The sequence below is a fragment of the Podarcis pityusensis genome (genome assembly GCF_964106645.2).
Source record: "Podarcis pityusensis genome assembly, chromosome: 12".
Taxonomy (NCBI): Eukaryota; Metazoa; Chordata; class Lepidosauria; order Squamata; family Lacertidae; genus Podarcis; species Podarcis pityusensis.
Genome location: NC_138037.1, coordinates 34554142 through 34697349, shown reverse-complemented (window position 1 = coordinate 34697349; position 143208 = coordinate 34554142). Strand labels below are relative to the sequence as shown.

The following is a 143208-nucleotide window of genomic DNA, read 5'->3' as shown; positions in this document are numbered from 1 at the left end:
AAATCTAGAATATTCTTTCAGTTTCTTTATGGCAGGTGTGGCAAGGTCCAAACCCAGAAGACAGAAATATAAAGAAATTCAGATAAGAATTCCAACAAGAGTGTAGCAGGCACTCTGGTTTACATTTCTTCATGTTCATATACAGACTCTGGAACTGTTTCTTAGTTCAGGAGATGCCATGGTTCAGAAGGAAAGTACCCATTATGTGGTAGTTCCATGACTGGATCTCCTGGTGCTTTTTAAGCATGCAACTGTTTGTAGGAGGGGCTTTGCCACACACATAAACACAGCATAGTAGCAGGGAGAAGGAATCGAATAACAAATTTCAGGTCCCCTATCTGCAGGTTTATGAGAATGATAGTCTGTAATTTCCTTGCATCTTGGGGGTCTTCTTAGGCAGTAGCCTATGTAACAACCTTCACTATCTTTGGGCTTCCAGGAAATTCAAGCCTCTGAGGTGAGATCTGGAGAACTTGTGGCTGCAAGCTCAGTTACTGTCCTGTTTTCATTGCCACATTTACCGCTTTGAGAGCTGTTGGAAAATGCCAACCCAGCACTATCCGCTGATCTCATCTAGATGATCTGGTTAGCACCGTTTTATGCCCACCATCTTCCTGAGCTCTGCAGTGTGCTTAATTAGTCATAGAATCATAGAACTGTAGAGTTGAAAGGGACACGAGAAGTTGCGCAGTCCAACCCCCTGCAATGCAGGAATCACAGCCAAGGCATCTGTTACTATTATATATTAGTCACTTGTTTCACAGATGTCTCCAAGCAACTTAAAAACATAACCCTAAGTACATTATAAAATTAACACATTCATTAAAAAAAGGCATACAAAACAAAGATATACAAAACAACGCCACCCTCCCCCCATAACAACCCCATGAAGCTTTGGCAGCATACTAACAGCACAAACCATCCTAAACCTGGTGCTGAAAATAAGTTAGCGAAGGCACCAGGCACACCTCACTGGGGAAAGATAGGGAGCAACAACTAAAAATACTCTCTCCCTTATAATCTTCTGAGGTTTCCTCAGAGATGAGATCCAGAGAATGCCATCAGATGAGGATCTCAGGATATGGTTAGATTTATATTGGAAGAGGTGTTTCAGAAGATCCTGAGCCATAAAGAGCTGTAAAGGTCAAAATCATAATTTTGAATTGGGCCCAGAATCATACAACCATATGATTCTAGCTGTATCAGAATTGGTGTTATGATATTGGTGTTCGCCTCAAATCTCTTAATAACTGGGCAGCTGCATTATGCACTAATTTAAGCTTCTGGACCATTTTCCCATATAAAGCTCATTGCGATAGGGCTATCTTGAGGTTGCCAGAGCATAGTTTGCTGCAACCAAATTATTCCTGTCCAGATATGGTCATATTTGGGCCACCAGCATAAGCTGTTGGAAGGCACTGGGCCTCAAGTAAGAGCAATGGATCCAGGCAAACCCATAAACTATGAGCCTGTTCCTTCTGAGACAGGCCTCACACCACTCAGCTGGTCAGAGGAACCACCCACTAACAGTATCTCAGTTTTGTCCAGATTAAGCTTAAATTTATCACCCTTCACCCAGTCCATTATTGCAACCAGGCACCAATTCAGTACATCCACTGCCTCACCTACAGAAAAGGAGAAGGGGTAACAGCTGTGTGTTATCAGCATGGGTGGCCCTGTGGTCTAAACCACTGAGCCTCTTGGGCTTGCTGTTTGAGAGGTTGGCAGATCGAATCCGTGAGCTCCCGTTGCTCTGTCCCAGCTCCTGCCAACCTAGCAGTTTGAAAGCACGCCAGTGCAAATAGATAAATAGGTACCACTGTGGTGGGAAGGTAAATGGCGTTTCCATGTGCTCTGGCACTCGTCACAGTGTCCCGTTGTGCCAGAAGCGGTTTAATCTTGCTGGCCACACGACCCGGAAAGTTGTCTGTGGGCAAACGCCATCTCCCTTGGCCTGAAAGCGAGATGAACGCCGCACCCCTTAGTCGCCTTTGACTGGACTTAACCGTCCAGGGGTCCTTTACCTTTACCTATCAGCATACTGGTGACAACACACTCCACTCAGCAATTGCATGCAGATATTGAACAATATGGGGGACGAAAGAGACCTGGCTCCAGTGAAGGCCTCTTCTGGAATGGTCTTACTACTGCCTCCTTCAGGTGGCCTTGGACTACTACTTGAAGTGAAACGTAATTTGCACAAAGCATGTCCTAAGCCAGGGATGGCCAAACTACAACTCCCATAATCCCTAGGTAACAGGACCAGTGGTCAGGGATGATGGGAATTGTAGTCCCAAATAAACTGGAGGGCCGAGTTTGGCCATCACTGTCCTAAGCCATTAGAAGAAACTAGCAAGGAAGATAGGTAGTTTTTTACTTTAATAGGAAATACCTTTCTGCCCAGGTATTTCTGCCCACCTTTAAAAGTGTGTGTAGATTCAATGTGAAGAGAAGGGGGCAGGTTCATGTCTACTGTCCCTTCATGACAACTTAAATCATGACCAAAATTCCTTTGATTAAAATCACACTTGGAGAGGAGGTTGCTTCCTGCTACTCTATACAGCAAAGTAGGCCAGGAGCATAGGCAGCTACTGCTGAATGTTCCAACATTCCTTAACGTAAAACCTTTTCTGAAGAATGATTGCTGCAGTTGCCACTTTTTCCTGGCAGGCGTCCTTTCCCATCAACAATTAGGAAATAGGCAGACTTCAACAGGTGATACTTTTCTCAGCATGGAGGTGCAGTTTGCAGGATTTTCTCCTGCCATGCAGCTGTTAAAGGCACAAGCATTTTGCCGAGACAAACCCATGGAGGATAAGATCCATGGCTACTAGTCATAATGGCTATATTTCTTCCAGTATCTGAGCCAGTATGCTGTCTTATAGGCAGAATTATTATGTTCATCTGCATTTCCATTGTGAGAACAACGCTGGACGTGGTAGGGCTGAGATAGGGCTCTTTCTTTGTCCTTAAGTGGGGGAAAGTGGGCACTTTATAGTGGGGTACTGCAAACTCTCAGATAAAGTATTTTGTAGCAAAAGAGATTTTTGTGATTCAGTTTCATGGGTAATTGGAACTTAAGCTGAAATCCTATACAGTGGTACCTCTAGATACGAACGGAATCCGTTCCGGAGACCCGTTCGCATCTAGAGGTAAATGTAACTAGCAACGGTGCATCTGCACACGAACGCGTCGCTTTTCGCCGCTTCTGTGCATGCGTGTGACGTCATTTTGAGCGTCTGCGCATGCGCAAGCGATGAAACCCGGAAGTAACGCGCTCCGTTAGTTCCAGGTTGCCGAGGAGTGCAACTCGAACATGCTCAACTCGAAGCATATTTAACCCGAGGTATGACTGTACACATTTATTTGGGAATAAGTTCACTTGAAGACATGGTGATACTTCTGAGTAAAAAGGTAAAGGTAAAGGGACCCCTGACCATTAGGTCTAGTCATGACCGACTCTGGGGTTGCGGCACTCATCTCACTTTATTGGCCGAGGGAGCCAGCGTACAGCTTCCGGGTCATGTGGCCAGCATGACTAAGCCACTTCTGGCGAACCAGAGCAGTGCACGGAAATGCCATTTACCTTCCCGCCAGAGCGGTACCTATTTATCTACTTGCACTTTGTCATGCTTTCGAACTGCTAGGTTGGCAGGAGCAGGGACTGAGCAACGGGAGCTCACCCCGTTGCTGGGATTCGAACCGCCGACCTTCTGATCAGCAAGTCCTAGGCTCTGTGGTTTAACCCACAGCGCCACCTGCGTCCCTGATACTTCTGAGTAACCCTGCATAAAATCAGGCTCTACTTGCTAATTTTCCTTTGTGGGAACAGTTCCATAATCATCATCGTATGCCAACACCACACAGGTTTCCCCACATGCTTAAAGAGCTGCAGTGTGGTGCTGAAATGAGCTGTCCGAATAATAAAGAAATACACATTGAAGCTACAATCCTATGCAGAGTGTAGGCATGTTTGATGCATTTGTTTCAGTGGGCATAGGAGTGCTTAACTGCATAGGACCAGCCTGCCTGAAAAAGTACCTAGGATTGGTGTGCAGTACAACCTTTTAAAACCAAGATTCTGTTCATATATAATTAAGGCTTAGTACAGCTTTAATTGGGACGCGGGTGGCGCTGTGGGTAAAAGCCTCAGCGCCTAGGGCTTGCCGATCGAAAGGTCGGTGGTTCGAATCCCCGCAGCGGGGTGCGCTCCCGTTGCTCGGTCCCAGCGCCTGTCAACCTAGCAGTTCGAAAGCACCCCTGGGTGCAAGTAGATAAATAGGGACCGCTTACTGGCGGGAAGGTAAACGGCGTTTCCGTGTGCTGCGCTGGCTCGCCAGATGCGGCTTTGTCACGCTGGCCACGTGACCCGGAAGTGTCTCCGGACAGCGCTGGCCCCCGGCCTCTTGAGTGAGATGGGCGCACAACCCTAGAGTCTGTCAAGACTGGCCCGTACAGGCAGGGGTACCTTTACCTTTACAGCTTTAATTGCCACATGAAAGCACTAGCTTAGTGGCCAAAGGCCCCAAGGAATTGCATGCAGGTAACTGCACCCAATTGTAGAAATAAACACAATCATAGAAGTGCTGCTGCAGGAACTCTGTTCTACTTCTCCAAGCCACCCATATTTTTTTTTTGCAGGCTAGTAACTTTAATGGGCTTATTTACAAGGCTGACCTATACTTTGCAGTATTCGCACGCTGCATTATCCAACTAAATCGATCCACTAACTATCATAACGACATGCACTTGTGCAACAGAACTTCCCCTCGCTCTCCTCTCCCTGTGCCCTCCACACAGATCCCAGATCTGCTCTGCAGGAATGGGGGAAAACTCAAAACAGATTTAAGGAGATACAGGAATGTGTGGGGAGAGAAGAGGAAGAGCTTTTCCCTGGCATAGCCAAAAGCATTTCCTGAGGATCTGTTTAGTTAGATACTGCCCAGTGGACAGTGGTGGGGTGGTTTTTTTGACATTGATTAGAATGTTTTGGAACATGGATACATCTCTAGGGCTGTAAGCAGTGTTAACCATGGTGTACTTCCATGAATGTCATAGCCAAATGTTTCAAAGTCTAGAGGTAATAATGATTAGCAGTGACTGTAGACATGGAGTTAATTCCCACTTACCCATTTCAACCAGCACCTCAGTTTTGAACACATTTAAATTGCAAGTGCCACTGACTTCCAGTCTGTCATCTTCCCAGGGTACAGTGGTGACTTAATGTTTTTCTTCTGTTGTAAGGGGAAATTGAGAGCAATATCTTAAGAAAATGTCCCTGTTCTTTCATAGTGGTCATGCTTGTTTTTTCTTTGATTGAATTATGACAGACACATGAGAAGTGCTTTTCGTGTGACAGAAAAACAGAGTTCCTTTTTTAAAAAAAAATCAAATTATAAATCATATCAAAATTCTTGCTTTTTCTTCAAGGTTTAGTTATTATGTGTGAGAGAAAAGAAAATTGCTTTCTGATACTCCTTGGAATTATGTGATGCTTGAAAACGTCGTTGCTAAGAAATAAAAGAGTTCATCCTCTTTTACTTGGAGGTGGGAAAAGAGCATGGCCATGAACAGATCTCCATCTGCCTAAGAAGTGCACCTTGATTTATGGTTGTGTGTATGTATTTTTTATCTTGGAGCACAAGCAGAGTTGTCTGACTTCAAAGGCAGCTTTCTTAGGCTGCAATTTATTGTACTTTGCTAGCACCAGTAGCTGCATGTTTCTGCAAGCAATCCACAAAGGTGGACAGAACTAATTTGACACCATGTAACCCAGACACTTTAGTCTACCAGTGAAGAACTACTAAAGTGTTTTTATGTCAAAGCTGTATCTCCTATAATGGTAGATAACAACTGTAAACTACCCAGACGCTTCAACAGCTCTTGACTGCTCTGAAAGCTCAACAGGAAATCCTAATTCAACTGATGTGGTTTCCTGCTGAAATGCATGTTTGTAATGACAAATGGAGGAACGCCGTGCCAAAGCCATTAAGCTAGTTGCAGCGAAGACACCATTAAGCTAAAAAGATGGGTCTTAACACCCAGTCTAACTTTGTATACAAAAAAACTTGTTGCATTGTTTAAATGTTCGGAAAAGTGGGCATAAAAGTGAAATGTGAACCTGTGTATGCTGAAATATGCACATTAACAGCGCACTCTATCTTCATTAAAATAAATGGAGGTTTGATCAGTTTAACAGGATGTGGTCTGAACTCTTGGAAAATGGGGGCGAAGAGCGATGAGAAAACACAAAATTGTTATACATTTGCCCAAACCAAGTGACTACATGGGAAGCTTAATCTGTTATTTAATCTACATTGTTATAAATTCAATTTATAATCCACCTTTCTACATATAGCACCTAAGACAGGTAGCAACTGTGATAATAATGCAAAAATAAAAAGACAATAGCAACATTTTTTTTAAAGAATCAGTAACAGTACGATTGGAAAGAACAAATCAAACCACTCAAAAACACCAATGGTCACATTAAAGCATAAATAGATGAGCTATAAATAAAGAAAAGAAAAACTGATATTAGTTTGCCTGTCTTCCCAAGTGATAGAAGAAGCAAAGATCACCAGTGTAAAAACAATGATTCTTCAACATCAACTTTGTTGGACTGGTCATGTTGCGCGGATGCCTGATGATCATCTTCCAAAGCAACTATATTCCAAACTTAAGAATGGAAAGCGTAATGCTGGTGGTCAACAAAAGTGGTTTAAAGACTGCCTCAAGGCAAATCTAAAAAAATGTAGTATAAACACTGACAACTGGGAAACACTGGCCTGCAAGTGCTCCAGTTGGAGAACAGCCTTTACCAAAGGTGTCATGGGCTTTGAAGACACTTGAACTCAGGATGCAAGGGAGAAACGTGCTAAGAGGAAGGCACACTTGACAAATCCACACCATGATCAACTCCTGCCCGGAAACCAATGTCCCCACTGTGGAAGGACGTGTGGATCCAGATTTGGCCTCCACAGTCACTTACAGACTTATTGTTAAAACCATGTTTAAGGAAGACAATCTTATTCGACTATGAGTGATCGCCAAAGAAGAAGAAAGAAAGAAAACCAGTTAAATGAGACATTCACTTTTGAGACAAATTTATCACAATACACGTGTTTACTAGCTGACCAATGGACAGATACCTGCTCTATTTATGGCTGTTTCTTGTGTGTGATTCTCTGCTCCACTACATGTATTGCTGCAATAATTTCAAAAATGTTACACAAATGATCACCCATCTGCTACTGTGAAGTTATCCCTATTTAACATAAATTTCACCTCCAATTATCATTGCCTGTAATTTTTTGCATGTCATTGCCATTTCAACTCCTCTTTTTACATTGCTGCCAGCTAAGATTTCACTTCATGTATCCCACAAAATGGACTTGAGTCCACCAAGGGAGCCTATACACCCTTAGCTGAAGCATGAGTGCCAGAGTGTTCCTATCTCTCCTTCCTTGTTGGGCAGGAAGAATTGGACTCCATATTACAAGGTAAAATTCACCCTAAAATATACTCAGAGTTGAGTAGTGATTTCATGCTCTTTATTGCAGCTTGTAGAAAACAGTGAATGAATTTCCCCCAAAACCTCTGGCTTTATATACATTATTTACACAATGGGTCCCGCATGATTGGCTGATTCTGCTCCCCTCCTGGAGCCTGATTGGGCTGCTCCTGCAGGCCAATCGGTTGCTGCATTCTAGGATCCTATCTGCCTATTCTAGGACCCAAGCTCAGTACATAACACCCCCTTATAGAGGACTGGCCTTGTGGACAGAGGTTTGGAACGCTCCTTCGAGCACCCAGACCTTCCCCACCTGAGATGCCCACCTGTTGCAAAATCCACTTTTGAGACACATACCACCTCACAGAGCAAGGATTCCCCACATGACTATGGATACCCACTGAAACCATTTTAACTCCATCACCCACAGATGTTCGAGGCCCATGACACAGTACAATAGACTATACTGGGCCACCATGATGGTGATAAGGAGGCTTTTAGGATTCTGAAGATGCATTCCATGTGGAATCCCTGTGACTTATACCCCTAGAAGGTTTCCACAGAGTGGTGGATGCACTATTATGTACAATAATGTTCCCATAGGGGGGAAAAAAAAGAATGTTCCCATAGGCTAGCATAACACGAAGGGATCACCTTACCTCACACCAGCCCACTCAACCACTTCGATCTGTGGAACTGACACTACTACAGGTGACACATGATATCGGTTCCATATTTGTAAGAACTCGATTTTTTAGCGTGGCAGTGCCTACACTTTGGAAATGCCTGCCTATTGAGATCAAGTAGGCAGCTTTTCATCATCATCATCATCATCATCATCATTATTATTATTAGAATTTATATACTGCCCTATACCCAGAGGTCTCAGGGCAGTTCACAGAATAAAATCAAGATATAAAACCACAAAATATATCATAAAAATAAAAACAGCAACCCAAAAGCCAAGGGCTGCCCCCCAAAACACACACACACAAAGGGCATTGGATGTAAATCAGATCAACCAAAGGCCTGGTTAAAAAGGAACGTTTTTGCCTGGCACCTAAAGGTGTATAATGAAGGTGCCAGACGAAATTCCCTGAGGAGAGCATTCCACAGACGGGGAGCCACTGCAGAGAAGGCCCATTCTCGTGTTGCCACCCTCCAGACCTCTCGAGGAAGAGGCACACGAAGAAGGGCCTCAGAAGGTGATCTCAGGGTCTGGGAAGGTTTACACAGAAAGAGGCAGGTCTTGAGGTATTGTGGTCCTGAGCTGTTTAAGTCTTTATAGGTCAAAACCTGTACTCTTTTTGGTACCTGCTGAAAACATTCTCATTTAGACAAGCCTACCCAGATGCTTAAGAAGTTGAGGTAATTGTAAACTCTTTTGAGTATTTTTACTTTTGTGTGTTTTAACGTAAGGTTGTGACTTTTTCTTGATTTCACTGTTTTGCAAACCATTTTGTTTGTTTTTACGATCAAGTAGTGCATAAATTTTGTGAAATTTGAATGAAGTTGTCAGGTGAACCCTTGTGGCCCAGCACAGCCAAGGCGTTTTTTAGTCCATGATCCTAAACAGTTGCCTTTGGCATGACCCCTCAGTCCACTTGCCGGTCGCCAGGGACACAGCCCCAGAGCACACTCTGTTTGCCAATGGCCACCCCCTCCTCAAATTAAAAGGAAGGCGTTTCCGACTAAATATTAGGAAAAACTTTCCAGCAGTAATAGCTGTTCGACAGTGGGATGGGCCACCTCAGAAAGTGGTGGACTCTCCTTCATTGGAGGCTTTCAAACACAGTTTGGATGGCCATCTGTCAGTGATTCTTTAACCGTGATTCCTACATTGCAAAGGTTGAACTAGAGGACCCTTGTGATCTCTTCCAATGCTACAGTTCTATGATTCTATGACCTCTCTTAATGTTCTAACTAACTTTTTGCCAACTCCCTCATACAGTGGTACCTCGGGTTACATACGCTTCAGGTTACATATGCTTCGGGTTACACTCCACTAAGCCAGAAATAGTGCTTCAGGTTAAGAACTTTGCTTCAGGATGAGAACAGAAATCGTGCTCTGGCGGCGCAGCGGCAGCAGGAGGCCCCATTAGCTAAAGTGGTGCTTCAGGTTAAGAACAGTTTCAGGCTAAGAACGGACCTCTGGAACGAATTAAGTACTTAACCCGAGGTACCACTGTATTTTAACAATTTTAACAGAAGAAAGCCCATGCTGGGTATAATGCCTGCTTTTTGTATGTATTTATATTGCATGTATGGGACATGGGTGGCGCTGTGGTCTAAACCACTGAGCCTTGGGCTTGCCGATCAAAAGGTCGGCGGTTCGAATCCCCGCAATGGAGTGAGCTTCCGTTGCTCGGTCCCAGCTCCTGCCAACCTAGCAGTTCAAAAGCACACCAGTGCAAGTAGATAAATAGGTACCGTTCCGGCGGGAAGGTAAACGGCATTTCTGTGTGCTGCTCTGGTTTGGTGTTCCGTTGCGCCAGAAGCAGCTTAGTCATGCTGGCCACATGACCCGGAAAAACTGTCTGCAGAGCGGACAAACGCCGGCTCCCTCGGCTAGTAAAGCGAGATGAGCACCGCAACCCCAGAGTCGTTTGCAAGTGGACTTAACTGTCAGGAGTCCCTTTACCTTTTTATATTGCTTGTATGGGGTGAGCATGGACTACATAGTTGTATTAGCTTCACATAGGAGTAAAAGCTGTAAGCACAGACTCAGTGGTGAGATGTTTTATCTGCAGCTAGGAAATAAAACCGGCGATCATCTGTGTTCCAGAGCGGCGCAAAAGAGCTACCAAAGCAGTTGATTTATTGTGCCACTGGCATAGCCTGCATTTAAAGCTGGCATGGACATATATGTTCACATTTCCACTCTGTGGGGATGCCATTAGTACAGTGGCTCTGAAACCTTTTAGAAAGGGCAAATATTGAATCTCTGTTCATGATCTTCCTATTAATGACAATCCCTTGGCACCTCTTACATCACAGTTTCCAATGCTCACTGTAGGAAATAGCATGAAGTGGGTGAAAACAAAAGTAAAGAAATGAGGTTTCCTTTTGTCATTGGGAGGCAATGTTAGACCAAACCATTTCCTGTCATTTAAAGTGGAACAAGTGTGCAGTCTCTCCATTCAAAAGGATAGATCCAGTAAATCTATTTACTAATATGCTCACGTTACATAAAAGGCCAGCATATTTAAGCCTGTTTTGCATGATTATTTAGGTGGCCAAAGCATTTCTACGTGGCCTCTTGGGAAAGGTTTGCTAATAATTTCAAGTGTAAGGGGGAAATAATGTTTTCAAGATGTAAGTGCTGGCGATAGCCCTCACCTGCTCTCCAAGAATTGTCAAAGGTTATAGAAAGAGGCTCTGAGGTTACATCTGCAAGCTCCTTTAGTACCCTTGGATGCAGTTCATTAGGCCCTGGAGATCTGAAATCATTCAAAGTAGCCAGGCATTCCCTTACCATCTATCTTGGGCACAGGGACAAACCTAGGGGTTAGTCAGGTTGATACCCACCAAAATCATGCCTCTCCACTCTGGCTCTGAGTGGCAGAGCACCCAGTAGGAATGCCAGGGTGCAAAGGAGCCTAGAAATGCCTCTTCTGGGGCTACAACTCCTTCTCTGCATCATTTATCCTATTATCACCAGGTTGGGCACTGCTTTCCTTTTGGATGAAGACAGATTTAAAGTAGGTGTTGAGCAGCCACTCAAAAGCAGATGCCTCTTACTTTTCTTTCTAGTTGGAATTGTTTACAATTTAAGAACTATCCACCACGAACTCCATGGGATCTCACTCTGCAGTTCCTTAAGCTGTTTGAAATCAACTTTTTTAAAGTCCAGATGGCACTCACTTTTCCCTTGCTTCTGTATAGTGAATCCCAAGAAGATGTGGTCACTTCCTCCCAGGGTTCCCACTACTTCCATCTCATTGACTAGTTCTTCCCTGTTAGTGAGGATAAGGTCCAAGATAGTTACCGTATTGGCCCGAATATAAGCCATACCTGAATATAAGCTGCAACTTTATAATTGGGGGAGGGGGGCAAGAAAAAATACCTGAATACAAGCTGCTCCATTCCTCGCTGCTCCTGTCTGCATACTGGGGGCGGTGGGGGGATGCCTTTCCCCTTCCTTCCTCACTCTCTCTCTTCCTGGCCTTGGGGGAGAGGACGGGGGACTATGTATGGGGCAGGAGCAGCTTTGCCATGCTCCTGGCACTGTTTGCCCCGGTGAATATAGGATATGGGTGAATATAGGAAATGGAACACATGGTTTTGTCCTATTTTACCCATTGGCAGGGGTGCCAACTTGAATAAAATGGGGGGGGGTTAAATCCTGCCCTGCACAATCAATCACATGATGTGGTGCACGTGCAGCCTTTGAATGGCAATGCCCATCAACTTTGGGACAGCCCGGCCCCCTCAAATATTTTACTGGGGGGCCCGAAGGGACCTTGGCCCCTAGGAGTTGGCTCTTATGACTGGCAGAATGTTCCATGGGCACATTTGGACAATTCTGTCAGCCCATCTGTCATGCCATGACATAGCTAGTCCTCTGCCAGCATAGTGTGGCTTCCACCAAATGCCATAGCACTCCCAGCCAGCATAATTCGAGTTTAGGATTGCTCTGAAATATGTTCAATATGTGCAAGTCTAAGCTTTGAAAAAAAATAATCAGGCATCTTCTGGGGGAAATAAGTGTGAGCAAGTAAGTAAGTAGCACTGACAATGCAATTAATTCGCTTCTCCTTTTTTGAATGCTTTATATCATAAACTTCTTTTCAAATAGGTTTTTGGAAGCAGCATGGAATTGATCGCTGAGCCTTAAAAAAAAGAAAAAGAAAACAGTATATATATTTTCTGTATCTTGTTCCACAGGGAGTCTTCCTTTAAGGGAGGAAATTCATATCTTTTCCATCTTTTTGAACTCCGTAAAATACCCTCTGGGTCAGTTATCAAAGGAGAGGCAGAGTTCTTTACAGTTGTCTTACTAAAGGAATTACAGGGCTCTCCAAGAAGGTGACATGCTCTGGAGCGCCGTAACGCCCACATCAATAATATTAAATAGAATTTTCTATTAACAGGAAATCCTGTTAAGGATCAACTTCTGGTCTCAGTCTGATTCCATCTAGTCTTTTAGTTACATCTTGTCCTCTGAGACAGTCTCTGAGCAGAAAAGACTTGATTCGCTTAGGTAGTAGTATACCATTTCTTTGCTGCCAGCAATGATACAAGTATTTTTGCTCAGAATGAACAAAAAGAATGTCCACATCCTCAGATATTTCTTTTATGAGTTTAAATCTCTGGATGGATTTTGTGATATAATTTTGGGGTACTCCTCCACCCCATGTCCTTTAGCTTCTGTTAGGAACATTTTGAACTGTAAGCCAGGAGTAGCCAATGTACAATTCCCCACCCTGAGTTGTTAGACTACAATTCCCATCATACCTGACTTTTGGCCATGCTGACTAAGGCTGTTGGGAGTTGGAGTTTCCCATTCTGCCACACAGTAGAAGATCTTGGTTGTTGATGTTGCTGTTTTACATCTGGTTGTGTCAGTGCATTTGTAGAATCTATTTTTCACAATGGTGTTTCCCTGAATTGATCAGGCTATGTGGTTGAACTGAGGACACCCAGTTCAAGGAGGAAATAGTTTAATTATTTTTTGACAAATTACATATGCACACAAGCTTATGGGGATGAAGCAACTGGCATCCCCTCCTCAGGCATGTGCTCTGAGCTTGATTGCATGATGAGGCCCCAGGCACCGCAGTTCCCTTAGAAACAAACTCACAGACACGAACATGTTGGGTTAATGGGATAAATTCGGCCACAACTGTATTGGTTACAGATGTGAGCAGTTTCACTTAGGCAATTGCGTGAAGCAATACTCTATCCTAACTCTTGCCTGTCTGCAGGAGTCCTGTAAGGGTCAACCACCGAAAGGGGGAGCCCTATGATATACATCAGTTGAGTACCCCCAGGGTCACTGATGGGGTCGTGGCATGGCCCTAGCCCACGCCCAGGCTTCGGACAGGAACCATACCCCTGGATCCCTTTAATGGGATACCCAAAACGTGGAGGGGCAGGCCAGAGGCAACAATTGCCCCTCCCATGACAAGGCTTACCCAGTGCCTAACCTTACAAAGTTGTGACAATTGATACTAGGTAGGTGAAAACCAAATGGCTGGTGCCAATTTGCCAAATGGAAAAATTCCTACCCGGCCCCAACAACCAGGTGACCGACATTAGTCATAGCAAGGCCATGGTCAAGCAACGCAAGAAAATAGGGTGGGCGGGCTGGGAGATCCGATGGAGGAGACAAATGGAGGCTGCCCTCCCCAGCCGCGCTGCAATTTAAATGCCATATGGCCACACGCCCTGGCTAACTCAATTGGTCAGCCAGGGGGCGTGACACAACAGCTTGGAGTCCTAATGATGTGGGTAGCATCCCTCCGCCCACAGCCGGGTCACTGGGAGGTCCCGGGTCACTGCCCGCAATGCAGCCCCCCCCGAAAAGCGGAGCCATTTTGTTGGAGCAACAGTGCGACCATGCCCCCACCTGTACTTAAGTACTCTCACCTGATGAAGCTTGCACAAGCAACCTGTGACTTCTCTTACACGGAAGTTGCCACTATGCCTGTCTCTTCAAGCTCCTCCTGGCCCTGGGGAAAAGCTGGGAAGGGGATAGAGGGGATTTTCCCACGCTGCTTCAGGCACCCTCTGTTCCTCCACCCCTGGCTCATCCTGTTCTTCTAGCCCTGGCTCCTGCCTCGCAGGAGGTGCAAAACCCCATAAATTGCTGCCCCTTTCCCCTGTATCAGACTCTGGCCCTGTGGCCTCCGCCACACACTCCTCCAGGCCCTGCCAGTTATGCTGACTAGAACAATATTAAAAACAGTTAATACACTTACTTTAGAAAGCTGGAACAAAATGAAAATGTTGCTTTTTTTCTCTTTTTCAGAAAAATCCACTATTTACTTTCTAGCACGTGGCACCCATACTATGTTAATTTTAAATTTGTTTAGGCTTTGCAGCTCGGCTAGTGGCATATAAATCAATATGACTGACAAGTCAGAAAGACAACAATTAAGCAGATGACACTTTTTCTGACATGGATGTAAGCTGTGGGGAAAACGTCAAATGCTTTGTGTTTGATGCCCAATTATATTTTAATTCAGTGTTTGATATCTGATATTTAACAGTATTTGATAATTGACATGCAATGGTTTTTTGATACTTAACATGTGGCGTTATTTGGAATTTGAGGGTTGGCAGCTTCTGTGGAGAACTGACATTTTGCTCTCGGAGGTAGCAGCAGCCAGAGATCATCAGAGGAAGAAGTGAGCTGTTCATCTGGCCACCCTCCACAGCTGCTGGAATTCCTCCTCCTCTTGAGGAAGCCAGCCTTTTTGCATCTTTGGCTGGCGGAGGGAAGCCTGCCCCACTGAATGACTGATTGAGAATCCATCTGGGAGTGAGGGATATATCGAGATCTGGGCTGACCAGAGGAGTGCCCCTTTGTGGGGAGCTGCTTGGGGGGGGGGGAGCAAGGGCAGGCAGCAGGTACGTAGCTTTGGGAACCTCTGGCTCCTTTGCTGTGGCCTCAGCAGCACAGAGTGGCTTCCATCAGCTTCAGCTGGCGGCCCAGCTGCACCCCTCACTTCTGTTGTCTGTGCTCTCGTAACCTCTAAGTTAGATTACTGCAATGGGTTATACATAGGGCCGCCTCTGAAGACGGTTTAGAAACTTCAGTCAGTGCAGAATTCAGTGGCCAGGTCGCTCACCGGAGCAAGACAGTTGGAGCATATTACACCGATCGTACCCCAACTGCACTGTCTGCCAATTAGTTTCCAAGCCCAATTCAAAGTGCTGGTTTTGACCTATAAAGCCTTAAATGCCTTGGGACTGCAATACCTCAAAGACTGCCACTCTCTGTATTAACCAACCTGGACCCTGTGATCATCATCTGAGCCCTTCTTCATGGGCCCCCTCCAGGAGAGGTCTAGAGGGCAGCAAAGCCAAAATGGGCCTTTTCTGTGGTGGCTTCCCATTTGTGGAATGCTCGCCTGGCACCTTCGCTGCTTATCCTTAGGTGCCAGGCAAAAATGTTTCTCTATAACCCGGCCTTTGGCTAATTAAAATTCTGTGGCCTTGTAATGTATTTGTGGGAGTGGTGTATTGGTTTGTTTGTTTTATTACATAATTTATGCTCTTATTTTGTTCTTTTTATGTTGTGATCTCCTGATGAAGAGCAGTATACAAATTTAATAAATAACAATAATAATTTCAAGCCTACTCAAATAAAAACCATCAAGAGATACTGATATTGAAAGCATCCAGTTTCACATGAAAAATACAAAATATGAATTGAAATATGAAGTTCACATGTCTCATCCAATGTTAGCATGGTGACCATGGGAAATCTGATGACATTTGGATATTTGAATTTCTTAGACTCTTCTTTGAAATTTGGTTTTCCGAATTTGTTTTTATTATTCTCATTGGTTTTAGACTTTCTAAACAAATAAGCACTTCTTGGGAATGAGCTTGTAAGATCAGCAAAAAGCACTCTACAAAACAATGTAATCCAGTTTTGCATTCTTTGTAAGTGCCTTGGGAACACTTGTGTGAAAAGGCAAAAATAACTCCATCTATAAATGTGCAACCTATGTATCTTCTCAGAAGTGAAAGGAATTTTACTCCAAAGGAAATGTGTATAGGATTGCAGCATAAATTCTGTATTGCAACATAATTTCGCCTCTTTGAATTATAGTTAGGTTATACAGTCGTACCTTCATTGTCGAACGCCCTGGAACTCGGACGTTTTGGCTCCCGAATGCCACAAACCTGGAAGTGATTGTTCCAGTTTGCGAACATTCCTTTGGACCCTGAACATCCAACGGACTACCTGCAGCCGACCAGAAGCTGGGATTTGGTTTTTGAACGTTTTAGAAGTCAATCAGACTTCTGGAACGGATTCCGTTCGAATTCCAAGGTACTGTGTACTATGCTACACAGTTTAGTCCTTTAACCAGATTAAGATTATAGTCTTTATTTACTTATTACATTTGTTAGCCACTTTATCTTGCCCAAAGCAACTTACAACCAACCAACAGACCACCGCAAACCAAAAATGTAACGAAGGCAACAACTACATGTCCATATGAAAATAACAAAAATTAAAATAAATAAAATGAATATTCTTTATAGTATAAGCAAACTCCCTTAAAAACCTTTCCCTAGCATTAATTATTGCTGATTAAAGAAAAACAGACTTCCTACTTACAGATCCTATTTTTCCACACATTTCAGGCTTGTAGTTTGGCTTCCAAATATGCCTCCTAAATCCATCCCAAGCATTGTTCCTTCACATCTAGGGTTTTTAAGTTCTGCATTGCAAAATGCCATTTTTAAGCTATGGAAAAATGGCACTGCCATATGTCTGGATTTTCCCGGACATTTTTTCATGATTTCCACCCGGGCACTGCTGCCAACTGCAGTATTCAGGAAATCCCGGATGTATGGCAACACTATTCACAACCCACTTGGTGGTTCCTGCACCCCCACCTACCCCCACACTTCTATTGGCTACAACAGAATGCTTTTTCCAAGTGTGTGTGTGGGGGGGCAGGGAAGGCCTCTATGGGCTCATGTGCATCACATTAGCAGCCTCTGTTGGCCTAGAATAGAGAGCACGTTTTTTAAAAAAATGTACAGGTGATGGGCTGGATTGAGAAGTTATCAGAACTTGGATCCCATTGAAATCAATGGGACAACCTAGTCATGATGGTTGGTGATTTATTTAGTGTGGTACTGCTTATTCTGTAATGATACCTCAATCATTTAAAAAGCAAAAGTATGTTTTAAATTGAATGATAAACTACATAGATCCAGGCCCAGAAAACTTAGCTAACGAATTCACATAAATCGCAACAAAAACCCTTTTGTGCCCTCTTGTGGTCAGTGTCTGCTAGAATTAAAATAAAGGGATGTCAAAATTACACGGATAAGGTATCTGGTGTTGTCATGGGAATATGCTGCAGTTAAAGAAATCTGCAGGGAGAGCATAGCAGGAGTTACTCACCAAACACGAGATCAAGAAAAGATATCTAAATTGTATTTAAGTTAAGAAATTAACCAGCAGTAAATTCAATCAGTCCTGAATATATGGTTAAATGAGTTTATCAAGGGCTTACCCCTTAGCTATTTATGCTCTTTTTGTCCTGCTCTTTGGCACAAGCACTTTGGAACCAATCGAAACCTCTTTCATCCTCACAGGAAGCTTGTGAGAATATTCCAGCAGCAACCCTGTGAGGTAGGCAACGTCTGAGATAAAGTGAGCGCCCCATGGTTAGCTAGGGAACTTTGTGTCTGAATGGGGATTTGAATGTAGGTCTAACCCATTTCTGATCCAGTACTCTAACCATCAGAACTGGCTAGTTTCTTTTTGGCCATATTTCTACAGTAACACTACATACACAGTCCTCTGCATTTGTACACACAACTGAAATCAGTGTCGTTGAGTTCAAGGTATGCCAAGGTATGCCAAGGTAAGTGGCTATAGGATAGAAGCCTAGAAAAATAACCCTTGGCCTGTCTTGTATTGTATGCATAAGTGAGGGGCAGTATGTAGCTTTAAATTACACATGCATATTTTTAAAAAAGAATTGAGAACTGTGCAGGGAGGTGGATTTAGATTTGTGGATCAAAGTTCATTGGCTCCTTGTGTCGTCTGTGCTGCATGCTTTCTGGACCAGACAGGTGGGAGAATTTGGTGGCCTTCGAGGCTGGAGAAGATTCAGATACGATCACAGGTAATGTGGCTCATAAAAGGGGGGGGGGAGGGCACATTCAAGAATGACTACAGAGACTAGAACCAAAATATGACTTCATAGCTAATGCAGTGTTTGTGGCCAACATACTTTAAAAGGATTTTAGAAAACAGAGCTCAGAAAATAGAGCTCAGAACCACCACCACTGTGCAAGCCTTCTAAAAAACAATTTTGTGCCACCTTAGTTAAACTGTCATTCTTGAAAGTGCCAAAAGACTCTGGCTGCAATCTAGAGACACATACCTGAGAGTAAGCCCCACTGAATTCAGTAGTCATCAGTAGTGAGTTACTTGTAAAATAAAATTGTTATCACCATCAGATCACATTTGTAACCTGTCTCTTTTCCGAAGACCTTTGTGTGGTACACATTGGATTTTCCCATCGTGTGAAATATAGGTGGGTTAATATATGGCACTGTTGAATATAAGGCATGCCATGGATTTTACAAGAGAGTGTAGGTGAAAGAGGTCCAGCTAAATATAGTTTATGTATGTAAAATATCAACACTATGATACTTTCTTCTAAACATTTATAGCAAAAATAGAATTTTAAATAACATGTTGCAAATAGATATAGTGAAAATAAATACTAGTGGCATTTGTTAACCTTAAATATATGTTGGGCTTTCTTGTTCTCTATTGTGTGTTTGCTTTTTGTTTTTAAATAAGGAATCATGCATGATATTTTTAAATTTCAGAGATAAGAAAGCTTTAATCTACGGCCTTGACAAAAAATGCGATCATATGCAAAATGGTATGATGAATGCACATTAGAAGATTTGGCATTACCATATTCTCAATATACTAAAACATCAGTTTCATGAATACATGTTTTAATCATAACATTAGGAAGAAAATCTGATTTGCAGAAAAATGCTAAGCAGGCAAGAGTGTATGAACCTTCAATAACTGAGTTTTTCTTTTCTCTCTCTTCATCTTTAAATTCCTTCTTACTGTTTTCATGTCAACATTTGCATTTGAAAAATTATAGCTACAACTATGCAGTTCCATTGTTTGCCCTTGCCAGCATCAAAATGGCAACTTGAAATATTTGTAGCATGGGTGCTTTTATTTTTCGGATTGTATTTCTGAATGAATAAACATTCCCAGCTTCTTCAGTAAATGTTTGCCATGCTATTTAAGTCAAAACATATGAACTGGGAGTGTGCATAGTGACTATTATTTTGTCCTTGATGTAAGCTAAATACATTTCAGCTACAAAAAAGTTTTTTTAAAAAATGAAATCCATTAATGCCTACTTGTTCCCAATATGTTTTTTTTTTCTTTTACTGTGTAGTGTGAATGGGTATGTTACGTATAATACAGACAATTCTTATAAAAACATTTTTTTTAAAGTCCAAGGGAAGGATATTTTCTTAGGAGCTTATGGATGTACATATGTCATGATACTGGACCTCTACATATATCTCTTATCATGCACTTTTTAAATTTTGGCTAAAGTAAAAAAAAAAGCCTGTCATACAAACAAATGAAAACAAGTCAAGTTGCTGTAGCCATATGATGCAGCACATTCAAGCTTTGTAAATGTTTTCCTCTCCTAATTATTAATCAACTAGAAGCGAATAAGGTGAAGGGAGGGGGAGTGAAATCAGCCTTAAGTGTATCGTTGTACAAACATGGGCACTGTACTGTTTTATTAAGGCACTGAAGAAGATAAGCTTGAAAGTGCCACCAGCATCTCCACAGCATCATTTCCCCCCTCATAGACATAAATGCTATGTTCAGCTGTTTTGCTCTTTCAAGCCTAATCAGGGCTGGGCAATAATAATCTACTAGACGGTTTTGTTTTTCTGCTGAGTTACCTAGCTCTTGAGTTTTCTTTCCTGCCAAGTGTACCACACTTTGCATTTTTCTCTAAATTCTGTTAACTATTGGTGTCCTCCCTCCAATATAAGCCTGCCCTCCTCAGATTAATGGTGGGGATTGAACGAGCTGATGAGGCCCACACAGGGAGCCAGTTCTGTAGATATATATTTTTTAACTTCTTTAAACAGCTGATACCTTTACCATATTACAACCTGCTTCTGATCCTCCCCTCACTTTCAAAGCAGTTTGCCGTGCAGCATGGCGGGACACCATTTGAGAAAAACAAGCCTAAAAGCCACTTGGGCTTACAGAACCATTTGTGTTTGATGGGGGGGGGCGCGCGCACGGTTCTGTATCCTGGCCAACATATTTTGCTATTGAAACAGAAGGGGGAAAGAAATTAGCTAGCTAATTCAATCGGTATTTATGTGCATTCTTGTAACTTCATGTTTGCATGCTTATTTCGCTGTGTTTTCACAGCATCAGCGCGACATTCATTTAATATTTTAAACTAATGCGTTCGGTTTTTGCAATGTTGGCATTTTGCGGCCACTGAATTATGAAACTCACATTTCTTGTGGAGAATGCAATGAGACTGCATAGGATGCAGCCTCTTTTTGAGCAACAGAGGGCAGTCTGCGGTTTTAAAAGATTCAGCAGCTGTCTTAGAGGGCTGAATGCAGCTTTGACAGGCTGAGGTTGTAGAAGAGCAAGATTCAACAACAAACAGAATCATGCAGACTGGTCAATCTGTAATTTATTGGAAACATTACTGATCTTTGCAATAACATCTAATACATGAATGAAAGAGAACCCCATCATTTGAAAGGAAAAAAACCACACACACCAGATACCAGAGACAGTTACGTCTGTAAAATACACATCATTATTTTTCAGCCAGATATTTGCTTGCTTTGAAATTATCAGCATTCAGCTGATGGACACTTAATGAAACCGTGTTCAAAAATGCCCTTATTTATTCTGTCCTGTATTAACATATATCTGAATGTTTATCTTCGGACTTTTTAATGTGACACAAATGATACTAAGTAACTTACTTGCATACATTGCTTGATAATATGTTGACTATTCCGGAGCTACTACATTAGTGACAAAAATACCATAATAATTGCAACAGAGAAAGCCATTGTCTCTTCCCTTCATTACTAATATGATCTTTTCAATCATATTAGTTGTGGCAGATCAAAGTGGGAAAATAGCTTTTTTTTTTTAAAAAAAGGAGCAAAACTAAATGTTAGGATATTTGTTCAGCAAATGCTGAAGTATAAATACTCCTAACCTGTTATCTCAGAGGAAATTTTGCCACCAATTAGAATGATATGAGGACCGTGGTAGCGATGTGGGTACAACTGCTTTTAACAAAGTAATCACGTGGGATTATTTCTTGCACAGTAGCATTTAGCAAACACGATAATGTCAACTGGTTTGATGAAAAAAATGAAATCAGTGTTTGATTCGACATTAACAGAATGCCATTGTTTTTCCATTAATGATTCCTGTTAAAGTTATGCAAAAGATATATAAAATAACAGAGGGCAGAGCAATCCGAACAAGGCAGGTATGCTGGTGTATCACCTTAACTGCTTGTGTCCAGAGGGTCTGTGGCTGGAGTTGGGGGTCAGTGTTCTGCCCTTCCATTGACTCCTAAGGGGCGGGTTGACTTGTAGCTGTATTTTTGGCGGTGTAAGTTACATCAGGTTCTGTGGGTGGATCCAGTGAATGATGGAAATTAGGGTGCAGTGCAATTTTGTTTATGCCTCACCCCCAACACAACAATTCCCCACCCTTGTGCCACTGTACATGGGTGTAGCTAACATGATCAGGGCTCTCTATCACAAGGTGTAAACAGATAGAGGGAAGCGCAGTGGAGAGATATCCCACCTCTCCCAATTGACATATTTGGAAGTTCAGATTGCACTATAATTCAAATGAAATGGAAAGTATCCTAACATACATTTAGCAAGCTCATATTGGATGTTACAGACACAGCTCCTGCAAGCAGCAGGAAAGATTCCCTATGAGGAAAGATCACATAATGTTTAGTTGGGGCTTTTTAATACCAGCTTCAGGAGGCTGACTTAATTTTCATTGGGAACATGGTAGGAGTCAAAGAGTTAATCACTTCCACAGTTCTGATATGGATCCTGTCCCGTTCTGTTTTTTTTTAGGGAAGGTAAAGGTAAAGGGACCCCTGACCATTAGATCCAGTCGTGGCCAACTCTGGGGTTGCTCATCTAGCTTTATTGGCCAAGGGAGCCGGCGTACAGCTTCCGGGTCATGTGGCCAGCATGACTAAGCCGCTTCTGGCGAACCAGAGCAGCGCACAGAAACGCCGTTTACCTTCCCACTGGAGCGGTACCTATTTATCTACTTGCACTTTGACGTGCTTTTGAACTGCTAGGTTGGCAGGAGCAGGGACCGAGCAACAGAAGCTCACCCCGTCACAGGGATTCGAACTGCCGACCTTCAGATCGGCAAGTCCTAGGCTCTGTGGTTTAACCCACAGCGCCACCTGCGTCCCTCTTTTTTTTTTTTTTAGGGAAAGGTGCCAGCAAACACCATAAACTTAACAAGTGTTTAGTTTGATGATAATGCATAGCAGCAGTATCTTTTTTGTGTTTAATAAAGTATTTCAAGACACTGAAACACAGGGCATTATTGACAGTTTATCTTCCTTATTCTGTTGGCCTTCTACAGCAAGGAAGTAGAGGAACTCACAGTGCATCTTTCATTTTTTTTTTTTTAAATACTTTTTATTGCTTTTTTCCCAAATAGAAATACAAAGTCAATTATACAAAAAAAAATAACAGAAAAGAAAAAGAAAAAGAAAAAAGTCATCCTTTCAAAGCATTTTTTCATAACCAACTGGACTTCCCCACGTCTCCCTCACCGTGCGTTCTTTACAATAAAATTTTTCAGCAAATTATAACCTTATTTCGTACATTCTTTTGTTCTTTCAAATACTTGTAGTTTACGTTTAAAATACTTATTTTCAACACAGTGCATCTTTCAAAGCCCTCGGAAGAAATGGCATTCCTAGCAAGCTTGAAAACACACACATACAACTTAAGAGTGGTAGGTCAAAGTTATTAGCAAGTCTTTCAATGTAATCATTTCAATGAGAGCTATCCCCACTGGCTGGAATATGAGCAATGCAGTTCCAATCTGTTAAGAAGTGGGATAGGACGTTTCTTTCAAATTATAGACCTATAAACTTAACCAACATTGTGCCTAATTTATGCTCCAACTATTTACTTCTCAAACCCGAGAGTTGAGCAGATCCTGATTATCTTTTTAGTTTTTGCTGAGGAGCAGGCTGGAGTCAGAGCTGCCCATTCACCCATGGGGTGGGTCACTGATTGCATTTGTTCATGAATCTGTGACAGTAAATAATGTTCTTTTGTTCGTCATAGATCTGGCCACTTTTGACATCACCAGCACATTAGGAAGTGCCACTTTTAATTAGATTTAAATAAAAATTTGGAATGTCAGTAGCTTCCGCTAATTAAAATTCTTTACTTCACCATTTTTTACATCTTATTCCATTGGATTTTGAACGAATTCCGTATCTGTGACCCAGGTTGTTAAGCAAGGATGTAAACTTGCTTGATTTAATTTTGTTCATTTATTATATTGTTATGAGTTGTGTTTTTTTTGGGGGTGGGGGGAGTAGGCAGTATGCTGGATCCAGCAAGTGTTAAAATCTAAAAACAAGAATTAAAATTCCCAGAATAGCCAGGTTAACTTCCTGGTGCGGTGGTCGCCTATGAGCCATTAATGAAACAATGGAAGTGGTTCTGTGCCAGACAACAAACTACTTGCTGGTAGTTAGAAAGACAAAGATCAGAGTTGAAAGTTGAGTTATGTGAGCAGGAAGGAAGAAGCTGAAAGCAAGACAGTAGTCTGGGAAAGCAGAGGGTCAGAGCCATGCCTCATTTCTGCTTGAATGTGCTTGTCATTGCCCTCTCCCCCAGGATCAGTGATGGACATTGCCTAGGGAGAGTTCCATGGGCCAGGCAGAGGCCTGGGGGGCCAACCTCATTTGGCCCATGCGCTGCAAGTTCCCCAACTTTGGTCAGAAGACATGGTGACAGAGTGATGTAGCCCCATGCTGCTCTCTTTGATAATCTAATTATCTTTCCTTGCTGAGGCTTATGTCATCTTGGAGCTGAGTCATGGATTAGACACAGTTAACTGGGATGCATACAAGGTTGGAGTGGGTGGAGCATTCATCTTGGACTCTTTATTGGTACTCCAATGGGTGTGTATTAATTATAACATCTATTTTGCTGGTGTTCTTCTGACAAAGGAAGCAGAGGTTGGATGACCATCTGCGATGGATGCTTTAGCTCAGGGGTAGGCAACCTAAGGCCCATGGGCCGGATGAGGCCCAATCGCCTCCTCAATCGGCCCACGGACAGTCCAGGAATCAGCATGTTTTTACATGAGTAGAATGTGTCCTTTTATTTAAAATGCATCTCTGGGTTATTTGTGGGGCATAGGAATTTGTTCATTTTTTTCCCAAAATATAGTCCGGCCCACCGCATGGTCTGAGGGACGGTGGACCGGCCCACGGCTGAAAAAGGTTGCTGACCCCTGCTTTAGCTGCATTGCAGGGGGTTGGACTAGATTACCCTTGCGGTCCCTTCCAACTGCAATTCTATGATTCTATGAAATGCGATCTAGCCCTGCTGAAGGCTTGGTAACCAACTAACCTGGCTATTTCCTTACTTCCCCAGCACACCCATCTTCGTTTTCTCCCCTTACAATCACAATCCTATCATTGTCCAGTCAGCTAACTGAGGACAGGCTTGCACTGTCAAAACAGATATGCACACAACCACTAACATTTAGCAGACTTGCGTGAAATGGCCCCAAATTTACCCAAACATCCATAAGATACTAAACAAGCCTCACTAAGCCCTTTATTGCTCACCTGCCTAGTAGATGCTAAAAGCTGTTTTCCTTGCTTTTGCACATAGATTTGCCAGCAGCTGTTTCAACATTTATAAACACTATTCCTCCTGATTGCCAAATAACCATAAATCCATTTATGCATATTTTTGTATTGCAGGCGTAAAAATAATTACATGTCTGATTAAATCCACTTATGCCTTCATGTCTTACTAAATCTCTAATAGATATAAATTGTTGAAATGCATTGCATCGGAACACATAAATATTACGGGTGCAGCCTAGTTTATCTTTACTATGGTCTGAAGCACAAACAATGAATGGAAATTGTTATATTCACATCATTTCTTTCAAACTGGGGCCTCAATATTTGCCCTCATGATAGTGTGATGCTCCAGGTCAATCATTGAGGAAGACCATTCCTTATCAAAAAAGTAAAGTTATTCTCTCACAAAGCAGCACATATATTCACAAAGAAAAGACACATAGCACACTTCAGTGAGTAAAGGACTTTTTATGGTATGAAGGCATCCATTGTATATTTTCCTTGTCCCTACATCAATGTTATTCTAAATCACAGCACAGTACAATCCTGGTTCTCTTGAAGTGATCCTGCTTCCTTCAGCAGAAGCAGAATCTGACCTATACTATTTAATGATGTGTTCAAATCTATCTCTAATATTGAATCAGGCAAATATCACTGCAATGCTTGGTAATGGTTTGACTACTATTAATTCATTTGGTATTCATTGTGTTAGCACTTATCATAATGAATTCATTTGGTATTCATCTGAATGTCGTAAGTATTCCGAGTGATACTGCAATTTAGTATTAATTGATATACTACCTAATTTCCCCTACAAAGGAAAAAAAATGTGCTCTGCTCATGAAATACACTCTTTTAACATTTTATAGTGGTAATAATGATGAGATTGAGATACCTAATTCATATATTGGACATTATTCTTTTATGGTAATGCCAAATCAATGTTAGAATATATGATATGGGGCAGAATTACCGTAAGGCGTGTGTGTGTGTAACAATATAAAACAATTTGCTTTAACCTTTAAAAGTGCTTTCATCAACAGGTGAGCACAATAAACGAGTTGCATGGTACTATGCATTTTATATCCTCTCTGGAGTCATGGTTTCAGTTTTCAGCTGAAGGCGAGGGGAAATCACAGCTTCGGTTCTAGAATTCAGGCAGCCGATTGGTTGTGAGTAGACCTCAAGATGCACAGGTCTTGAAGAAAAACAGGAGAGAAGGGCTGCCCATTTTAGAGATTTTAATTCTTTATATGAAGCTTAGGTTTCAGCATCACTACACCTCTCCCTCCAGGCAACCCCCATGTGCATGAAATTAGGCCAAAATACACATGAAATTAGGCTGAAGGGCATGTGTGCCTCAGACCGCGGGTTGCTGACTGATTTCGGTGATGTTTGTGAGGTTATGAAATAAACTAGAAATTGACTTCTCTCTGTGTGCTAGACATGTATTGGTTTTGTTCTCTGCAGAATGTGTGTAAGGGAGTGATTGCATCAGCGTGGACAAGGACAATGTGGTCAGCCAGACCCACAACCCTAAATCCCTCTGCACCAGGGCTGGCTCAGCAAACAAAAACCTTCTCTGAAGAGTTCCCACAAAGATAGACTGGTTGCTGTAAATGTAAAAGAGATGAATATTCAAAGGGAAGGATAGGTTTAATTGATTTCCTATATCTGCACGGTGAAAACTCAAACATGATGAATGAAATGAATTGTTAGATCTGATATGTGATTTGGAGCATAATGGAGTTTGAAAGCGTAACCTGTAACCAGGTGACTTAACTTTTGAGGTATTTGTCATGGGTGTTGGTGTAATAAGCAAGTCACCGCATCAGAATTGGGCATTTGAGCAGGTTTGGGAAAGAAACAATTCTTCGTTTGTCCATGGGGGAAGAGGGTTGAGGGTCACAAACCAGAGGCATTACAGTAACTGTGCAGGCCCATTGAATTATAGCAAGATGTGCACATGTGCTCTTGTTCAAATTCCATATGTTTTTAAGGGGTGCACGTGCGGTGGAACAGTTCTTAGTGGGTTGTACACAAGGTCTCAGTGCATCCACTCTCCTTGGTATGCTCAATTTAAAGGCTAAAATGAGTCCTGTATGTATATGCCAACATACTTCAGTCCATAATTACTTCAAAGAATGGTCCAAAGTCAGTTTAATCTGCTAGTGCACAAGAGAACTTTGCTTCAAACTCCTGGTCTTTTATTAGCCCTTATTTCTCTAAGCAGGTAAATTTGGGTAAGTAGGCTCCAGTGAGTGATCTTTCATTTCCTTGAGATAGAGAGCAGAATTGGTCAGTGTGGTTCTGAGGCTTTCCTTTCCATGGCAAAATAAAGGGAAGCTTTGTAGCCATCATTAAATACATTCACTCTAAGATTTACTGTGGTAATCGTGACAAAGCAAATGGCTGTTTCTTTGGCAGCAAAAGAGTTTTAAGAAGACAGTAGGCATTGTTGTTGTTTGCCTTGCAAATTATAAAATACCTCAAAAATTACATGGTGTCAAACCGTGTGACATAGATTACAAAAATAATATATAGCTCTGAGTTTTATTAAGAAAATTACACCAGATTAACTCTTAGTATCCTGAGACACGATAGCATATCTTAAACTTTATTATTACATAGGAATGGTATTTTGTTAGAAGTATGAATTTTTGGAAAGCAAAATATGGGGTGCGGGTGGGGAGAACAAGCTAAATTGTAGGGGGTTGGATATATTTCCTCATTTAAAGTAACTGTGGATCTTAAATTCAGCTAATTTATGAAGCTAATTGAATTTTTACTTATTTGCTCAGAAGCTGCTCTATACCAGATCAGGCTATTTGTTCACCAGTATTCTCTAATCTGATTGGCCGTTGCTTTCCAGAGTCTCAAGCAGAAGACCTTCCTTGTTAGCTTCTATCTCTGGGGTGGGAAACCTTTTTGCTCCAAGGCCATACCTTTTATCTCCGCCACCCCGGCAGGCCAACTTTGACCGGTTCTCCCATCCACTTGCCAATCACTTGACATCAATATCAGCCAACGTGCAGGGTGTTCAACAATGCTTTTTGCAGTTTTTGCAGTTTTAATTTTAGACCCTGCTCCCTCCCTGCCCTCAAACAGAAGCCTTTAATTAAAGGAAGATGTCTGGAACCTAAGCAATAAATACACACTTGTTACACCTTGTACTAATTTTCCAGAAAAGGCCTAATTCTGACATTGTAAAAAAATGTTGTTGTTTTTTGAAAAATATACTATCCTCTTATCATACTAATCAATGTATGCACTTGTTATCCCACTTGCTTGGAACATGTGTCTCTACACACACCTACAAACTATGTATTTGTCTTCAGGGATTAAGCCCTTCTGGAACACAAATGACTTTGGGGTGGGGTGGGAATCATTTTCCACTGCAGCCCCCGGCACTATTCTGCTAGTAGATAGGCTACCGTCTGTCCAGTGCTGCCTGCATATAATACAGCACATTAGCCGATGATTCAGTAAAATTGGTCCTTTACTGAGTGTCCTCTCAAATTTCTGTGTCAGACAGCTGGAAGGTTTTCAAGCATGTTTCCAGTTGTGAGTAATACTGAGCATCAAGCATGCTCCTAAGTGTCTCTTTGTGGCAATACTTGTAGATTTAAGTGGTATTAATTAGAAGCTAGTGTTCATAGTGGAGGCGTATATGAGGCAATAAATACCTTTTGTGGGTGACTGAAGGCCACAGAGCCGTGAATCCAAGGTGTTTGATAACCAGAAATGCTGTTTATTACAAGTGAGACACAATATGGTGGCCCAAAGCCTTAGTGTTTGATGTAGCCTTGGAGAGAAAGGGATCAGACTGGGGCAAAACTCTAAAGAATATTTTAAAACCTGCTTAATGGTTTGCTAATTGCAGGCAATATCACAGGACATATCAAAGAACAGCTGCTTAAAGCTGTAGCACTCCATGTAGATCCATACTAAGTTTTTTTAAAAAACTAAAATAAAATGTAAAACAAATAATAGAGCACCAGCAGTGAAAAGTATACATTTACCTGCCTTGAATCTCGAACCAAAATAGCTTATCTGCCTGTATCGTGCAACTGTCCATTGCTAAAACGTGGTTAATAATAGCCTTCCTTATATGGATGACAGGGTTGCCAACTTGAATAAAATATTGGGAGGGCCCAGGTAAGCTCAAACCTACATAATCAATCACAAGATGGAGCACAGGCACACCATCTGAATGGCAGTGCCCATTAACTTTGTGGGGGCAGCCCCCTTAAATATTTCATTGGCAGGGCTGAAGGGACCTTGGCCTCCTAGGAGTTGGCTCGTATGACAATAATAATGATACTACTACTACTACTAATAATAATTTTATTTATATCCCGCCCTCCCCAGCCATAACCGGGCTCAGGGTGGCTAACATCAAAATATAAATACATTAAAACATAAAATCCAGCAATCGACTGAAATACAGCTTAAAATCGGATTCAAATCAAATAAGTTCAGAAGGCAACCGGCAAATTATGACTATAGGGGTTGGGAACCTTAGGTACTCACCAGGCTCAGCTACAGTGGTACCCCGCAAGACGAACGCCTCGCAAGACGGAAAACCCGCTAGACGAAAGAGTTTTCCGTTTTGGAGGCGCTTCGCAAAACGAATTTCCCTATGGGCTTGCTTCGCAAGACGACAGCCCATAGGGAAATCTCAGGGACAGCGGGGAAGCGCAGCGGGTCTTCCCCACTGTCCTCGGACCTCCTCCGAAGCCTGGCGGCGGGGCGGGGACACCTCCTCCCGCCGCCGCCGGGCTTCGGAAGGCTCCTCCGAAGCCGGGCGGCGGGGCGGGAACACCTCCCGCCGCCGCCCGGCTTCGGAACGGTGCTCCGAAGCCGGGCGGGGGGGAGGGAACACCTCCCGCCGCCGCCCGGCTTCGGAACGGTGCTCCGAAGCCGGGCGGCGGGGCAGGAACACCTTCTGAAGGCGGGCGGGGGGCGAAAGTCTTTGCTCCCCCCTGCCTGCCTGTCCCGGAGGGCTTTTAAATCGCCCCGGACAGCGGAGAAGTCCTCCGCTGTCCCGGGGCGATTTTAAAATGCCGCCTGCCAGCATTTTAAGATCGCCCGGACAGCGGAGAAGTCCTCCGCTGTCCCGGGGTTTTTTAAAATGCTGGGGGTGGGAAGAAAAGCCCTTGTCCCCCCCCCCGACTTCAGAAGAGGTCCGGGGACAGACTGTCCCCGGACCTGGCCTGAAGGCGGTTTCCCTAGGAACGCATTAATTGATTTTCAATGCATTCCTATGGGAAACCGTGCATCGCAAGACGAAAAACTCGCAAGACGAAGAGACTTGCGGAACAAATTAATTTCGTCTTGCGAGGCACCACTGTATTTATATGAGCCGGTGAGAGGAGTTAGAGAGTCCTTATATATAGGGTCTTGTAGGAGGAGAGGGGTCAGACTGGGCCCTGACCAAAGGCCTGGAGGAACAGCTCCGTCTTACAGGCCCTGCAGAAAGATGTCAAGATGACGGGTGGTGTAAAGTCAAACACAATTTAAATTAGGTGTCAGGAACCTGTGGCCTGCCAAATATTGTTGGACTTCAACAGCCCCAACCAGCACGGCCAACGATCAGAGCTGATTGGCAATGTGGTCCAGTGACACCTGAAGTGCTGCAAGCGTTCCCACCCCAGATAGGAAGCATGTGCTTGCTGTCCTTTCCTCCAACCAGATTCCAGCAGGATTTAAACGTCACACAGACTAGTAAAGTAGGTTAAGCTGACAGCAAGTAACTTGCCAAATTATCTTAATTAGTGATGGATTCACTAATTCAAACTTCTCTTCTAGCCATGGTCAGAATATCAACAGGTTGGCAAGAGCTGGGTACAGAGCAATGGGAGCTCATCACCGTCACATGGATTCGAACCTCTGACCTTACAACCAGCAAGCCCAAGAGCTGCAGTAGTTTAGACCACAGCGCCACCCATGTCCCTTAAGTGGTGTGTCGAAAGCACACCAGTGCAAGTAGATAAATAGGTACCGCTGCAGCGGGAAGGTAAATGGCATTTCCATGCACTCTGGCACTAATCATGGTGTCCCGTTGTGCCAGAGGCGTTTTAGTCATGCTGGCCACATGACCTGGAAAGCTGTCTGTGGACAAACGCCGGCTCCCTTGGCCTGAAAAGTGAGATGAGCACCGCACCCCATAGTCGAATTTGACTGGACTTATCCATCCAGGGGTCTTTACACCTTTACCTATCAACAGTTCCATAAGAAGGAGATTTGAGAAATACGTAAAGAGCATAAAATCCTTGATGTGTTTTAGAATATTCATAGAGTACTAGAAATCCTAAACCTGTATTACAATATGGGCTGGGGTAAGGTATTAAAATTTCCAACTTGCCTGTCACCCTTTACCAACAATCATGTGAATTTGTGCTCACAGTTCAAGACATCGGGAAGGCCAAGTGTAAAGTCTGTTTTCCCCGTTTCAGATGTGCATAGCCTGGGGCACTGTGTTGCAATCTAACACCACTTGTTGCAACAGATATTTTAAAGACAACCCTGCTATTCTCTGACCTTGGAGATCCTACAGGAAATTGAAAGTGCAAACACTGAGTTTTGCATAAAAGCAGCATCAGCTATGATGCATATTGGCATCTATTCCAGCCATAAGAACATAACCACAAAACAGGGGGGGAAAGGATCAATATCGTTTGGAAATGAGGATGCTAAGTAAAAGTAGCTGTGGCTGTGCTTGTTTTGTTTAAAAACAAACAAAATGAGTCATCTATTGAAGATTGTAATGAAAGGTTTTTTGTTTTTTGAAAAGGTAGTCCAGATTTGCTAGCAAGTGAAAAGGTAATATTACCTGCTCTCTGCATAAAATGCACACCAACAAATAAGCAAACAACAATCCCCACTTAGTTGGTTTTCCCCCTGCAGGTGACACATTCTGCTTTGAGAGAATTTAATCTTAAAAGACCGTGACCCGTAATAAAAAGGTATGTCACCAAAGGTATTCTACATATGCAGAGAAATAGCATCCTGGAGCCCTTGTACTATGGAAGCAAGTAGAACCGATGGAGAATGGTAAGTAACGCTTTACTTGATCTTCACTTCTATAGCTTGGAAAGTAACAGAATAGTTATAAAGTCCAATTAAATAACACAAGAGTCGAACTGAAGGCATAGACTTAGCCTGGGGGCAGAAAATAGGCAACACGTTCTTTCTATATGGTTTCTTCTTTCATTTTTCCTGTGAAGGGGAACGGAATATTTTCTAAGTGCATCAGAGTTGATCCAGCTGCAGCAACTGAACCGTTTAAAAATCCTAACTTGCAGTCGGAGGAGTTCAGCTGTTTATAGAAAGGCATAACATCTCAATCCACAAAATAGTTTGCTGGAATGGTAACATTTCCTTTGACTGGCACCCAGTTTTAATATACTATCGGGTATTAAGGCGAATTTAAATCGTTGGAACCTCTTTCCATGTAATATGTTTAGGTTTGGGGACTAATTCTGATATACACCTTTGTAAGCATGGATTCTTATGCTTTCACTTAGAACTGAACTCCAGGTTGGCTTAATTTTGCAGCCTCTTATTCAATGGCTTTTTGAAATATGCTCATCCACATCAGTGATTACAGCAGCAATAGGTGAAAATACATAGTGTGACATTTCACATATAATACCAAATTGTGACTTGCCTCTACATGAATAATCATGGAAGGAGCCTTGGACTTCTGTACTCCATCTCTTTCTTCCCCAGCTCTAATAATAATAATAATAATAATACCTATACCTATACCTATATCTATATCTATATCATCTATCTCTATATCTATCTATATCTATATCTATATCTATATCTATATCTATATCTATATCTATATCTATATCCATATCCATATCTATATCTATATTATCTATCTCCTGCCACTCTGGGCGGCTCCCAACAGAATATTAAAAACACAATAAAACATCAAACATTAAAAACTTCCCTAAACATGGCTGCCTTCAGATATCTTCTAAAAGTCAGATAGTTGTTTATTTCCTTGACATCTGATGGGAGGGTGTTCCTCATATCCCCAGAATAATAGTAATTTCCTGTTTTTCGGCAGACCACAGGTTACCATTACTTCTAAACCAGCAAACCATGGCTTGTGCTTCCCCTACAAACCAGGATTGCAAACCAGGGTTTACTGAAAACTAGAAAGTAACTAATTATCCTAAGTGTGCGTGGGAAGGAAGGAATGAGCCTGAGTTTCCTTCAAGGCTCAGCCTCAGTTACATCCGAATGAGACACCTGTGATTGTGAAGCTAGTACAGAATAGTGGTTGTACACAAAACTCTGAACTGAAAACCCCAAGTTAAAATTTCAAGCCAGTCATGAACTATAGGTTGTTCTTTGGAAAGCTCCTCTTTTGTAGTTTCTCACCTCAGTGGCAATACAGGGCTACCTTATGCAGATATCATAAAGATTGCTGAGATACATAGATGAAAAACCGAAAATGTAAGGAAAATGCTACATATATACTTAGGATGGGACCATAAAGCATATATTATGTGCCTAATGGAGCTTTGAGCATTATTTTCTCAACCAGCAGTGCCCTGTGCCAAGCTGCTTTTGAAAAGTGGAGAAGGGGATTTCAGAAATAGATTGTGATAAGGCATAGGGATGTGCTGCTCAAAGAAAAACATTCAAAAATCCCACTGGGCATGGTTGTTAACAGTGGGGCTGAAGGCGATATTAGATGAAAGGAAAAAATGACTAAGGAAGAAAGAATAATTTACAGAGCATGCTAGAATACTAGAAAGGTAAACGGTTTTCTTTAACCATTCTTATCATGTTTTCTTTCTTGCTTTCCTGTTCCTGTTTGGAAATTTCCTAAGAAATTTCCCAAGATGTGCATTTACAAGACATATGAAGCCTATGTTGACTAAAAACTAAACAAAACACAGTATAAGTTTAGTAATCACTGGACCAGGAGCATTTACCTGCTTTAGATTACTTACTATAATAGAATAGTCATATCTATTTGTATGTTTTATTTGATGTGATGATTTTTTTATGTTTAAAAAGATTTAAAACATTTTATAATATCTTTACGACCAACAGAGAGCATCTCATTTAATTTTTGTGTAGGAACAGCACCCCGTAATTCCATATTCCCCATCAAAATAATCATTTGCACATTTTTTCTGTCAGCTGTAGCACCGAGGTTATTCTGTAGTGACCTAATTTGCAGATATTTCTGTAGAACGTGCTGCTTATTTCAATATGCTTTTGACTTCCTAAGAAACTATCAAATTCAGCTCTGAGACTGGTGTTATTCCCTTAGGGAGTCCCAAATGAATTTGAATTTTCCAAGGGCTTCATGCACCATTTGTTGTTTATTCCTTTGTAATAGTATTATTTCCATTATGATAATAGGATTATGTTCATCATAACATGTGTTGTCTTCCATAGCGTAACCTCACCTTTTCCCCCAGGAAAAGAGAGAATGTGAAAAGCTTAACAGGTTTCGAGTGAAATACAGTCCTGTGGTCATAAAGTTTTAACGCATGTTTTGTGCAAGTTGGTATATGGTATTTAAACAGTATATACTGGTAATTAAAAATGCTGTAAACTGCATTTGAATACATGCAATATATGATTTAAGAAAAAGCCACTCATTCAGTTAATATTTTGCTCCAACTAAGTACAATGAATTAATTGCCTAACATTGAAGCTGTTCTGCTAGGTACAATGCCATTTAAATCATAATATTGTGGACAGTACCTCTCAGAGGAAAACACTGTGATTCTGATATAGCATCATTTTCTGAAACTGAACTGATGCAGCAGCTGGTATATCTCGACATGTTTTCTTAGTGCAGACCTTAAGATTAGTTATTACAGCTATAGTTTTCATTGGCTAAACTGTGAGAATTTCAATATTAACTGGACTTTGGGCTATGCAGGAAATCCATTAGGTAAGTAATGAAAGATCTCCTTGCCCCACCTGCCTGCCCAACACCTTAATAGAAAAACAGTGTCATTTATGTGTGTGTTTATCTAAGAATCATTCAATCAAGATAGATAGCGATTTTCCATGTGGCTCTGGTGCCACAAGCAGAACTTGCACTTTATGGTACAGCTGGAGAGACTTGTGTGTTGCTTTGGAACATAGCAGTGTGTGTGACTGAATGGTTTCTACATAGCTCAGAAATGGGGGGATAATGTGTAAGTGTGGGAAGAGATGAAGGGCATAGCAAAAAGGCATTCACTGTGGAACCATCTACAGTTATGGCCTGTTGTCACTCACTATCCCGAAGGATATTTGCAGTGGCAAGTAGCATTATGGGATGAATATGTCTTTCTTGCTGGTGCACTCTGTATGAATTGCATTTCTTTTGGGCTGAAGCCCATTCACTCTCAAATTTAATGTTGCTTTTAACCAGGGGTAGGCAACCTAAGGCCCGCGGGTTGGATCTGGCCCAGTCGCCTTCTAAATCCGGCCCGTGGACAGTCTGGGAATCAGCGTGTTTTTACATTTACATGAGTAGAATGTGTCCTTTTATTTAAAATGCATCTATGGGTTATTTGTGGGGCCTGCCTGGTGTTTTTACATGAGTAGAATGTGTGCTTTTATTTAAAATGCATCTCTGGGTTATTTGTAGGACACAGGAATTTGTTCTTTTCCCTCTCTCCAAAGTATAGTCCAGCCCACCACATGGTCTGAGAGATGGTGGACCGGCCCATGGCTGAAAAAGGTTGCTGACCCCTGTTCTTAACCCTCCTTCAACTGTACTTCGCATTTCAGTAGTTACATCTGTGGCCAATTCATGATTAGGGAAAAGGGACGTTGCAGCAAAATATGCATGCAAGCTAATATAATACGAAAATGAATAGCTGCGACTATTTTGTGTGCTGCACGGAACCAACATTATTCCACAAGTTGGGCAGACTATGAACCCTAAAGCAACTTTACAATCCTAAAGCTGTTTTGATGGAACAAACCACAACTGTTACAGATACTAGCTGGGTACACTTGTGCAGGTGGATAATAAGCATGTATAATTAGATGAAAGATACATAATGGTTTGTTGTTGGTTACGCATTTACAACAGCTGACGATATGCTTAATGTGTAGTTCACAAATTAAGACAATTACTTATGGCTCCACGGTTAACCAGGAGGATTCCTTATGGACTGCAGCACAAAAACACTCTGTACCTCTGTATAAGGTAGATTCCCAGTGCTGTCTGTAATTTGACCTCCAGCTATCAGTTTTACCCAAAGACATTAAAAAAACCCATCGTGAATTGTAGGTGGCATGTTTTTAGCCATCTAGTAGAAAGCATTTTAACTCTTGCCATATCCAAAGAAAATGCTTTATGTTTCATCTTAGTATTCAATAATAGGTCTGCATGCAAAATATCCGGTATTTTGCATTTTTACATTTGTGTTAGGGGTTAGTCAAATGTGAATTAATTTTTCTTTCCATCCTTCACTTTACATATAATTTAAAAATATCAAGTAAGGTATCAGCTACATACATACTTGCTTCAGATTCACTGCATTGTACCTAACATACTTTTGTGCATCTATGATCGTTTGCACTTGAAGAATGGAAATATCCAACTTCAACAAGAATTTTAAGCAAGTTTCCCCCCCAGATCACTGTTTTATTTTTGCTATTTTATTTAAAGGCTTTTGGGTTTTATTTTTCATTCTCTTCCACATTGAAAAACTCCTTTACAATTCAGTCAAGCTAATATACAAAAAATAATGGTGCTAAAATGCAAGATTTTATTTAGGAGCTTCCTAAGTGCAGAGAGCCATGAGTCATAATGAACTGAGCCGAGCTCAGACCTTGCAGAAAATTGGGTCTAGCTTACAGTGATATCCCTTCCCGTAGTAACCTGGGGAACCAATGGCCGAGAAGACTGGAGTTGAAGGCTTTAGATGTGGTAGAAGTGACTTTCAAGGCCTGGAACTTTCTAGAAAGTCTCCTTGTCTATTTACATCAGGGAGCCTGGGAAAATGTGGATCCCAGTTGTTCTGCTAAAAGGTCTGAGCATTTTTCATGCTCTCCAGTGGAAATTAAAACTTCTGAGCATGCTCTGAAGAATCTAGGAGCGTAAGCGGGGCTTTTTTCCCCCCTAGAAAAAAAGATGATGGAACTCACCATGAACTTGTTGTTCTCTTATAATGGCAATGGCACCCACCTGAGAGGTGCAAGAGCAGTTTTTGTAAGTTCTGGTTGGAAAAAAAGCCCTGAGCCTAAAAGATGCTAAAGCCTTCCACAAAAGAATAATGAGGGGGATTGGTGAGGAGAGCTGGGAGGGGCAAGTTTGATTTTTCCCAAAAAGAAGTGGAGGCATTTGTGGAGTGAGTATTCTCTGAGGAAGCTTGGGGAAAGCAACCCACATATGAAGAGAGCTTGTCCATTATAAATTCTGAATATGACCTCAAAAGAATCTAACTGTTCATTTGTTCTAGGAAAATTCTCTTCATCTACTTGGCAGCAAATAGAACTGCTAACCCAAGTTGAAAAACTCTGGAAAGCCAGATGGTGATATTTAAATTTTCATTCAATCAAGTGTGAGCAAAGAGGTTTATTTGAATTGTCTTTAAACCAATGGGACTTAGCATTTCAACCCCGCTTAGGGAAGTTAACGTTTTAGGGCACATTGGGAAATTATCCACAGCAAGACCTGTTGTGTCTATTATTATAATTATTATTATTATTTTCAATTTTATACATTTCAATAATTTTACCATCATTTTAATATTCCAGAACTCAACTTCCTTCCCCCTCTTTCTGCGGTTCCTCAAATTTATTTTTTATATTTTCTGCATATTCCAAATTAACTTAATTTACTCATCTATTCATCTACTTTAAATATATACTCTTATAAAACTGCAGCTTATTACAATAATTTTTAAATAATTTGTAAACATTCAATAAGCCAGAGCAAGACTTATTGAAATGAATGAGTACTATATACAACAGGGGTCAGCAAACTTTTTCAGCAGGGGGCTGGTCCACTGTCCCTCAGACCTTGTAGGGGGCTGAACTATATTTTTGGGGGGGAGGGGGAATGATGCAAGTGCACCACGAGCCATGGTGGCTGCTTACCTGTGCCTTGCGAGCGGCAGGGGCTGGCGGTGGTGGCGGAGGGACGATGAGTGGCGTACAAAAGGGCTCCATAGAGGGGCTGCTTAAAATGGCAGAACGAGGGAGGGAGGAGGCGCCGGCGCCGCCGAGGGAGGGAGAGGGAGGGAAAGAACGCGCACGCTGGCAATCCATGCGACGATTCCTGGACTGTCCGTGGGCTGGATCTAGAAGATAATTGGGCCTAATCTGGCCCGCGGTCCTTAGTTTGCCTACCCATGATATACAAGAACAAGAGAGGAGGATGAATAGTAGTAGTAGTAATAATAATAGTAGTAGTAGTAGTAGTAGTAATAAATAATAAGTTTGCTATTTGTAGCCTGCCCATCTGGCTGCATTGCCCCAGCCAGTAGAGCTTACTAATGAATTCTGCTCTTAATCGTTTGCCATTATTGTATTTTAAAGAATTGGGTTGCCCTTCAATATTGCTAGGGCAGTTTGCAAATTAGAACACAGTCATACCTTGGAAGTCAAACAGCTTAGTTCCTGAACGTTTTGGCTCCCGAACGTCGCAAACCTGGAAGTGACTATTCTCGTTTTCAAACTATTTTTGATAGCTGAACATTCGACGGGGCTTCCGATTGGCTGCAAGAGCTTCCTGCAGCCAATCAGAAGCCACAATTTGGTTTTGGAAGTCGAAAGGATTTCCGGAACGGATTCCATCGACTTCCAAGGTACGACTGTAATGAAATACAAACAATTGTAAAAGCGAAAGAGCAGTATATAAGAGTAACAAAAAATAATATAAAAGATTTTAAATGCCTTTTTAAAAAAATTTCCACGTGATGAAAAGACCTCAGAGTTCTCACCCACAGGCAAACCTCCCTGGCAAGATCTTTCCACAGTCAGGGTGACACCACTGAGAAGTTTGGTGTGAAATGCGTGCCTTATAGGAAGTCCTATTAACTTGTCATGAAGAGGAACTTTGTTTTTAAACAAAATAAAAAAAAAAAAATCCTTCCAGTAGCACCTTAGAGACCAAATAAGTTTGAGCTTTCGTGTGCATGCTCACTTCTTCAGATACTTCAGATTCTTCAGTTTTTAAACATTTCTCTTGGCAACACTATAAACATCTCCCAATTCTATCCTGTTTTTTTTTTTTAAAGAAAGTATCACACCAGAGTAGATCCTACTTTAGTAGCAGATGTGGAGCTATCAGGGTTCGATAAGCATTTTTGCATAAATTATTGCATAAGCAAAGTTAATCATTATGTACAGGTGGTATGCCACCTGTTTAATTTAGTCTGGAATGGATCTGAATGTGGCGAAGCAAACTGAAGAACCCCCCACAATTAAAGTTGTACTTATCAGCCAAGTGAGCACAAATAACAATTCCGTTTCGTTTATATCTGAAAAGACTTTGTGCAAAAAAAAGAGAGAGGCACATCTTCAGCAATGTCTTTAATATCTCACCTGTGGAGCTATACAGTTACGCTGAGATTGACAGATGGTATCCACCCTTGTCTAATAAGAATTTTGTTGGCAGCATAAATCGAGGGCATTTAATAGTGTGTGATATTTTAGCTTTAATTCTCAAGAAATGTGTACTTAACCTCATCAATAATTGCTAATATGATGGAAAGGCTTTATAAAGCCAAATAATAGGTAGAGTGTCAGTTATCAAATGAAACCTATTTTGTGAAGAAATATGCTCCTTACTAAAACAGACCTTTGAGACCTTTGCTAGCAGGTATACTGGAATCCCAATTTTGCTTGTGTTCTATTAGCATAATGGTTTCTGACTCTGTCAATGTGCAAAATTTAAGAAGTAAAAGAGAAACTAGTAGACAAGGGGAAAGGTGGGGAGGAACTGTTCAGAAGACAACTCCGCTGCAAAATGGGGAAATTATGCGTTGAAAACAAATTTTTGTATGTATAATGATGCACTGGTGGTGCAGGGCCAAAATAGATTTGCTTCTCTCCTTCTTTAATTAATATTCATTCTGTGAAATATTGATGGTTTGAGGAGTAAGAAATGAACAATGCTGGTGGGGTGTGTGTGTCAGTTTGTGTATGTAAATTCAGACATGCAATGGATGGATAGATTTACCTATGTAGTGACAAACTCTATTTGGGAGTACTGCTGCAAAGTTCTAACTTGCCCCCCCCCCAAATAATGATGGACTTTTAAAACAGCCAGGCTAATATGCAAGAGAAATCACCATATGTATAGCACCAACATTTTTTAAAAAAACTTCCCTTAAATTCCTGGCCACTTTGCATTGGTTTAAAACACTCAATTTACACCATCAACAGACTGCTGAGACTAAGGGGACCCACAATAAACACAATAGGTAGGGAAGGTCTATTTTAAGGCCTGGGATTGCTCTTCTTGTCCCAGCCAATGTTACGGGTTTTCCCTGCTTATCAAGGCTTGAAACTCTTTCCCAGAAAGTGTGCAAATCCAAGCAATTTAGGAAGTCTTTTGCATAAAATTCCCCATTGTATCTAGCCTGACGGTCTGACTTGGACATAGTTCAGTTGGTTAAAGCAATGTGCTGATAATGCCAAGGTTGCAGGTTTGATTCCCTTTTTTTTTTATTAAGTTCAAATCATTTGAACTTTGCTCAAAACTTAGCACTCCATAGATATTCCTGAGTTGTCCCATTTAAAGAGAGAGGTATTTTAAGGCTGCAGTCACTGGCAAACCTAGGGCCGCAGCTCAGTGGTGGAATATCTGCTTTGCATCTCCCAGCATCTCCTGGTTGGTTTCGGAAAAAATTGTATCTGAAACACTGGTGTACCACTACCAGTCAAGGTCAATAACAGTGAGTTAGATGGAACAGTAGTCTGACTGTATAAGACCACTTCCTATGTAATACAATGGACACTTTGCCGTGTTTTCTAGGAAAACATGGAGAGGTTGGGTAAAACACAGAGATAACATACCCTCCAACATTTCTCTGATGGAATATTTCCTTAATAATAATAATACCCCACCCAACTGACTGGGTAGCCCCAGCCACTCTTGGCAGCTTCCAACATATATAAAAACATAATACAACATTAAACATTTTTTAAAAAACCCACTTCCCCATACAGGCCTGCCTTCAGATGTCTTCTCAGAGTTGTATTGTTACTTATCTCCTTGGCTTGGGGGGTTACATAACTCCATACCCTCCAACATTTCTCTGATGAAAATAGGGGCGTCCAGAGCCTAGGGCTTGCTGATCAGAAGGTCGGTGGTTCAAATCCCTGAGGCGGGGTGAGCTCCCATTGCTTGGTCCCTGCTCCTGCTAACCTAGCAGTTCGAAAGCACGTCAAAGTGCAAGTAGATAAACAGGTACCGCTCCGGCAGGAAGGTAAACGGTGTTTCCATGTGCTGCTCTGGTTTCACCAGAAGCGGCTTAGACATGCTGGCCACATGACCCGGAAGCTGTATGCCGGCTCCCTCGGCCAGTAAAGCGAGATGAGTGCCACAACCCCAGAGTTGTCTGCGACTGGACCTAATGGTCAGGGGTCCCTTTACCTTTAAGGGAAAGTGGGACATTCTAGGATCAAATCAGAAACTGGGATGGCTTCTCTAAATCCAAGACTGCTCCTGGAAAATAGGGACACTTAGAGGGTCTGAGATAACTAAGAATATGGCCAAGGAATGTGGCACTTGTCTATGTGATTGTCATCTTAGCGCTTCCTATTTCTCCCATCATTGCTTCTTGTCTAAATATTAACAGGTGAGTTTGCTTGCTCATTCATAGATAACCAGAACACACTTCTCCAGAAGTGGTTATTTAGCATGGAGACCTGTTTAATTGAAATCACAAATGTGACTAAGTTCCTGCTATGATGTGATCTGACATAAATGATCATAGGAAAAAATTGCCTCTTGCTGATCCCCACTATCTTACATCTCAACTTGCTGCAAGATTGAGGCAAACGGCACCAATTTACTGCTCCCAACTGCATGATAATGGACACTTTGCGGTGCACTCTCCCTTCATTACTGTACAGGTCAGGGCTGTTAACAAGGGGCTCTTGCCACTTCTGACAGATAGTCACTACCAAGATGAATGGCAGTAGCCACATGACCACTTAAGACTCTGCTTTCACTTTCCAGCACCTTTAGAGCACTTACTTAAAAAAAACCAACACCCTCAGCTTATTTTTTAACTCTTTATTAACTAGGAGGATCAATAGAATTCTGTTCAAACTGACCTATAATTCTTTTAAAATTTAATTGAACAGAAAGCTCCACGTACATCTTCTCATTTCTCTCAAGCCTGTAATAATAGATTTGTTTAAATGGTGGAATTAAAAGCAACGCATGCTATGTTACCTAAGAATTACTTGATATTTTACTGATGGCAGAATGACACACTGCATGTAGTGCCATTATTGTTTTTAGGGACAGGTTTGTTTTTAATGGAATGAAGCCACTGAGGCTGCAATTTGAAGGGAGAAACTATGGGGGATGGGGATAAGGGCTTATTAACCTTTCCCCCTTGGGCTATTTTCCTGCCAAAAATACACACCAACTGCTTTTACCTCAGCTCAGGAGGTGGTATGGGGATTAATATATTCCCCCCAATGGATGTAAAAGCACTGTGTGTGTGTGTTTGTGATGTTTAGGGTGCGTATACATGGTACGTTTAAAGCACATGGCTTCCGCCAAAGAATCCTAGGAACTGTAGTTCGCCCCTCACAGAACTACATGTCCCATCACCCTTAACAAACCTCAATTTCCAAAATTCTTTGCTGAGAAGAAATGTTAAGAAGCCCCTCTCCTCGGTTCCAGCCCCCTCTTTCATATTTCACACTCAACAGTGACATTTGTGGGGTAATCAGCTTCTTATAACCAACACGCTTAACTCATGCATGAAGAGGTTAAGATCATAGAGTAAGCTGTCCTGTCAGGCTTAGCTAGGTCATACCCCCTCACATGGGGAGGAAGGGTTACCAAATTCTTCATTCTCTCTCTTTTCTGCCATGTGAACTGACCAATAAGGATGTCTGGGCTGGTTGCTCCAAGCCCAGACTGCATGGCTTAAGCAAGCAATCTTTGTGTTTCTATACAAATAGTTTAGAAACCTTTGCCATTTTTGAAACTAAGTTATAGTGCCTGTCTTTTCTTGCTGCTGTATGGAAAAGCACATGAATCTGACCTTTGAAGAGTTTGTAAGTAAACCATTTTTAACTTATCCAACATGCTAAGGGAAATGAGTAGCTTTTGAAGTGATTAAGAAGAGGATATTTTAAAGGTCTAGCAGTCTATATTCCCACGCTTTACTTTGCTGCATGCTTTGTGATTTTAAATCTCTCTCACCAAAGAGTACTTGCCCCAAACCTGGATCTAGGCATCCATGGAACTCTCCTTTTATCCTTTAACAACCAACCAACTAACAATATTCTGTACCAAACAAAAGTTTGATCAAAAAGAATAACGAACCTATTATCTACTTCCATCAAGTGTCTTTCTCTTTGCCAGTGTTTTTTTCACAAATGAGTGTAAGCAACTGAATATATTAGAATTAATTATTCTGTTTTGCATTTCCAGTTGCTATACTTTAATTCATAGGCTATATTATAGCAACTATCAGCTCACAGGCAGAATATGGCCCAGGAAAAGCTGCAGAGTTAGCTCTCAGGGCAACACTGAGCAGGCTGGGCTCTGTCATAAGGCAAAATAAGGTGACTGCTTCAGGCAGCTGATTTAGAGTGTAATGAAATGGCAGCAAATTGATACTTGCTTATTTTATTTTGTGTGTGTTATTTTACTCCCAAGAAGAGATGCTTGTGGGATTTCCTGACTTACTTTTGATACTGTGTCGCTTAACTTGGGGAGGATCACCATTTTCTACCTCAGGCAACAAAATAACTTGGGGTGACCCTGATACTGTGCATGGAAGGATTGGGGGAGGGGTATTGTTCCTTTCTCTCCCCAATTGACATTTTTAATTAAAGTGAGGTAATGTTCATGCTGGCTGGACTCAGAAAAGTTAAACTGGAAAGGGAAGGGTGGAGGAATTGTGGGAGGCGGAGAGACCTTGTATACAGTTGCCAGGCAACCACACAAGCATCCCTTATTGCTTCCTGATTAACAGGACACATTAAATGTAAGTGCCAAGCAGCCTGCTTTCTCCTGTTTCCCGCTTTCCCTCCTTCTGCTTTAATCCTTATTACCCCAGTTAGATGTGACCAGAGAGAGGGAGAGATGTGGTTGCTGCCATGTCTGTGGAAAAGCTGGGGCCCAAAAAGGGAAATTATAATGCCTTTCTACTCTTCCCAACAGCCACTTCCCCTAAAATATTCAATCCCGCCCCCCCAATAGTAATTATCATTTTCTGCCAGGACTGGGCTGAAACCTCAGCTTCTCTATCAAATGCCCCCCTCCCGCCAATTTCTGTCTGTATACTGCCCTTCATCCAAAGATCCGAAGGCAGTTCACAACAGAAAAATACAAAGTGAGAATACAAAATACATAATAAAACAAAAATAAAGCAATAACCTCCCTTCCACAAGCACTTATTATTATTAATAATAATAATAATAATAATTTTTACCTAGCAGATTACATTCCCCAGGTACATAACTAGGCCAGTCTTTAAGATTTTCTGAGGAGTTCTACAACCAGTGAGTGGATTGTCACTTGACAGAAGTGGGTCTCCTCAGTGCTAGCCCCCATCTTCCGAAATGCCTTCCCTTGGGTAATTTGTGAGGTGGAGACAGTAATGACCGTTAAATGCCTCTTAAAACTTCTTTGTTTTCTTGGACTCCCAACTTTTATTTTTATTTTATTTGTACAGTCCTTAGTTTTATTTGTGACGTATAGTTGCATTTTGGTTTTAATCTAGTTTTTAGGACATTTTATTGGGTGTTGAATTTTTATTGTCTTTGTGTTGACTGCTTAGAGACATTTTTATTAGATTTAGGAGTATAAAATTTTAAAAAACAAACAAATAAAAACATGTATACATGGATATTTGGGGGTAAGAAACTCGGAAATGTGTACATTTCTTGATGCGTAAAAGCGAGAATCTAGAAATGCCCACACTCCAGTGCCCGGCTGGACATAATAGCTGTATGGGGCTGGGGCAACGAGCAGTGCTCAGCCATCTAATATTTCAGACATGGCAGCAACATTCTCATCTTTATTTAGTGACACTTGCATTTTCCCAGATATAGTCAGGTTTGTCTGGGTTTCAGGATTGGTGCATAAGATACACGTAACCAAACACTTCATCTATTCTTTTCTGATGTGTGTAGATAGTGACCAGCCCACTATGATTTTGTCTTCTGTCCATTCAGGCATTCTCTAAAACAAGAATAAATGGTGATTCAGTGATGAATCATGGGTTGAACTTCCCCCTACAAATAAAATATTTTAATATGGTAAACAGCACTTTGCTCTGCTCCAAATTGCATGGTGTTTCCCCCACCCACCCAAATTTACCGTCTGGAATGTCCAGAGTGAGGAATTAACTCTTTATTATCAAAAGCACACTTACAAGTTATAAAAAGGTCCATCGGTCCTAAGTCTCTCAGCTACTTCTAGGTGTGCACCTAATGAGGCAGTTGCCACAACAGAGAGCTCCCTCCCCAACTCTTCTTATGCATCTCCCCCACCTGAGCTACGCACAAACAGGCAAAGACTACATTTGCGTGTAACCTATTTCTGCTTCCGCTTCAGTCCTTGCCTGGTCCTGGGACCAGGGCCGTCTTTACCTGGGGGTGCAAGGGGTGCGGAGCACCCGGGCACCAAATTCGGGGGGGGGCGCGCAAGGTGCCCACCGCTGAAGCCACCTAAGCTCTTAACTATCTACCTGTTATGAAATAATAAATAATTTTGATCAAGCTATAAAAACAAAATACATATATACCCAGGTATTACCGAAATGTATACCTACTGTTTCACTAAAGGACTTTCAACTTTGTGTGCTCATTTACCAAAGACGCGCCGTGCCAGCGGCGACGCTTGTCATTCTCAACGGTACGGTGCTTGTCATTCTCAGTGGCCCTGTGCACGCAAAATTAACTCTTACATCAAAATATTATATATTGTATTGTATTGAGCTGCTATGCGGCAGCGGGGTCAGTGGCACCTTTGACACGACTGATGTTTCTCCTAAGTAGGTGCCTAAACAATACTAATTAGTTTAAGTGTGGTGGTGTTGTATACTTAAGTATAAGTGTATTGTAAATAAATGAGCAAATAAATAAGTTTGTTTCTTTTCCCTTCCTTCTTTCGTAATCAAGAGATACAACGTAAGTGTGGTGTCTGACATAAGCATAATAAAGGTTAATTTGGGGGTGCTGGGCAGATCTTTGCACCCCGGCGGCGCATATGCTAAAGACTGTACTGCCTGGGACAATGGAGCAAGAGAAGGAGGTGAGAAAGCCCTTGACTTCACACCAGTGTGAGCTATCTCTCCCTCCTCCTGCACCTGTGCTTCACTCCCCAATCTGCAGCTTCTCTTTCCTCTGACTCTTGTCTCCCGGCTGTTACAGGCTTCCCCAGTTCACTGATCCCTTATTCCAAGTCAGTCTCCAATCCCCCTTCTCACGGTGCCCTCTCATCAGTATCCGGCCACCATTCACTCCTTAGTGTCCAGTCAGTCCCTGACATCCAGGTCTATTGTTTCATGACTATAGAACAAGTGTGGAGAAGTTTTGGCCCTCCAGATGTGGCTTGCATCATTCCTGGCCATTGGCCGGGCTTGCTGGGGCTGATGGGAGTTGCACTTCAGCAGCATCTGGAGGACTAAAGGTTCCCCGCACACCTGTATATAGAACATAGACTATTAGTATGATCCTAAATTTACTCAGAAGTGAATCCTGTTGAATTTAGTAGCGCCTACTTCCACATAAGTGGGGGTAGGATTTCAGCCTAATTTTCATACAGCTGTTTGCTTAGCAGGAAGTCTTTACTTATAAGCTGAAAATGTAAGAAATGTTTCCCCACCCTGTTTATTAATTTTTTAAAAAAATTAAAATACATCTTTTTGTGTTTAAAACAACAAATTTCAAAGAGTTTAAAATATATGGCTACTCTGTACCTGCAGCCTTTGGAGTTTATAAAAGATTGTCACTCAGTTTACACACAATTAATTTTTTGCATGGCTACGTGCTTAATTCTTGATGAGTTACTAAGCTTTACTCTTGACAAACAGTCGAATTATGTGGTGAGAACTGTTATTAGATTTACACTGCATTGTCTAATTTGCTTTGCCTCATGAAATTAGATGAATTATTAAACACATAATCTGTTATTCCCTATTAAAATTAATTGATTTTCATGTCGGCTTAAAACTAATGAATTGTCTAGGGATATTTTCATAAACTGCATCATGTAACAGGAAGACTATTTTATTTCCCATCCTTTCTGCTAATGATCTTGTACAGAACGATGCTTTGTGAGCTTTCACGGGAGAGTAAAAGCATAATTACTCTTATCCCCCCCTTCCTCAATTGATTACCACAATACTTGCTAACATCATGGACGTGTTTAATATAGTAAAATGTTGAGTAAAATCTTTGTTCAGTTATACAAAACAGAAAACCAGGGGAAATTATTTAGAATCCCTGCCCAATTAAAGTGACAATTTTATCCTTTTCACTCCCCTTGACCCTAAAAATTACATTTAATAAAATAAATTAAAATTGTTAGCCACACACCTCTTTCAGAGCCTCATCTGCACTCCAGTACATACAGAAAGGATAAGCAGGAGTACTGTTTCCATTCCATTCAGTGGAACATCTTTATGCATGAAGGAATGTGCTTGATGATTTGCTTCCTCCATTTAAATAAATGGCCAAGGCCATACAGACAGGTAGTTCCATGTATCCCTAGTGGAACTTCCATGCTTCTGCCTATGTGATATCTGGGGCAAGAAAGCCTGCAGTGTCATGCACATTCTATACAGGAACCACCTCCATGAGTTCAAAGTGAACCTGTATCCTCTGTATTTTCTCTGATGAGGCCAAGCGAGAAGCAAGTTTCCAAACATGGCCTCATCAGATGAGGACTTCTTGAAAGGAAAGCAAAGAGGAGTTCTTGAGAACCACAAGGGGGAAGAAACTGCATGGAAGCGAGTGGTTGGTCAGAAACAGGAGAACTGTGCCTTAATATCTTTCCAGTGAGGGTGGCTTTGAGGATCCTGACGGAGAACAGCTACAGAAAGCTCAACTAAGTGCAAAGGAAGACTCTTGGCCTTTAAGGAAAAGAAATGGCTCAACCACTGCCAGAGGAGCAGGTGGAGAACCATGGTGGTGACTGGTTATTCCCAATTGTGCTGTGTTAAGCTTGCTGTCTCCCCAGTCCGCAGATCCAGGTTGTGAAGCCAAACTTGCCCAGACCTATCATATGTTGTTCATCCATGTGAGAATAAATGACACCACCAGGCATGGCTGTGAATAATATGTTCCAGGATATAAGGGCATACAAGGTGGGGACATGAGATGTTTAATCAGTTTTGCAGGGAACGAATGGCTATGTAGATGGTATTGATGGGAGAAGTTCTGTTGCTGGAAACACAACCACAAAGGTAAAGGTAAAGGGACCCCTGACCATTAGGTCCAGTCATGGCCGACTCTGGGGTTGCGGCGCTCATCTCGCTTTATTGGCCGAGGGAGCCAGTGTACAGCTTCTGGGTGATGTGGCCAGCATGACTAAGCTGCTTCTGGCGAACCAGAGCAACGCACGGAAATGCCATTTACCCTCCCACCAGACCAGTACCTATTTATCTACTTGCACTTTGACGTGCTTTCGAACTACTAGGTTGGCAGGAGCAACGAGACCAAGCAACGGGAGCTCACCCCGACATGGGGATTCGAACCGCTGACCTTCTGATTGGCAAGTCCTAGGCTCTGTGGTTTAACCCACAGTGCTTCCCAAAAACTAGGAAATCCGTGTTTGGCAGAAGCATGGCAAACCTGAGAAAGATGGTGTTAAACTAAATTCTATGGGCGCTTGAGACAAAAGTCTGAAGGCAGTTAGAAAGGTAAGCCCTAAAGTTTGAGACTAAGAAGCTAGTAAAGGTAAAGGGACCCCTGACCATTAGGTCCAGTCATGACCGACTCTGGGGTTGCGGCACTCATCTCGCTTTATTGGCCGTGGGAGCCAGCTGACCTCAAATTATTAGTTAGCTATGTTTTATTTTTTGTTTGCTTTTATATTTCTGCTACTGGCTTCATTTGGTACCCAGAGTATTTTATGTCATCAAAACAAACTCCTGATCACAGCCACTCTGCCTTTCCATGCAACACTATGCAAAATCACCACCATCCGAGATTTTAATATATCTAAGACCTATGGCACTGCAATTGAGTGACAGTCCTTGGAGCAGATAATTGACATAATAGCTTCTTGCTGGTTTGAAAAAGCTTATAATGGCACAATATTCTATACATGTCTTCCCAGAAGTAAATCCTACTGAGTCCAGTGGGTCTTACTCCCAGGTAAGTGGGCATAGTTTTAACTTTCTACTGGAATAAAGATTGCAAATTGTAAGTAACTGGCATTCGCCCGAGTTAAATAATCCATGTTGTTTATTTTTCTTACTGATTGTTCTCCCCACCCCCAATACATAGGATTTCTGCCTCCATAAATAAGCAAAGGATAGGAGAGCTTCCTAACTTGACTTTTAATAAATTTCTCAGTGAAAGAAATTCAAAGTAGACCTTTAATATATCACAGTGACATGCTCTTGCTTAGCCCCTAAAACTTCCACGCAAGAAAAGTTGAAAACATGTATTTTATTACTATTGTTACAGGTGAATAAAGCAAAGCCTGCAAATATATAAAAATAATAGTTATCATGAAACATTAAAGCACTTCAGACTTTCATGACCCATAATCTCAATTGACGATACCTCTTTTCTTGTTCCCTAAACTAAGAAAATAACCGAAGCACAATCTTGCCATAGTTAAGCATTTTAAGCCCAATTCATTTTAAGAGGAAAATACAGCCTTGTGCTTCATTCTCCAGTTTAAATCCACAGGATGTAAAGATGCTTAACTGGAAAAAGAACTGCAGGGTGCTATATCTGAAATGTAATGGAGAAGACAATCATTTTATCACCATGCTCTCTAGATGCAACCTTCTCTCTTCTCTGTCAGTGTCTCGGTTTCCCAATCAATTTCCCAGTCTATTCTATGCAGTCACTTTGAACTGGCCGTAAGACCTGGCTCTATCTTAGTTTATGAACTGAGATTGCCTTATACCAGAATATTGTAGCTGTGAAGAATGAATGAATGAATGGATGGATGGATGGATAAATAAATAAATAAATATTAAATTTATTATTTATACCCCACCCATCTGGCTGGGTTTTCCCAGCCACTCTGGGCAGCTCCCAACAGAATATTAAAAACATCTTTTAAACATCCTTGAAATCTGATGGGAGGGCATTCCACAGGGCGGGCGCCACCACTGAGAAGGCCCTCTGCCTGGTTCCCTGTAGCTTCACTTCTCGCAGGGAGGGAACCACCAGAATTATCATTATCATTATTTATTTATTTACATGCCACCTTAGGTGGTATAGATTAATCACTTGTTTGGAAGAAAACCCATGTTAAATTCTACTTGGCCTTGTATAACTATGGAGAACACTAAGCTAAAGGAGATAGTGCTAAGCTAAGGAGAGATAGTGCAGGGATCGGACTGAAGTTATTGTTTGTTCCATGTTTCCTCCTCTATACATTACATGGGGATGTGGGATCCAGCCACCCAGAAGTTGTTCTCATACTGCTCTGGCAGTACTTGTATAAGCCCGGAATTTAGGGTATCAGTGATTGATTAGCAACAAACAAGCCTGCTGGGACATAATCTGGGTGTATGAGCAAGGTCCATTGCAGGACCCCTCCAGTGAATACGTGTCTGCAGAAACCCTGCATGAGATGTACTGCAAGTAGCGATATAATGGCATTAGCCAATGCAGGTATACCCCCAATTCCCAATGTATGTGCTGGCACAAATGGATTATAATGATGCATAGGGAGGCCAGTTGGTTTGAGAGCTATTCAAGCTTAATTTTTTGAAGGCTGCTGTGAGTGACAAGTGAGTGGCTTATCAGGTGAAGATGCTTCATTGATGTATAGTGGCACTTCATGAAGGCAATCATTTCTCCTACTCTCTTCCCCAGTTTGTTCTGGGGATTATAGTTATCTATTATCACAGGCTGGCATCAGTGCGTTGACTTCACAGTTAGGGAAGGGTTACTGCACCATAATTCTCAGCATGCCTGAACAGTGCTATTGGGGTATGGAGAAGATAGAAGGTACTCTAGAGTACTTAGAAAATATTATGTGAGCCTAGTTCTGAAATATAGAAGTTAAATTGCAGGGTCTGAATCCAGTTTTTTTGTATCTAGGTTACTAAGAACAATATTATCAAGGTTTCCCTAGGCGTCTTAAATACTGCTATATTTACATGGAGGCATATTCCTCATTTGGAAGGGAAAGTAGGCTATAAATGGAATTATTAGATCCAGCGCTGAGGTCCAGCTCCAAGGGCCTTTTGGTGGTTCCCTCACTGCGAGATGTGAGGTTACAGGGAACCAGGCAGAAGGCCTTCTTGGTAGTGGCGCCCACCTTGTGCAATGCCCTCCCACCTGATGTCAAAGAAATAAACAACTATGTGGCGTTTAGAAGACATCTGAAGGCAGCCCCGTTTAGGGAAGTTTTTAATGACTGATATTTTAATTTATTTTTAATCTCTTGTTGGAAGCTGCCCAGAGTGGCTGGGGAAACCCAGCCAGATGGGTGGCATACAAATAATAAATTATTATTTATAAATTATCATCAAAAATAAATTGTTGTTTAAAGTGGCACATAACTCTTTGTTGTTTTTCTACAACCGTCTAACATGGCTGCTGCACCAGAATAAAATAATATGCCATGATATGAATAAGGAAACAAAAGAATGAAAGCTAAAAGGGAATATAAAACCATGACAGGAGGTCCAGCTCTCTGCAATAAGACCACCTCTTTTGTATTTAGACAATTAAAAGTATGACAAGTAATGTGAACATATGTGTTTGAATAATTCGCTTTCCTGAGAGCTATTGTGATTAGTCAGCCAATCAATGCCAAAGTGCCCATTCATCGTACTATGTGGATTCCCACCCCCACCCCCCTTTTGGGGTTTTGTTTTAAAAAAGTGAAGTCCATACATGTGAAATTTAATCCGCTTTTTTGAAGCGAAGGGATTTTGCGTTGTTCCTAATAGCCGACTGCAACTCCACCTCTGTGTACAATACAACCAGTTTGTCAGGAAGAAGCACTGTGGCATATAAAGTTTTATGCCAAGCGACGTGGAATGAAAATTGGCCACCTGCATATATTTGAACATTAAACAGCGAAGACGGGGGAGAAATGCTCGTGTGAGTGGCAATCATAAAGAATATATGGTAGAAAAACAGGGATAAAACTTTAAACCTCACAAATGTAAAATATACTGAATTGCAGCTCTCTCCGGCGCCCTCACCCCCAAATGGCCATACACACCCAGCTGCATAAGCTTGCAAAGAGAACAAAGTCTGCTATAAATATTCCAAAAAGCCAATAAAAAAAAAAAAAAAACTAGGAGTGGTTAGTTCTCCACTGTAATGGGCCACAATAAAAGCTTTTATTGTTAAGAGAGTTACTTTACTAAGAGCTGTATGAAGAAAAGCTGAATGAATGTGAAAAAATTGCATGCAATAACCTGAGCCGAAAGATGATTATCAGCCCTTGAGTTCTGAGCTTTTGAGTGAGTGGGTATGCTGTTAGAAGATTGCTGTTGTGGTTAAAGAAAAGCGTGTTTTGTACTTCTCTCCCACCTCCAGGAGTCCTGAAAGTCAATGTATGCTTTTCCTCTGCCTTTGTACATTTATACTGAATATCACTTGTAAAGTTTAAGGGCCTGATATTGCAGCTCTGTCATCACTAAATCTTTGCACATTTATTCTCAGTGCTATTTTTGTAAGACCCGAAGGCTCGGCCCTTTCTCTCAGATAACAGAAAGCCGCCACATCTAGCTTTTTATATTGTATTCTGAGTGCTTTATGGAATATTACATGCAAACATGTCTACAAAAATAGGGATGGCCATGTTTCCTAGAGAAAACCACTTTTGACTTTTGGATTGGCAATTTGGAGCAAAGAAATACGGGGGGGGGGGAGGATGTGAATCCTTTCTTTGCCACTTTTCTACCACTTCCTTTCTCCACAGGTTTTCCAGTACACATGCTTGCTTAACCTGACATGCACCAGTGTGTGGGTGTGCAAGAGAGAGCAGATTGGGAGAAGCTGCAACAGAAAAAGCTTAAGCACTGCTCCCATAATTTATCTCCTCCAAAATTGCCCCTCCCAAAGTAGCTTTTCTGTATTAAAAATAAGCATATAACATTAAGTTCTGCTCTTAATGTATGCAAAATGTTGTAGTTATTGTCTCTCAGTTACTGCAAAGGGGAGTTCACTGTTAGTTCAGTTGAGTTTATGAGCTACATTTGGTAGAACACAGTCCATAACAATGTGATGTCATTTTGTAAACATTTTATAAAGGGAGAATCAGTGCCAGGACGCTTCCCTGTCTAGGTCTACCTGGAAAGTTCATAACTTGAGCAAAAAATGTGAACCCCAGGGTCTCCGGTGCCAGGTCCACAATGATGGGCAGCCTGATCCATTGTATACTTCCTTGTAATCATTTCTTACTGTGTTCAACTGTGCACAGTAAGTCTACTTAGTAAGTGTTCACAGGATTGAAGCATGGCCATGCTAATAAACTTTGAATATGGAACATTTTCCTGTTTCCCCCAAGATGAAAGTTTATATAGGAGAGGCTGCCATATTATTTGGGTGTATCTACAACTACCTGCCAACCTAGCAGTTCAAAAGCATGTCAAAGTGCAAGTAGATAAATAGGTACCGCTCCGGCGGGAAGGTAAATGGCGTTTCCGTGCGCTGCTCTGGTTCGCCAGAAGCGGCTTAGTCATGCTGGCCACATGACCCGGAAGCTGTACGCCGGCTCCCTCGGCCAATAAAGCGAGATGAGCGCCCCAACCCCAGAGTCGGTCATGACTGGACCTAATGGTCAGGGGTCCCTTTACCTTTACCTTTACAACTACCCTAGACCTGCTAACAACATTCCATTAGAAAGGTGAAGCCATAAAGCTGCCAACAGTTTCTTGGGGACAGACATTAAAGTCCCAAGCTGAGAGACTAGGAAGCTCCACCATACTTAATTCTAAATGCAGTGCTCAGTTGTTTCAGTAACTTATTGGCTTATGTCCGTGTATCCATTGGCATAAAATAAATGATCAAAAACAAAACCCACCACCAAACAAACAAACAAACAAACAAACAAACAAACAAACAAGGTGTTTCCCTTTGGGCTAGGGGTGAAGAAAACAATACTGTGTAATTATCTTTAGCTTCGAATGCATAGGAAGAGCTTGGATATTATGCGAACAGGTAGATCGCAAATGAGATAACTAGTACTGCACATACGATGATTGAGGACCAAGGCAGTTACAAGCTTGATACAGTTACAACATCATCAAGCTCTTAAACGTTGTTCATGCAACTCTCATTTCCCCTTTGGCTAACTTTCCTCACCATTTAAAGATCTGGAGATGAGGTATATGTTGGGGTAAAATAGAATGCACAGCAGCATTGGCTTCCTGAAATCAGATATTTCCCCATTAAATTCTATAACTGTGTTTATAGAAGAGGGTGGACCAACTTCTATCACTAATAGCAGACAGGAGTATATATTATATACATAAAGACAGGCATACACATGGCTAATCCTGCTGAGACTTGCAGATCCTAACTCTGCAAGTTTTCCTTAACTCATACCCCTTAATTGCTAGAAGAGTAAACTATTGAGATCACTTCCTGTCATATAAAAAATCTTCCCTCTTGCTACCACAGCTTGTATCTGGGCTATGGAGCCACACTAATGGATTATTTTTAATGGTGACTTTTCCCATTGCACCCATCTGCATAAGGTCCTGTTATCTGTCTGGATGACTGAGATTACCACAGTTGCAACAAGCATTTAACACTGTGAAGAAGAGGTTATTATAGTGAAGTTGAGGATCTCTGTCAGCAGACCACACGCAAGACTTAAAAGCAGCAGGAGTGACTGACCAGAGTGAATTGAGCTGTTCTGAGAAGTGTGTGTGTGCTATGTTTTTGTTCTATCAGGGCTCCTGTACCACTGAAAGCCCCATAGTTATATATGTGGTACTGCCATACAGTGGCAGTGACTTCGGGATGCAGTGATTGTGAAATCTGCCTCTTACATCTGGCATGAAGCTTTCAAGAGCCCTGCTAGAAAAAGAAGGTTGTGTAAACCCAACAGCTAAGCAGAAAAGCCAGCTTGTAGGGACTGGCCAGGACTGGCTGCAGATTTGAGGGGGTTCTGTGCAAAGTGCCCCTAAGTGACATCTTTGGGGTCCTTTGTCCTATAGCAGCGGTCCCTGATAGAACTCCAGCAGCTGTCTAAGGATGTTATGTGCTGGGGGTGCTGGGTCTGCATGTGGGAAAGAGGAGGAAAGAGATTCAGTAATTATGGGGGATAGCATGAATATGATTGTATATTTTGGCAGATAACATTGTAGCAGTTGATTGCACTGATTCATGGAAGGGTCGGTAAAGGGAAAACAGTAGACCTAAAACACAGAAAGGAAAGCTGTAGCATGTTGGACTACATAGGTCACTTGTTGAGCAACACTAAAATATTTTGTTTATTATGGGAATTTATTGAGTTTGGTTTGCCATAAGAGTTTCAGCTTCTAATTATGGTGTTTAGAAGACAATGGAGAGGTTTAAAATAATAAGAAAGCTGTGAAGGCTGCTGCGGTCTTACAAAGACAAAGGCTGGGTCTCTGTGTAGAGTATACATTTAACCTGTCAGCAAGCACAGGATATTTTTTCAGGTAACATGCAAAAGGATGCATTTAGTAGCTACCAAATCAACCATTTCTTTCTCTGTGTTTGAAAGTAACTACAGTTAAAATGCTGCTTTATTAAATTATAAATTAAAGTATGCTGCATTGAAAATGGTTGCAGTTGAATTCTGTTGTACTGTGAGTCATTATGATGCTAAGTTAAAGGTTTCTGGAACATAATGAAATTCACACTTACATTCTTCATGCAGTTGCCATGGCCAATTCACTTGAAAATGAGAATTATAGAGAGAGCATTTCCTGGTCTTTGACCCTTTCTGAAGGAGTTTAAAAAGCAGGTTTTATGCAGAGCACTAACCCTCCTTCTCAAGCAAGTCAATTCTCAGAGTAATATTAGCAGTCTTAAAACACTTCAGCAGACTGAAAAGTATTCAAACACATCTTAACACTAAGTTCTAAAAAGTGGTCATTTGCCATCAAGGTAAGACAAAAGGCCTGACACTGATAATAGTGAAATAGATTAGCTGGTAGAATTCTAGCATGTCAAACAAAAAGGTCACTTCGAACAGCTCTCTAGATCCTTCTAGCAGAATGCAGGACCTGAGTTAATTAAATAGCTTATTAAATACAAGCTACACAATAGTAAAAATGAGTGATTGCTTAGATTATGATCTATGATGACAATTTAGCACTTCCCAATGATTTCCATGCGACCTAAAGTCACAATCCAACACAAATTTACAAGTCCCTTGTAGATCAATGAGATCAGATGCAATACAGTACTCATCTCCCCCACTGCAGTCAATGCGCCTCAAAAATATTTTGGTTTCTGATGAGTTGAGATTGCAGCTTTCTCCCTTCTGGCTCAACACATATCTCAAAGGTTTCCTAAGAACTGAGCTGCAGATCATGGTGGAGAATTCAAAAGAAGAGCTGTACACTGCACAGGGAGCCTACAAAAGTACACCAGGCTCTTTGCTTCCAAAGTTATGTTTCCCAACTCATTAAGGTGATGCGGGAGATCAGAGATAGCATGGTTGTCCCTGCAGTGCCTCATCACCTGAGGTGTCTAACAGGGGTGGATTTTGATAATGTTTGGTAATATGGTGCCCTGAACGAGCCCAAAATTTGGTGCTGCCAATTAGATCTTCTCAGTTTTGCACCCCCTCAGCTCAGTGCCCTTTGCAGGTGAACTGCCTGCACTACCTAAATCTGCTGCTATGTTTAAAAAGGTAAAAGTAAAGGACCCCTGACAGTTAAATCCAGTCTCGGATGGCTCTGGGGTTGCGGTGCTCATCTTGCTTTACTGGCCGAGGGAGCCGGCGTACAGCTTCTGGGTCATGTGGCCAGCATGACAAAGCCACTTCTGGCGAACCAGAGCAGCGCATGGAAACGCTGTTTACCTTCCCGCCGGAGTGGTACCTATTTATATACTTGCACTTTGATGTGCTTTCGAACTGCTAGGTTGGCAGGAGCTGGGACAGAGCAACGGGAGCTCATCCCATTGCAGGGATTCGAACAGCGACCTTCCGATTAGCAAGCCCTAGGCTCAGTGGTTTAGACCACAGCTCCACCCGCATCCCCCAGTGCTATGTTTAGAGTCCCTTAATAAGGTTATAACATTACCATCCCTGCCTTTAGGATGCCAGAGAATAATAGGGACATCTGTGAATAAATTGGATTACTGTAAAAGAGCAGAATATAAGAGAATTGCTACCCCTTTGTGAGCACTCTTTCATGTTCCAGCCAAATTTGTATCCTTGCTGTGGGAGAATTGAAATGCAGCCCAAGGTGTATAATATAGATGTGGCATTATGCTGACAAAAGTGTCCTGATATGCATTTCTTTTGCTTAATCATGCTGAAAGCATCGTTGCATGGGCATAAATGATGGAACAATTGCACTCTTCAGAATTTATATGACATGATATTTAGAAAGTGAAATGAAATAAAGTGGCTGCATTTAGATGTCAGAGGAGCCTCTGCATTTTTATTTTTTAAATATCAAACAGAGCTTGTCATTTCTTCTGAACACGCAAACTGCAGTTAATATTAACTATGGTTTGTTTGAAACAAGTCAACTTCGAATCGCAAGTGGGAAAGCTGGCTTGTTTGATCAAACCATCGTTAAGATTAAATGCAGTTTAGGGTTCAGATGCAGTTAATCTAAACCATAAGCGAAAGCTTCTGATCTCATAGTTGCTCTGAAGGACGAGAGGGAGTGTGTGGACTTGAGAACTGTTGTAGTTCGTTTCCATCACAGTAAACCATGGTTTATTATGACATCCAAACATAGCAGTTGCCTCTCAATCTTGACATCCCATATAAATATGTGTGAAGGTTATCTCTTCCTCTGGCTAATCCAGGCTTTTCAACTTCTCCATTTTTACAGCTCTCCTGCATCAAGCAACCCTTTTGTATGTAGACCCTCATGTAAGCATTTGTCCCAATCAAAAACCATTTTGGTCCCCTCAGAGAAGGTGGCTTGGTTTTCAGTATTTTGTGACGGACAGATGCCTCATCATCAGAAATTAGAATATTCTTGAATATCCCGTGACTCACAATAGCACATTCAAGGCTTGAGGGAGAACCAGATATGGCAAGCTGAGTTAAACACAGTTGGGCAAGGGAAAGATTCAAATGACCCTAACAGATTCCAAGAATGTGTGAGAGGGGCTTGCTAACCCTCCTCTCCCCTGCTTGTACCTAGGAGTCATGCCTCTTGCCATTCATAGTTGCCACAAACTCACACACACAGTGCCTCCATGCAAGAGTGAATGACCCAATCATTGCCCCAGCCCCCTTGTGCAAAGGAGAACTGCACACATAGAGCCTCTTCTCATGAAGAGTGTATGTCAGTGTGTGTGTGTCACATGGTGTATCAGTGGCAGGAGGCAAGGCTAGCCTGTCTGGTTTCCCCTCATGATGTCTTTTGAGTGCATGCAGAGAATTGTCTGGACTCTACTAGCATTTTGAGATAATAATAATAATTTATTATTTATACCCCGTCCATCTGGCTGAGTTTCCCCAGTCACTCTGGGCGGCTCCCAATCAAGTGTTAAAAACAGTACAGCATTAAATATTAAAAACTTCCCTGAACAGGGCTGCCTTCAGATGTCTTTTAAAGATAGGATAGCTGCTTATTTCCTTCACACCTGAAGGGAAGGTGTTCCACAGGGTGGGTGCCACTACCGAGACGGCCCTCTGCCTGGTTCCCTGTAACCTCACTTCTCGCAATGAGGGAACCGCCAGAAGGCCCTTGGCGCTGGATCTCAGTGTCCGGGCTGAACGATGGGGGTGGAGACGCTCCTTCAGGTATACAATAATAAATGATCGTTGTAGGGCAGCAGCACTGGTGCATTGAACACTCAAACAGTGTTGGTAATTGTTTATTTTAATGAAAATGCCTGTATCTCTTTTAATAAAATCCACACGTTAAAATGCTTCTGTCTTTCATAAGTGCATATAGCAGAACAAACAATAAATTATTTTAGACACAATCTAATATCTCACTTCTGCACTTTTGCCTTATTATCTTTTTTTCAACAACACAACAAACAGACATATAAGTACAGGAAATAACACAACTTACTGTATTTAAGACTCATTGTATTTGGAAGTGATTAAAAACGTTAGCAACTAGTATGCTCAGAATAGGCAGTACATCTTAAGTTGCATTCAGCTAACCTTTCATCAGAGTAGACTCACTGAAATTAATGGACTTGAGTTAGCCATGGCATTTCATTTCAATGCGCCTATTCTGAGTAAAAGTTTGTTGAGTGCAGCTCTTCATTTTCATTTAATGTAGCCAGGTACTATCCTATGGATATTATGAAAGGCTTTGCAGTTTCTCAATATACAGTGTTGTAAGGTGATTCTTCATGATAAACTTTTACAGTGTGAATGCCGCTGCAACAGCTGTACACTGTGTGCTGTAAAATATAGCTTTCTGGATGCTAAAAGGTACATTAAAAAACAAATACCAAGGTTGCACCCTTACTATGAGTTGAGATCAAAGAATAGTATAAACTAGAATAGGGGCTTTGGTCTTAGATTTCCTAAACATTTTATCCTTTCATGCTACCCGACAAACATTGAAATTAAGAAGACTTTTAAAAGCAGTGTGTGTGGATTTGCTATTTGGAAAAAGTAAAAAAGAAATAAAAAGCACTGCACACACTGAAGCTTTCCTTTGGATCTCAGCCACAGCCATCTCATAGTTCCATCAAATCCCCCTAAAGCTAATTTCCTACATTTATCCTGAAATGTCCTTTTGTGAATAATTATGCTGTGAAACGAGCATTTTTGGCAATGGAAGTTTGGAACAAGGAATTATTTAATATTTGAAGAACAGAACCCTAATCGCAGTGATTTATGTAAAAAGTCAAATGACAGGTATTAAAACGGTAAGAAATGTTAAACAAATGCTGGATATTCTCCTGACTTCCTCTGACAGCATATGCAAAGTCAGTGTTACAGGCAGCTTTGCCTATTCAAATAAAAGAACCCAAAGAGCAAAATCACAATCCTGTGTGTACTTTTTTCTTGGTGGAATAATTTAAAGTTTTTCCCATGTCCATTAGGCCCTTACAACCTAATCTCGCCTCTGCCGGTTGCTTCCATGGTGAGATCATTAAGTAAATTATTTTAAGATCAAACAGCCTGCAGTGACAATGGAGTTCCATGTAAGGTAAATGCTTCAAAGCCCCCTCCCCACCCTAGCCCCCTTTTCCTCCTCTCTCAAATTATAGCTCTATGGGCTATTCATCACCTCTCCATGGGGCTTGCCCCCACCATTACTTGGCTTTTTGCTGCAGGCTAAGGTAGCACTGCTAATTGGCCTTTGTAACAAAACTGACCTGTGGACAGGATAAAACTTGTTTGGAGCTTTAGAGACAAACATTATTCAAGGTTAAAAACACATGAATGCCATGGCTACGTCACCATAAAAGGGAGTGAATGAATTTCTTCCTCTGCAGCTCTTAATGTGAAAGAATGTGTTCACGTTGTGTCCATGCCAAACAAAAGCTCCTTCAGGTAGTTGAACAAGTCCCTTCTCTCTCTCTCTCTCTCTCTCTCTCTCTCCCTCCCTCCACCCCTCCCCTTTAAGGATAAGAAGGTCTATCATTTTCTTTATTTCTCTGGAGCCCCTCACAGTAAGGACCCCTTTGATCTGAGAGAAGAATGGTAGATGGAACAATTTAACTGCTCCATACAGGTGCAGGGAGTTTATTTGACAGGTTGTGGCTTTTATTTCTACCACATTAACTGTGTGCATACAAATAGGCTCTTGACAGATTTTGAGCAGGTAGGAGCCGAACAATAACAAAAAGAGCCTCGCACAAAAGCTAGGTACACCTGCGCGCGGATGGCACAATTTGAAAATGCTGAATAAAGACAGGTAAAGCCATTAAGTTTCCTGCTGTGAATGATTTTTTACAACTTAGAAAGACAGCACATGGCCAGGAGAGGGGAGAGAAGCTGGAGCAAGTAAATAACACACGATGCAGACAATCACCTCACACTTTAAAGCATCTCTTCTCGGTCGGAGTTATTTTAAAATAAATAACTCTTCTGCGCGAGCGTTGTACGGTAGCACCTAAATTATATTGTCTATAACAGAGGAGTGGATAGAAGGGAAGAAGGAATGTGAAAGAAAGCATGTTCAAATCATGTTTACTCAAACCAGCACTTTTTTCAAAGGATGATTATCCGTGTGAATTATCTTACATTTACAGTTACTCATGATTGCAACTGGTGAAGTGAAAATGTAGCCTTTTAGCTTTGTAAGCTTCCTCAACCCACCCCCTTTCCCTCTGGTTTTTCACTTAAGTGCAGTTAAAATGGCTTGAATAAGAAAAAACACTGTTCAGTTGGCTACCATCTACAATAACACGTTGTGCTTGGAAGACTGGATGCTCGCTTATGGAATCTGCAAAGTTAATTTTGCACATATTTCTCCATCACCTGTTTTAAGCCTTACTTTCCCCACCCCTTTTAAGGTACAGCCAAAAACCAACAAAATATTCCAGAGCTGTAAAGCTTACTATATTCTACTTATTCTTCCAGTAATAGTTTGCTTTAAGGATTTCATCTGTATTTGTTAACGAGAAATCTCTCCCATCTATTGTTTAAGAAAGAGAGTGGAAGGTGTAGCACAGACAGACACACTTTCTGTGGTTAAGACTTGTAGAGAAACATCAAATCAGAAGAGTGACAGGTCTAATTTTCTTAGACAAAATACAATTCTCAGGAAGTAAATAAGATCAAGCATAGAACTGAAGGTTGATCGCTCTAACAATAGCTGTCAGCCCCTATCAGCAAGTGCAGGCATCTGCATAAAAGGTCAAAGTTAGACATGTTGTAAAATGTGGCTTTTTAATATCAAAATGGGTTTCTGTATTAATGCGGAAGCTCATGTTGAGGTCATGAGCTTTGTGAAATTCTATGAACTCTCTGGTGCAGGTGTTAGCTCTACATAATACTAAATGTTTCTTCTACATAATGTGCATATGATTACAATATTTGAGAGAATGCTTGTTCGCATTTGCCAAGAAAGCTGATACCCTGATCATACGGGCATCACATGTAAAATAACCAGGTCTATAGCTTAAATAACCAGCTCAACAGCCCCATTCCTGATGTCACCATCCCATCCGCAGGCTCCACAATGTCTCTGTGTTGAGCAGGACATGTGAAAGGCAGTCGTTTTACATATCCCACTTAACATGCAGTTACTGAAGAGTAGACCACTTTTGGGTCATGGCAGGGTCCAGTTCTCTTCCCTATCCATGCAGTGTGGTCTGGGGTTTTTTTTTGTTGCTGTTGGTTTTTGTATCTTTGTTTTAGATCTTGCTGTGATATGTGTGGAAATTGTTCATTTGGTAGTGTTTTATTTATTGATTGTGACTACTTTTGGTAGTTATGTATTTTTTCAACTTGTAAGCCATCTTGAGCATGGTTTGAACTGTGGAAAGGCGGCATACCAAAAAAATTATGTATGCATTTTATGCCTGATGTATTCATGAATCTTTTTCATTGACAAGTATAGGGACAACCAGGGTTGGTTAAGTCTAGCCAATTCTGGCCAGAGGTTCATCACCCTGAATGCTCCTGAATCCATTTCTGTACTTGAAACTTCTGATTAATGTAGCATCAAGCAGTGCTTTATAAATGCTCTTCCTGGTAATAAGGAATTTATTTCGGAAATTTCTATTCCACCTTTCTGCACCAAAATATACTCAATGCAGTTCAAAATAAAGCAACTTCAATTCATAAAACAACCCACCATAAAAATAGTAAGACCAGTCGTTAAAAAAACATAATCAAAGGCCAATTTGGGAAACCACTGCTGGGCAGGACCTTTGTAATAATAATAATAATTATTATTATTAGTAGTAGTAGTAGTAGTGGAATGATTGTCAGTAGGATTGTACTGGATGAGGTGGTTCCAAAGGAACTTTGGCTCCAACTGCTCAGCCAGAACCTAGAGTTGAGCTCAGAAACAAACTACTAGTAAAAATAAGGTAAAGGACCCCTGGACGGTTAAGTCCAGTTAAAGGTGACTATGGGGTTGCGGCACTCGGCTCGTTTTCAGGCCAAGGGAGCCGGTGTTTGTTCACAGACAGCTTTCCGGGTCATGTGGCCAGCATGACTAAACCGCTTCTGGTGTAACAGAACACTGTGATGGAAGCCAGATTGCATGGAAACGCCATTTACAGCATCAACAACAACAACAACAGCTGATTATTTATACCCTGCCCATCTGGCTGGGTTTCCCCAGCCACTCTGGGCGGCTTCCAGCAAAATATAAAAATACAATAATTCATCAAATATTAAAAGCTTCCCTAAACAGGGCTGCCTTCCCGCCACAGCGGTTCCTATTTATCTACTTGCACTGGCGTGCTTTTGAACTGCTAGGTTGGCAGGAGCTGGGACAGAGCAACGGAAGCTCACTCCATCATGGAGATTCGAACCTCCGACCTTCCAATTGGCAAGCCCAAGAGACTCAGTGGTTTAGACCACAGTGCCACCCATGTTCCCTAAACTACTAGTAACCCATGCAGTTGGCATAGGATCTATTACCAACTTTAGTGTCTGGGTTCTGGACTAACCAAAGTTTCCAGATTAACTTAAAGGGCAGCTTCATGTAGAGTGACATTATATTAATCCAATCTGGAGGTAGATAGGACCTGAATAATGTGATTCCCCCCCCACCAGATTTTAGATCTGATGGCTGACATAACCATTTATAATTTGATAAGTCTGAAGCTAGCGTAGTACTCCAGCAGCCATGCTACATTTTCTTTTTTTTATATAGTTGTCACGGCTTAGTATTGGTAGCTACTTACAGTTAAACTGTGGGAGTCATAGCAAGTCCAGTTGTATCCTATCCTGTGACCTGAAGAATGTGTGGTGTTGTCTGTTTCATCTGCAACAAAAGAGTATCGACAGACATTCTCAGTGGCTGCCCTTTTCTCTCTCTCCATCTCATGATAGTAAAAATGAAAGATGTTAAGCATATGCACATAAGAAACAGGGTGTATTGCGGTTTTATTGGATGGTTCTTCTTCTTAGACTTTATGCTTTTTTATATTAAAAAAATCTTGTAAACCACTTTGAAAAGGCAATTGTGCCCTAAAAAGTAGCTGGGTAATAAAATAAATACCGTATTTTTCTGTGTGTAAGACTAGGTTTTCCCCCCTAATAAATAATGTCCAAAATTAGGGGGGCATCTTATACACGGATAGTGTCCCCCCATTTGCTTAAATCTGAGTTCCCCAAAATACCAGGCATCTTATACATGGGGGCGTCTTATAGATGGAAAAATACAGTATATGAAAAAAATATTATTTCCACTTTTTAGAAAAAGAATAGCAATGCAACTGAGAGCTTGTTTCTTTGGATTACTATGTTTTTTAGGTATTTAAACTGCCAAAACATTTTACTTTTGGAAAGACTGCCAAAAGTAGTTCTCACAGTAAGCAGGATTCGAGCACAGGGGCACTCTCCCCTCCTGTGGTTTCCAGAAACTGGTATTCAGATGCACTCCTACCTCCAGCTGAGCACAGATCACAACCATCATGGCTAGTAGCCACTGATAGCTCTCTCCATCCATGAATAACTGAAAAACAGTTGCTGTGGACCAAAAGTGGTAGAGTGTGTAGTCCTCATGTCCTGCTTTGTGGGCTTCCAGGAGGCATCTCACTGACCACTATGAGCACAGATTGGTGGACTATGTTGGACTTTGGTCTGGCCCAGAAAAGTTCATTTCTTTTGTCCTTAAGGGGACAAACTTATAGTGCATCTGAAATAATGTCAGTGCATTCTGCAGCTATAATCCAAATGATTACAGAGTGATGGGCAAACTGAGGGTAAAAGTGATACGAAATGTATTAGTAAAATGTTGTTATTGAACAAATATTTCATCTAGAATGAAGGCAAAAATGTTCAGAATCTTACCATATACTGCTTATTTGGTCTTTTCTACTTTAACGCTGGAAAATAAAATATGCTGCAGCAAAGCAGATCATATTTCTGTTAAACCTAGTACAGGTTTACGAGGGTCCTAAAACTGTGTAACAAATCTGGAAATTAGTGTCAGATTTTTTTAATAATAAAAAAAGATTCTTTATAGGCTGTTATTTAGCTAAATATATGATAGCTGTTTGGCACTTCCAGGTATACAGATTTGTTTAAAAAAAGTAAATTCATGTCTGCCACCTGCTCAATCAATCTCCATTTCCACAACTGTTTCTGTAGAGAGGCAGTTTAAAGCATTCTGGGAGATCAAATATACATTACATAATAAACAATAACAATAAGTGGACTTGGCTGCATGTGGATCAGAACACAGATTAAATTTCGGATACCAGTTGAACATCAGTCTCCACCAGCCTGCTGATTTGAAGGGCATGGTTCTCTATAAAATCTCAGGATATTCTGCACACATTAGTGCCGTGTGGAATGTTGATAATACAGTTTCAGGGAAGGCTTCTACATTTGGAAATGAATTGCCTAAAAATTGTCCTTGTCATTCAGTAGGTGGCACTCTTCCCTATGAGCAGATAATGGTATGTCTCTATATCACTTGTATGGCTTAGGTACAGCTATCTTTTAATCTTTGACATACTCACTATGACTACTGGGGAAGTTTTCAGTGAGAGTAAAAAGAAGCAGTCTTTTTATCATCCAAGTCCCAGCTCCAGTAATGAATCAGGAGTTGGGAAACGTAGTTGTTCAACTGTATTGGTGAAATATAGCACCACCTCTAAATCTTTAGTAATATTAGCTACTGTGATGCTTTACTAATGTGGTGTGGGGTGTGTGTATTTAGGCACCGGGCAAAAACATTCTTCTTCAACCAGGCCTTTGGCAGTTAATGATCTATAGCCTTTTAAAACAGGGAGTGTTTAAAATGTATCCCCCATCTGCCCCTGGTTTTCATTGAATATAGGGACTTTTTGTTTGTTTGCTGCTTTGTTTTGTTTTTGCAAAGGCATTTTGAGTTGCCTGTAGCTAGAAAAAGCATCTAATGAATTTACATAACAACAACAACAGCAACATACACACTTCCTCCTGCCTCTCTATGGCCGTTCACCTCACATCACTGCCTCATCATCACCTCCCCTGCTTCCATCACTACCTGCATTTTGGCACATTTATGTATATTATATTTTGCTTGTGGTAGTGAAGCTTGTGATACTGCTTAGCTAAGCTGGCCCACAAATCTCAATTGCTGAGAAACCAAAATTATATGCAGCCCAGCTTCTGTGATGGAAGAGAAGGATTTAAATTTGCTCCCCAGATGTTGTGGGACTACAGTACCATCTTCAGAGACATTTTCCCGCAAAGTTTCAGCCAAGTGTCCCCAAGTTGCTGAGGGAGAAGTTATGATGAAATCAAATATTTAATGGCTAACCCCTGAAAAGCATGTCTGGCAAGTTACACACCTTGCCCCCCCCCCAAGTTACAGACCTTGCCATTTAGGGGGAATGTAATTCCACCTGAGGCTGGTAAAACTGACATTGCTTCAGTTCAAGGTTGGCTCGCCATAGTCATAGCCTCTCTAACATCTGAATTAAAAACAGTGGTACCTCAGGTTACAGACACCTTGGGTTACAAACACTTCGGGTTACAGACTCCACTAACCTGGAAGTACCGGTAGTACCTTGGGTTAAAAACTTACACTGTTCTCAGGATGAGAATAGAAATTGCGTGCCAGCGGTGTGGTGGCAGCGGGAGGCCCCATTAGCTAAAGTGGTCCCTCAGGTTAAGAACAGATTCAGGTTAAGAACGGACCTCTGGAACGAATTAAGTTCGTAACCAGAGGTACCACTGTACCACCTTCCTAGCCCTTATCTGTCCATAATTAGATTTCAAGCCCAGTTTTGATACTGAACCCCTGCTCCTTGATGGGATAAAGAAGAGGAGAAAGAGTTTATCTCAGTGTGGTGTAGTGATTAGGAGCAGTAGATTCATAATCTGGTGAACCGGGTTCGCTTCCCTGCTCCTCCACATGCAGCTGCTGGGTGACCTTCACTTCTCTGAAGTCTCTTAGCCTCACTCACCTCACAGTTTGTTATGGGGGAGGAAGGGAAAGGAGATTGTTAGCCACTTTGAGACTCCTTAGGGTAGTGATAAAGCGGGATATCAAGTCCAAACTCTTCTTCTTCTAGCTGCACATAGGCATTACAAAACAGCAAAGACAAGCAGGAAGTTTGTAAAATTTGAAGGGTCAAATGCTAAAGGATAGGGCAGTGGTTGTCCATTGCTTCCCACTGGTGTTGGCCCAGCAGCTGAAGGTCTACCCAGTACTTAGGAGCAAAGAAAACATTGTCTGGCACTGGCTTTCCAGGTTTTCAGGCTGGGCTCATCGGCTGCCCAACCTGAGGATGCTGGTAGATTGAGTGTGGGATCTCTCCTAAGTTATTCCCTAGTATGCCTGAGAAGCCCAGCAGAATGAGCAGAGTTATATTCTGCCTAGTTCTAGATGAAAATTGTTGACCAGGGCAAGCAAAACACTTTCAGTCCCCATCTCTACTTTAAATTGACATATATGGGTCCCGAAAACCCAGTGTAAAAGGAGCTGTCCATTCCGTGATTGATAGACTATCTTGCCCTCAAAATGGCAGATTCAAAACTGGACTGTAATTGTTCAGATCATTCATCCAGATGTATTTTTTTAAGATTTGAAAGGATCTCACGTACCTTTAGATTTTTTTTTTTAAAGCATTCCCCCTGCTATGGTCATCATCATCGCATCAGTTAAAATAGTCTGCTCAACAGTGGCAAATTTCACAAGTCACAATGGGTAAGGTTCAAGGAAGACTAACTGGAAGACCTCAGATCTCCAAGAATTATGTCCATCCTCAAGTTTCAAAAAAGACCTGCTATGCAGGTTTCTTTTTGAAAAGCAAAAGTCCAAAGTCCTTTTGGGCACACAGAACCAGTCTACAGTTTTATGGAAGATGGCCAAAATATTGACCTATAAAAAGCTAAATGTATCCACGTGCTTTTTCATAGCTTTCTTTTTGATTGACAGCTAGTTGTTATTTAACTAGCAGATATTTGCAATTGGACTGCTACAACTAAAACATAGTATACTCCTCCAAAATGCAGGTCTTGCTTTGTTTGCCTGAATCTTCATATTGGTGCACCCTTGGAAAACGTCATAGAAATCAATGAAAGTGTTCTGATGATCTTTGTACTGCAGTTGCCCCAGGCAATATAATATGCATATCTTGCTGCTTAATCTGCCTACAACAAACTCTATAATTTTGATGCATACCCATGAAGCATAGGACGAAATCTCTCTGTGTGTAGTTGGGTTTTAGAATAATCAGTTCTCAGACTGTGGTCTGCAAAGAGCTATTTGGTCACATGATTCTGGCTTTTCCCCTGGTTTCCAGCTGCTAAATTGCATTAGATTCCCTCTAAAAATACATTAAATACTTTCCAGCTATTACTTTGCACACAAGTAAGCAATTGGTGTAGGTGCCACAAGATTGTTATATGATAGTGAATGGGAGGGAATGTGGCTCATTAGTGCCTTATTAAGGTATGATCATATTATGGGAAAAGTTTGTTGATCCTCATTTTTAAACCATACTTAACAGCAGCAAATATAATGATGGTCTTAATATCAGTTTTGCAGTAAGAATAGAACAGATGAAATAATGAGGTTACTTATGGCTGTTCCTTGAAATTATTTACGACTGTTCTTTTAAAGTTGGCATACACTAGGAATTGTGGGGTTTTTTTTAATAAGGATTCTGTGATTTAGCTTCCCCTGGAATAGAAAGTATTTCATGTCTTAGGACAAAACAATTAATTAACTTTAAAATACATTGTTCTGTATTTACCACTTCTCAAGCTGGACTAAATACCGGGGGCAGCAACACCCTGTCCTGGAAATACAACTGAGTTTTCTAAATTAAATAAAAAAACTTGACCTGGTCTATTATTATAGGTGTCAAATTGTTTTGTGAAAGGCATGTCACAATTAACAAAACAGCCATTCAACCAAATTTATGGCTTTTATTCTTTTTAACCTAATGAAGGCTATAAAGTATGATCATGCACTACTCATCAAATAGTACCACATAACACTATTCAGTTTTGAGAAGAGCTTAAATTGTCGTCTTTTTGTTGGACTAATGATCAAATATTGATATTTCTTCAATTCATACAAACTTATTGCATGGAGCTTGGTCAATATATTCTGATGTTCACACCAGGGATTTGGAAATCAATGTAGTTTTCCTGTTATTCTCTTATGATTAAATCAATTGAAGTTATTTACTCATAGCACAAAATATGCACAACTGCCAACCCTATGGCTTTTTTGAATTGCTTTCTTGCTACCATTGCCCTCTAATGAGAAGGTGCAGGTTCTCTTCAAGGGTTGACTAAACCTGCTCATGTATACCAGCAATTTTAGGTGCACAAATTGTTTGTTATTAAAGGCTACCAGTGTTCCCACCAAAATGCATCTTTATCATTTGCCACTGCATTAACATTGACAGAAGAGAGTAATACTAAAACTCAGCAGTGTTGATCAGACAATGGCAAAATGACAGTCATAAGAGCTACAAGCATGGTTTATGACATGTCTGTGGCAATCTAGAGAGACCAGGAAAAAACAATGGAAATATCAATTCCATTGAATAGTAAGGCAAGTCTTGGTGAGCACTCTCATTTCAATCAGGTATGAAGCCATTTAGGAAAATGGTAGAACACTTGAATTAACTCCGTTCTTACTGAAATAATGCGTTCTAAAAATTGGACTTTACAAACATAGGTTGATAGCTTAAGACTTCAGGGATTCTTACAAAATAAGCGTCAATCTTTATAATATTGATCATTATCTTGCCAAAAATCTGTGGGTATATAGGACGGTGCTGATGGAATCCTAATACTCTCAAATTGTTATTTTTAGAGGGGATATGATCAACAATGTTGTCTCCAATGCTGTAGAAGATGTACCACAAATAGGGCTTAAGTTTTAAATGGTTGAATAACTAGAGGAGCCAGCATATATTAAGTCATGATGGGTTCATAACAGCCTGGGGAAACATAGGGTGGTGGTGGATTGTTTTTATAAAACTGTCTTTTAACTATCTGGATTTGTCTTTGTTTTAAATGTATTGCAACCAACCCTGGGATCACATGATAAAGGAAAGGCTAAAAATGCTAAATAAATAAAATAAAATAATAAAGTGGAAGGAAAGAGAGACATTTATGATCACATTTCCTGTTACCACAAATGCCCCTGAGCTTGCACTTATGTACATTCATGTGGAAGCAGTAGTATGTGAACTGAAAGTTGAAGAAATCAGTTTACAGTTGAATATGAATGATTCAAAAAGAGGTGTGGCAAGCATGAGCATGATCGTGTATATTTCTGGTTCCCTTACTACTTTGATGAGATTGTGGGCAAGGGTTAGACTTGAGGCTCCCATTTAAAGCAGTATCATACCATTTTAACAGTCATAGCATTCCCCAAGGCATCCTGGGAATAGTAGTTTGTTAAGGGGGGCTGATAATTGTTGGGAGGCCCACATTTGCCTCACAGAGCTGCTGTTCTGAGTTGCCTAGGAAGAAGGGTTAATTGTTAAACCACTCTAGGACTTGTAACTCTTTGAGGGGAATGGGGTCTCCAAACAACGCTCAGCACCCTTAACACAAACTACAGCTCTTGGGATTCTTTGGAAGCCGTGACTGTTAAAGTGGTATAATAGTGCTTTAAATGAGGCTTAAGAATGTTCATGAGTAGGGAATTTGATTACCGGTGATATTTCCACGTCTCTCAACTGGTCCCAAGACTGTGCTGAATCAACATATTGATTAAACTTATCCCAAATCTCAACCACAACAAAACATCTATGACCCACTATTCTGTCCTGTATGTGGATTGGCTTGTCCTTTGCCACAGTGGAAAGTGGTAAAGCTCACGTCCTGAGTTTTGACAGCTTGGTTTTTCAGAAGATGATAGATAGATGATAGCTAGTACTATATTTGTCCTAAATTTCAGCATTCTAGCTGGTAGAGATCTTCCCCAACAATTCTGATACTCCCAGATTGATTACAAATCCTAGTCAACATGGGTCTTAAAAGTTAATGGTAAGGTCTTAAAAATCAATGCTAGCATGAACTAGACATCAATGGAGCAACTTCAGATTAGAGTACTATGACCTGAACTCTTAGAACCAACAGCAAGGACATGAGACTACAATACTCTGAATGTAGCAGAGTCTGCTAATAGAAATTCCCAGGGGAGCCATTCGGGGGAACTGTGGAAATTCCACCTAAATTTAGTAAAATTATATTCCAGTGCCAAAATATGAAAATATAAAGTCAAGAGAATGATACTATAACATTAAACAAATTGGAGTAATAATCTCTGTCAATAATCACAGTGTAAAACTGAATTTTCTATTTATCTATGTGATCCTGAGGTTTGTGTGGAGTAGCAGGCAACACCAAGCAAGCTCATACAAATTAGTTATTCTTGAAAACATCTTACCATTTTATTCAGTTGTGAAAAGATGGGATGAGAGCAAATTGTTCTTCTCTTGTATACAGCATTCAACTAATAGAATAGTTAATCAAATCCATGTTGATAGGTGTCGGAATCTCCCAGATATAATAAACAGCATATGGCATAAGACAGTGTACACACACCACACCACACCACACCACACCACACCACACCACACACGGTTCCAAAAGCAGAGATTTGCACAGCATCTTAGAGTTGTATGTTTAAAACATTGGCTGTTTCAGCTGTGTGCAACTTGAATAAAATATTGGGGTGCCAGGTAAGTCCCCCCCCTGCTCGCATGACGTGGCAAATGCACACCATTTGAATGACAATGCCTATCAACTTTGGGAGGGCCCAGCCTCCTCAAATATTTTATTGGGGGGCTGGAGGGACCCCGGCCCCTAAGAGTTGGCTCCTATGTTTTACAAGCCTGACTCTGGCCCCTCTTGGCTGCAGAACCATCATGGGAAAGGAGAAGAAAGAGTGGTGGGGACAATCGATGGAGAGAGGTCTTGTAGCAACAATAGCTTGGGGTTGGTGGCATTTCTTTTTAAAAAAAGTTACAGTCATACCTCGAGTTGAATGTGCTTCAGGTTGAGCGCTTTCGGGTTGCGCTCTGCGGCAACCCGGAAGTAACGGAGTGCATTACTTCCAGGTTTCGCCGCTCACACATGCGCAGATGCTCAAAATGACGTCATGCGCAGAAGCGGCAAAACACGACCCGCGCACACGCAGACGTGCCGTTGCGTCTTACTTTCCATTCAGGATGCAAACAGGGCTCTGGAACGGATCCCGTTCGCATCCCGAGGTACCACTGTATCTTCACAGAGGTAGCAAAGGGAGGTTTCTTACTCCAGAGTCATTTGGCCATTATGGAACACTGTCCAACCACAGAGTGCATCTGCCATCACAGTCTGAGGTGGCGGTGCCTCTGAGTGCCAGTTGCTGGAGGCCACAGAAGGGAAGAGTGGCCCTTGTGCTTGGTTCCTGCTTGCCAATTTCCCACTGGGACATCTGCTTGCCCACTATGGGAGCATGATGCTAAACTGAATGGGCCCTCTTTGGCCTGGTCCAGCAGGTTCTTCCTATGTTCTTAGAAGCTGTAATCCAAAAGACCTGAAAGGTATGATGTTAGCTACCCCTGGCCTACATTACTGACAGGGAAGAATTGGCTTCTTTATTCCTTATTAATTATCTCCCTGCTTTTCTTTGGTGTGTGTGGGGGGGGAATGGACTTTCTGCGTTTCTCTCCCTTCTAGTTGGAAGGAGTGTGTATTTTCCACCAAAGCTCCTGCCATTGTACATTCAGTAATTCATTAATGACACACCTGAAAGGGCAGTTTCCTCCCCTCCCCTGTGCTGTCCCTTCATGAGACTGAAGACTGCCAAGACTTCCAAGAACACTTCTAAAGCCTGGCCATCACTCAGCCTCTCATCTCATTACACACGCCAATAAAACTTAGTGGCTGTCTCTCTCCATGAGTAATCTTGCTAATGGATATGGAGCCATGATCGCAAACAGCGTTTTGCATATAGGAAAGCTGGTTTTGCATGTATCTTGGCAAAACCTAATACAGTGGAAGCACAGGGTTGATCTTCTTCTTCTTCTTCTTCTTCTTCTTCTTCTTCTTCTTCTTCTTCTTCTTCTGTGATGTGACTGGCAGGCTGCTTGAGAAGCGAGGAAACACTTCCGCCAGCCTGATTTCCTCATAAAGACAATAGCTTCCCCTGAAGGCTGTTTCCAGCTGTAGCCACTTGGAAGTACCCACATCAAGCATGTATCACACAGATCTGTCAGTTAGTTCTGGAGCCAGAAAATTGTTGTTTCAAATGTTACAGTACAGGAAAATCGCCTCTCTGCACTCGCTGCCAAAAAAATGACAGCTTAATTTATGCCATGCTGAAGCTACATTACAGAGCCATTGAGGCTGGCAGTTAAGTACACTCCATGCTCACATCTCTCTCCCCCCGTATGCAAGTTCACTGGGGAGAGATACACAGGGGCTGTAATAGGGACAATTGGCTGCAGTGTTTTCCATGTCAGTGGAACTAAATACAGGTGAAATGGTTAGCAGCCATAAAATGATTTATTTATTTTTTTACCTTGTATGCAAAACGTGGCGTAGCAAGCATGTACATTCCCAAACAATTGGGAGAGATGTTTGGTGGAATTGGTATGCATGAAATAGAATATGGAGAGGTTTGTTTCATGTCAAGTCCCCAGGTTTTATGTGGAGTGGGAAGGCGCCGTGATATTATCCATGCCTTTGAAAATTATTCCGTATCCTTGGTTCAGGACCTTCAGAACCTGGCCATGTTTACACTTTCTGAAATTAAAAAATCTGACAGCATTAAAGCACAGCCAAGTGTCAATATTTGTCATCAAGGTTTTCAGTAGGTATTAAAGATGCACACTCCAGTTTTGAAAGTGAACAACAAAATCCCATCCAATTATCCCCCAGGATGTATCGAAAGATTGTTATTGTATAGCTGAGGCCAAAGTGTAATCTCTTTAATACCAGAACAGCCATCAGCCACATATTTTGGCAAAGTGTTAATAGCAGAACTGGGGATTACCATGTGATATTCTTTTCCTCAGCTGCCAGGTTTATTTATATGAAACCTATAGTAATCCCCCACCCCCAAGGATTTCTTGATATTAAATAAAAAGCTGGAAAATGAGAAAGCAATTCACTTTTATGAATTCAGCAAGGACAAAAGAGAGAGAGAGAGAGAGAGAGAGAGAGAGAGAGAGACCAGAATTTTAGACCTTGTTTTATTCATTCTACTTCCTTTTTGCTTTTATGGCACATCTCCATTCTAATGCTAGCAGAAGTCTGATGCTTGTTTAAAATACTTCTGTAGATCTAAAAGAGCAGCTGTGTGAAAGAATATCAAGAAATGTGGGATTATAAATTAAAACTTTTATTCAGAGTTAGGGTGCAATCTCCCATTGAACTAAATGGGACCTACTTTTGAGTAGACATGCATAGGATTGCACAGAGTGGTTTTGATTGAAGATATAATTGCAGGCATCAAGTTGATACATATAAATTAGCCGAGTTAAATTTATAAAAGAAAATGATAATGGCATGTTATATTATTTATTCATTACAAAACCATTCTTATTGTTTATGCTGTTTATATATTGTTGCACACCACCCCCAGTCTCCAAGCGAGGCAAGATTCCAGGGGTTCCAGGCACTAACCTAGTAATATTTTGGAACTGAAGTGCAATGGAGACGGTGGTATCTCTATGATACGTGTATTATTTACACATATATACGACCTGAGTTTGTGATGGTGGGGTTCACAGCATTAACACCCCAAAAGGGTCCTGCTTCTCCCATAACTGTAGCCTAGGATTCAAACAGAAATCAAACATCATGCTCTGACCCTCTCTCCAGCTTGCTGCTTTTACCAACCGGCAACCTCCTTTTCTCTAAGTTACATCTCAGCCAACTCTCAACTCTGGATTTTGTGCTATCTCAGTGCTGGAGGAGGGGTTCCACTCAGTTGCCCTCTGGCACAGAGCCCCCGCCCCTTGTCTTTCTTAATAACTCATTAGCTTCCCTTTGTTCTCTTAATGGCTCATCTCCCAGGCAATCTCCTGAACATAGGAAGCTGGGTCCAGGAATTAGAAGACTGGCATCCAGTTTAACTCCCCAAGTGGAATTTAGATAACTCTGCTTTCAGCATTCTAACTGAGCATTCAGTTTTGGTCCTGAAGATGCAGAAGCAAAGGCTGAGATGACTTCAAGGATCTAGCTAGGCCAGGCTAGACAATAAAGATAACAATCCGTCTTGTAGTGGAAGACTGCCATTGACTACAAGCACAAGTGCCATCTGGCTAGCTGGCAGGGGTGGCAATGACATTAACTTAAGATCAGGTTTCACAGAGCAGGTGGCAAGAAGTATTTGTTACATGTGCTTCTGGCAAATCTGTTTTACCTGGACATTTGTTCATTGCTTTGTGTTGTCATTGGCTTTGGAACCAGTGTGAGTTATCCAACAGCTTCAAGAGAGGGGAAAGAAGACTGAACTACTTCAACCCTTCTGCTTCAACCCTTTTAAAAGAATGGAGGCTACAATACATTTGGTGACTCTAATGCAGGCATGTCCAAAGTCCATTTCAGGGACCCTAAAAAAGGCTCAACAACTTTGTTTTTGTTTTTTTGATAAATTTTTATTAATTTTCATTAATACGCATACACTCATTACGCATCTATACATCCCACATATACCTTTAGCTCTGCCAAGCTTCGGACTTCCCTCCATCTCTTCGGTAAGTATCATATAGTTTTTTACCTCACGTATTCTATTTGTTACTATTTTGTCATGTGCTGTTAGAGTTATTCTAACCCTGCCAGTGTCTTTAAGTTTTTACAATTTTCTCTTATATACACCAAATATTTACTCCAACTTTCACAAAACGTCTTTTCATCCTGATCTCGTATTTTTCCCGACAATCTAGCCAGTTCTGTGAAATTCATCATTTTAACCTGCCATTCCATGATAGTAAGTATTACATCTGTTTTCCAGTTCTGAGCCAACATAGTTCTTGCTGCTGTCGTGGCGTACAGAAAGAGGTTTTTATCCTTCTTTTTAATTTCCTTCCCTGTCAATCCCAATAGAAAGACTTCAGGTTTTTTTAAAAAAGTATACTTAAAAACTTTTTTAAGCTCATTGTAAATAGGTTCCCAGAAACCCTTGACTTTACCACAAGTCCATCACATGTGGTAGAGATTTCCCTCCGCCTCTCCACATTTCCAACAACTTTGGCGGTAAAAAGGCTCAACAACTTTGGGGTAAAATCATTAAAAAAGCTCAACAACTCCAATCCTAAAAAAAACGTCAACAATTTTGGTCAGCCCTCATGCATGTTTGCTTCATCAAATCTGGCCCTCTTTGAAAAAAGTTTGGGCACCCCTGCTCTAATGGCGAAAAAATCAGGATAGCAAACGGGGATGCTAGACAATGCACAGACAATCTTAGTAAATTCACATCAATGAAGCCTGATGTCATTCACACAAGGACCCTGCAGGAGTTTGCTCAGCATACGTCAAAACATTAGCTATCATACTTGTGTCTGTTCAAAAGATTGTTGAATAGTGTCTCTCTCTATTTTTATTTTTTTTAAACTGACAAGGATGATCCTGGAAATTGCAGAGCTAATTAGCTTGACTGCTTAAGAAGTTAGAACGGAGAACAGGAACAGTTGGTGAGGTGGGGTAGCAGCACTCCTCTGAGCTTCAGTCACTTGCATCACTGCTGCGTCCAGAATGGAATGAAGGTGAGGAGGTCAGTCAGTAGCCATGACCCTGCATGGTGCTGCCCTCTCTACCCCCTGCTTTCAACACCATGGTGTGACCCCAGCTGGTAAAGATGCGGATATCCTTGGTTACCTATCAACAGCCATATGTATTGTGTGCAACAGTAGCAAATGCCGACCATATCTGCTAAATTGATTTCTGTTTTGGATACGGAAAAAATAAGTGAGCACCAGCAACTTCTGTTTTCATCTGAATTTTCCAACATCCCTAGTAACAAAACACCTTTACTTGGGCAACACAAAAATCTGCCTTCCTGCTGGGTGAGAGTCAGACTATTAGTCCATCCACTGTGACTGGCACCTACTCTGGGGTCCTAGGCAGAGGTCTTCCATACCACCAGCTCCTGATCCTTTGAGCTAGAAATTTGAGGGATGGAACCTGGAACATTCTGCATGCAAAGCATGAGCTCCACAGCTGAGGTACAGTCACTCCCCAAGTCTGGTGCTATTCAAATTATCTTATGCCTGAACCTTCCTTTTCATACCATTTTTTTCTTATTCAGTGATTTATTACAGTTACTCTAGGCCTGGAGAGCAGAAGAGAAGCCAGCTTTAGCTTTTGTGACTGGCCAGGGGACCAAGGGCCACTGAGAGGTCACAGCTGCTGCCTCCTGGGAAGAACATCAAGGCAAGAGGAAGACCAAGCTGCTCTGCTCCATCAGGAGCTGCAGGTCATTTACTTTCCTCCTTCCCTGCCAGAAAGTGCACTTGTCTCCAACTTCCAGTTGCCATGGAACTACCAAGCTGAAGGGCAGAACGCTGTAGTTTCTGCTGTTGGTCAGGGCCAAGGGCAATTTGGAGGCTTCTCCCCACTGCCTCCCAGGAAGGACATACAGTAATGGCAAGTGGGAGATTGGCCTGGCCCCATCCATCGGCCAGAGAAAGTGCAGCTCCAATCCTCAGCATCTCCAGATGTTGCTGTGAAAGACTCTTGCCTAAAGCCCTTAACAACTTCTCTACATATCTACAGTATATCTCAAGAACCCTTACCTCCCTGCCTAGTCACTGAGATCTTCAGCAGAGTCACTATTGATAGTTGCCCATGACTCAGATGCACAGCCCATAGCCACTGGGGGCTGTTGGCCCAATTTTATTGAACTCCCATCTAGCTGAGGCCAGACAGGCCCCAGTTTGTTGAACTTCCAGCATCTACTGAAGGTTTTATTTTTCCTGCCTTTGAATTTTTTGCCCATTTTTATTTTAATTGTGCTATATCACATTCCTTGTACACTGCTTAGAGACGATTGTAAGCAAGCAGTTGATAGATGATAGATTAGATAGATAGATAGATAGATAGATGATAGATAGCAAGCTCTGGAGAGCTACTGACAGTTGATGTAGACATTATTGAACTAGGTAGTTCAGTTGATCTATTCATGTCTTTCAGTGTTGCTTCTCCCTTCCTGCTAGAAAGAACATTCAGCTCCAGGTGCCAGTTGCCTGTAGAAATAAGGGGAAAGGATGTTCTCCCCCCGCCTCCCCACATCCATCTGCCACAGGAGCAGGTGCCACCAGCCCGTATTCAAGTTAGAACACCAGCCGCCTCTGAACAAGATGTAAATGCCCACATATACTTGCCAATTAGCCTTGGCCTGTGAGACCTCCCCTCCCTTTCTCTTCTGTTCTCCTTCCCACATGTGTCTAGTCTTTTAAAGTTCACAAGCCCAATGGTGGGGCTTGTCTGTCATTAAAAAAAAAAGGAGAGACTTCTGTGAGCCACTTTGGGAGGCAATTGTCTGAAAAATTGGATTGAAATATAATAAACAAGTCTCTGTATTTCATATCATAACAGTTCTTTGTGTTGGGTTTTAAAGTGGCTTGAGTCATCTTAAGACATAAGAAAACAAATTAAACCAAAACTCAAAATAGGCACAAATCACACAACTCAAGAATGCTGCGGAATGTAAAATTGTTATACATTTTGTTCAGGAATAAGACATCCATCCCTTGTATGCGACCCTTTTAAAAGCAGGAATGTTGTGAGCAATGTGCTTAAGTAGAGCTTACATTGTATCGACCAACTCTCACACTAATGGCGTCTTTGATCCTCTACATAAGAGAATGTGTGGCTGCAGGCCAGCAATAATAGCTAAAGAGAAACCTTTAAAGAGTCAGAAGCTTTTCTTCTTTCTGTTTGTTTGGGGGTTTTTGGTCATGAAAATCAAACACGTAGCCAAAGGGCATCATAAATATATTTGATCACACTTCTGGGGGTTTCCAAATAGGGCGACTGGAAAGCCTTCCTTTGCGACAGTGCTAGTCCAGAATCGGATCAAATTGTTATAAAACAGCCAATTCAACAGGAGGAAGGAATCCCTGCAAGAATTCCTGTGGATGATCCTTACCTAAGTGTACTCATTCACAGAAGCTGGGGAAAAAGGCTTCTACTTCTCTTTTGTGGCAGTGAAGCAGTTGGAAAAGGAATCTTTGCAAACTATGCATATGACTTGACCTTAACTTTCCCAAGAGATGGGTTCTAGATACATTTCTGCTTCAAATGGGTGAGTATTTTCCAGCAAAATAAGGAACCCAGTAAAGAAGCTTTCCCCAACCTGGTGTCCTGCAGGTGTTTTAAACTACAATTCCCATCAGCCCCAGCCTAGAAGGCATTAGGCTGGCAGCGGCTGCAGTGGAATAAAAAGTATGTCATGCCTCCTTATCTGTGGCCTGTAAATTTCAGCCTTTAATTGGGAGAACTCCTTGGCAATTCACAGATAATTTTGGGGGGAGAAATTCAGTGTTCTGCTGTTACAAACCTTCTGTCAGCACAAATATAATTGACAGAACCATTTCCTGTCGCCCTCCCACTGCACACTGTTCTGGGGTTCTCCTGCCCCCACAGAGGTTATTTTGGGGTTTAGGGGGCAGGCAAGGAGAGGTGAGGGAGGAATCCCCACTGCGCTAATGGAATTCCTTGTGCTGGCTTCTAATAATAATAATAATAATAATAATAATAATAATTTATACCCCACCCTCCCCAGCCAAGACTGGACTCAGGGCGGTTAACACCAGGTATAAAAAAAATTGATTAAAATACAACTTAAAAACAAGATTAAAATACAACATTAAAATGCAGCCTCATTTCATTTAGTTGAATCCAGCCCACTGTCTTAACTCTCAAAATAGAAAAGAGCACACCCTAGACATGTTTTTCATATCCCCCACAATGGCACTGGATTATGTTGGCATTAGTTTGATTCCTGCATTGTTGCATAATAATACTGTATGTAGACAGAATGTGGCCTGGGATAGCTCAGATGGTAGAGCATGAGACTCTTAATCTCAGGTTGTGGGTTTGAGCCACAAGTTGGTCAAAAGATTCCTGCTTTGCAGGGGATTGGACTCAATGATCTTCACAGTCTCTTCCAACTCTACAATTCTATGATTCTATGCCACTGACTAAAATAAAATATCTGGACCTGCTTGACAAAGATGCCGAGACCCTATGTTCTGAAGAAAGCAATCGAAGTAAGGCATATCACATATTTATTTGTTTTGGGCAGAACAAGTTCTGCTGATGCAAGAATTATTCAGGAAGCACAGGAATGATATCGTAAATAGAGGATGAAATTAACAGTTTGTGGATTGCGGCTCTTCTGTTTCAAGTAATGAGATCATTTGGTCAATTCATGAGTTTTAAAAATGCCGCCACTGTACACATAGGACGTTATTCAGAGAAAGTTACAGTTAAGTCCTTTGGGAACCAGTGGAACTTGATGGATTAAGTGGACACCTTGATGATAAGAGGAAAACATGAGAGACCTAGAGTGGCTTCTAACTATATTTATGCTAACAAAATACTAAGAAGTGACAAAGCATGCTCTAATGACTGAGACAGCATAAAACTGCTCATACTAAGTTTGTAACACGCTCCATCCTTGCTTCAAATCCTGGTTAGGGGAAACCCTTGTTGGCATTAACCATGGCTAATGTAGTGCACTGTAGACATATCAAGCAGCAATGGATAAGGCAGTCGGAAAAGAGGATAATTTGTACTTGAAAGGTCAGTGACTGGGAGAAAGATGCATACAGTCCCATGACCCAATCCTAATACTTTAACCCTGGTGCAGAAGCATTGCCTCAACCTTCTATATCTACTAGTGCATGGCAAATAGAAGTGAAGAAATGGAGGCAGTGGGAGATTTTACTTTCTTAGTCTCCATGATCACTGCAGATGGTGACAGCAGTCACAAAATTAAAAGACGCCTGCTTCTTGGGAGAAAAGTGATGACAAACCTAGACAGCATCTTAAAAAGCACCTTGCTGACAAAGGTCTGTATAGTTAAAGCTATGGTTTTCCCAGTAGTGATGTATGGAAGTGAGAGCTGGACCATAAAGAAGGTTGATCGCAGAAGAATTGATGCTTTTGAATTATGGTGCTGGAGGAGACTCTTGAGAGTCCCATGGACTGCAAGAAGATCAAACGCATCCATTCTTAAGGAAATTAGCCCTGAGTGCTAACTGGAAGGATAGATCGTGAAGCTGAGGCTCCAATACTTTGGCCACCTCACGAGAAGAGAAGACTCCCTGGAAAAGACCCTGATGTTGGGAAAGATTGAGGGCACAAGGAGAAGGGACAACAGAGGACGAGATGGTTGGACAGTGTTCTGGAAGCTACCAGCATGAGTTTGACCAAACTGCGGGAGGCAGTGGAAGACAGGAGTGCCTGGCGTGCTCTGGTCCATGGGGTCACGAAGATTCAGACATGACTAAATGACTAAACAACAACAACAGAACACACAAACACAAAGACAAGTGAGAATCACCAGTTCAGTGCCAAACAAAGAAGATAATCCAGTTATGCTATAGAAATCATATTTATTCTGAAATGCCAATGCACCTTGAGCTCTTGTCCCCACCCCCACTTTTTTGTCAATCAGGGAATGAAAAACTCATACTAAGGCAGGAAAGTGTGTAAGATTAGTGTCGAATGTTAGCTGGGTGTTTTATATTATTAAAGGTTAACCTAATCACAGACATTATGAGGTGTGGAATAAAATACCAACATAAATGTTCTGGAACTCCTGTTTTCGATGGTGTTATTAGATTCAATATTGTTGGAGGATTCCCCACCCCTGGCAGGTTTTGACTTCGCATAATAACTCTTTAGACATATGACCTACTGAATGCTGTGGCCTGGTGTTACTCTAATCAAAACATGTTAGTCACATGAATATTTGTGAAACATACAGATGACAGCTTCAGTGTATGCATTCAGGATGAACTATCTCTTCAAATGAATGACATCAATGTAATCTCTCCGGATTCAGCAAACTATAAGTCATGTCAGCTGGGTTCCACCAACTTTACAGGACTGTAAGACCTTAATCAATCTCACAGTCATGTTTTTAATCCAAAATGTTTAACCTTGCCCATTTACAATGTCATGCCTTGAAACTCGCATAGCAATACAGACTCATTTCCTTTCTTGGAAATTGACCTTAATAATTTTTGTACTTGCTGACTCATAAAGAATGTTATAGTCCAGATACAGCACATACTAACAGCTTTCTAACTATTTAAATTGACCAAAATAGAACCACAAGTTGTTGTTGTTGTTTTAAAAAAATCTGTTTGTACTGAAAACACTATCTGTAACTCAGAATTTAATCTCTCTAGATCTGATCATTACAGAGGCTGTGGCAATATTCTTTCAAGCATATACTAAACAGATATAAGTCCTGGTGACCTCAAAGGGATTTTTCTGAAGAAGAGTATGGAGGATTGCAGGCTGAGTGTTTGATCCACAGAAACATAAGACTATAAATATAAAGTAATGGCAAACAGAAAAAAGAGGCAGAAGAAAATGCTGGGACTTGATGTGGGAGCTTCTGGGCTTGTGTGCATTTGCCTCGTATGGTGAGTTGCTGAATTTCATGTTCTGGCTTTTGCCTGGGCACAGTTTAGTATCCTTAGTCCCTGGACTAACCTCACCCATCCAGCTTGGCCAGTAGATCCTCCTGGACATAGACTGAGAGAGCTTCTGTATGAGGTGCAAAGCTTCAGTTTGTTGGAACCACACATTTAACCTAACAATATTTTGTCCAACAGCAATATGCTGAATGCTGCTGGTTTAATAGAAGCTCATTATTAAAAAATAATAGTGATCAGAAAACAACCCCCATCCTATGCAAAAGTAGAATATTTTATTAAATCCATGAAATCCAGCACATTCATTCATTTGACGGCAGCCTGTAGCTTGCTTCTCGGTGCTAAAGAATGTTTCCGTGCTTGTTGGTGCTGACGGGAAGAAGGCTAACGAGAAAAAGAGTGATTGTGACAAGCAATTATGTCACCTATGTGAATGGCTTAATTTTCTAAATTAGCCACTTTGATAATTATGACATCTCATTTGTCTTTTAATTCCATGAGCTCTGAAGTTTACCTTTGAATCCCCCCCCCCCCCCCAAATCAGATAAGAGCCTTTGATAAGCCAAGGGTCTATTATGTGACTGGAGGGTGGGGGGAGAGAAACCCCTCACATTTCAGTCTGATTGGATCTGCTCATCTGCTCCAGCCAGAGCAAATAACACCCTTGACAAGAGCTCTCACTCCTTGTGTATGCACTAACTAGCCAGAATGAAAGCGGAGAAGTTTGCTAAGCAAATTAATAACATAAACAGGACTGGGGGGTGCTGTCTAGCCTGCTTAAGAGTGAAGGCAAACAAACTGTTCTCAAGGACTTTTATAGCCACTTTCAGCAGCCTTTAGTGTGCTGGCAATTAGCATGTTAATTACATTTTCCTCTCACTCAATTAAAGCATTTCTAAGATTCACTAGCAAATGGAAATCTGCCTTGTTTTAATTATTTTTATTAGGTGTTGCCAGTTTGTATTTATTAAATTACATCTGGAAGTTAATATTTAAAAGATTCCACCAGTGATGAAGTATATACTACAGTTCTTGCTCTGTTTTCTCCTGGCACCAGAGATACTAGGCTTGTTCATGCATTATACTGAATACAGGTACAATATGAGCTGTCTCTACAAATTTATTGTGTGCATTTATTGTGTACACAGACTGTTGATTCGTTGAGCATCGCATGTGAATAACTGAACAAGTGTACAGCTCCACTGTTGTGTAAAGATGTTGACACTCCTATTGTTAACTATAATTAGAACACTGAGGTGCATTTTTTGATAATTGCAACAGTCTGTAAGTACCTGCCACCCATTGTCTAGTGTTACATCGGTCTGAAATGCTATACTGTTAGGATTAGGACAAAATTTACTTACAGTGACAAAAATACCAGCCATCCATCTTCAAGAATAGTTCTGAGTAACTTGAATGACTGACTGCTTCTAGGGCTGCTGGAGCCGATAAAAAAAAAAGATGCTATCGTAACATGACTCATCTATCATATTATTGTTGTTGTTGTTGTTGTTAGTAATAATAATACAGTGGTACCTCGGTTTTCAAATGTAATAAGTTCTGGAAGACCATTGAACTTCCAAAACATTCAAAAACTGAAAATTCAATATGGAAGCCTCAAAACATATGGAAAACTCAAACAGGAAGCTGCCTCGGAAGTTAAAAAATGGAAGCATTTACTTACTTCCAGGTTTTCGGCTTTCAAAAACTGAAATGTTTGGCTTCTGAGACGCTAAAAAACTGTAATAAGTTATTAAATTTCTATATTGCTCTTCACCCGAGGATCACAGAGTGGTAAACAATATGAAAACAGAAAAATACATAACATCTGTTGGCCTTAGTCTGTCTCGGGAGACAATGGAGGGCTGTTCCTTTGGGGGTCAAACCATTGGAACGTTGCTGGTGGTGTTGCCTGCATAGCTTCCACTGTTCCAGCAGTTCCAACAGGTGTAACTTGTGATCAGTTCCACTTGATCACAAGTTACGCCTGTTGAAACTCCCTCTACTACACAGCTATTAAAGTTTCAGAAACTTTGCCCTGTTTATCATTTGAACATCCTCATTTATGCCCCAGAACCATAAATGCCAGTAAGTCTTCTGAAAAATTCATCCTAAATTTGATGAGGCTACATAACCCCCAGATCAACACAGAATTCCACCTCAGTCAAATTCTACATCAGTTCCAATGGATTCATCTCCCAGTACCTAAAAATCATCTCAAAGTCACAGCAATCTAATTGAATGTCAGAAGTGATGTTCTAGTTTCTCCCCATGTTTCAGTGTGTGTGTGTGTTTTTCTATCTCTTTTCTCTTTCCCCTTCATGAAGGGATGGAGTAAACAGCTGGAGTCTCATAAGAGGGCTGATTGATTGTTGAAGTACCCAGATGGCAAACTCCACAAAACACTGCTGTGGCAATGTTTGTTGTTCATTTATTTATTTATTTATTTTATTGCTGCTCCCTCGGCTGATGCCTTTGCAAGAGCTGAGCAATAACTTCCTGGCTATGCTCCATTTGAATAACCTTGTCACATAACAGGGTCGCTTGGGTCTCAAAGTATATCACATTGTCGTCATTATAATAAAGAAATTGCTACTTGAAATTTAGTTGTGATCATGTGAAAAATTCAGACTCTATAATATTCATTGGATGTTTTGATGGAGGTGCTACAGCAAAGAATAGTTTTTCCTTTTAAGATATTGAGCCGTTTTATGTATTTATTCAGATCTGGAAAGAAAAGACAGCATCAGACAAACAAAGGGAGACAACTTTTGATATATGCAAACTTTCAAGGGCAACTTGACACTGATTTTCTAATTTACAAAATTCACAACATCTCTGAAGCAGGGTGAGGGTACAAATACTTGAGGTTTTCGTTGCACAGAATAACTGAGAAACAGTTAACAATGAGAGTGTACAAGGAACCTGGAAGTGTTGAATTGGCCTGATAATTCTCTATGGAAATCTATTGCTTGGAGCTGGGAAATGGTGGTTATGTTCGTTTCTGATGTTCAATAAGCACCAAACTTAAAATTTATGATATTAATGGAAGCAATCCAGCACAGAGCTCAATGGTTCTTGGATGTGCTATTGAAGCCCTCATCTCTAATGCTGTGCTCCTGTCCTACAATTTCTTGAAAGTTTTTTTCCCCCACTGTGAAAAATGCTGGTGTTTTTCTGCCTCATTCGCAGGGTGCTTTAGACTTTCTTTAGAATTTTGGTGGGTGCAGAAATGAACTTACTTATCATTGGAAGGTGGCTGAGGATGGCATGCGTGGTTTTCGTTCCATTAAACCTATCTCTGGTGCTCTGAGGTGCTCTGCCTGGCTGTCCAGGATTGTTGTTGTTGTTGTTTAGTCATTTAGTTGTGTCCGACTCTTCATGACCCCATGGACCAGAGCATGCCAGGCACTCCTGTCTTCCACTGCCTCCCACAGTTTGGACAAACTCATGCTGGTAGCTTCGAGAACACTATCCAACCATCTCATCCTCATCTGAAAAAGTCCCATGGGAGACTTCCGGGGTGGCGCCATCGATAATGGCGGACTCCCTCTGAACTGGAGGGAGCTCCTCATGAAACGGGTCTTTTTCGCTACGGCGAAGCGGGGACCCTTCTGGAAATCACAGGCGGATGAAGCCTGTGACCGTGGGACTCGGCGGGCACCCTTAGCGCCCCCCCAACCCGCAAAGGAACCCACTAACGGGCTCCGAAGCGAAGAGGGGGAAGTGGCGCGGTGCTGTGAGTCAATTGCTTTTTCTGCGGAGCGAAGCAGCATAGCCGTTGCCGGAGAGCGCTGCCTTTTTCCTGGGACAATTTGGCATCTAAAATAACTACCCGTGAGTACTGGAACATTGAACATTTGGACTTTAAATAAGAACTGGCGAAATAGAAAGGAATTTGGACTTTAAAATTTACCTTAATTTGGTACTGAAACGGTAAGGTCTAAACAGGAAGTCAGCCTTCCATTTTCTTGTAGCCAGAATAAAGCAAAGACAACATAAACTAGAGCTTTAAAAATCACTTTCAAAGGATTGGTTTTCATCATTTAAAATCGCTGAACCCCCCTTTGGCAGCAGGAGAAGAAGGGGGATCTTTTTTGGGCTGTTTAAACCTGCAGAAGTGAGTTTAAAGCAAAGTAATTTTCCACCGTCCTGATCCTGGAGCGGGGTGTCAGAATTGATGTTTGAAGCTCATTGACCAGAAACAAATGTCTTTGACAGATAGTTAAAAGAAGAGAAACATAGTGATTCCATTGTTTCCTTTCGCATTTTAAAAAGAACAAATATGGACAAAATACCTTTAAAAAGAAACTTTGTTGCTATTGTTTTTAAAAGAAAGAACAATCAGAAGATTTCCCCCTAGAGGGGGACTGTGAAATTGTAACTAATTCCTGGGAGCTTTAGCTGCCACAGATTACAACCGTGGGAAAGGATTTGTGACCTTGCAGGACAATGTCTTCAGAAGCACTGTTGGGTGCTCTCTGCAAAATAAATGCCCTATTGGATCAGTTAAGCCAGAAGACGGATTTGATGACTAATGCGGCCAGAACCTTTGAACAGGTAGTGGGAAATTATATGGAGCCCACCCAGGAGCTAAAACAGGAGTGTGCCATGACAGAACAGCTGAGAGAAGAGGATGCTGCTGAATCTTGGGCGCCAGAGACGGAGGGAGCTGCGGCCCAGCAGGAACATAAATTTTTGGATTTGACAAATGAACTTGGAAAAAACCAGACTTGGAAAGATAAAGTTTGGTTTGGTTTGGAAATGGGGGGTTGGACAGACCCCCCTATACAGGGAGATTTGGACTTTTCCAGTCTGGCAATGGGCCGTCAGATGTTTGGAGCTGTGGGGGCTCTCAATTTTGGAGGGAATCTGAAACATGTTTTAAAATACCACATGGAGTCTAGTCTGGACTATGGAAAAGGGGCTGATTTGTTGAAAAGGGTCAAAAATATTACCAAGCTGGAGTTCCCACGAATGAAAGGAAAATATGAAGAAGAGCTGCGGAAGGGACATGGAAGAGACTTGAGGGCCTCGGATATAAGATTACCAGGTTAATGTGCTAGATTAATAGGATAAAAAGGACTGACAAAACCCGGGACCAGGAGGAAGGGACGCTGGATGAAGATTGGATTGTTTATTTCTTTTTTTTTATTATCATTAGGATTGTTCTATAAAATTGATGAATGCTAGAAAAATGTTGAAATGAAATTACTTGGCTCTTGTAAAAATGTCTAAAGAATTTGGTAAGAATGTTATGGTTAGGAGAAGTTGGTAAAAATAAGATTTAAGTTTTAAACTTTAAGGTTTTCTATAAGATAAGATGAAAATAGATTAAGGTAATGTAATGACAGAATACTATGAATTATGGAAAGGATTTGCTGCGATTATTATTAATCAGGATACAAGAAAAGGGAGGAGGAGGAGGTCAAAGAAAGAAGGTATTGAAAGGGGAGAATTTGAGAATGATGGTTTTATTTTTTATTTTTATTTTTCTGTCTTGTCTTTTTTTGTGTAATTTAAAAATTTTTTTCCCCAATAAATATCATTTAAAAAAAAAAAAAAAAAGTCCCATGGGAGGAATTACCCATGTATTCCCCCAGGCTTATTACTTAAGCATGGAAAACTGGCTACCAAATGTGTGAGATCCCATAGCTGTCAACTTTTCCCTTTTCTTGCGAGGAATCCTATTTGGAATAAGGGAATTTCCCTTTAAAAAAGGGAAACGTTGACAGCTATGGTGAGATCATCAGTACACTTGCTGGTTTTGTTTCAAATAGGTTCTTCTACATTTTTTTTTATTTAAAAAATATTCAACTGATTATTTTAAAATTAAAAATATTGCGCTTTGTAAAATAAAAGTGAACGCCTGTGAGGGCCACAGTAGACAGTGTCCTTGGGTTTTCAGGAAGCACAGGTGCCTGGGAAACCTGCAGAGTACTGACCAAAGCAGAGATTCTTGATAGAACGCAAAAAGGACAAACAAACACCCTAAGTAAAAACACATCAAAAGCAAAACCACCCACATCTCACCCATGAGAATTTCTCCATAATTTTACTTGTACTTTGAGCATTTTCAAATGCAATTTATTTTCTTGGCAGAGGATGGCCAAGGAGATAAATGACAAAGAATATTTCAGCACATCACCAGAAGAGACATTTCCTTCTGTGAGAAAGAATAGGGTGAATTCCATTTGGTGCTTCTCATCTGCAATGTTTATAAGTGCTTGTGTTGAAAATAATAGTTAAAAGAAAGAAAGAAAAGTAAGCCCGTTGCCTTATTAATCACCTTTTTTTGGTCAAACAACAGTTAAAAAGAAATCAAGTAATCTAACCAATGAATCAGTTAAAGGGTTCAGTCCTGATGAAAAGCCACCTGGTTATTTGTTATTGCTGAATTTTCCATTTTAAATTACAGATTATCACCCTTAGCATATTCATCATCATTTTAAAAGAGGTTATTAGTATTCTCATTTCACAGCTGTGGAACTGAGGCTGGGAGAGAGAGTACTCTGCCATGGCGGAATTAAGATTTGAATGCCATTCTCTCAGATTCAAAGAGAATCTTGAATTCAGGCAGCATTTCACAGACCATCCTGCAGTCGTGAGATCCTATGCTAGAGCCCCCACCACATCCTAGACCCTGCAGCTGGTTTGCTCAGGCCAGGATTGGAAGTGGCAGGGATGGGTTTCTACTACTATTATTATTATTATTATTATTATTATTATTAGGCATCTTTTCACAGCACAAAGTCCAGGGCTTACATAGCTGAGGGTTGGGGACTTGTCAGGGGCTGGAGTGGACTTTAGACTGCAGCCTAATAGGTTTTGTGCTGTCATAGAATCGTAGAGTTGGAAGGGAATCATAGAATAGAATCATAGAATCATAGAGTTGGAAGAGACCACAAGGGCCATCGAGTCCAACCCCCTGCCAAGCAGGAAACACCATCAGAGCACTCCTGACATATGGTTGTCAAGCCTCTGCTTAAAGACCTCCAAAGAAGGAGACTCCACCTGAGGGAGCCTGAGGGAATCATCTAGTCCAGGCCAAACTTGGCCCTCCAGCTGTTTGGGGACTACAATTCCCATCATCCCTGACCACTGGTTCTGTTAGCTAGGGAAGATGGGAGTTGTAGTCCCAAAACAGCTGGAGGGCCAAATTTGGCCATGCCTGATTATTTTAGTCCAACCCCCTACAATGCAGGAATATGCAGCTGTCAAATTCAGGAACTGAACCTGCAACCTTGGCATTATCAGCGCCATGCTCTAGCCAGCTGAGCTATCCAGGCTCAATCATATTTGATCATCATGATAAGCAAGTCTTTTCAGATTTCAGGAAAATGTAAAACCACACCTTTACGCCTCTTCCCCTGCAGAGGAAATAAATAATAAACTTTCCATGGGTTTTTTTGCGGGGGGGGGGAGGGGGCAAGGAAATAAAAATGGCTTTCCTCCCATGGTGTTCCAGTCACCTTTATAAATTGTGACTCTGATACTGTCAAGGTGAAATATCTGTAAACATGCGCAAGTCTCTTCCCCATTCACTGCTGCACTTTGTCAGATCCCTTGAAAGCATATGTAAGAAAGAACTGAGGAATATCTCTGCTGCTGAATAGGTTTCTGCAGAGATAACTGTTGATCTTTATGGACTATTGGCTTATAAAAGCGTTTCACCACAACTGCAAATGTCTTGTTAAACAGATCAGATTAGGCCTCTAATATCTGTTTTTGCGTTTACATAATAATAAAACTTCATTCCTCCCTCTTTTAGGGCATCTTAGACACGAGGAAGATTCTGGCATGTCATTTTTTCTTTCTTTCGGAAACTCACTTGAGTGACTGATGCAGAGATGAATAATCTGCCAGGTAATGCCAATGTATTAACAATGCTGATGAGGCTGTCATGTCCATTCTGCAAAGCAGGAACAAAAGAAAAATGCTGGCATCCTTGCTGCTGAAATATCAGCTTAGTTAAAGGTTTCATGACAAACCATTTGTCTTTTACCCTTACTCCATGGCCTTGCCAGCAATTTTCAGACGTCTGCCAAAATGAAAATGTGGCAGCTGCCAACGACAGGGACTTTTATACATGACATTTTTGCGGGGTGGGCTGGGGGTATATGTGTGTTAGACAGGGGTGCTTTCCCCCTTGTTTTTCTTTCCTTTTAAAAAATATATATCTTGCTGTAAGGGCTTTTGCAGAGCCTTAAAATTTTTAAAAAAGAACTTGCATTTAAAACAGTTACTTGGTCTAATGGATTTGTTTCCACTTTTTTTCTTTTCAGTGACCTACTATTTGGCTTATTCTTTGTTCTGCTTTCCCCCTTGTTCATCAACACCATACATTTAATGCATATTTATACCACTTTAACAGCAATGGCTTCCCCTCAAATAATCTTGTGCAGTTCTCCCCAAGAGCTAAACCTCCCCCAGCACCCTTAATGAACTACAGTTCCCAGAATTCTTTAGGGGGTAAGCCGGAACTATTAAAGTAGTACAATGTGCATTAAATGCATGGTGTAGATATGTTTCTCTCTGTCCACAGTTCTCCACTCCACCCCCAACAGGTATAATGATGTTTCTTCTTTAGCATATATACAGTGCAATCCTTTACATGTCAATTCAGAAGTAAGACCCAGTAGGTTTATACCCAGTATCAGCTCCGCTCAGAGCCAACTCATTTAAATGAATGAACATTATTTGCAATGGATCTACTCTTGATACAGCACAGGTTATGGAGCTCACTCCCAGCTAAGTAGTTATACTACTGTAGTCTCAGTAATCAGACCTTCATTTCCCCCAGGGACTTGTGAACTGTCTTGCAGTGAGGCTTTTAAAGCAACAGTGTGTGTGTGTGTGTGCGCGCGCACGCGTGTGTGTGTGTACACACACCCACCCACACCCACACCCACACCCACACCCACACCCACCAAGTAAAAGAACATTGTTCGGTTAGCTGCTGCAATCTTATTTGTATCCCATCTTTTTACATTGACGCATATTCAAGGTGGCATGCAGAATGATAATAATAATAAAACAATTTTAGCACGTTAACAGTAGCAGGAATGACAGCTCTGAGGCTGGATCTAGACGCATCAAAGAAATGTTTCAGGAAAACACGTTGTAAACTTTGTATGAGAAATCGGATGGGCAAAAACAGAACTTCACAGCGCCATCTGGGTTATAATGCATATACAACACATATAAAACACTTTTCCTTTTTCTAATCTAGCTGAGTCCTGAGATACCACATAAGCCCAGCAAGCATAAGATACATAGTGATATGATGGCTCCTGCTAAACAAATGTGTACTGAAATAAAGCAAGACCTTGCTTTGAAAACAAAGAAGGGGCCAACTTACATTTCTGAACAATCACCAGAAAGAGCCCTATGTACAGTACCAGACACTGCAGACGTCTAAATGGGATGTTATCAGGGCCGGCCCAGGACATTTGTTGCTTAAGGCAAAGGAGAAGATGATGTTTCCCTTCCTTCCATGTACAGCTGCTGAATGGTTGAACCTCACTTCACCACCAGCAAAGGGACAGAATTATCCAGCACACCTGAAAGCAGCAGGTTAGCAGAAGGGAGCGAGGGGTAGGCTGCCTGACATATAACTTTGTCTAACTCTGCTCTGCAGCAACAGCCAGTTTAGGTGGCCACCTCACTCTGCTTAATGGTAGACATGGCCCTAGGTGGTACCAGAATCAGTCTTTCTACACCTATGGCTGCATTGCAGCATTGGACAATTGCACCAATGTTTTAAATACAGTTTCTAAACGTAAAACAGCACAGAGCTCCTGCACATTCAAGAACAAATTTTCTATTGCATGTACTGAGCTGTCCCTGGTGCTATAGTGTAGAAACTTTGCATTCTTGGTGAACATTGTCAGTGTCTGTATATGCATTCATAAGAAGCCTCGATTTCAGGGTTTTTTTTTTTTTTTTTTTAAATAGATTTCAAAAAGTTTGGTGTACTGCTCAGCAAAAGCTTCTGCATAACTTTGTTATGGTCTCTGTCCAAGCCACTCTGTTATGGGTATTTGAACGAGTTAGAATGAGAGCCTATTATCATACAAATGAAACATATTTTAAAAACGTATTAGTTGATGACTTTTTACCCTATCTGCAGCAACCAAAACAGATTATCTAGATTTGCCAGCTGCTCAGCATTTAATGGCAGGTCTTTATTTTAACAGTTCACCTACTATACTCATGTGCAATTGAACATATCTCCCATCTACTGTTCTTGCCAACTCTGTCTCCAGCAATTATCCTGTTCTAGTACAGCAGTACAGCGCACTTGCCAGCACTGTGAAATTTGCAGGTGGTAGCTATAAAGCACTGCTTCTTACTCATCTATCTGTAAGGCACCCTGTGGTGGCAAGAGACTGTGATGGCTCTGATATTGTTCGTAGTGAAGGCCATGCCATGAGCTTGGGCAGGAGAAGTGCTGTCTCCATTTCCCATTGATCCAAATGACTGGCTGTGCATATTTTGCCTATTTTATTTTATGTATGGAAACGGATAATGGCGCTGCCACATGCAGATGTAAGGTACTGTAAAACTGAAACGCTGATGGGATTTAGGGGGTGTTTCTTTCCTTAAAGGATACTAATGGAGGCAATGTGATTGATGGGTGTCAAGCTGCACTTGTGAATTTGGAGTTAAAATATGCATCTTTGCAATGAATTGGTGCCTCTTGAGAAAAATATTTAGAAGGCATTGTTTGCTACGGTGCTATCGCCATACCAGTTCATCCGAGCAGTATGTAACTTACTGCTCAGAAAACCGTCACATATTAGGTATTCCAATGGCCATGAGTGCCTTATGCAAAATCTACTTCTGTAACCTCACATGACTGAACAGTCACATTCTCTCTCTCTCCCCCCAGTATTGTCACATGCCAGCCCAGTTCATGTCCATCAAACCTGAGATACATGGATTTAAATCAGTTCAGTTGGACTAAACCCATAGCCAATATATGTGCTCTATGGCTAGAGCTTCCTAATTCCTTTTCTTTTCTAAGTCTGCAAAAGAGCTGGGTGTAACATGGGCTAATTAACCAATTGCTTCATATCCTAGGCTGGCTACTGGTATATATTATTCATCCACGCCCACCTCCTCCTTAATTTACACATTCACAATTCTTTTTCTTGTAATATAATCAAGTTTGAACTATTATCGTCTGAGCAGCAGGATATACTAAAAAATCCAGTGCAGGAAATGGTCTCTCTCAGTTAATTACATCATGGTGGGGGCCAAAGTCTGGCTAGAGACCTACCATATTAGACTGTAGACTTGTCAGGCTCCAGTAAACCATTGTAATGAGTTCATATGTAAAAAAATTCTTGTCTTCTTGGTTCCTGAGCTTCCCAGTTAGTTTTGCCATTTCGGCATAGTCCATCAACTTGATTTGCCATTCTTCTCTGGCCCGGGCTGTCTCTTTCATTTCTGGGCTAGTAACATCTTAGGCGGCCATTGTAGCATACATGAACTATTTCCTCTGGTCTTTTGGGATCATGGCACCTATAATTCCTAATAAAAATGCTTCTAGTTTTTAAACAAGTTATTTTAAACATTTTTTTCATTTCATTATATATCATTTCCCATAAATTTTAAAGTTATATTACAGTTCCACCACATATGATAAAAGGTACCTTCTTTTTCCTTACATTTCCAGCATATATTGGTACTTGGTCTATACATTTTTGCTAGTTTTACCAGGGTCAAATACCACTGGTACATCATTTTCATATAATATTCTTTCAATAAAGAACATGCCGTAAATTTCAGTATTTTCCACAGCCTCTCCCAGTCTGTCATTTGTATATTATAACAAAATTCCTTCCAGTAGCACCTAGCAAACTAAGTTTGCTGTTGGTATGAGCTTTCGTGTGCATGCACACTTCTTCAGATACAAAAAAATTATATTTTTATTTTGTTTCGACTACGGCAGACCAACACTGCTACCTACCTGTAACTATTTGTATATTATGTCCCACATCTTTTGCCCATTGTATCACCACAGCTTTGCTCCCATTCTAAGGTGGCACCATTGACTGCTCCCCACTGAAATGGACACCCAGGGCTCCAAGAGGGAGGGCAAGAAGTGGTGGTGCAGTTGACGGAGGACAGTGGAACCCTCTTAAGCCTTGGGGCAATTACTAGAATCTGTGATGGAATCATTGATCAATAATGGACCTCTCCAGATAGTTCTTTGGAGACAGAGTGTTGGAAAGGCTTATTTCATCCTTATCAGCTTCGTTTTGCATTGCCAGAGGCTGTGCTTGACCTTTCGGCGCTTTGAAATGTGATGCGTTTCGTATTGCAGAATATTCCTTCCTGTGAGCTGTGATTAAAGTGTCTTTGAAGTCGGCAGCTTTGGTCAGATATTTCCTCCCTTGAACGAAAACAAACAAAAAGTGTCCGCAAGCCTCTGCTGTGGTTTCATAGATGTGTGTAGCAAGTGCATTCTGCATAATATAATTTACAAGCCAGCTAAGTGGAAGGAGTTTAGCAGCCATAGTTACAGTTATGGCCAGCATAACACATTAGGGGCATTACCAGGGCTGGATGTAGGTCTGAGGAGGCCCTAAGCTACTGAAGGTAATGGGGCCCTTTATATGTCCAGCTGTCCTTTGTCAACAACAAATTGTCACTTTTTTTGTGTTGAATATATGGTAATTTACAAAATAAATAAATTATGTATGACATGAAATCAATCAGTAGGCATAAGACTCATACCCTTAGTCTATACTGCCTGATCATCACTCTACAAGCACTCTTTAATATTAGAAAACAGGTACAACAGCTTGACCCACATTCAACTGTGCTGCACTGCAGTCTGCAGCTGCATGTTGCCATGCAACCGGTCCATATATAGAAATGAGCAAACCAGTGATATTTTAGGGAACAGGCTAGCAGGCGGGGGCCATTACTTACATCATAGGAGCCTACACAACACAAAACACTGTTGCTGTATGTAGGTTTTATTTTATTTGTTTTTTTATCTTATAATGTACATCCAGTTTTTTCCCCTTTAAATTTTTTAGGGGCTCCCAAGAGAGTGGGGCCCTAAGCTATAGCCTGCTTAGCTTATACGTAAATCCAGCACTGGGCATTACCTGCTGATCACTCATGGCCCGGTCTCCCCACCAAGGTCTTTTCAGCAAGATGTGTGACAGATTTGTGCTGGTCTTTGCTAGAAATGGGTAAAGAACTACAACAGCAGCAGTAGGTGCACCAACTGTTACCCCAAGCTAACCCATGATGGGCAATATGATTGCGTAATGTCTCTTATTGGGATAACTGCAGGTAAGCTAACTGTGTTATAGCCTCTACCCACTTTACGTTGTAGTTGTTGGACTACTACTCCTATCAGCCTCAAGCAGAATGGTCAATGGCCAGGGATGATGGGAGTTATGGTCCATGAACATATGGAGGGCAGCATGTTGACTACTCCCTCAGCTAGCAGACCCAGGTCAAATAAGGCCTTTTTAATACGGACATTTGACCTACCAACCGAAAAAAAATGCCACTAAAGCAAGCAAATATTAGTTTCAGCAAAGTGGAACAGATCTTTGTGACTTTCTGCCTTAACAACAGAATGCATTTTATTTTGATATCGTTTGAGCGTTAGGCAAGTATTATACCTTTATTTTTGGAGGGTAGGGTGGGAATTAAAAGCAACCTGCTTTCATTTCATCCTCTGCCTTTAAAATAATATAAAATGTAAACATCGTATATGTCATCCTAAATAAATTAACAGTGGTAGGCAGTAAATAGGGATGGTCTCAGAAGGATCATTATTGTGAAACTGAAATGATTTGATTACCGTAACTGGCGAAGCTTCAAGACGGATACATAACAAAAATTTGTATTTAACACGAGTGGTGAAAACCCTTGAAAGGATTCTGCTGACTCTGGAATAAATGTGCTGTAAAGATTCACATCTCTTCTTAAATGCATCGCCGTCAGAGCTGAGCACATACGTTGCCTGCAAAGAAGTGCTTTGGCTGCTGCCTGTTAACAGCTACACTGCATAATGTCCTTGTTGTAGGGCTGCCAAGACTTGATTCACTTGTGCTGGGAGGAGTTGGGGGATTGCTGGGCTCCTGCTGGGCTGAATATTATGGTGGGAAGGCGGTTCTGTGCTCTGCCAGGGTGGGTGACATGTGGTAGTGAGAAGCTTCTACTTTCTCTCAGGCAAGAGTTAGCCCCTGTTCCAAAGTCTATAGCGCCACAAGAATCAACCTTTAGTTTAAAAAAGGTGGGGGCAATGACAATGGACAGAGGAACCCCACTCAGAGTTCAGTTGCTCTTGGCTCTGGAAACAGCCCCTGTTTCCTTCCTCCTCAGGGTTCACTGCTCTTCACATTTCTCTTTGTCCTTCTTCCTTTTTCTTAGGTGTAAATTGAGGCCACCTTAACCAACTGTCCCTCCCAGAGCTTCCTAGGTATCTCTGAGCTTCTGGGAAGTGAGGGGGCATGCAGAGTTTCCAAGGAAGTTTCTGCCAGCCGTTGCTTAACCCAGTCTTGTTATGCTGCTGCTGCTACTACCTCCCTTCTGTGGGATCCAAAAAGAATGAGAGCTCCCATTGGTCGAGGGGAGAAGGCCCATCGCCTTGCCTTCAGCAATGCTGCCTTAGCTTAACCCCTCTGACTTCTGGAGCTGATTCTGTCCCCTCATTTCATGCAGGCATCGCCACTTGAAAAGGAATGCCACTAAAGGATTTCCTGCTTCATCTCCTGCCATTTGCCAGGTAAGTGACATCAGTGGGGAACTTTGGGACAAGGTGTGGTCATGGCCAATGGCTTTTCAAGCAACCTCTGTGGTCCTCTAGATGTTGCTGGACTAGACACTAGAAGGAGTGTCTACCTGTGCAGTTGGAAGGGTCCTTCCTGCCTTACCTCAAGAGGTGAGATGTTTTAGATGGATGCTGTGTATACACTATACATTTAAAACACCTAGCATTCTCCAAAGACCCCTGGGACGTGTAGCTTGATAAGGGTGCTGGGAACTGTAGCATTGTGGGCAGTAAACTGCAATTTCCAGGATTCTTTGGTTGTTTCCAACTCTTTGTGACCCCATGGACCAGAGCACGCCAGGCACTCCGGTCTTCCACTGCCTCCTGCAGTTTGGTCAAACTCATGCTGGTAGCTTCGAGAACACTGTCCAGGCATCTTGTCCTCTGTCGTCCCCTTCTCCTTGTGCCCGCCATCTTTTCCAACATCAGGGTCTTTTCCAGGGAGTCTTCTCTTCTCATGAGGTGGCCAAAGTATTGGAGTCTCAGCTTCACGGTCTGTCCTTTCAGTGAGCACTCAGGGCTGATTTCCTTAAGAATGGATAGGTTTGATCTTCTTGCAGTCCATGGGACTCTCAAGAGTCTCCTCTAGCACCATAATTCAAAAGCATCAATTCTTCAGTGATCAGCCTTCTTTATGGTCCAGCTCTCACTTCCATACATCACTACTGGGAAAACCATAGCTTTCTTTGGGGGAAGCAAAATTCCTTAAATGTATGGTGTGTATGCAACGAAAGAGGAGGTGGTTGAGAGAGAGATAATCTAGCATGATAAACCTATACCTTTGTGAAAGACTGTTTGGTGAACTACAAGATTTGGCTTGTGTGAAACAATTCCTCCCAGGGGTGAATATGGAATATTCTTGACACCTTTTACTGCAGTTTTTCCTGTGAGTTTATAAGAGACAAATGGCACTGGATGCCACAAAAGAGCTTCTCCAATTGCCAAAGGCTCTTTCTTTATATGTGGAAAGCCTTATTAAACAAAAACACCCCCTTTTTTTACTGTGGTGCCTGGAGGGATTTTGTATAGTCAGACATCAGCATGCCCATTATAAGCTGTCTTTTTCAGAGGGTATATTTCCCCTTTTTAAAATTTAGCTACTCCAATTTTCCATGTAGTGAATTCAGAAACCCATGATCTCATCCCTGGAACAATCATGTTGCCAAGTTTATACTGAGAAGACTAAGGGGGAAGCTAACTCTGAAGCTCTTCCTAATTTCTATTGAAAATGATCTTTACGGCATCCCACTTCCTAAGATTGCTATTTCTCCCAGATGGAAGGCCATAAAATGTTATATTAAACTTATGCAAATTTAGTTAAATATATTATAATCATTTAGCGTTCAGCTATCTGGGAGGCAATAAACTGATTTTTTATTTAATAAGTGTATAGGCTATCCTTCAGTGTAGGACTCCCAGAAGATGTACATTTGTCACGCATAACAAACATATGTTGTATGCATGCTCTTTCTTACAGGAACATCATATCTCTTTAGAAAAATTGTTTCATTTTTTAAAATGGCTATAGTAAAATAATATATTTCCATATGAGACATCCTTCTTTTATAGGGAAAAGCTAATTTTGCCTGCAAATGCAGAAATCAAAGAATTGTAGAGTTGGAAGGGTTCCTGAGGGCCATCTGGTCTAACTCCTTGCATTGCAGGAATATGCAGCTGGCCCATATGGGGATCAAACCCATGACCTTGGCATTCTCAGCACCATGCTTTAACCCAGGTGGAATCTACACAAATGCTGTGAAAATGCTTTAAAAAAAAAAAGTTTTGAAAAATACATTGAATTTGCCGTAGCTTACTGTCGCCATCTAGAGTCAAATTTGTGTATTGCACTTTACAACACACTTAAAACGTTTTATTTGCAGCTGCATAGCTGAGTCCCAACTGTGTCCTTACGGAGTTCACCAGAAAATCACAGAATGTTATTGCATATCAAAAACTGCATGTACACTATAGGAAATATGAAATCATTGCACTAAGAAAAGTCATATGCTGAAGAGTGTATAACTCAAATAAATACATTGTTCTAAACCAGGATTTCCCAAACATGGGTCTCCAGTGTTTTTTGGACTACAGTTCCCATCATCCCAACAAATGTCCTATTCAGTCAAATATTAACATGTAGAGGATGTCACTGTTATGATAATGTTCAAAATGTTGGTCTGATGAACTTAGACCATTTTTGTGAATATTGGGAAACTCAGAGAGGCACTCTCAAATGGGGTTGTATGCATGTGTATATCCAACAAGTTGGGCAAATCTTGTTTTGGGGAAATTAACAGGATTCAGCTGGCATAGTCTGGGTTTCTGTTTACGAAAACCTTTGTACCACGTTCCCCAGGGGCAAATGAATTCACTGCCAGGTGGGCATCTAGAGGCAATCATGTGAAGAGCCCAGACAAGATGTTTATTCCCCTGATTTACCAAACTGCCAGCAAGAAGGCTACCATCAACACCGCTCCCCCCCCCCCCAGAGTACTCTGAAAGATAATTATATTCATCAGTCTCCAAAGGTAGGCTGTCTTAATAGGTGCATAGCACTCCTGATACAACTGGAACAGCCAATAATCTGAATCTTGTCCAAGCAATGTTCTGTCCGTGACAAAGACACCACACATTGCAGTATATATACCGTAGTTTTATAAATAAAAAAAGAAATCCATGCCTTTGTCAACACCTGCAGCAAAAACCACAAACATGAACAATAACGACTTCTTGTCTTCTTGGTTCCAGGAGGCAGATGGACAGAAGCACCAAGATGCAGGCAGCAGTTTTAAGATGTACCTTTCAACATTCACTAGAATTTGGACGTTCACTATAATGAACGAATTGTTGAGACGCCTGCCTCAAATCACTGCAATACCATTGCCCTAAGATTGTAATGAAGTACCTAGCTGAAGTAAAAATTGCATGGTGCTTCTCAGATTAGTGTTCTCCTTTAAAACAGATTCTTCAGCACCACCACCCCCAATAAATTTGAGAGATGAACTTGGATGCAAATAGTGTCCAGCTTTATAAATAACATACAAATAGATGCCCTCCCATTGTCTTCAAGTGAACACATCCACTGTTTCATATATTTTGCTACCAAGGTGCTTTGTACACTACCCTCACTGCTACATCCAGACTGTGAAGTATAGCTCAATGAATAACTAACAGATGATTACATTTATGACTGAAGAGACTACTCATAGCAGACAGCTACTTCCTACAGGTGACAAGCAATCTTCTGCCAGGGCTTCACCTGACTAGTCATTTTGGGACATGATCACAAGGGTTGGAGACTGATGAAATTATCCTGTCCAACATCAAACGCAAAGTGGTTGTAAATCAGCTGGGGCTATGGCAGCAGGAGAACAACTCATTCTTTATGCTTTACTGACAGCTCTTTCACCTAGTAACTACATTAAGGATCCTAACAATGTCATTAAGTGACCCTTTAAAGAGTTTTATTTCTTTATTTATTTACTAAGTTTGATTTTTAACACTGAAACCAAGATGGGAGGAGGAGGAGGAAGAAGAAGAAGAGGAAGATGCATCTAGGAAGATGCATCTTTACACAATAAAGTGCTTTATAACAAGAGATCAGAGAGATCAGAGTTTGTAGTTAACACTTGTGCAACAAAACAAAAAAAGGTCCCTTTGATCTTGCAGAACTATGTAGGGACATGCTGTGCAATTACCATATCTATATAGTTCATCTCTCAGAAAAAGGAAGAAGTTGGCATAAGCCAATTTGAGAAGTCTTTGTCTTGTTGCTCAAATGAAGTGGCATGCAAAAAGTGACCCATATGAAGTATCATAATATTACGGTATGCAACGGGTTGATATCTGAAAATTGGTCCTACCTATGTTGCTTTTGATCCATGGAAAGGATATTTTTAAAAAGGAATACAAACATGCGATAATTTCCAGAGCATGTTAGTTTGTTGCAGCAACAAAAATACATATGACAAAGTAGGGGGCTGGTGTAGCACTCAGGATCGCTGTGGAGCAGGTGAGCTTTTTATTCCACCTGGTCCCTGCTCTTCTTTTCATGGCCATGCTGAGAGGGTGATGCTGAAACAACACTGGCAGAGAGACCTGCCCTGGCCATGAATGTCAACAGCCATCTGAGTGAAGCCAAGACCACAGGGCGTGGGCAGAGGTAGGGTGAGATTTATCTGGCAGGTCTATGTGGGTTGTTAGAACTCTCAAGGCGGGCAACACGCAATGGAAGGTGGCACCAAAGGGGCGGTCTTCCTTTTGCAGGTAGTCACTTTGGGAATGTCATAAAGGCCATGCCCATCAATGTTTCTGGTTGCAGGAGGGTGCTTCCAGGGTCAGGTTCTCCAAGATAGTCAGAAACTGTGTGGATAATTTGGCACAAAGATGAGGGAGCTCGTTCCTTCTCTCAAGGGTGCAAGCTACACCTGTACAAGCCTCCTTCCCACCCATGTTTATTGAAATGTGTAAGTCACATTTTAATGTGTGATCCGTCTCGAGGGTTTTGATGCTGTTGATAAGCAGTATATAAATATTCTAAGTAATCAGGAAGATTCTCATGCAGTTTAAGTTGGACTTGAGGGTCAGATGAGCTGTGTAGGTGAAAGCCTCCTGGGCTGGTTGTGGCTTCCCACTTTGGTCTAGGAAATGTGCTACCTTCCTTCACCCCACCTCATTCTCCAGGAGGTTTGCAAGAACAAACACGCAGAACATTATGAGCTGATTTAGAACACTTGTTGATGACATTTGCAATTGCAACCCATGCACCTCACTAGATCTGAGAATTGTGCACAAGGCCTGGCTTAAAAATATTTTTAATCCCTGTACTTAGTACAAAATATAAAAACCACAAGTTAAATTTCTATCTCTTCCAGTGTTCTGTGAGCTCCTATTGCACACATTCTCAGATTAATGCGGCTATATGCATTTTAATCAGGAAGCAATTTTTTAGATTCCTAATGCTTTCCCATTAATCTTTTAACCTTTTGTTTGTTTTTAATGCACAACCATTGCACACAAATAGAGATAAGAAAATCTCCTTTAATGAAAGCCATTTCAAAGTGAATGGAACAGTGCTTGGATATTGCTCAGAAATATGTTCTATGGCACTTTACTGATGGTTATTTTTGTGTGTCTCTCTGCAGTGCTCCTTCAGTGCTTGATCTTTAATTACCCTGCACTTTGTTCCAGGAAGGTATGTACTGGCTGGCTGCCAGCATTGGCTAAGATTCTTCTTGTCACTACCATGTCTAACAGCATGTACAGAACAATATCCCAATTAGATCTGTACGCGTTGGAAACATGATACTGCAGCAGTTTGCTCTAAAACGGATCAGTATGGGCGCTAAAGTAAAGAGACTTACTGCTGCTTCAGACATTATAAGAAGTCCCTTCCAACTCTACAGTTCTGTGATTCCATGATTCCGAGAGCTAAGAAGAAGATGCTCAAGTTCCTCGTGTTCCTTCCTTTCCACTGCAGGGTCCAAAAAAGAACTTGCATCAAGGGTGAATGGGGCTTGGAGGATAGAATGAGGTGCACAAGACTGACGGGCATCTAAGCCTGCTTCCCAGTGTCCAGCCAGCAGTCCTTCATTATTTTTTTAAAAATAATATTTATTACTTTTCCAACAATTTAAACACTACAAAAAAAATAAACAATACAATACAGTACAAAAACAATACATAACACTAACACATTAAACTAACAAAACAAAAACAGTTTAAAACACATCAAACAGTTTCAATATCTTATCTTTCATTCACTTATTTCAATGACCTCCTCACACCTCCCTTTTTGTCTTCCACTTCTGTTAATTGTTTCAGCAATTCCTTTCCATCTTCCTCTGCTTTCTATCCTTTAATTATCTTAACACATTCTAACCTTATTTTTCCCTTTAATACTCTATTAATCTATTTATACTTAATTCCTTATAACATTTCTACTAAAGCCATATAACTTCATTCCAACATTTTCCTAACATTCATTAATTTTACAGTATTTCTGTAAATAGTCTTTAAACTTTTTCCAGTCTTCTTCCACCGACTCTTCTCCCTGGTCTCGGATTCTGCCAGTCATTTCCGCCAATTCCATATAGTCCATCAACTTCATCTGCCATTCTTCCCGGGTGGGTAAATCTTGTGTCTTCCAATACTTCGCGATGAGTATTCTTGCTGCAGTTGTTGCATACATAAAAAAAATTCTATCCTTCTTTGACACCAATTGGCCAACGATGCCCAGGAGAAAGGCCTCTGGTTTTTTCAGAAAGGTATATTTAAATACCTTTTTCATTTCGTTATAGATCATCTCCCAGAATGTCTTAATCTTTGGGCATGTCCACCAAAGGTGAAAGAATGTACCTTCAGTCTCATTACATTTCCAACATTTATTGTCGGGCAAATGATAATTTTTTGCAAGCTTGACTGGTGTCATGTACCACCTATAAATAATTTTCATTAAATTTTCTCTTAGGACATTACATGCCGTAAATTTCATACCTGTGGTCCATAACTGTTCCCAGTCAGCCATCATTATGTTATGTTCAACATCTTGTGCCCATTTAATCATAACTGATTTCACCATTTCATCCTGAGTGTTCCATTTCAACAGCAAGTTATACATTCTTGACAAATTCTTGATTTTTGGATCTAACAATTCTGTTTCCAATTTTGATTTTTCCACCTGGAAACCAACTTTTTTGTCCAGATTGTATGCCTCCATTATTTGATAATAATGGAGCCAATCTCGCACTCTGTTTTTCAATTTTTCAAAGCTCTGCAATTTTAATCTGTCTCCATCTTGTTCCAGAATTTCCCAATATTTCGGCCATTTGGCCTCCATATTGAGTTTTTCTGTGCCTTCGCTTCCATTGGTGACAACCATCTTGGGGTTTTCTTTTCTAACAAATCCTTATATCTTATCCAGACATTAAACAATGCTTTTCTAACAATATGATTTTTAAACGCTTTATGTGCTTTTACCTTATCGTACCACAAGTATGGATGCCAACCGAATACATTATTGAAACCTTCTAGAGCCAACACGTCAGTGCTTTCAAGAAGCAGCCATTCTCTCAGCCAGCAAAAAGCAGCTGATTCATAATAAAGTTTAAGGTCTGGCAGGGCAAATCCACCTCTTTCTTTGGCATCAGTTAGTATCTTAAATTTTATTCGAGGCTTCTTGCCCTGCGAAACAAATCTGGAAATACCTTTCTGCCACTTCTTGAAACAATCCATCTTATCCAAAATTTGCAATGTTGAAGGCAGCAGTCCTTCAAACTTTGCAATGCTGAAGGCAGCAGTCCTTCAAACTGATCTCTCAAACTTCTGAATACCCTTCCCCCTGAAATTTCCCTTTTTTCTGAACTAAAATTAGAGGGATATTCAAAAAGGGGCTTGCTACACCTTCTCCAAATGAGATGAAAGCATTCTGTGCACCAAGTAAGAGGTTACCATACTGTTATAGATCGGGGGTAGAGATTCCCTAAACCCTAGGAGTGAATAAAAGCCAGGATTTTGATTAATTGGGATATGGATTAAAAACATAAACTGCAGTGGATTAAAAACATAAACTGCAGAGCAGTGCCAGACAGGGAATTCCTGGACTGGCTTATGCAAACCAACCTGGCCAGGCTACGGCTATCAAGATAACAATGAGAGGACAATTGACAATACAAGTGAACTTGTAGTTTTTAAATTTTTTTTGGAAAAGATTAAATTAAAGATTTGGGTTTTTAAAAATTCAGATATCATGGATCTTCCAGCATCTCTTTTAATTTGGCCCCACATCACTTCTCCTCTTTCCCCTTTATCTCTTGTTGAGTTATCAGACAGAGGAGTGAGATGTGTAGTCACCCATGCGACTGGCACCAGGCAAAATACCTTTTGTAATCATTACAGAACAGTAGCTGTTGTCTTTTCTGAATGGATTTTTATTGCTCTGATAAAGCAGTTAATATTAGGTGGGAGGACGTTAGACAGGACTGGCAGCTTCTTGGTGTTTTGCTGGCTCTACACAACATGTTGCAGCTCTTGATTGTGCAATGTAGGTGCACACAGACTAATGCACTGTGACAGGATATCACCTGCACTGAGGCACAGTTCTCTCCAATGGAACAGCGTAGGTCAAGTGCTGGATTTTGAGCCATATCAGCACCTGCTACCCAAACAGAACTGGCAGGCTTACCCAGCAAGTTAGGTCCATTGCTGAGCTGTCTTGTGACAATATTCTCTGAAGTTAAGCACACACACTTGTGAGAGGTAACGTTTTAGATGCAGCTGCAGATTCTCAGTGAAGAAGACTCTTAGTCCTTGTGAAATTCTAGTATCATGAATGTTGTAATGGAATCACTGCAATTAATGCATTTCCCTTGACATTTGGGTTTTGTTTTGTTTTTTGCAGTACTCTAGGGCCATTTAATGCTTCTGTTGCTTTATTAGCCAAAGCAATCTTTCCAGAATTGTGCAAAATAACAAATTCTAGCACATTAAAAAGCAAAGTAGGGATTTGCCCTGAAGGGCAAATGTATTCACTTGCATTCTGCAGTGGTCTTAGAAATGATTCTAAAACCATGTATATCCAGACAATGCCATTAAGCTTGCAAGGGCAAAATTTTCACCATGGCACAATGGGAACAGCAGATGAATTTTCATTGACAGACCTCAAGGCCCAACACTTCTCTCATGGAAGAGAAAATCCATATCTGCCAGCTTCATTTCCATTCATATAAATAGAGGGCATAAAGATTTGTCAGATTTTCCAGCCGTAATTCTGCAGAAACTTTGATATTCCTTCCTGGATGCTGAAAGTTCAGCAGCACAAGGCCTGAGCATTGCTACAGTTGGGTCATTTTAGACCAGGGACTTAATGGTCTTACAGCCGTCTCCCTCCCTTTAGATGGTTATGCATATTACTTCAAAGGGACACGGGTGGCGCTGTGGTCTAAACCACTGAGCCTCTTGGGCTTGCTGATCAGAAGGTCAGCGGTTCAACTCCCCACAACAGAGTGAGCTCCTGTTGCTCTGTCCCAGCTCCTGCCAACCTAGCAGTTCAAAAGCACGCCAGTGCAAGTAGATAAATAGGTACCACTGTGGCGGGACGGTAAACAGCGTTTCTGTGCACTTTGGCATCCGTCATGGTGTTCTGTTGCACCGGAAGTGGTTTAGTCATTCTGGCCACATGACCTGGAAAGCTGTCTGTGGACAAACGCTGGCTCCCTCAACCTGAAGGCGAGATGAGCACCACAACCCCATAGTCAACTTTGACTGGACTTAACCATCGAGGGGTCCTTTACCTTTACCTTTTACCTTATTACTTCAAAATGTGGCAAGCTAATTCTGCTGTTTTTGAGGGCTCTTTTGATAATTCTGCTGAGTGGGGCCTGGAATTACCGTATCCTCCAACATAGTATCCTGAGGACACCACTGGCTTTCATAAAGCATGAAAACTGAATTACCTCTAGACTGAAAAGTCTCCTCACAGTATATATTTTAAAAGGGACATACAGAAAATATTACATATTCCCATTCTAGATATAACACAGCAATTGCCAATGAGATTCTCTCCAAACTCTAGCTTCTACCAGCCAGTCCTGGAATGGCTAATGCTCAGGGATGATGGAAGTTGTAGTCCAAGACTATTTGAAAGGCACCATCCCTGTCATAGCATGTTCCATGTGGCAAATGTGTGTTTCTGGAACCTTGTGCTAAGGAGCTGAGATTGGTTGGACCGCCATGTGCAGCCACAGTGATAAACATGTAGGCCACAACATAATATGAGAAGTGGGCCTCAATCTTTCATACTCATATTTCTGTGCCTTGTGTTCTTTATTTTTCTGCTTTCATGGGTACTGAAACCTTCATGTAGCTTTCATTTTGTTTTCAGTAGCTCTCTTCAATATGGAAAACAAGCGACTAGGTAAAAAATCATTGGTGAACTGTAATAAATGGATTTCTGCCAATGACAGGTCATGGGACCAAAAGAAAAAAAAAATCTACCAAACCTGTGATGACCCTCTTTCCTCGGCTCTCATTTATCTCTTCCTTGTGTCCACTGCTAGATTTCTGCTGTATGATTTATTGAAGAAAAACAGTACCTAGAAATGGGCTTTTGATAAAATTGTTCAAGGATTCTTGGACAATAAATCCTAATCTTTACATGCATGCAGCAAGATGTTTCACCTTTTTTATGCTATAAATAATATATGCCAAATGTGATAATAAATCCATACATTTAGGCACTATCTGTGTAGTTTAGGAAACCAAGCTACAGTACTTAATTCTGATCATAGTAGAAGCAGTTATATAAAGCTTGGGATATTGATAGCAATATTTGTTTATTTGAGAACAAATTTCTGTCACTTGGTTGTGCTGAAATTTCATTGCTCTTATAAGTCTAGATAGCTATGCTGTGTGCAAGGAATTGCATATTAAGCCTGAGCGGCATTCAGTGGCTCGCATAGAACAGAGGTCCTACACTGACTGCTTGGCAATGCATATGCTTAGCATATCAGCTGAAATTTCCAGTTTTCATTCATACGAAGCCCTTTCTCCATAATTAATCATCTGCAGCAATAAATGCACGGTAGCAACTGTCACCTTCCTCTGACCCCGCAACCATTACACTGGTGTTAAATGTAGACAACTTCAGTATCTAAAGCTATTTATATATTGTAGGATCAAGGTCAGGGTTTGGCTTAATCATACAGAGAAATGAAATTTAAGTACAATTTGCTTGGCTTTGGGCTTTTTCTTCCTATGGCAATGTGGTAAGGCCTGTGGATGGGTTTTAATTACTGGCTCATCTGTTGTTCAGAAAAATATTACAACCATCTATCTCGTCAAGTCATGCAGGATGTTGATGTTAAACTGGAGTATAAAAATGGACTAATGAAATATACGCTATCACAGGAGACTCTTTGGCCATGATATGTTTTTGGAACTGTGCCACAGAAAAATAACATTTAAGGCACCATCATCACGGCAGAAAGTGCTTGCATGGTTTAGGCTTGCCTTTATTACAATGTATTTGTCTGGCATTTTGTATCGTTCTAGTACTATTTAATGCCCCTTTTCTTTTCCCTTTTGAGGTATGCTGGTCTAATGATCTATCCGCACAGGTGTGGTTCACTGACTGACACCTTCAATAGAACAACCATTATTATTTGATTTGAAATTCTTCACAACAGCCTCACTATATGCATTCATGGGATACCATATCAGAACAACTAGGAACCAGGAGGTGGGATTGTGATGTGGGAAAGAAAGGCAGCGTCAGATAGTTAACAGTTACAGATATGGTGTAAGAGTTGGGATTTTCACTCACACACATTTTTGCAGAGTAAAAAGTTGAGACAGAAGAACAATCATCTTCAGTGTATGTAATTGCATCAGATGTAGCCAGTCAGTACATTGATTTTTTTATTTTTTATTTTTTTGCACTGGTGAGGAGGAAACAAGCAAAGGCTTTGTAGCAGCTTCCTGGCTGAAGGATTATCTTGTACATTTCCCCATCATCAATGGTATTTACAGTATTTTCATTGCAGTGTCATCGTAATTTGGTTGCAAACAGCATTCTCTAAACTTGTATTCTTTAACACAGCTGTTAAGCACTTAAGGCTGCAATCCTATGAGCATTTATACTTGGTAGTAAATTGACATTGAACTTAGGGGGACTTACTTCTAAGAAAATATACCACATAGCATCAGGCTGCAGGCATGGTGATTTCTTTCAGTATTTACCATTTATTGTTAAAGGCAACTATGTTTACATTTTAATAGGCTTGCTTTGTTGTGGTTCACTCTTGCCCATTTAGCAATCTGCAGGTGCCCAGCCTGTATATCAGAACATGGCCTCTGTCTTGCGCCTTCCCAACACGATCCCAAGGTCTTGACCCCTCCCACAAGCCAAGTCAAAATGACAGCCAAAACAAAAAAACAAAACCAAGACAATTCGCTTCCTCTTCCTAAGAAGCATGCACTTCAAACATCCTTTGTGACTCACTGTGTTCAAAGAGACTCATTTTATTACCTTGGGAAAAGACGATTACAAAAAGATTGGTTTTTGCCAACTGTTCTTCCAGTCAGAAGAAACATAACAATTAACAAATGCCTTTTAAAATTGACATTTTATGGTTTATAGTTTACATCCCACTTCTGTGATACCCAGTAGGCTCCTCCCTACAAGTTTTGGCAGGCTCATTAAGAGTTTTTCTCTGAGATCTTGGCTCTGGACACCTTCACAAAGAAAGCTCCACTACAAAGTCTCCTTTCAGCTACAAGCTCCAGAAGCAACTACCTAGGGTCATTAATACCTGAAGCAGCTCCTAGGAACTCCAAGCTCCATGGCTCTGGTGGACAGAGAATATTGGTGGCTCTTCCCTTGCTATACTAGTCCCAGTAAAGAAACCCATTTCACTCTGACATGTCTGTTGGAGAAAGCCCATGTATTTGTCACAAAAAACCCTGTGCATTGGAAACAGTTCTGGGAGTGGGTTTTGAGATGTAAGTTTACACAGAGTGTTGGCTGAGCCAGTTCAGCCCTGCAGAAGTGTGACCTCTTGCGGGAATTGTAAGAAAGCTTTTTCTCAGGGAAGTGCTATATCTTTATATGACTGTAGCCCCTTCCCTGTTTGTTCTTCAGGAGTTTGTCCCTAGAGAAAAAAGAACAAGCAATGAGGAAAATGGAGAAGGAAGAGAACAGAGGGAAGTGGGAAAGGGGACAGAACCTGTAATAAACAATGGTGAAAAAAGAATCAACTTGTTTGTGTCCAGGCCTTGTCTACTATGTCCACCTTGCCTGGAACAAGGTACAAAAAGAAGCTTGTCTGCCATCACTTCTCTTCTCATTGAGGCAGGCCCAGCACCTGAGTGTGGCATCCTTAGGTGCGTGCCAGTGTCCCATCAAACCAGGAGCCAGCCCTGCTGGCTCAGGCATATTAGAACCATCATTTTAACTTCTCACAATGCCCTCAATATGGCATCATTCCACTGCCAGAACCAGATAGATGTAGGAGAGGGTCCAGCAGAGGGCATTTTGTCCACACCCACCCTCAAACCCAGAGGACAGGAGAGAATCCTGATAAGTTTCCAAGAAATCTGAGGGTTTCTAGAACACAATTTGAAAACCATTGCTTTTGACCAGTTGGTTGTCTTCTCTTCTGTATGCCCAGTATCTTCTGCTTGATTTCCTGCTTCCCATTGGCTTTATAACCTCAGCTCTTCTGTCTTCTCCACCTATGTGTTTCTCCTTGCCCCTCTGTGTGATTTCCAATCCAGTCCAAATTTTTATTGTGGTCATAGACCGGCGTAAGGTAAAAAGCATGACTTTAATATGTATCAAAATTAGATACCATGCTTCGTGGCTCCATTTTTTATATAATTAAACCTGAACATTTCTCCTCTTCAGCATGCAGGATGCAGGCCTTGGAGCTTTGAGCCACAATTCTGCTGTGCTCGTCGCAGAACTTTGCACTGATGTCCTCCCCAGCTCTTGCAATCACTTCGCTCCACCACGTGGTACACCAGAGACTACATAACCTAGCTACCACACAACAACCAAGGTTGCTGCGGTGACTTGTTGGAGCAGCCACAATAACCTCCTACGAGTGGCCACATTACCACATAGCCTTAATCCCTGGATGTTGCGAATGCTCCAGCAAGCTGCAGCTTTGGCATGACACTCTGGCTGTGTTGTCTCCTGACTCAGAAACACTTCAGGTTTGCCAAGCAGGGCTGAACTGCCTGTAGGCCACATCAACCCGATAAAGAACGTCTGTGTTTCATGCTTTGGGTGTCATCTAATTATATAGACATCATAGTCGTATTATTACTAGTCTTCTCCCTGTTAATGACTTGCACACTTTCACTCTTCCTTTTTTTTATGTGTTTGAATTTTATTTGGCTTTTCGTCTCCAATTTGCTTCACGGAAAGTTTTGGAATCCTGCAGAGTTCTACAATATCAAAAATAGCAACGTATCTCAGGATGTCATGTAGCCTAAGAGCAGCAAATGAAGGGAAGGAAAAGGAAAGGCTGTTAGCTATTCTTGCTGGACACCCAGCAAGAGCTAAGAAGATGGAAAATGGAGGTTCTGCAGCAATAACCTCCCATGAGTCTGCTATGTTTATTTTCTTGTCTGAAACCATCATCATAGACTATGCCTGCAGTAAGTTTAATCTGGTTGTTCTGTTGAAAGAGAAGGGAAGAGGACCAAAGGAGTGAATTTCTAGTATGCTTCGCCTCCTCAGATAAGATGATGGCTTCTTGAACAGGGCACAGGAAGGCACTATAGCAAGGACAACAGCAGAAAGAGGCTGTCAGGGAAGAGGATGCTAACCACAATAGGGAACAAATTACATGGCAAAGGGTGACCTCTGGCAGCTCCAGTTAGGGCTGGAAAAGACCCCAATCTGAAATCCAGGATTACTGCTGCCAGGTAGCATAGACCAGCCTAGAAGTTCAGACTAAGTGAAAAGCAGCTTCCAAAACTAGACTACAAAAGTCTTGGGTTAACTGGCAATATTGTGGGGGTACCAATGTAGTGCCATGCAGCGTGGCAATGATGACCCAAAGGTGCAGATCCCTTGAAATGTCACAGAGGATGCTAAGGGACACCCTTGCATCATGTTGCACCGCTGACTATTTATTGATAAATAACAAAGAATGATGGATAGTGAATAAAGTCTGCATTGGGAAGATTGGTCATCTAAATATAAGTGAGAAATTGTTTTAAAAAGAAAGGAAAGGTAGGGGAAAGAAAATGAATTATCCCTGCCAATGTTTGGTTCCAACTCTTGACTAGAGTACGGCTGAGATAATTTATGAGAGAGTAATGATCAGCATCTGGAATCTCTAGCTCACCCCGGACGCATGACTGAGCTAGTTTTTATAAAGAACGTAGCAAGCTGGCGCCACAGCAAATGAAGAAAATGAGTTTAATCACTTTACAAGCTTGCTGCTCGTGGTCTTGCTGACTGGGTCTGAATGAGACGTGGGGTGAAACAGTGACAAAACGAGGAGTCTCATGCATATGCCGTTAGTGCTTCGTTTTTTTGTGTCTGCATAGGTCTGACAAGTAAAACTAGCTGATTTTGGATGTGATACACTAAAAGTCTGTGGTTCGTGGCAAGCGGGATGTGCAAAGTCCTTAAAATACCTGTTATTTATGTCTGCCCCGGGTGAGTCAGCAAAGCTACTTAGGGGACAGAAGAATGAGTGGCCGAGTAAGCTTAGAGATAGATGGCAATAGTAGCCTCAACCAGCCACTCCTGAGAGAGTACATATTAAGATCTGTGCATCTGTACATGTAATATCTCTTAATAATGGTCTTCTAGCACTAAGCAAAAACCATTAAATGTTGTTTTGTGAAGCAATGTGACAGATCTGAAGCAAACACGGCAGATTTATTTTTACAGCCACAAATCGGGGCTGATTCTCTCCTCTCACTGAAAAACCAACCATGTTAGGCAGCCGTACAGAGATTTCTGAACATAAAGGGCATTTGAAGTCGTAGAAAAGGAAGATTTGTCTACTATGAAGCTCTGGAATTGGGGTGCCACCACTCTTCTGCTCACCTTTCTGGATCTGAAAGGTGACAAAATGTTTTTAAAATGTAGACTAAAAGCACAGGCTGCAGACAATTCTTACCATTCAGAATCTAGCATCTTGCATAGAATTCAGTATTCAAATCTTTTTTAAAAATCTTCTTTTTAAGGCAGATTTATATATATTTATGGTTCTGAATGGAAAACCTCAAACAGTCACCATGCTTTTCCCTCACTCTTTGCTTTCTGTCTTTGGCAGGATAAGGACAAAGTCCCAAAGGTCTTGTGGGAGCAAGTAGTATAACTACTGATGCAGGTAAGAGAATGTCACCATGATAATTAGAGGGTTGGGGTTTTTTGCATTTTTGTTTGTTTGTTTGTTTACTAAATTTACTTCCCAAAGTATATGAGTGGCCATCATACCACTCATGGGAAGAAACACAAAAATCTGTAGTTAGCTTCACTAACAAAGAATCCTGCAAACAAGTCAAGACATATATGCTCACTAATATTTCAAACATCAACAGCACAGTTTGAGACCTCAGCCCTCAGCACACTTTATTATTATTATTATTATTATTATTATTATTAATATACTGCCCTATACCGAGAGGTCTCAGGGCAGTTTTACAGTGCATGCAAACAAGGCCTGTCATCTAATTAGGGTAATCAGACAATTGGGATTGGGACAGTGGCGAAGCATGGGTTGCTGGTGCCCAGGGTGGGCAAGCTGCCAAAGGCCCAAGCAGGGCCACATTATGCTACCTGCCTGGCTTGCAGGGGGGAGCCCAGCTGGCCAACACAGCCCTTGGTGGGCAAATCCCCCTGGTGCCTGCAAAGAGGAGCACTGGGCCAGGCTGCTCTGGGCTCGCCCCTTGCCCAGCTTCCTTCATCTGTGCCCGCTCACTGTGAGCCTAAGCTGCTGTGCCACCTTTGCCAGGGCGTGGATCCCCATGGAAGCCAACACCTATGTGGGGGCACCTGGTTGCACCTCCTCAGAATTTTGCACCTGGGGCCATGCCCCCCTCCCATGCTACACCACTGGATTGGGAAGCAACATGAATGTATATATAGCTATAGGTGAGAAATAAATGTCTAATCAGGACCAGGGATTAACAGGATGGCCAGGTATAAAATAGAACAGGGCTGCTGCACCTCCAAGAGTTGTGTAGAAAAATTATGTAGATCTTGGCATAACAAGTTACACCTGCTGAAAATCCATCTTGACTACACAACTATTAAAGGTGCAGGAGCCCTGCCTTCTGCTACATCAGACCACCCTATTTTAGTAAGGCATCGTGCCTCCCATAGTCACTCCAGTGCTATATTATTGTGAGGGAGTGGGTGGCGCTGTGGTCTAAACCACTGAGCCTCTTGGGCTTGCTGATTGGAAGGTTGGTGGTTCGAATCCATGTGACAGGGTGAGTTCCTGTTGCTCTGTCCCAGCTCCTGCCAACCTAACAATTCAAAAGCATGCTAGTGCAAGTAGATAAATAAGTACCACGGCAGTGGGAAGGTAAACGGCATTTCCATGCGCTCTGGTTTCCATCAGGGTGTTCCGTTTTGCTAGAAGCAGTTTAGTCATGCAGGCCACATGACCCGGAAAGCTGTCTGTGGACAAACGCTGGCTCCCTCGGCCTGAAGTGAGATGAGCGCCGCACCCCATAGTTGGGGCCCTTTATTGTCCAGGGGTCCTTTACCTTTTTACCTATATTAGTGTGATAACTACAGGATACATGCCACCACTGGTTATGAAAGTTGAATCTGTAACCATACCGAAGTGTGAGTTACTTTGACATTATCTGCACACTGGTGAGAGTGGTTTTATAGGCTTGTGTGTATGCAGACTGCCATTTCATCGTGACATTCTTTTCTTTGTAGTAAGGGAAACTGGCAGAACGGTTAGAAAAGAAACATATGAGAGTTGATATCGGTGTGCTTAGAAAGCTGGGGTGGGTCAAAGGACTCACTACGGAAAAGTTTGAATGAATTTACGAAATGAATGCATTTCAGTGGATGTTTAAAACTAATCTATCCCTGATTAAAAGAATTGTGAGGCAAATTAGCTCAATAAAAGTGAAGCCTTAATAATAATTATTACTCTTGAGAGCAATTAATGGAATATAATAATTACTTAGCTTTGACCAGGCTTGAAAGAATATCTTAGGCAACTATATTTTAGTGCTGAAAAATATAAAATGAGTCATGAACGAACTGTAGCATTGCATGGCTTTGATGAGCTGCATACACCTTTACTTCTAGGATTCAAGCAAATGAAGTGCGTGTGCGTGTGAGAAACATCACTTAATCAACCAAGTCATCGTATTCCAAGTGAAGTATTTTTCTTTTCACATATCATAAGTGAGACAGGGTCTTTCCAAATACCTAATTAGTGCTGTCAGTCAGTCTTGTTCAAGGAAATGTCTTACATGCAGGAATGGCACTAGTGAATGAATGTTATGTCTTGTATATGGATTTCTAAATAATATGAATAATAAAGAAAAACACCTAGAGTCTCCTTACAGCCATAAAGTGGCTGAAGGCTCTAAAGCAACAGCCTTTCTTTCAATGGTATATCCTCTCTGCTTGTTTTGCAATACACAGTACTCAGGGGCAGCTTGTAAGCTTGTCAGACCACGTCAGACGACTTTTATCCCACTGATGCTACTAAAGGGATATTGGTGTGGGTGCTGCTTTAGGTCAATTGAAGTCAAAAGGATTAATAAGGCCCAAGGTCAAGATTTCCAGCTTCTTGAGATTCACAGCCGTGACCCCACCCCAGTCTTTTATTATAGTGTTATGAGTTGGGGGTGGGGGGTATAGGGAGTTGGCTGTATGCAATGATGAGGAAGAGCAGCAGCAGGTGATAATGGCAGTGAGCTCACTGAGGGAGCCCATGGAGGTTGTCCTGTCCAAGGGCCTTCTACGTCATTGTTGCCATGTTACCAAAAGTAGAATGTCTGTCTTCAGATAGAAGGACACCCACCAAGATCTTTTTGCAGCAGGTCAGTGCGGACCACTTACTTTTTAAAATTCTCCCTGTGCACCTTTTGGACTGTATCTGTAGGTTTCCTCCTCTGTGTCAAATAACTGAGGTCAAATAAGTGTTGTTTGATTTTTATAATACAAGGAAGATGCATCTCCCTTGGAAGGTTCTGGACTCTCCTTCCTTGGAGGTTTCTAAGCAGAGGTTGGGTGGGCATCTGTCATGGATGCTTTAGTTGAGTTCCCTACATTGCAGGGGTTGGATTAGAAAGATGGCACTTGGGGTCCCTTCCAGCTCCATGATACTATGTTTTTCTGGATCAACAATATTTTATTATGTTCCTATCATTTTTTGTAATTGTATTTTGTATAAATTATTTTTAAAATATGAATAAAACATGGTCTATTTACAAACAAAACATTTAAATAGCTACCTTTCTACTGGTAGGATTGGGGACATGGGTGTAGCCAGGATTTTTGTTAGGGGGCAGGCTTTTGTTAGGGGGCAGAGTCTCAGATTTGTATTGATTTGTATTGATTTTTACTGGGGGGGGGGGAGCAGCTGCCCCCTTGCCCCTCCTAGGATACGCCCATTGCAGGGCCACAGGAAGGAAACAAGGTCAGAAGGTGGCCATGGTCAGAAAAAGGTTGGGAAACACTGATTTAAAGCATAGTTTTCCCCAGGGTGTCCAAATCTCTTCCAACAGAGCTGTACATAAAGCTGTACAGTAACATTTCCAGACTTCATGGGTTATGGGGTGATGGAGAGTGTATAATGCAGGGATGGGGAACCTGTGACCCTCCAGATTTTGCTGGACCCCAGCTCCCATCAGGTCCACCCAGTGTGTCCAATGGCAGAGGCAGTTTTAGTGCAGCACCACCGGTTCACCCACACTGGTCACACACCCAAGGAGGGTGGCTTCTGAAAGTCCTGTAAGCGCTTGCTCCGCTTCAGAGAAGGAGGTGTGAGGGCTCTGACAGTTCCCAAAGCTGAGCAAACGCTTACCCGGCTTTGAGAAGGTGGGGTGAGGGCGGGAAAGGGCATCAATTTTTGGCCTCACACAGGGCGCCATATCATCAGGATCTGTCCCTGCCAATGGTCACAGTCCAGCATTATCCAGAGAACTACAGATACCTAATCCCTGGCCTAGTGGCAAGACCCAAGTCTTTCCCCTAAAGAAACATGCAAAAGTTGACAATCCTTTCATTCCACTATAGGAGTTGAGCAAAGCTATTGTGCACAAATGTTTATGTGTCAGGAAGCATTGATATTTTCTTTAATGTACCGTATATGGATAAGAACAGTGTTTTCCCCCCCAGGGGGTACTCAAGAGTACGCAGTACCTACACCTCTTAAAAAGTGTGACAGTTTCTGTAACAACTTCATGGTGAGTACCAGCACCTATTTTTCTAGAAAACAAGCACTGGATAAGAGAAAGAGATTCAGATTTGATACAGGATCTTTACTAAAAGCACATTGATTAGATCCTTGGCTGACCGGTTGGTTTGTTTTTTACCCTAAAATCATACGCCCAAAACAAAGGACATAGAAATGTTGTAGAAATAGCTGTTTTAACTTTTGTTAGGTTTTTATCAGTATTGTCTGTTCTGGAATGAATTTTGAGTCCCCTACAGCCCTTGACAGGATTCTGTTTGGGTTTTGTGTTGAAAAAATCTCTCTGGGATCACAGAACAGGAGAACTAAAAATACAGAAAAGCTTGATTAATAATCAATTTGCAGACGTCTTCAGGAATCTGTCATGACACATCAGCCAAGGAAATGCAGGTAAAAATTACTTTTTCCACCACTAAAGGAGTCACAAATAGAAACGGTTTCCTTGGAGATTTAACTGCTGTACTTAAAAGCAAGAGGAAGTTTCTCAATAATGGGTCTGCTTCTGCCCAAGCCATTTAATTAAATCTCTCCATGTGATATAGAGACGGAAAGAGAGGGAAAGAAAAACAATACTAATTTTCTGAACAGCTCTATGTTTTTACATTAGTATCTCTTATCCAGCATGGTACAGTTATCTAAAAAGAAAAATAGCAAAATGTCACCATCTATCTGAGCAACAGACAATAGAGTCTAACAGCCCAATTCTATAGGTGTTTATGATAGATCCCACAGCATTCAGGGGTACTCATTTCCCAATTCATGCGATTTGAATTGCAGTCCTCACAGCTTCACAGAAGTTAGTTGTCACTAAATTCCAGCTGAAATTCAGCACAGATTTCAGCTTTCTGGTAAAACTGGGAACAACACACTGTGACCATATGGGATCTGGTTGTCTCACTTCTATGAAATGATCCCAGGATCACAATGGACCCCCATTTTGTGTGGCGCTCACAATACCCTCTCCAGATGTAATACCACCCAAGCAATTTTTCTATCTGTAAAGTATTGTTGTGTGTGTGGGGACAGGTTACCATGTCATACTGGTACAGTGGCATAGAGTGGAGGGCCCGGGGGGGGGCTTGGCCCTGGGCACAAATTTCTTAGGGGGTGCAACCAGGTGCCCTCACAACAGGCTCCCTCATTGAGGCCAGAGCCTCGGGTAGACAAGCCATGCCTAGCCCAGGCGTTCAGGGTTGGGGCGATGGGGGGTGCCTCCTTCTCCTCATGACTGTGTGTGCCGTGCTCCTAGGGCAGCCAAGAGGGAGGGAGGGGGAGGACACCACCACTACCGCTGCCCACCAAGGAGGGAGGGAGGAAGAGGAAGGTGGGAAAGCACTGCCAGAGCCACGTGTGTTGCCCAGAGTGCCTTTCTGTTAGGACAGGAAGGTGAGGCGACACAGCAGCGCTGCTGGCTTCCCGTTTCTCTGCCTTATCGCTGCTCCTAGATCAGGGCTAGTTTGCAAGGAGATACTCCCTTGACTAGATACTGACTGGCGAAGGGAACGACCTCTGCCCACTTGTCCCTCCCCGGGTGCTAGCAACCCATGCTATGTCCCTGCATTGGTATGAAGGAAGAACTTTGCCTTCTAAAATATTGTAACACGCCACCCCAATCTCCACGAGTGGTGTGAGATTCCAGGGGTTGCATGTGCACCTTAACCCAGGGTCTGTGTTTCCTTTTGGACAAATGGGGCACAGCAGAAACTGTGGTGTCTTTAAGATATACGGTTTATTTACACAAATATATTATAACCTGAACCTAGATGAACAACACCTGCTCCCCAAAGGTATCTTCTACTTAGGACGTGTTATCAGGATCATTTTTTATTTTTGAGTGTGGTGGCGGCATTGTCTTCAATGGTATGCGTCTTTTCTTGTTATTTCAATGGCAAATAGTTGTGAAGGAACGGCAAAATTATTTTTACCCCACTCCTTCACATTTATCCTTCCCATTAACATTTTTGTCATTCTGCAGTTGTACAGTATGTTTCACATGCCCGATGTGGACTGGAATGGTTTGGGGGATATAGTTGTGTTACACCTACTTTGTCACACGTCAATCATAGCTTTGATGGATGCTTTATCAGCAGGCAAAAGAAATAAAAATAAAGCAGGGTGAGACTAATGCCACACACAGCATGAAGCTAACAAAGATGCTTTGCTGTGACATTGTGCCACTTTAAATATTTCCAGTGCTGCTCATCCCTTGTTGTTTCCCCCCTGAACCAAGTGAACAGACAATCCTAGTTGTCAGTGCCCGCAATGGCATCTCAACAGATGGCAGTGAATGTAAACAACCATCTGTCTGTCCCGAATTTAAGCTTACGGACGGTGATAGGAAGAAATGTGCTATTATGCAACCACATCTGTGATAAGTTGATTTGCACAAGACCATCATCTTGTCTTGTGAGCTAAAGATACATTGATAAACCCTAAGGGATGGTACGAAACTTCCCAGAGAAATCCCCCACTGATCCAAACAAACAGAACATTTGGATCAAGTGTGAGAGGCTATAAATTTGGAAAACAAGGGGGAAATTGCTGCAAATGTTATATGCTCACATACTTGTAAAGTTTCTTTGAAAGGTTAAATTAGGACATATTGGAGAGGAATTAATTATGGGGTATGTTAATCTTGTGGTTGGTGTTTTTTATGTGCTTCAAAATCTACAGTAAAGGTGCCCAGATATTTTCATCACTCTGAATTTCTCTAAGCTTTAGGGAAAGTAGCAAGTATCAGAATATTAAACTTGATACTGCTTGCCACGGGGGGCGGGGGGCAGAGAGAGAAATATAGAAATGAGTGTAACTATATTATACACACCATATAAATACAGTGCTGGCAGATGCAAAAACATATACATAATATGTCCTAAAGAGTCTTGTGTGCCCAAAGGTGCATAAATCTGCATCCGTTTAAATAAAGGTGCCAAACCATACCACTTTATTTGGAGATTGCTTCCCTCCATAGAAACAAATGTGGATCCCTAAGCAGAAAAGCTGTTTTGGGGTGGGTGGTGGAAATAAATATGGAAGTTGTTTCAGCAGTTACGTAGTAAAAGTACATGAAGGGAAGGTGATACAAAGGTCTAGGAGGACACCTGACTTTGGCATCCAGAACAAATATATCAAACTTTTGTTTCCAAACTCAAAACATAGTAAAGAACTGTGGTACAAAAAAATGTGGTTTAAAAGTTCCTTTTAAACACTGGGAGCAATTGTCTCCTTAACACTGCAATTGTCTCCTTAAAAGTTCCACACCTACTTTCTAGAGAAAAATCTTCAAGTGTCAGATTAATAATAATAATAATAATAATAATAATAATAACAATGCTTTTATTATTTGTACCCCACCTATCTGCCTGGGTTGCCCCAGCCACTCTGGGCAGCTTTCAACAAATATAAAAGCATAATAAAACATCAAACATTATAAACTTCCCTATACAGAGCTGCCTTCAGATGTCTTCAAAAAGTTGTGTAAGTATGTATCTCCTTGACATCTGATGGGAGGGCGTTCCTCAGGGTGGATGTCACTACCCAGCAATATTAAGTAATATTAGAGATAGTAATACTAAGATACTTGATCTTAGGCAGAAGGCCAAGAAGTGCTACAAACCAATACAGGAAGGTTCCTTTATACCAGGTTAGCTCAGCATTAAAACTGGGACCTTTTGCCAGCTTTTGTTGGTAAGACAACTATGGCTGTACCTGGGCTGAAATAGCTTGGCCGCTGTGATCTTGGCACTGGTAACCTCAAACCTGGATCACTGCAATATGCTGTATATAGGCTTTCCTTGGGCTTAAGCTGGCAGCTGGAGGAACCTAGCCATTAGCTAGGTTTTTGACTGGGGCAAACTGTCGATTCCATTTAGCAGCTACAGAAATGCATATATTAGTGGAAAGTGTGCATGAAAATGAATATATCAGTGAAAATAACATACCAAATGTGTTATATTAGGGGAAACTGCTTGCAAAAATGTGTACATTAGTTAAAAGTGTGTATAAAAATGTGCTTGTTAGGAGAAATTTTCACTAAAATATTGCTTGGTTTTCCTTTTTTTGATATAATTTTTATTGAACAATAATAAACAATAATTTCCAACCGCTCTGCTGAGCTTATGATTCCCCTCCATCCCGCCAACAAGCTTTCCCTTTTCAAATCTATATCTCACAGTTTAATCTTATATTATAAAGTCCACGTCGTAGGGTTTATTTCAATGCTGCTAGTGTCTTCAAACTTCTACAATTAGTATCTATATAGTCAATGAATTGACTCCGTCTCTTTGGAATTTTAGTTCATCCTGGTTTCAAACTCTGCAGGTCAGTTTTGCCAGTTCCACATAATCCATCATCTTCGTCTGCCAACTCCTCCATCGTTGGTAATTCATGTAACTTCCACTTTTGGGCTAATAAAGTTCTCGCCGCAGTTGTGGCATACATAAATAGTCTTTGCTCTACCTTTGCAATTTCCTCTCCCATCAAGCCCAGCAGAAAAGCTTCCGGCTTTTTTGGGAAGGTAGATTTAGGCATCTTTTTCAGTTCATTGTAGATTAGTTCCCAAAATGATCTTACCTTGTCACATGTCCACTACATATGATATAAATCTCCATCCTTCTCTTTACATTTCCAACATAATCTAATACTCATTTCATGAGGATTTAAAATAAGCAATTAAGTCACATATTACTGTGAAATGGGGGAAATTGAATTTAAGATTGGAAAAAATGAGAAACTGAGAGGACCAGAAATTGTTTGGTCCTTCCATCCCTACAGGGGACATAGGCCTCCTCTGGTAGTGAAGTGTTGCCTAGCAACAGGATGCAGTTACCCTGCTGATTGGTGCCTCTCCTCACTTAGGTGGTTGGCCCTGGTTCTCAGTAGTTATAGGAGCAGTAGCCAAAAGAGGCAATTGGGGATAGTAGTAATAAAAGTCCTCTTCCGAGCCTTCTTGGTATTTCTGACCACCTCAATGCAATGCATTTAAAACACACTTATATCGCTTAAACAATCATGGCTTTCCCCAAAGAATCCTTGGAAATGTTGTGTGTTCAGGGCGCTGGGAGACATGACCTCTGTTCTCTTGCTTGCTTTCTTTAGGCAAACAATATTTGGCAGTAAAATGCTGCATCCATTCAGCTACCCACCCACAAAGCCACATACAAGTTAGTTTCAGCCTCCCAGGCAGGATCATGACAAAAGTTTGTCAAGTGATTGACCTGGATCACAATGCTAGAACTGAGCACTCTGTTATCAACAAATTCTGTCTTCAGTTACTATAATGAGCTAAACTTGTGTAAGCCTTGCAGATGCATCTACATGATTTATTCATTCAAAGCATGACTTGGCTAATTAAAGTACACCTTTTGCTTATTACATTTTATGGACTCCATTACTATAATGCAGGCAGCCCCAAGCAGCTTGAGACAGAAAATTGTCTCTGGGGTGGGGGAAAATATGAGACACACGTGTCCTTTATTTCATCCTTGCAGAATGTTGAATGGCGGCAGATGACATTTTGCAAAACAGAACAAATTGTGAGACAGCTACTATAAAATTGAAATTTACAGTCTTAAATAAATCTAAGAAAACATTCTGGATTGAAAGTGTGTGTACATGTGCAAACAGTTATATTAGTCATCTTTTCCACCCAGGTTAGCCCATCTTATCAACTGCTACATCATTTTACAATCAGGTAATCCTGTTAATTTCAATGGTATTCTTAGAAATTAACTAAAAATCACTTTTTTATAGTTCTGTGATGCAATATTAAGAAAAGGAAATTAGGAAACAACGGAATAGTATGTACAAAAAGTACAACAAACATACTTCATCACCTTAGTCTTTCTATTCTTCTTAAGAATTTCTGCTATCTGTATCTCATTCCCGTTTATTATAATTGTATATATCTAATATCTAGTTTTTCATGGACCCTGGCATTTTTATAGTATGTCATTTCCAGATGACAGGCTCAGTAAAAAAATATGGCTTCGGTAGCACTCAAGAATTTCATTTTGCAAATGTTATCAGGGAGATAGTAAGATTATCTGTGGATTCAATCAGTTGTGGGAAATTTGTAATACCTTGTCAACTCTTGGGTTAATATGTTTTATACATGATCCTCCTCAGAGTCCTTGAGTAGAATCTGTGTTTGTTTCAATCATTAATCTGTCTTCTTTGATACAAAATAGGCTACAGATGACCCTGTTATATTCATTAGGCAGATATGGTCCATAATATCAAAGTTAATCAAAAGAGTAGGTCCAATTTTAAAAATAAACAAATATTAGCATCCTATCACTAAAAAAAATACTCAGTCACAATCACAGAAATGGTGGGACAGTCACTCACTAAAGATCAAAGGTGCCATGCTGGGATGCTTCGATGATTCCCTGATCTCTTGAATTTGAAAGAATTTATGTGTTTCCTGGCTATGAGCAGTAAGAGAAGCTTCTAATAAGTGGGACAGTGGCTACTAAAAGTACAGGATCTCTGTTTTTGTTTGTATTAAAGTTATGGTGTACTTTTGTTGCAGGAAACTGAAGTCCTTTGCAGCTGTTTGGCACCATTTCTTTGTATCCTCAGATAGTAAAAAGGTTTCCATTTTTGCAACACCAGTTTCACACTTCTATATATTCGCACACAAAAAGTGAGTTGGAAGGGGGGGGGGAATTATTGTTGCTGTTTTATTTGAGTTTGTCTGATGGTACTGTGATAAATCTGCTATTACATATATTAGCTTTTTTCTTTTCTTTCTGTTGATGTTACAGTTCTGTTGGTGTATACTGTACGCCCTCCCATCAGATGTCAAAGAAATAAACAACTATCTGACGTTTAGAAGGCATCTGAAGGCAGCCCTGTTTCAGGAAGTGTTTTAATGACTGATGTTTTAAGGTATTTTTTATCTTTTGTTGGAAGCCGCCCAGAGTGGCTGGGGAAACCCAGCCAGACGGACAGGGTGTAAAAAATGAATTATTATTATTATTATTATTATTATTATTATTATTATTCCAATGCATCCCCCAGACTCCCCTACACATGCAGACTTCTACTCTCACCAAATTTCAAGGGACACCAGCATCTGCTCCACTGAAGTGAATGGAGAAAGTGCACAGCTGGTGTTTAGTATACTGCACTTCCAACGATGCTTTGGATTATGGCAAAGGTCTTGACGAGCTGGCGGACTCAGAAGGAATACACTGGTTTTAAGCAGTATCAAGAAACAGAAAAGATAGAGAGGCACCAATCCCAGGGAGAAAAGGGAGGGAAAACCTCAAAGATACATAAGAAGCAATGCAATTGTTAAGACCCCATGCATTTTGAGCAGAAGACTCTTTTCAGGGGCAACTGAAACTATTATCTAAAGTAAACTTCTGAAACACTAGCCCATTTTCAGAGGTTCTGTTCATGCTAGCAGAAAAGTTCAGGAAATGGCATTAGGTTTCAACCCCCAACTAAAGCCAAAATCGCATATAGTCAGAACACATTGGGTTCAGTGGTGGGTGGGATTGCCAAAGTTTTCCCCTCAGATGCCTGTCCCCCTTTCCCCCCTTTCTGTCTTTGTTTTAATTTATATTTGCCAAGTGCATAAAGCTGAATGAGCATAATTTAAATGCATGTAATTTCAAGTTACCTGTATTGTAGAGAGCTCTCTCTGTGTGGTGGTCCTCAGCCCTGCATTTCCTTGGTTTACAGTCACATGGAAAGGAGTGAGCTCTCAAGAGACATATTTATAATGAACATGCCTACGTCAGAGGCAAAACATGAAACAATGGAAGAGGGCTACTTTCTCTGCTTCAATGACTTGCAATATAGCCCAGAGGGAACGTCATGCCTATGTGTTGAAGACTTTCCCGTCATCACCAAACTGACTTACCATTGAGCTATTTTGGAAACTACAGTGGTACCTTGGGTTACATACGCTTCAGGTTACAGACTCCGCTAACCCAGAAATATTACCTCGGGTTAAGAACTTTGCTTCAGGATGAGAACAGAAATCGTGCTCCGGTGGCGCGGTGGCAGCAGGAGGCCCCATTAGCTAAAGTGGTGCTTCAGGTTAAGAACAGTTTCAGGTTAAGAACGGACCTCCGGAACGAATTAAGCACTTAACCTGAGGTACCACTGTAGTGCTATGGCTGTTTAAAGTGGTTTCTCTCTCTTCTTGAGGATGCGTCTTTGAAGCACATCAGACTGCAATAAACCACCATTTCTTGCGCACCTCTGAGTTTCCCCCTCTCTTTTCTTCCTTATGTAATATCTGTCACGAGCTCACCCTACACTCGAGTAGGACCCTGGCAGAGACACATGCCCGACTGGCATGTTCCCTCCCTCCTGGTCGATCGTTCGGGTGCTTCAAACGCTTTCTCCTGCCCGAACATCACAGCGACTGATGCCAACCGACACCGGCACACTTAGGGATCTGCAGAGTTTGCACAACTTGCATAACAGACCTCAGCAACTCAGCATTTTGGCTACTCTATTTTATTTACATATAAACACACATGGAGCACTGCAACATGGCTCCCGCTCTCTCTAGCATCAGACAGCAAAGAGAAAAAGAACAAAGGACAATAGTCCCACTTCACGGAACACATTAACACAAACATCCTGTTTCCGTCACTTCCCACTCTGTGGAGTCAAAACATATACCGTCATGTGAAAGACAACAATCCCGTGACTGCAATCATGGAGCAGGAATTCTAACAATGTCATGATCACAGCCTAAAGACGAGTGTCCTGAGATCTTTTACAGGTATGCAAGTCTGACTGATTTCTGCTGGGCTCACACACAATAATAACTTCCACAGGACTGCACTCAAGATAGCAAAATTAGCATTGAGAGTTGTCATGTTCTCAAGAAAGGACACTAAGGACACATTTGGTTATGACTATATTTCCATGAATAAATATTATAAACTTTGTGGTTTATGAGTTCTTATGTCAACCACCTAACCTATTGTAAGTCTTTTCCTTGCTCTTTCCTTATTAGCCTTCTTCCCGTCTCCCACAGGGCTATGTCAGGTCTACGGCTCTAGCCTGAAATGCATTTATATATGGAATGGTTAGGATTTAGGTAGAAAAACATTGTCAGTGATGGAATAATCACATTGGAAATGTCAGTGGATACTTGTTACATGCCGTGTCACCTCCATGTTGTCATTAATGATATCATGGAAAATGCCACCCTTTTCACTGGGGATGTGAAAATCTACTAACATATTATTGCCAATTACAAATTGTGTTTCTTTAATATAATGTGAAAAACAAACCATGTGTATCCTTTTCAAGCAGGCAAAGTTACAAGAATGGATACTTGCTTGAAAGAAGCCTGTATTACAGTAGCATCTTTAGTCTTGGTGATTTGACTTGTAATATAGAAGTTGCATATCTGTAATTTCTTTGGGTGTAGAATGACATTTTGACTGGTTATGTTTGTACATATTGTATTATATTTTAATACATTAACATATCTAAATGTATAATGGAAAACACATAATATACATATATTATACATATATTATATATACATAATATACATGCTCAAGCCCTTGTTACCAAGGAGAGCATCTAAATGTTACCAATAAACAGTATTCTGTAAAACTATTTCGTGTTTTCATATTTTTAAAGGGAAAAAAGAACTGTGGAATATTGAGAAAAATTTGGTCTTTTGGAAGATAGCTCACAATGGGTTGTGTCCAATGCTAGTGTTATTCAGAATAGTCTACTCTGTGTAGGACTAGCATTGGATACAATCCATTGTTTTCCAGGTTATTGTTTCCTAAACTGCAAAACACTAACATGACTGCCCTTTTGGATACAGGATTAACCCTAAGTGCTGGAGACGTGGCAATGAGATTGGCACCTTGCTACATATGCAGTGGGCTTGTGAGATGGCTGAAAGCTACTGGTCACTAGTTTTGAAGCAGTTGGCTCCATCTTAAATGGACCTGTTTTCCAAATCTAAGACCAACTTACTTATTTTTCTAGATTATTTGCAAGCTTTGCCATATTAGTCACCATATGGCAGGCATCTTAACTGATAGCATCAAGGACTCTGGGAATTAGCTGTATGGAATTAGCTGCACATTGAAGAAATTCATGTTGGTGTTGAGCAAAAGTATATTGACAATTTCTCTGAGAACTAGCATCCATTCATAGCCTAAGCCACCCCAAACTTGTTTTGGTCAAATGTTCAGTCTTCATATGATTGCTCTGGTATGACCATATCAAACTATTTTTTTATATGTCCTGGATCTTTCTTACTTCTTTTGCTATACGTTTTGTGCCCTCATTATTGTCTTTATTCCACCTGTAAATTTTCAAGGTTTTACATTTATTTCCCCTGTTATCACTATTACTTTTTTCTTAGTATATATATATATATATATATATATATATATATATATATAAAATAAACCAATTAAACCCCCAAATACATTTGTGGAGTTCTTACATACACTTCATTACAAAACAGGAGTGGAGTCTCTGAAACGGATTATTCCTTATGACAGCCTTCCCTTGTGCATTCAGGATGGAAACCATTGATGTAACTACACGTTATCTGTCCTTATCTGTCATACCCCTCAGTACTGTATTTTGCTGCATCAGCCTGTCTGACAAAGCGATTTGCCGAACCTTAGCTAACCAGCTCCTGTGGCGAATAACATGAAATAAATGGCTGTAAAGGCAGAAGAAGCAACAGGGTTTTAAACAGAAGTAAGAGGATTTCTTCAAGCCCCAGAAACCCAGTGAAGGGTGTTTGGAGAGGACTGTCTTGAGACCACACCCTGGTGCAATTAATCCCTTTGCTTGTATCTTGGTGGTCTTCACTGACTGAATGGTACCAAGTAGAACCTTATTATATATATTGTTGGTTTCACTCCATACCTAATAATTAGTACTTTTGTTTGTTTAGACAACCTATGAAGAGTGGCGATCATTTTGATTACTTACAAATTGCATTTAAATACTTGTCTTATTTTTATTTTTTGAACCAATGCAGCTAAACTAATTAAAGCAACAATAACCCACCACACATATGTCATAAAGCAGTGGTGCTGTATGACCAGAATAGAAGACAAATAAATGTCTCTCTCGAAGAAGAAGAACAAGAAAATTCAAAGTTATATAGTACTGAATTTTTACTGGCGGGCTGCATTCCAGTCATGATGCTGCTTCTGATATTTTACAAAAGTATATTTATACCTTCTACATTTATACCAATTTAAAAAATATAGGCTGCTATGCTTTCCAATTTGGGAAGCTGATGTCAAAGTTTCAGCCATATTGGATCACCAAAAGGGAGGGAAAGAATTCCTTCTCATTCAAGGACATATAAAAAAAGAGGAAGAAGCATGTGTCAGATTATATATTAATTTTTTGCAATGCTGATATTTCACTTCGACCACTTTCTCCTTTTTTTAGTGCAGCAAAATAATAATGGTTATGAAATCTTACGCAGAATAGCCGTGTATATGAAGCAAAATAAGCTCTGTTAATTTAATCTGCTTTCCTAAATGTTAACAGCAGTGTAAAAATGGATGCTCTCATCCCTGTAATCAGTTGCACGGTGCACAAGGGCATCAGTCTCTGGTGCCTCATCTGCGAACTAATCTTTCATTTCATAGCAGATCTTTCCATATCAAACAACACAAATGACTTAATTTGCATGACAGGATTTGTAACGGGGCAAATCTAGTGTCAAAGTCGATTAAAGATTACACCGGAGAACTATCATAATCAGGACTCTAATGAGCCTAAATAGTACATGTAAAGTCTCCCCTTTTTGCCATTCCAGTCATGTATAAAAAGGGAATGTGTTTCCTTTCATCGGTGAGCCAGTCCTTGGGTTTGAACATTATGCCCTACGTTGAGCTAAAGTCATGTCAGTCTAGTTTCAGAGGGAGAGAAAGGGAAATAATAAAGCAAACATCACTTCACAAATGACATTGCTTAGTATAAGCCAACGTTTGAAGCCCTTAATTCTTCTAATCTGCAAAATAGTCAATGCTAATGGGTTTTTGCCTTTGTGAAAGCTGATGCATAGAAAGAAAAACTTTAATGAGCTGCCTGGGTTGTATGCTTACAGATACCTGTCAAGTGTCTGTCATCTTAGCTATCGCAGAGGCATTATAAAGAAAGTAAGAAGGAAGGAACGACAGTATTTGTACAAGCATTTTCATGCTAAAATGGCACAATTTTCTTCCTGTCATAATTTCATTGTATCCAAAAGTCAGAAAAAAGCTTAACCCTTTCACTTCGCACATCTTGTGTAGCAGACTGCCTGTCCTGCTCTGCAGTTTTTTTCAAATCAGCATCATGGTTTTTGTAAACAACATCCTCTCCTAAATTTGTTTCAGGAATCCAAATTAAACACATTTTTAAAGGAGTCAATTGCTGCACCCCAGGGAGATCAGGAATTTATTAAATGTAACAACCCCATAATATAAAAGTCTGTCACTGGGATTTTATTTTCCGGACTTCTTAATTTTAGATTCCTTTGTATCCTTCTGCTAGTCGATTGAATATAGGTGCAATAAGGTCAGCAAGGGCCTTGATTCTCACCTTCTCTTTTACTGAGAGGAAATAGCAAATATAAAGGCATCTTTTAACACTGATAGTGAATCACATTGTCATTATTAGCTACCATTGTGGTTGAATGAGCCTTGTTTGTAGTAATTCATAACAATTTATCACAGCTGAAGTAAAACATTAAAAAGATGAAGCCTGGTTGTGATTTCCTTCCCCATATTTTAAGATTTTTTTTTTAAAAAAAACCAACAACGCATGCTGTAGCGAATATTTCGTAGACCTGATTCTCTGGACATCCTTCCTTTAACATTTCTCCATAACCTTCCTCAATACATGCCCAGAAGCCTTACTAAAACACCCACTTGTAATTTTGTTTCTATTCTAGACATTATTTATGCAAATGTCCACATTTCCTGAACTCCCAAGTTTTTTGGGTGTGGCAAAATGCTAACAGACCCAATCCTGCTTGGTTTACAGTGACAGGATGGCACCTTCCTGTTGAAAGTGGGAACGTTTCCTTTCATGGAAAGTCAATTATCTGCATCTTCTCACACAGGGATCTTTATCACTTTTGGAGCATGAGGTATGTTAACAACTAGAGTCTTTCACAAATGCAAAGTTCTGTTTCCCTTTCTGAGAACCTGCAAGCAGCTGGTGAATTGTGGGAAGTCTGTGGCAGCTGCTATTGGCTCAGTATGAACTGTGACACGTTTCAAGTCTTGCCTCTTAAAGTTTAAGACTAGAAAGATCTCAACTTTCCCAGCTAAAGGCTTGTCCACACTTCTGCTTGTGTGGCTTTTAGACACAGATAGAAACAGTTTTGCCCTTGCCTTGCTGCTTTCCCCAAGAAAACCTGGTCTTTAGTGATAAATGGAAGCAAATGTCAATCCAGAGAAAACCCAATTGACGTTTGCTCTGATGCAGCGGTAAATATTGTGTTGCCTCGGGGCAAAGCAGCAGGGCAAGGGCAAGATTGGATGAGGATATGAGACTGGATTAGGATATGAGTACTGTGGAAATTAGTTAATAAATGCTTGCAAATCATTCTAACATTCTAATGCATTATATAAATCCTTTACCACACTTAGCCCAGGGACCCCACAAAATGCAGGGCAAAGGTTTGAGGGTTTTCCCATTTTCAGCTGCTAAATTTTTGCCTTTCATTCTGAAAACTGGGAATTGATGATGTTATAACCCCTTTCTTCTAGATTCAAAGATGTGCTGAAATGCAGAACACACTTCAACACCTCTTAAGTATCCTCTAAAAAACCTCAGGCATTAGTTTCAGGTTTCCAATGAGCCATTGCAATCTAAACTGAAGGGAACGTTAATGAGTGCACTGCACATTTCCAATGGACTCACTATGCACTCAATGAAAATATCTCATGGATTCCTGCTGCAGGTGAAAACTCCACATGAAGCCATTTCTCTCTCTGTCTGTCTGTCTCTCTGTATCTCTCTCTCTTTCCCCAAAGGCAAAGGTTTAAATAAACACAGCAGGGATTTTCAGTCAAAGCAGCAGCATTAGCATGGAGCTTGCTTTTTAAAAAGGTGAGAAAATGTTCTTCTAAGCATTTGTGACATATAACAGCTCTAATGTAGAAGTCTCCTGTGCTGACAGAAAAAGAAGGAAAAGGTATGATACCCTAATAAAGTGTACTTAAAAGCGGGCATTTGCAGATGTCTAGGATATGATAAATGGCGGGCTGATGTGGAGGAAACAACAACAAACTAAATAATATGCCAGATCTTAAGTGTAATAGAATAACGCCCCCCCCCCAAAAAAGTGGGAGAGCCGGAAGTACATGCAGCCAATGGTTGGGACTGTTTAGCTTGGTGGATGTACTTTTCTAAGTTTAGCCTGAAGAAGCCTATGCAAATATAAAATATTTGAAGAATAGTCATATAATATATGAGTTTACACATAGATTCAAGCTCTCATTGGCTATTTTTGCACCATAAACCGTGGCTTGCCTTGCATGAGTGACTTTCACCTGTTTTACTCCTTTCCACTCATACTGACAGGAAACAAACTATGATCACTGGTTTAATACTACTTCTGAACCAGGGATCACAGTTTCCCCTCTGCTCCCAACAAACCATGATCTGTAGCTAGGGTTTGTTCTCAGTTTATGGTTCATGGTTTCCGGGGAGCAAAACAAACCACAATCCCTGGTTCAGATGTAATACCAAGCTAGGGGTCATGGTTTGTTTCCTCCCAGTGTGAGGAACAGAGCAGCCCACGGAGGCATGTTCACAATAAGCCAGGAACTGTGGTTTACTTTGACATGCAAGCTGAGCCATTGTCTTTTGCTTAGTCTCCCCCTAAATGGCGCTCCTTCCTTGTGTTCTGAGGTGAAGGTTGTGTGGAAAAGGTCTCAACTTCGGAGGGAAAGGCATACTTATTGATCCTTCCTCATTTAAACCCGACCATGCTGTTTCATAAATGATCACCCGGGCTTTTCTGGCTGGTGTGTTTGATACAGTATTCACACTGTAATCCCACGGACCAAACACCAAGAGATTAGGGCGCCAATATAAACAATATGCATTAGCCTCTCTCTCTGTGTGTGTGTGTGTGTGTGTGTGTGTGTGTGTGTGGCTGCGATTTGGACTCCGTCCACTTCCAAGTGATGAATAATTCATCCAACATCTCTGCTCAATTGTGGTTTTCTTCTCTCTCTCTCTCTTTTTTTAAACAACTGCAATATGAATTCAAAAAGGTTATAAGGCATGCTGCTAAATAATGCTTTGTGGCTTCCTCGGTGGCAGTTTGTGTACAATTTTCCGCAGACTTCAGCCTTTGCCATTGCTATTTCAGAGTTCATTTTTCTTCCAATCCAAGGTTAGCCTTTTCCTCTGAACACTACCTCTGTGACCTAACTGCTACACCTCTGATCCTCCACACCCCAGAAGCTGTCACAAGTCTCCCTCCTTCCCAGGAGTTGAACACACAATAGAGAATAGGCCCTAGCTGTGAGGTTCAGCAGCCATTAACCCCTACCAGCTGTTCCTGCAGGGAGCCTTCTGTGGCTGAATGCCCTTTCTCTGAGGAGGCCCTCATTTCCACTAATCTAACTATTGTTGGGTAGGAATGCTGACAGGAGAAAAGAAATTTTTCTTGTGTTCATGCAAGTGTGTGTATCCATGTGTAAGTGAAGGAAGAGTGAAGGCTAATTTCTATAGTAGGCATGAATGGAGGGAATAGGAAAAATACTAGTTAAAATGTGTTTACTTGCTTAAAAGGCTGAGTCAATTTAAATAATTTCAGTACCATGCTTTTTTCTGCCTCTAGTTAAGGGGAAGAAACTGGTTACTATTAATTTTTTTCCATGAAAGCCACTCAAATGATGCTGGTATCTGCCATACTTTCAAGTAAACTTGTTACATTATTATTATTATTATTATTATTATTATTATTATTATTATTTTTAAAGTCGCAGCTACATTATTTCTTTATTTAAATGCTGGGAAAAGTTAGGCATGGGGATTTGCATCTCTGTAGAAAATGAATTCAAAACTGTGTTTTGGAAAGATCTAAGTTTACTGAATCATTTATATTGATTGGGTAACCTTTGCTGATATTTCACAATCTCATCTCCCAGCGAAAATATGAAGTGATTGTTGTATTTTATTACCAGATTTAGGATAAAGCACCATTCTTGTAAAACAATATGAATCAACTGTATCCAAAACCATTTTTTTTAAAAAAACTAAATTAGGTATTCAATAGTTGGGTGTAAAATCTCATGTTATTTTCTGAAGGATTTAATTTTTGCAATTATAAATAAACTTTTCTTTTAAAAGATTTTCCTGGACTATGAATAGCTCTACATAAGATGGAGTTAAGGTTCCTTTTCATAGCTAGGAAAATAGCTACCATCTAATTAGCATGCAGAAAAGAAAAGAAAATGTTAGTACATTTAAATAGCTTGGTCACTATAGATTTCAGTTCCCCCACAAAAACACTGATATGTTTTCTTATTCACAGTTATCATTTGATAAAATACAGTGAATCTATATGTTTGCATTATTCAAATTAGAAATAATTTAGGCAGGGTTATATTTTCTAAATAATTAGACTATCATAGTAGGGCAAACGTCAGATGTAATAAAGCTCTACAATGCATCTGTTCCCATGTCTAGACTGCAGCAATTATGGTCTGCAGAAGCAGAAAGGTAAAGCGTTGCTTGCATGTTTCAGTGATTAAAATCCAGTATTTCCTTTATTTGGCCCACTCCCCTTTATTACCTAAATCACTTAACTATTGCAAAGTAAAAAAAATTAACTCAGTGGAGTTGTACTTTCTTAATTTCAAATGCAAACAAACAAGCAAACACACAGGGAATAATCTATCCGCTGTATTATTTCCCTAAATCGTTCAGCACAATGCCTCAATTTAAATCTGTGCAAATAATGAAACCAAGCTGCATAAATGCTTCTGGACAGATACGGAGAGAATTCAAACTGTTAAATAAACCATCAGTCTTTGAGAGAATTGTGCAAGTTACATTTGTTGAAGCAATAGTTAGATATATCCAAAAAGAGAAAGAGTAGTGATGAAGGGTAATAATAATACTAAGGAGGAGAAGGAGGAGGAGAAGGAGAGAGAGAGAGATCTTAATAAGAAGATTCTCATGACATTTGTGGGACTCCCCTTGACATCATATTGACATGAGTTGGAAGCCCTGCCTCCTCAGATCAGCTCGCTGACTGCCTTAGACTCTCATCCGGTAATGATCAGCTATACTGTACACCTACCTTTGATTGCATTCATCATTTTAGACTTTCCATGTGCTAATTCTGTCATCTCAGTGCTTAGAACAACACCTATTGAAATATTAAATCTGGGTTGCATCGAAAATCATATTGCCCCCAATATTTATTAGCAAAAAAGCACCAAAACCCACCCTTATAACTAATCCTGAAAAGGGTGACACAAGCTAGTTTTGCAGTCCAACCAGTAATGTCACATTGTTAGTTAGTTTTTTGTGAGATAACTTTTTAGTGATTAAGGTCCAGTCCTAAAGAGATTGCCATGCCTGAACGTTATTGGAACAAGAATACATGAATGTATGTCTCGCTTGCTCTAGGAACATCTGTTCTTTCCTAGTATGCAAAATGGCTTTTCCCACAGTAAGCGCGGCTTTCAAAAAAAGGCTAGGTGCCAGCCAGAATAAGGATACATCAGTATGTGCAGTGACACTCCTCCCACATCAGCATGGGGCAAGAAAAGCAGCAAATAAGCCAATTCTTGAAATCTCCTCCAGGCTTCTCCAGCTGTATTAGACATTAGTGGATGTGAGTCTGCTCTCTTCCACCATGATTCAAACAGAAGATAACTTAAATACTCACATTCTCCATAGCATGCAAATCAATTCTCCATTCATGTAGGCCCTTGCGGTTGGTCTATTCCCCCTAGGACACACTCAAGACTCAAAGAAGTGGAAGATCGGTAAAAGTAAGCTGCTCTTCCGGGAAGCTTATCCACATTTTCTGATCTGGTCATGGAGAAACCCATTTAGAACTGCAGAACCTAGGAACACATTCTAAAAGCTATTGACCTGGAATAACTCTACCTGATCTCCTCTAATTACTTGGCTTTGCAAATGCAATTCACATTAAGTTGGTTCTCAACCACCTCTAAATGACTTTCCAAACACTGCTTTGCACCTAACCAGAACCTGTTGAATATAGTTGGGGTTCAAAACACAGCTAAGGTAGTGCATCCTTCTCAGAGCCTAAGATGTGTTGTCCCTGTTCCACAGCCCTTTTTAATTCAGCAGCCTCACATAGCCAGTCCTGTCACTCTGGGATAGGGGCTGCCTGAGGGCAAGGGCAACATGGTCCATCCATCCCTCTTATTCTACACATAGAAGCCAAACTGACTAGTAGTTGGATCTTACTTCAATGCTGAGGTGGGCTAGCATCCTCCACAGTGCACCTGAGGGCAGCAGGCTAGCATCAGGAGTACATAACAGGCCATGTGGCACACATAGCTCTGAGAAGAACATCTGACACCCTTGGCAGCCTACTGTAACAACTTTGCAAGGCACGTAAGGGACAAAATTACTCAGATTCCGACAGCACTGGACACCACAGGTAGAAGAAGCCCAAGGGAGGCATCCAGTGACTGTCTGTTCCATCTGTACTAGATATGTTTTGATTATTGTGACAGTGACATAGCATGGGATGCCTGAACCCAGGGCCATAAAAAGAGGGTGGGGGGGGAGGGAGGGAAACGGACGGAGTTCGCATGTTGAAAATTTATGCCCCTTACAATTTTGCGCATGGGGCAACTGCCCCTGTGCCCCCCCACGCTATGCCACTGTATTATGGCCTAAGGATGTAGACATGATGCCTGAAGAAGTCTGGTGGGCCACCTGCCCCCTTGACCTTTGTCCATCTTGGCTTCCTAAAGGTAGCCAGAGGGAATTGACTGGGTGGGCTAAGGGAGTGAAAAATGCTTCACTGGAGGATGGGCAAATACCACCTGCCTTGAAGAATACCTCCCTGGACCCACACAATAACTATTGTCAGTGACTAATAACCCCTTTTTTGGACCAAGGTGCTCGAGAGGGTGGCAGCAGTCCAGTTTCAGGCATGCTTGGAAGAAACGGAATATCTGGATCCATTTCAGTCAGGCTTCAGGCCTGGTCATAGCACTGAAACTGCCTTGGTCACCCTGGTTGATTAAATGTGAAACTGCTCATTCTTCTTGACTTCTTGGTGGTGTCTGATACAACTGACTGTGGTATCATTCTGGGGCGACTCAAGGAGGCTGGGGTTGTACTTCTATGGTTCTGTTGCTACCTTCAGGGCCATTTTCAGAAAGTAGTTATGGAAGGCCACTGTTCAACACCATGGAAGCTTTCTTCTGGTGTTCCACAGAGTCCCATCTTGTCTCCCACACTACTGAACGTCCATATGAAGCAGCTGGAAGCTGTGGTTAGGAATTTTGGAGTGAAGTGTCACCAATATGCAGATGACACCCACTTATATCTCTCTGCTCCATTTGAATCAGGGGATGTGGCTGAGGTGCTGGGTAGGCTCTTGGAGGCAGTGATGGGCTGGATGTGGACCAACAAATTGAAACTGAAACTGAAATTGAAACTGAAACTGAAAAGAAAGAAGTGTTATGCGTTCCAAGTTCTCAAATCCAGGAGGTGCGAGGACAGTCTGTTCTAGCAATGGCATTCCCCTGGAAGGAGCAAGTTTGTGGCTTGGAGGTACTCCTGGACCCAACATTGTCACTTGAGGCCCAGGTTGTCCCAGTGGCTATGAGTGCTTGTTTATTCCTATAGATATTTCATCAGCTACAGAACTTTTTGGACAGAGAGGACTTGGGCATGGTTCTCTATGCTCTGGTAATGTCTAGATTGGATTGTTGTAATGTGCTCAATGTGGGGCTGCCCTTGTAGATGACTCAGAAACTTCAACTGGTCCAAAATGCAGTGTACAATACAGATTATTGGCTATGGTTGCCTTTATAACCCAGGCCAATGCAAACAATTAAGAGTACAATGGTCTACTGATGTTTGTTTTGTTTTGTTGTTCTAAACTTGTTTTTAACTTTTTATGATTTACTCTTTGTTTTTGTTTTTTATATTGCTGCAAACTGCTGTGATATATTTTTATGATATAACAGTATATAAATATCTTTTATCTATCAATCAATCAATCAATCAATCAATCAATCAATAACCCTGTTCTAAAACAGTCCCATTGGCTGGCCAGTTCGTTTCCCAAATCAAAGTGCTGTTGTTTGCCTTTAAAGCCCTATATGCAGTGCTTTTTTCTTTAAAAATGTTTAGGGGTACTCTCATTTTCCTATTCGTATTGAAATACTGCCCCTCAATGAGGCCAAACTAAGATTCACAAAATGTTTAGTGCAGCATCCGCAAACTCGGCCCTCCAGATGTTTTGGGACTACAATTCCCATCATCCCTGACCACTAGTCCTGTTAGCTAGGGATGATGGGAGTTGTAGTCCCAAAAAATCTGGAGGGCCGAGTTTGGGGATGCCTGGTTTAGTGGTATGCATACCCCTGCAGCCCCCCAGAAAAGAGCACTGCCTATATGACTTAGGCCCCAGATATCTGAGAGATCACCGCCTTCCCTTATAGACCCTGCAACGGAGGCCCCTATTGGTAGTTTAACCTCCATCAGCAGTTCTGGGTGGTGGTAGCCTGGGAGAGGTTGTTTTCTCTGGCAGCCCCTAAGTTGTGGAATTCCTTCCCTGAAGAGGTGCATCTGGAACATTCACAATATAGATTTTGCCAAATCCTGAGAACCTTGGCTTTTGACACCGGAGATGTGTGTTTTTAGGAACCACAACCTATTCCTGTGACTGTAATCTGCTTTTAAATCTGAACTTTAACTTTTTGCAATCCATCGTGGGATCTGCTGGTGAAGGACAGGCAATAAAATCATCATCATCATCATCATTAATAATAATAAAAATATTATTATGATGGGCTCAGGAGGAAACACTAGGACACTGCCGCTACTGCCCCCAGCATCTGTTACCTGAGGTGCTTGCCGCAACTCTGACAAATTGTAGGGTTGGCCTTTGGTGGGAAACAGTTTAACTCCCCTCACTGATTTTGGTAGGTCTAATACCTACACAGAGTGGGGTGTGTGTGTGTGTGTGTGTGTGTGTGTGTAGCATATATTATTACAGGTATGATATAAATGGATAAAAGTAGCTCCCAGAAGAAATGAAGCAGCACTGTAGTGTTTGCCTACAGTTTTCCAGGGCCTAGGATTGTTCTGTTTTAAATTAACAAATTGGGTGAAAAACTAGGAACTACTGTTAAATTTAGAGATGGTACAAAACTAAGAGTTAGACAGAAATCAACAAAGCAGAAATTCAGCTTATGCTGAAGATCAGTCGGAAATTAGCACAAAGGACCTTTGTGTTGATAACTGAAGACTTGCAAAATAGCAATAATACCTTCCTCCCAAGGCTTCCTGTTGAGTATTATCTTTAGCCCTGGGCAACTGAGCTCAAGCAGAATGTTGACAAATTTAAAAGGCTTTAGGAAAGAGCCATACAGATGAAGAAGCACCAGATGATATAATTTATGAGGAGTGCAGAACGAAGAAACTATGCATAGTCAAGGCAAACCTTAGGAAGAAGATAGTTGCAAAGTACAATATTTGGGAATGTCTCTGTCATAGTTAGGCAGAATGGAGAAAATAGTAATTGATTCACTGGGGGAAGGACTGAAATTTGTGTGGTTGTCAGGGGTACATTTGTGCAACACATACTTGAAGGACTGGAGTCCCATGAGTGAAAAAGCAGGGTATAAACAAATCATTAACAAAAACAATAACAAAATGCTAGTTCAGCTTCTATGCAGGCATCAAATTAGGCTAAGCTGGGAAGTTTTCCTAACCAAAGGAAAACTTCACTAATTTGGTTTCTTAGGGAACTCTGCTTTCTTTAAGGTTTTCATAGAAAGGCTGGGTACTTAAAAGTTACTGATTAGCTTACATAAACTATGCTTCCTGAGGACAAGGAGACAAGAGATCTGTGATCTCCTGCATAATACCGAACTGGTGTAGACATAATTCTGGTTGCCTGCTAACCTTGATTTGTGAGTCAGGAGTCAGCTTCTCAAGTAATAGTGCCACTGTATTCTGCTCTGGTCAGACCTCACCTGGAGTACTGTGTCCAGTTCTGGGCACCACAGTTCAAGAAGGACACTGACAAACTGGAACGTGTCCAGAGGAGGGCAACCAAAATGGTCAAAGGCCTGGAAACGATGCCTTATGAGGAACGGCTAAGGGAGCTGGGCATGTTTAGCCTGGAGAAGAGGAGGTTAAGGGGTGATATGATAGCCATGTTCAAATATATAAAAGGATGTCACATAGAGGAGGGAGAAAGGTTGTTTTCTGCTGCTCCAGAGAAGCGGACACGGAGCAATGGATCCAAACTACAAGAAAGAAGATTCCACCTAAACATTAGGAAGAACTTCCTGACAGTAAGAGCTGTTTGACAGTGGAATTTGCTGCCAAGGAGTGTGGTGGAGTCTCCTTCTTTGGAGGACTTTAAGCAGAGGCTTGACAACCATATGTCAGGAGTGCTCTGATGGTGTTTCCTGCTTGGCAGGGGGTTGGACTCGATGGCCCTTGTGGTCTCTTCCAACTCTATGATTCTATGATTCTATGATTCTAAGTCAGATCTTTCTTCCCCTCATCTCTCCCCTGCTTGGGGCATATTCTTTCCCCACCCCTCACCCTGCTTAACCATGGATATATAGTTAATTGGCACAATTGTTAGTGTCTCAGTTTGTACATGACACTAAGCCAAAGTCAAATCTCTGGTGCTTTGCTCCTCTCTGGTCCTGCTGCTGTAGCACTGATGTGAGAGCTAAGCCATGGTTTCGTTTGGCATGTCTTCTGAACTCAGGTTCATGGTATGTCTCCTTCAGAGTTCTTTGTAAACCTAAGAACAAACCGTGGTTATAGTTCACGATTTTGCCTGGAGCATGACAAATGAAAACCCATGTCTGAACCATAGCTTAGCTCACAGCATTGCAGCAGCAGCCCGACTGGAAATAGAATCTTATCCAAATGGTGTCATGTGCTTCGTTCTCATACATTTTGGAGCAATCACAATGGTACCATATGGCTGAAATCTTGAGGACAGCAGATCTGATGAACTTAAATGTGACAAGTAGCCTATCTATGTGTAAGGCTGTGACTTCACATCCCACCAATTGTAAATGATCACTGTGGTTCATGTGTTGGTAAATTTGAGGCTGGATTACTGCAATGTGCTCTATTTGGGCCTGCTGAGGAATGTGGTGGCCAGTTTGATAAGGGCACTTGGTCGACATATTCAATATTTTCAGGCTTGGTGCCTCACATACTGCACACTCATTTATATAGAGAACAGCTTGTTTGAAACCAATAAATTCTCTGCTCTACAAGGCTGCAGTAATAAACCTACATATTTGAGAGTAAGTGCCATTGGACTCAACAGGAAATACTTCTGCATAGACATGGTTTGGATTTCGCTATAAATCATTACCTGGTATTATTATTTTACACATTTATAAACTGCTTCAGAGCCTGAAGCCACTGAAGCAGTGTACAAGACAAAAATGAGATATGGTGCAACAGGAAAATAGATACATGCTCTAAAGCAATGAAGTGATTTCTACAAACTCTGAAAATAGCAAACCCATGTCTCCTGGTGCACAATTAAGACTCCATTAATGGCTGGGTCATACATTTGAGAAAGCCTAAAGATCAGTGCAGATGTAGAGTGGAGCTGTGCCTGCATGTTATTACAGATTGGTATTAACTGGACACAAAAAAAGTTTTCACACTGTACTGTTATGCTACCATCCGTGCTGTCTGCTTTTCACATGAGTTTTCACCAACGCATCTGGTGTAAGGGATTTTGCGGTGCATCGTTTATTAAAAATCTTTTTTTTTAAAAAAAGAAAGAAAGAAGAAGTACCTACCCATATTTTTCTTTAAAACTGCAGCTGTGAAATCTAGGGCAGGGAGAAGAAATGGGTGAAGAAAGAAAGCTACAAAAAATGTTTATCTGTAGACAGAATTTTATATATACATAAGAAATCTATGATTTAGCATGCACTTTGTGTTTCTAGGTTTCTGGTAGTCTTCTAAGGAGCTGCCTTAGAAGGCTTAATGTTGACGGCATTAACACTCTCGCCAACTCCCGAACAAAAGCACAGCCAGATGCTGCTGGTCATAATTTATTCCCTTACGCCGATGCTTGCACACATGCACAGAGGCTTTCAGTGTAAATTCGATTTGCACCCACAAGAGTGAGAAAGAGAAAACACCCTACTGAGTGCAGCATGACTATATTAGTGAAAGCAAAAGTGTGAGTGAGCCTATATATGGCAACGTGCCCACGGAGTGGAAATCAATCATACCCGATTGCCAGTGCTGTATAAAGGAAGGAAAAGAGGCACTTTCACCCAGAGAATAGTGAAATCCAGGTTTCCCACAGTTCATTCAGCACACAGCTTTCCCACAGGTTCAATTTCCTTTAGATTTCAAATTGGGCATTCAGGTTTTCACCTTTACTCCTCTACTCAGAGCCTGGAAAGGTGGGAGGAAAGGGGAACCTCAACAACCCAGATTGCTTTCTCTCCTTTCGTATTAATGTTTATTCTGTTGCTGTTTTATTTGGTGGCGGTGGGGCATTTGGATCACACTTTCCTTATTCACCAAGATTCAGGCGCATGGCTGGTGGACTGCCACCATACGTAAGATTTGCATAATGTCCTCCTACCCTAGCCTACAGCTATCTGCAGAGAACAGTAATACAAGTACAGCAAGAGGAACTGAACCGCTAGGCTGCTATGTTCACAATGACAAGGTGCATCGCCACCCCACCCCACCGCTCTGTGCATCCAGCAGGATTGCAGATCTTCAGAATGCCCACATCTTTGCGGAACCATTAAATGAAAGAAAGGGAGGGAGAAAGGGGGGGGGAATACAAACTATTAAAAAAGCGCATACACTGCTGACACTGTTGTGACAGCCAGCAGTATCAGCGGCAGTCAATTATCTTCACAAATGCCTCGTGTG

The 143208-nt window shown here is 41.3% G+C and overlaps 1 protein-coding gene and 3 long non-coding RNA genes across 4 annotated transcripts in view; 3 read left to right on the top strand and 1 right to left on the bottom strand.

Moving 5' to 3' along the window:
* SP4 (Sp4 transcription factor) overlaps positions 1–896 on the bottom strand; it is a 25044-nt gene extending 24148 nt beyond the window's left edge. Inside the window, exons 1-2 of the mRNA XM_080974743.1 lie at positions 423–896; positions 1–334 (exon numbers count right to left, since the gene is read on the bottom strand). The exon at positions 1–334 is cut by the window's left edge and continues 1456 nt beyond it. The gene's annotated coding sequence lies outside the window, so the exon portion shown is untranslated. The remainder of the gene's footprint in view (positions 335–422) is intronic.
* A 22304-nt stretch (positions 897–23200) lies between these two features.
* LOC308459636 lies at positions 23201–77544 on the top strand. Its single transcript, XR_013978248.1, has 3 exons — positions 23201–23279; positions 32074–32220; positions 77317–77544. It is a non-coding gene; the product is annotated as an uncharacterized lncRNA (long non-coding RNA).
* An 8557-nt stretch (positions 77545–86101) lies between these two features.
* Positions 86102–91236, top strand: LOC308459627. The gene is made up of 3 exons (XR_013978239.1): positions 86102–86218; positions 89473–89634; positions 91142–91236. It is a non-coding gene; the product is annotated as an uncharacterized lncRNA (long non-coding RNA).
* A 32120-nt stretch (positions 91237–123356) lies between these two features.
* Positions 123357–124983, top strand: LOC308459237. The gene is made up of 3 exons (XR_013977935.1): positions 123357–123790; positions 124631–124744; positions 124866–124983. It is a non-coding gene; the product is annotated as an uncharacterized lncRNA (long non-coding RNA).
* The last annotated feature ends 18225 nt before the right edge of the window (positions 124984–143208 follow it).